General features: G+C 38.6%; 18 protein-coding genes, 1 long non-coding RNA gene and 1 pseudogene across 37 annotated transcripts in view; 9 read left to right on the forward strand and 11 right to left on the reverse strand.

Moving 5' to 3' along the window:
* Positions 1 to 5,273: 5,273 nt before the first annotated feature.
* Positions 5,274 to 9,662, reverse strand: LOC103996006 (pentatricopeptide repeat-containing protein At5g50280, chloroplastic). Its single transcript, XM_009416798.3, has 3 exons — positions 8,729 to 9,662; positions 5,891 to 7,514; positions 5,274 to 5,754 (listed from the first exon to the last, which is right to left on the reverse strand). The coding sequence occupies exons 1-2, from the start codon at positions 9,631 to 9,633 to the stop codon at positions 6,206 to 6,208; spliced, it is 2,214 nt and encodes a 737-aa protein (XP_009415073.2). The 5' UTR covers positions 9,634 to 9,662; the 3' UTR covers positions 5,274 to 5,754; positions 5,891 to 6,205.
* A 5,894-nt stretch (positions 9,663 to 15,556) lies between these two features.
* On the forward strand, positions 15,557 to 16,353 carry LOC103996005 (photosystem II reaction center proteins PsbY, chloroplastic-like). Its single transcript, XM_009416797.3, has one exon. It carries the CDS (start codon positions 15,650 to 15,652, stop codon positions 16,253 to 16,255), a length of 606 nt encoding a protein of 201 aa, XP_009415072.2. The 5' UTR covers positions 15,557 to 15,649; the 3' UTR covers positions 16,256 to 16,353.
* A 3,904-nt stretch (positions 16,354 to 20,257) lies between these two features.
* LOC103996003 (uncharacterized membrane protein At3g27390) lies at positions 20,258 to 26,829 on the forward strand. Of its 3 annotated transcripts, none has more exons than XM_009416796.3 (10): positions 20,258 to 20,590; positions 21,372 to 21,480; positions 21,569 to 21,761; positions 21,864 to 22,000; positions 24,074 to 24,362; positions 24,553 to 24,659; positions 24,753 to 24,885; positions 25,674 to 25,872; positions 25,999 to 26,239; positions 26,322 to 26,829. In XM_009416796.3, exons 1-10 carry the CDS (start codon positions 20,497 to 20,499, stop codon positions 26,566 to 26,568), a joined length of 1,749 nt encoding a protein of 582 aa, XP_009415071.2. In that variant the 5' UTR covers positions 20,258 to 20,496; the 3' UTR covers positions 26,569 to 26,829. The 3 variants fall into 3 exon arrangements, with proteins under 3 accessions (XP_009415071.2, XP_009415070.2, XP_018685168.2); XM_009416795.3 differs by having other exon boundaries at positions 20,259 to 20,590; positions 24,741 to 24,885; XM_018829623.2 differs by having other exon boundaries at positions 20,573 to 20,590; positions 21,565 to 21,761; positions 24,741 to 24,885.
* Positions 26,830 to 30,672: 3,843 nt separating this feature from the next.
* Positions 30,673 to 32,441, reverse strand: LOC135588471 (uncharacterized). The gene is made up of 2 exons (XM_065080609.1): positions 31,540 to 32,441; positions 30,673 to 31,408 (listed from the first exon to the last, which is right to left on the reverse strand). Exons 1-2 carry the CDS (start codon positions 32,313 to 32,315, stop codon positions 30,778 to 30,780), a joined length of 1,407 nt encoding a protein of 468 aa, XP_064936681.1. The 5' UTR covers positions 32,316 to 32,441; the 3' UTR covers positions 30,673 to 30,777.
* Positions 32,442 to 39,152: 6,711 nt separating this feature from the next.
* LOC135588474 (DNA topoisomerase 1 beta-like) lies at positions 39,153 to 50,831 on the reverse strand. 2 transcript variants are annotated; one of them, XM_065080610.1, is made up of 5 exons: positions 50,695 to 50,831; positions 40,372 to 40,431; positions 40,216 to 40,310; positions 39,923 to 40,079; positions 39,153 to 39,751 (listed from the first exon to the last, which is right to left on the reverse strand). In XM_065080610.1, the coding sequence occupies exons 3-5, from the start codon at positions 40,308 to 40,310 to the stop codon at positions 39,566 to 39,568; spliced, it is 438 nt and encodes a 145-aa protein (XP_064936682.1). In that variant the 5' UTR covers positions 40,372 to 40,431; positions 50,695 to 50,831; the 3' UTR covers positions 39,153 to 39,565. The 2 variants fall into 2 exon arrangements, 1 of the variants encoding a protein (XP_064936682.1); XR_010476286.1 differs by lacking the exons at positions 40,216 to 40,310; positions 50,695 to 50,831 and having other exon boundaries at positions 40,372 to 44,558.
* LOC135588472 (uncharacterized) lies at positions 50,610 to 52,367 on the reverse strand (annotated as a pseudogene). Its single transcript, XR_010476285.1, has 2 exons — positions 51,466 to 52,367; positions 50,610 to 51,331 (listed from the first exon to the last, which is right to left on the reverse strand). The product of XR_010476285.1 is annotated as an uncharacterized LOC135588472 (transcript).
* Positions 52,368 to 55,376: 3,009 nt separating this feature from the next.
* LOC103996001 (glucose-6-phosphate 1-dehydrogenase, cytoplasmic isoform) lies at positions 55,377 to 68,182 on the forward strand. 5 transcript variants are annotated; one of them, XM_009416789.3, is made up of 16 exons: positions 55,377 to 55,534; positions 56,647 to 56,834; positions 57,723 to 57,808; positions 60,444 to 60,504; positions 60,583 to 60,769; positions 61,711 to 61,868; positions 61,950 to 62,018; positions 63,365 to 63,423; positions 63,875 to 63,911; positions 64,867 to 64,938; positions 65,102 to 65,249; positions 65,437 to 65,532; positions 66,051 to 66,121; positions 66,561 to 66,676; positions 67,588 to 67,633; positions 67,710 to 68,182. In XM_009416789.3, exons 2-16 carry the CDS (start codon positions 56,649 to 56,651, stop codon positions 67,878 to 67,880), a joined length of 1,563 nt encoding a protein of 520 aa, XP_009415064.2. In that variant the 5' UTR covers positions 55,377 to 55,534; positions 56,647 to 56,648; the 3' UTR covers positions 67,881 to 68,182. The 5 variants fall into 5 exon arrangements, with proteins under 5 accessions (XP_009415064.2, XP_009415066.2, XP_018686254.2 ...); XM_009416791.3 differs by having other exon boundaries at positions 55,382 to 55,534; positions 56,606 to 56,834; XM_018830709.2 differs by having other exon boundaries at positions 55,389 to 55,534; positions 56,618 to 56,834.
* An 870-nt stretch (positions 68,183 to 69,052) lies between these two features.
* LOC135581109 (cytosolic Fe-S cluster assembly factor NBP35-like) lies at positions 69,053 to 71,512 on the reverse strand. 2 transcript variants are annotated; one of them, XM_009416787.3, is made up of 3 exons: positions 71,354 to 71,512; positions 71,163 to 71,264; positions 69,053 to 70,182 (listed from the first exon to the last, which is right to left on the reverse strand). In XM_009416787.3, the coding sequence occupies exons 1-3, from the start codon at positions 71,394 to 71,396 to the stop codon at positions 69,266 to 69,268; spliced, it is 1,062 nt and encodes a 353-aa protein (XP_009415062.1). In that variant the 5' UTR covers positions 71,397 to 71,512; the 3' UTR covers positions 69,053 to 69,265. The 2 variants fall into 2 exon arrangements, with proteins under 2 accessions (XP_009415062.1, XP_064936688.1); XM_065080616.1 differs by lacking the exon at positions 71,354 to 71,512 and adding an exon at positions 70,980 to 71,037 and having other exon boundaries at positions 71,163 to 71,179.
* An 80-nt stretch (positions 71,513 to 71,592) lies between these two features.
* On the forward strand, positions 71,593 to 75,078 carry LOC135581111 (uncharacterized). Of its 4 annotated transcripts, none has more exons than XM_065080612.1 (2): positions 71,593 to 71,830; positions 73,870 to 75,078. In XM_065080612.1, exons 1-2 carry the CDS (start codon positions 71,644 to 71,646, stop codon positions 74,847 to 74,849), a joined length of 1,167 nt encoding a protein of 388 aa, XP_064936684.1. In that variant the 5' UTR covers positions 71,593 to 71,643; the 3' UTR covers positions 74,850 to 75,078. The 4 variants fall into 4 exon arrangements, with proteins under 4 accessions (XP_064936684.1, XP_064936685.1, XP_064936686.1 ...); XM_065080613.1 differs by having other exon boundaries at positions 71,673 to 71,830; positions 73,886 to 75,078; XM_065080614.1 differs by having other exon boundaries at positions 71,726 to 71,865.
* A 1,178-nt stretch (positions 75,079 to 76,256) lies between these two features.
* On the reverse strand, positions 76,257 to 79,233 carry LOC135588476 (TLC domain-containing protein At5g14285-like). The gene is made up of 2 exons (XM_065080617.1): positions 78,007 to 79,233; positions 76,257 to 77,034 (listed from the first exon to the last, which is right to left on the reverse strand). The coding sequence occupies exon 1, from the start codon at positions 78,744 to 78,746 to the stop codon at positions 78,009 to 78,011; it is 738 nt and encodes a 245-aa protein (XP_064936689.1). The 5' UTR covers positions 78,747 to 79,233; the 3' UTR covers positions 76,257 to 77,034; positions 78,007 to 78,008.
* Positions 79,234 to 82,499: 3,266 nt separating this feature from the next.
* Positions 82,500 to 83,893, reverse strand: LOC135581114 (uncharacterized). Its single transcript, XM_065081491.1, has 2 exons — positions 82,690 to 83,893; positions 82,500 to 82,565 (listed from the first exon to the last, which is right to left on the reverse strand). Exon 1 carries the CDS (start codon positions 83,607 to 83,609, stop codon positions 82,737 to 82,739), a length of 873 nt encoding a protein of 290 aa, XP_064937563.1. The 5' UTR covers positions 83,610 to 83,893; the 3' UTR covers positions 82,500 to 82,565; positions 82,690 to 82,736.
* A 3,236-nt stretch (positions 83,894 to 87,129) lies between these two features.
* Positions 87,130 to 88,413, forward strand: LOC103995995 (uncharacterized). The gene is made up of 3 exons (XR_672558.3): positions 87,130 to 87,311; positions 88,056 to 88,163; positions 88,256 to 88,413. It is a non-coding gene; the product is annotated as an uncharacterized LOC103995995 (long non-coding RNA).
* On the reverse strand, positions 88,313 to 90,561 carry LOC135588477 (malate synthase, glyoxysomal-like). Its single transcript, XM_065080618.1, has 4 exons — positions 90,156 to 90,561; positions 89,578 to 89,903; positions 89,161 to 89,491; positions 88,313 to 89,075 (listed from the first exon to the last, which is right to left on the reverse strand). Exons 1-4 carry the CDS (start codon positions 90,510 to 90,512, stop codon positions 88,419 to 88,421), a joined length of 1,671 nt encoding a protein of 556 aa, XP_064936690.1. The 5' UTR covers positions 90,513 to 90,561; the 3' UTR covers positions 88,313 to 88,418.
* Positions 90,562 to 92,715: 2,154 nt separating this feature from the next.
* Positions 92,716 to 95,525, forward strand: LOC103995994 (zinc finger AN1 domain-containing stress-associated protein 15). The gene is made up of 2 exons (XM_009416779.3): positions 92,716 to 93,780; positions 95,190 to 95,525. Exon 1 carries the CDS (start codon positions 93,306 to 93,308, stop codon positions 93,777 to 93,779), a length of 474 nt encoding a protein of 157 aa, XP_009415054.2. The 5' UTR covers positions 92,716 to 93,305; the 3' UTR covers position 93,780; positions 95,190 to 95,525.
* A 1,685-nt stretch (positions 95,526 to 97,210) lies between these two features.
* On the reverse strand, positions 97,211 to 104,409 carry LOC103995993 (phosphoglycolate phosphatase 1A, chloroplastic). 2 transcript variants are annotated; one of them, XM_009416778.3, is made up of 11 exons: positions 104,025 to 104,405; positions 103,872 to 103,939; positions 103,681 to 103,773; positions 103,502 to 103,573; positions 100,982 to 101,053; positions 100,351 to 100,410; positions 100,153 to 100,205; positions 99,524 to 99,621; positions 98,039 to 98,138; positions 97,603 to 97,706; positions 97,211 to 97,524 (listed from the first exon to the last, which is right to left on the reverse strand). In XM_009416778.3, the coding sequence occupies exons 1-11, from the start codon at positions 104,299 to 104,301 to the stop codon at positions 97,418 to 97,420; spliced, it is 1,104 nt and encodes a 367-aa protein (XP_009415053.2). In that variant the 5' UTR covers positions 104,302 to 104,405; the 3' UTR covers positions 97,211 to 97,417. The 2 variants fall into 2 exon arrangements, with proteins under 2 accessions (XP_009415053.2, XP_064936692.1); XM_065080620.1 differs by lacking the exon at positions 100,351 to 100,410 and having other exon boundaries at positions 104,025 to 104,409.
* A 154-nt stretch (positions 104,410 to 104,563) lies between these two features.
* On the reverse strand, positions 104,564 to 109,994 carry LOC135581118 (uncharacterized). Of its 4 annotated transcripts, XR_010476291.1 has the most exons (5): positions 109,850 to 109,994; positions 106,475 to 108,147; positions 105,510 to 106,360; positions 105,257 to 105,338; positions 104,564 to 104,974 (listed from the first exon to the last, which is right to left on the reverse strand). XR_010476291.1 is itself a non-coding variant. In XM_065080619.1 (3 exons), exons 2-3 carry the CDS (start codon positions 108,141 to 108,143, stop codon positions 106,017 to 106,019), a joined length of 2,013 nt encoding a protein of 670 aa, XP_064936691.1. In that variant the 5' UTR covers positions 108,144 to 108,147; positions 109,850 to 109,994; the 3' UTR covers positions 104,564 to 106,016. The 4 variants fall into 4 exon arrangements, 1 of the variants encoding a protein (XP_064936691.1); XR_010476290.1 differs by having other exon boundaries at positions 104,564 to 105,338; XR_010476289.1 differs by having other exon boundaries at positions 105,257 to 106,360.
* Positions 109,995 to 111,873: 1,879 nt separating this feature from the next.
* Positions 111,874 to 126,297, forward strand: LOC135588479 (probable E3 ubiquitin-protein ligase ARI8). The gene is made up of 15 exons (XM_065080621.1): positions 111,874 to 112,230; positions 112,824 to 112,948; positions 116,137 to 116,239; positions 116,358 to 116,448; positions 116,991 to 117,163; positions 118,848 to 118,952; positions 119,044 to 119,132; positions 119,983 to 120,090; positions 120,174 to 120,264; positions 120,366 to 120,455; positions 121,300 to 121,347; positions 121,624 to 121,695; positions 121,811 to 121,910; positions 121,987 to 122,113; positions 125,867 to 126,297. The coding sequence occupies exons 1-15, from the start codon at positions 112,069 to 112,071 to the stop codon at positions 126,144 to 126,146; spliced, it is 1,764 nt and encodes a 587-aa protein (XP_064936693.1). The 5' UTR covers positions 111,874 to 112,068; the 3' UTR covers positions 126,147 to 126,297.
* Positions 126,298 to 127,985: 1,688 nt separating this feature from the next.
* LOC135588480 (serine/threonine-protein kinase-like protein CR4) lies at positions 127,986 to 131,725 on the reverse strand. The gene has a single exon (XM_065080622.1). The coding sequence runs from the start codon at positions 130,928 to 130,930 to the stop codon at positions 128,246 to 128,248; it is 2,685 nt and encodes an 894-aa protein (XP_064936694.1). The 5' UTR covers positions 130,931 to 131,725; the 3' UTR covers positions 127,986 to 128,245.
* Positions 131,726 to 135,208: 3,483 nt separating this feature from the next.
* LOC103995989 (calmodulin-like protein 3) lies at positions 135,209 to 136,041 on the forward strand. Its single transcript, XM_009416773.3, has one exon. It carries the CDS (start codon positions 135,370 to 135,372, stop codon positions 135,820 to 135,822), a length of 453 nt encoding a protein of 150 aa, XP_009415048.1. The 5' UTR covers positions 135,209 to 135,369; the 3' UTR covers positions 135,823 to 136,041.
* Positions 136,042 to 136,302: 261 nt separating this feature from the next.
* Positions 136,303 to 138,815, forward strand: part of LOC103995988 (uncharacterized) — a 5,299-nt gene continuing 2,786 nt past the window's right edge. The window contains exons 1-2 of one of the 3 annotated variants that reach the window (XM_009416769.3): positions 136,303 to 136,674; positions 137,124 to 138,105. In XM_009416769.3, coding sequence (XP_009415044.2) covers positions 137,194 to 138,105 — 912 coding nt within the window. In that variant the 5' untranslated portion in view covers positions 136,303 to 136,674; positions 137,124 to 137,193. Of the gene's footprint in view, positions 138,106 to 138,815 lie in introns of all 3 variants that reach the window. The other 2 variants (XM_009416771.3, XM_065080623.1) reach the window with 2 other exon arrangements.

The following is a 138,815-nucleotide window of genomic DNA, read 5'->3' on the forward strand; positions in this document are numbered from 1 at the left end:
GGACGAAAATGAATATGAACCTCTTACAAATTTTTTTAATTGTTGTTTCGATTATGTTTACCCTTCAAATTTATAAAAGAGTTTGATACCCAATCAATCCTTCTTTTCTCCTTTTATCTCTTTTAAGATAAATTACTTTGAACATTTTCATGATCGTTGTGCTTCTATAATTTATGCTTCTTGAAGTTATGTTATTCCTGTTTGTAGTTTGTTCTGATGGACCTTTAAGAAAAGGTTACATGTCAATTTAAAGACTTGTTTTTTGTTTACTTTTCAATAATAGGATTATTTTTTATTGTTTATATTTTTGGTGTGCTTTATATATTTCTTCTTTTTCTTAAATTTTGTTATTTTCCTAATATTCGGTTCATTATATGCTTTTAAGAAAAAGTTTACTTGTTATTTTCAACATTATTAGGGCTTGGGATTGTGCTGAGAATATTGTTGAGCTAGGTGATGAAAAACGTAATGTCTGCTCCATGGATGTAGTATTTGTCATTTTGAGATTTATATAAAAAAGACATTGTTTGCAAAGGAGTGCTGCAGAACATGCTGTTCAGATATTTTCTCTGATAAGCTTCATGTTGGAATTATGCATAGTGCCTGCATATTGTGTCTGTGCAGATATGTTATAATGCTCTAGAATATGCTTTTTTTTTAAATGAAACTTGAGCATATTGTGTGATTGATAAGTGTCTTATACTACCATGAGTTATGCTAGATACATATGTTTGACACAGGTTTATATCACCTTTTTTGATGAAAAATATTGCATCGTTTTGTTGTTGCTGTTCGAACTTGGGTGTCCAGTACATTGCTACTCTGGTTCTCTGTTGCTTTGGCTATTTGTTATGAGTTTGTTGGAAAGTAAACAAGTTGAGACCAATGGCTCAAGTCTAGCTTAATATTCTCTCTAGTTGTTACTCGATACGCAGAATGTGTGACGTGTTCTGTGGTAATAGGGTTTCTTGTTTGAATGGACGTTCCTTGGGAGGTCTTTTCTGTTCACTTCCTCATGGATCTATACTTGCAAAGCTTATGTTTGGTTGCATCATTATTGTTTGAAGTAGCGAGGCATCTAAGAGGAAGTGTGTGTGTCGTTGTTGGCTGCTTCCTCTCTGTTTCAGATAAGCTATTATTTTGTTTGTTGTGTTGCTATTGATGTTTGTCTGTTATTCAAGGTTGGATGGTACACCTCATAAAGTAAATGATCCATTTTATGGTTTGCATAAATGATGAAATCATTCCCCTCTTTTCTTTTGTTGGTTGGACTAGATGATGTAAACTGGTGAATGTTGTCTGCTCTAGGCAACATATTCTTCTCTAGTTTTTCAAATTTTATATTGAATCCTTATTTAAATGAATAGAAATTGTGGATTGTTACATTTGAAGATTGCTCCATTTTAGTTGTAAGGTTGAAAATCTTTAATTGAGTAGCTACATATCTATGGTTATTTACTAGGAACTTCTTTTGTTCCAATGATCACATTCAATTGTCCTACAATAATGGTGGGTCCAAATATATCCATGTGTTAAGTTTGGATATCTTGCTACTTAATTCTTTTCTTGTGATCCATTTGCCCCTCCCTCAATGTTGAAGTTAAAATAATCTGCACCGATATGTGAGTAAGATATTGTGGTTTTGTATTGGTATGTAAATGTTCAATCGAGTGTTATGTATATCTAAAGGACCTAAAATATGTTAGCTTTTTCATTTGTGCATTTTGTCGAAACAAGTGTTGGTCATTTTCATCACCCGTGGGATTTATGTGAATGTCTTTCACCTTGAGATTGTGGAAGATGTTTTGGCACCTTAGCATGCTCGTATTCATTGCAATGTTTGTGACACTGCATAATTTACATTCTCCGTCGATGTGTTTGATTGAATATTTGGGTAGTTCTAAATTGTTAGCTTTTGATACGATGTGTTTGTTATTGAAATCTTGAACGGTATGCTCCATGCCCATCAAATGCATCGTTGTATAATTTGCACAAATGTTATTTTTGTTATCAGGGCTTTGGATTGTGTTGGTGATACTGTTGAGCTTGATGATGTAAAACATAATGTCTGCTCTAGACGACATTTCTTCAGTAATTTTTTGTTTTTCAATTGAGATTCATATTGAATTTAGTTTACTTTAATTAAGGGTCATGAGTTTTTTATTTGGCCCAAACATGAGGGTCATCTATATTCTCTCTTTTAAGAGCACTTACAGTGGTGAACCTGTTATGTTTATGTGCAATTGTGTATAGTCTATTATTACTAATTTACTATAGCGGCGATCTTATTCTAAAGTTACGAGTTATAATCACATGGCTGCATATGTGGGATTTATGTGTTTGTTATTGAAGGTGATTTTATCCTAAATTTATGAGTTGTAATTACATAGCTGCATATGTGGGATTTATGTGTTTGTTATTGAATGCTTGAATGGTATGCCTCAGCAAATGCATCTTTGTTTATAATGTGTCATATGTTTGTTTAAATTTTAGGGTTTGGGTTTCTGGTGTTGATAATGATGAGCTAAATGATGTAAAATGTAATTTCTGCTTAAATTGTAATTTTTTATTTTATAATGTGTCAATAAGGTGCTCACATGTTTCTATTGAATTGTGATATATAAGGGATCGGTATGAATGCATCAACTTGTTTTGTTTGAATATTTATCTGAATGTTTTGTTTTCATGGAGTTGCTGCTCTTTTAAGAGCATTTATAGCGGTGATCTTATACCAAATTTATGAGTTATAATCATCCACAATCATCTTGATCAGATGAGTTATGAGTTATACTACTTTTATGAGTTATAATCATCCACAATCATCTTGATCAGATGCTTCTCGCTTTCATGAAATAAAATGCAACTAGATCGAAACTTGATCAGAATTATTCTATACCATACAACACACCCGTTTGGATCTTGGAGTTGCTTCATAAGTCAAACCTGTTTAAAGCTGAGTCATCCGGTTTGCGTAGAAACTTGTCACTGTAGAAATTTTTCTTATGCAGTCAAATTCAGTCAAACTGATTTTAATTCTTGGCTAATATTTCCATAGGTAAAATAACACTAATCCGTAAAATGGAAAGATTGTCGATAATCACACCAGATCTAAAAACTCTTGTACTGCTTTCTTGCTTCCTTGGTCTCGTTCTTTGATTACTAACTCAAAGTATGCTATACCTTGCTTCTAGCCTTGCTTTACTTGCTTATGAGCCTGACACTGCTTGCTTTGAAACAAACACTATTACTAAGAATAATTAAATAAATGGGACTACCGCGTCACATTATACGTTACTTGGTGGGAAACCAACTACCAATTCTGAGGCTTTGACTCCCCTCTCTTAGCCAGTGCTTGGAGATCCAAGAAAACACAAATAAAATCTAGCAAGCAAACAATTACCTCAACATAAGGACGATTGGAGGCAACAGTGATTAGGGATTCCATAAATATCTAAGCAAATCAAGAGGTTTGGGGGCATCATTTCTGTTCGAGTTCTTCACCTAAATCGACAATAAATAGATGGGGACGAGAGGAGAAAATTGTATTTTTTTGATGACTATGGGTTGTTGTTGTATTGAAAAAAATGAAAAGCCGAAAGAAACCCAAATTGGTTTGTTGGCTGGCTGAAGCGATGAGCCAAAACTTTAAATTTATATTTAAAATAATATTCATAAATAAAATAAATAATATGAGGAGAATTTACCGGTTCATGCATATTATTTTTGGATATAAACTGATATGCATGAACTAGACTTATTATCCACTTTCTTCACGAATAAAGTAGATATTATCCAAAATAATATGCATGAATATTGAATAAATATGTATATCCAAAATTTATTTATCGATTCAGAAAATAAAATGACATGAGAGTGCATGAACCTAAAATGGTACATAAACATAGTAGACAACCGACCATACTATTGCCATTGAAGTAAACAACCAACCAAGTTGCCAATGGGTGACAGCGGAAAGGAAGATGAGGAACTATCCAATGTGGCTCGACATCAATAAATTTACTTGTCAATTAGATGTAGCTAAAAGAGCCATCCGGTGGTGTCATGTCATCATCCTCTCCTAAAAAGCTCCTTGTCATGAAATAAAGTTGATTGCAATTTAGAGGGACTAACTTTCATTTCTCACAATAAGAAAAATACTTTTTTTTTAATATGTGGTTCTACAAAGGAAAACATCATGAGCAAATTCCACTAATTCCATACTATAAAAATCGGTAATTATCGTCCGAAGATCCTATCCAATCCAAACTGTCGACATTATTCCGTCCTTTTTATCTAGTAGATCGACGTCCTTTTTATTCCGTCCTTTTTAGCTAGTTGAAGCCCTTTTCTTGGTGCTAGCTCGCACTCTCTCATTGTTGTGTGTGCTACGTACCATTGGTATTTATTTTGATCTTGTAAAAACCTAGGATGTTGCGCTTTCCATGGCATAATCTGATGGTGTAGTTGTTTGGATTGAACACCAAACAATATTGTAAGAACCATATTCTGATTTCTTATTGATTATCGATTGATATTATGGTTTCTAGTTGACTATGGTTCTAAATTATGGTAAACTCCTCGTAGCGGTAGCATTCTCCAACTTGCCCTTGGTTGGGGATGACATCGCGTCGGAGGAGAGAGGTGGCAGAGCCACCATGGCGTGTCACGCAGCGTCGACGAGAAGTGTTGGTAGAGAAAATTCTCCAGGAGTATACTTGTAAACATGATAACTCGCGGGCTATCGCGTTCAATCGACACCTCCGGGCTATCGCGGGCTATCGCACATGTCAAATCTCGACTTCAGCGCGTCGAGAATGGAGGAGACGAAGCCCGGAGGGACTAGCGACGGCGTGCCACCGTCGAAGAACACGGTCTCGAGGGGCGTGCAATCGTCGGACCAAGCTCTGGTCGTCGTAATCTCGCGGAGGAAGAGCTGCACGTAGTTCGAGATTCTGGGGTCGGTGTCCGGGCGGTGCGGCATGGAGGAACCGAGAGCGATGATCGGGAAGTCGCAGTACAAGTACAAGAGCTTCTCCTCCAACGCGATGTCATTCCCAGCCAAGGGCAAGCTGGAGAATGCCACCGCAACGAGAAGTTTGCCAAAATTTAGAACCATAATCAACTAGAAGCCAAAATTTAGAATATGGTTCTTACAATATTGTTTGGTGCTCAATCCAAACAACTACACCATCAGATTATGTCATGGAAAGCGCAACATCCTAGGTTTTTACAAGATCAAAATAAATACCAATGGTACGAAGCACACACAACAATGAACATTGAGATGTAGAATCTAATCACACGGAACAGAAGATACCAAGTGTTAGATGATACAAACTCACTTACAAAGACAATAACACACATATATGATAACAAGTTTGCCCTAATCCCAAGTGATGCAAGGTCTCACAACTGTCAGAACCATCACAGCTTCTTTCCCTTCTTAATCCAAAAATTATTCTTACAGACTCTGGTATCAACTTTACAAACATTGATTGAAATTACACTAATTCTTAGCCACATATGCACTGCAACTGCCACGGGGTAATCAACTTCTTTGCAGCTGATTGGGATTAATTTAATCAGCTTTACAGTATAACACTGAAGACAACCAAGTTCATAATATATATCTCACAACTCCAGAATCATGGAGGGCGCTCAATAGTGAGCTTCTCTCAAGGTCACAGAGCAACGGAATGAAGTCACCATACAGCTGGAACAAACAAAATTTTCGTCCTCATGATATTCTAAACCCTGTCAAACAACAATATACAAATCAAACGAAGCACATGAATGAGCATCATAATTGTTGCATTTAATCCAGAAATCTGCTTAGCCACACATGTTATATTTTGCACATTAAAATAATTAATGTAAAAAAAGAGATTACCTGAAACGTATTGCACCACCATAAAAATGATCAACAAGGCAATGCCATATTTTCATAAAAATAGGACGACCATGAATAACCATAATCACTTGCAGTGGTTCACAAGAAAATTCCCTAACTCACTGTCATCTAGTTGTTTGGAATGGTGTGCCATCTCATTTGATATAATTGTTTTTAGATGACACACCAAGTCAGGAACGGATGCACGCATGAGGTGGAAAGAACATATAACCAATGAAACCAAAGCAGATGTAGTTATCAGTCCCAACAAGAACCAAGTCATTCGATTATAATTTGAAGGAGAATTTCACTAGATTATTTTTTATCACCAACAACCCTGGTCATAATAGATCTCTTCTTTTTGTTTTTCCAGAATTCATCCTTCTTGCCTTTTTTCGGTTTCAAACCAAATTTGCTATTCAGTATTCCAAGTATAGCACTTCTATCCCTCCGATTTTTTGTTGCAGCTTTGACATCCAAAATAGCCCGCAATTTCTGATAGGATCTGGCCTCAGGCACCTGCCCACTTCTGACCATTTGCTTGTGATAATAGAATGCTCTAGTAAAATCACGTACACGAACATATGCATATATCATTGTCGAATAAGTTACAGAGTCAGGCTTCAAATTGAGGGCACTCATATCTTTCAGCAACTGTGGTAACTTGCAGTGTTGCCCTCCCCGTGCATATGCATTCATCAGTATATTGTAGGTCATGACTGTTGGCTGCAAGCCAAGTTTTCCAAATTCATGTATCACATCTCTTGCTTGAACATAAAGACCATGTTTAGCCAGACCATCTAGAATAATGTTAAATGTAACTCTTGTACCTTCAACTTTGTTGCTGATCATGGATTTCCATATCTCCATTAATTTATCAGTTTCACCAGCTCGCCTGAATGCATCAAGAAGAGCTGTGTATGTTTCTATTGAGGGTGATATCCCCTCTCTTTTCATATTCTCAAATGCGGCATATGCTTTTTCATGCCATCCACCAACTGAATATGCATGAATCAAAGCAGTATATGAGTGTGACGTGGGTTTAATTCCAGCCCTTTTCATCCGCAAAAATGCATCTGCTGCCATGTCACTCATTTTCCTCTGTCTTCCATATGCACTTATGAGGCAGGTATATGATTTTACATTTGGTTTCAAGCCTAAACCTTGCATCTCAGTTATTAAAGATTCAACTATTTCAGGTTGCATTCTTCTGCTATAGGCATTCATTAGAATGTTGTACGTTGCTGTAGTTGGCTTTAGTCCCTTTTCTTTCAGCTCATGAAAGAGACCTTCTGCCTCCTCAACCTGGTCGGATTTACTATAGGCATCCATCAAGGTGTTGTAAATTATGATGTTGGCTGAAATTCCTTTCCTTTCCATTTCTGCTTGAATGATGAGAGCTTCCTTTTTCAGCCCGTCATCACAGAAGGATTTAATAAGAGTGCCAATGAGTTCCAAACTCCATTTGATACCTTTTCTGTTCATCCTTTCAAAGAATTCCCAGGCATCCTTTGAGTGCTTACCATTTTTCCTCATGATGGTTATCAGAACAGAACAAGTTACATGATCTGGTTTGATGTTGTTGACTTCAAGTGCTTCATACACTTTCCAGGCATCATCATATCTGTAATTTTAAATGAGTAAGATCAGACAAAATATAAAAATTGGTGCAATCAAAAGGGTCACAAAAAGTCAGCCAGGCAATCAAAAGGGTCACCAAATCAGCATCACTCAAATGACGATCAAAGGCACAAGTACAAGTGCCACAAGCAAGCTGTTGAATCAGGCCTATAACTGCAAAACCAAGACACTCAAGCTTAACATGCGAGTAGATAAAGGATAATTTTGTTCGATCATCAAGTAAGAACCAGAAAGTATTTCTGATTGCAAAAGGTCCAGGAAAAAATGAGAGAACTTTTCCTCTCAAGACAATGCTGAATTGGTATAATAATATATTTTTCCAAGGATTGATGGGTTACCCCCTCTGCTGCACCATGTTCGTGCACCAGTTTTACATGGAGGCACGATAAGCAACATGGCAAACTGCATGCATCCTTGCTCTGTGCCTCTCTGTATGATGTAATTGTGTCTGCACATGCCGTAGGTATAGCATCTATATGCATGTATGCAAATATGTTCTTCATGTGGGATGTTTTAGTTTGTTGTTCTTCCTCTAGGCTTGCTACAGTATATTTTATATTTCTTCAGATGCCTGGAAATAGGTCAAACATCAAGAAAATTCATCAACCACTGCACAGGCATGAATATATATATAATTTTGCAATTAATTGAAACATTATAAAATGACACTACCATACTATGATTTTACATAACCCAAGGACATAGTAAGTCCTAAATTTTCTTAAACCAATAAAACCTCTAATGACGATAAACTTTCATCCAAACATCAATTTGACTTCCACTAATTCAAATTTCAGGCATCCTTGAAGAACTGAACTTGAGGATAATCATGACTAGTTTGTGTAATACAACTAGCATTCAAGTCTAATCAAATCCAAGTAATAAGAGGCAACAGCAACAAGTCCCCATACTGCTATAGCATTAGAACATATTTCTTCCCAGAAATCATATACAACAGAAGAAAAGGATTTAAACTACTGTATCATATAGGAGTTCCAGCTTTGCCATCTCATAAGAATATGCACAGGCTTTATGTAGCTCAAGATTTTAATTACAATTGATATTTTCATTATGGACTAATTTTTACTGTATCATTCCAACTATCTCCATAAGTAACGGTACCGAGGGTTTTACCTACAGTTGTTATCTAGAAACATTACATAGCAAAAAGCCATGAAGAACAAAAGAACTTCTCACCTCCCGCAGGATGCAAGGCCAGATATGGCAGAGTTATAGACGCATACATCCCTGAATCTCTTCCCCTTGGGCAAGTTCTGAAAGAGAACCATCAGCTTGTCCCCCATGCCCGCTCTACCCAGTACCGGGAACAGCACCGAGCAAGCCCGCGGCGTCACCAGCGACGGCTCCTGCAACCCCATCCACTGAAACAGATAAAGGCACCCCCAAGGCAAGCCCTCCTCCCCCATCCTCCCAAGCAGCTCGATACACTCCCCTTCCCCGACCCTCCCGGCGTAAGGACCCAAGAGTTCCCCCAGCGTGGCGTTCTCCGGGAGGCTCCTCGCGACGCCCAAGATCTCCGCCACGACTCCATCTTCCGCCGGTTGTGGCGGCGACGGCGACGGTGACGGCGGCTCGAGCACTTGTCCTTCGTCCTCGAGGCCATCGTGGTCAAGGTCGGCGGAGTCGATGTTGGCGATGTGCCAAGACGTGCGACGGTTCCTCTGTAGGGAGAGGCGGCCGTCCTGCTTGGGGTCATCGGCCGAGGAGGAGGAGCGGAACCTGAAGAACTCGAGAATGGGGTCGGAGGCCTCATCGTCCTCCTTCTCCTCCTCCTCTGCTTCTTCATCGATGTTTCCTTCTTCTGCTGCTGGTCCTCCCTGGTCGAATTCGCTCTCCTCTTCATCGGCTTGGAGATGGGGGAGAAAGATGGGCGACGGAGAGGTAATGGAGGCGGAAGAGGACGAGGAGCATCGGGGAGTTGCTTGGGCTTTGAGGGGTGGGAGATGGAAGCGAATAGGAAGAGGAGGAGGTGAAAGAGGGACGAAGGGGAGGAGCGATGAGGGCTTGTGAGGGCAGAGAGCGGGTGGAGTAGTAGAAGCGTTGGAGGAGGAGGAGAAGGCCCCGAGGGTTCTGAGCGCCATCAACGTTTCCCGATGGATTGCCGAGCCGATTAAATGGATAGCGTCGGAGGAAATAAGCTGAGAGATTATATTACTTAAAATTTAAAAAAAAATGAATTTTTTTTCAAAAAGGTTTTTTAATAATTTAAAATAATTTAAAATAAATGAATGATAATATTTTCTGATGATAATTACTGTTTCAATAGTCTGGAATCAGTGGAATTACGCATGATGTTTTCTTTTATGGCAACCAATGATCGGGTTGGGTTCGAGCAAGCGAAACGGATCGAGTTAGACTTTATTGAATATGTGAATGAGTATGATTGGAGTGTAATTAATGTATTTTTATCAAACCAATCTTATTTTCTTTAGAACTAATAGTAAATCATTCTAAGATGTTTAGAATACATTCAAACTTCTCGAACTACTATTGGTGAGATGAAAATATGTTTACTGTTATTTTTTTAAATTTTTATATAAATTTAGAGTGATTAATTTTTTAAATAATTTTTTTTTAGAATGAATCTAAGATCGAGTGTAATTCAAACTTCTAAATCTATCAAAACTTGTTCTGAACTATTAAGATGAGATGTTAATATATTTATTATTTTTTATATAAATTTAGGTTAATTAATTTTTGAAATAAAATATTTTTTGTTGAATGATTGAGTGTAATTAGAGTATAATTTTGAATGTTTACTAAACATATTCAAATTTCTCTGGAACTACTAAGGTGATATGGAAATATGTTTTTTTATATGAATTTAAGATGATTAACTTTTAAAAAATATTTTTATGTTGAATATGTGATCGAGTATAATTCGAATTAATTTTTATCAAATCAATTTAAACTTAATATTATAATTTTTATATAAAATTAATATATTTTTTCAATATATATTATGTCAATTAAGTAAATTACAAGAAGAAGGAGGAGGTCAGAAGGTAGATAAAGAAGAGGAATACGGGGAGGAAGTGAAGTGAGAGAAGAAGGTGGATTGGGAGGAGGTGGTGGTGGAGTGAGAGTAGGAAGAGGCTGATGTAGAGTGGGAGTGGGGTGAGGGGAAGGAGGGTGGTGGAGTGGAAGGTAAGAGGTGGAGTGGGAGGAAGATAGAAGAGAAGAAGCGAAAGGTAACGGGGAAGGGGAGGAAGCGACAAAATGGGAGGATGAGAAGACGGTAAAGGTGGAGCGGGAGGAGTGAGGGTGAAGGTGAGGGGGTAATTTGAGAAAATAAAAGGGTAATCTAGGATTTTATTAAATCAATTGAATAGTTAAGATTTAGTTAAATCAGTTGATCCGATTCATTAAAAAAAATAGTTTAATTCTAACAAATCAATTCAAATCTAATTAAACGATAATCATTATATTTTTATAATTTGTTGAAGGTATTTTGATGAAAGCATAAATAAAGATATCCTTTGCTAAAATATCATCTCATAAAAGCCAATTAGTATGAATTTTTTTCTAATAAAATTTGAGGATTTTATTATAATGCGATTCTAACAATATTCGATGAGTTTTTTATTCTATGATAAATTTGAAATAAATTTAATCTAAAAAATAATATATTTTAATAAGTTTTATAGACGAGTATAATTCGAATATAACTTGAATACAATGGATTTGACTTGATTCAAAGGGATCTGATCTAAATCGACTTGATTTGGATCGAATTGACCGATTGAGTTTGAAATAACCTAATTCAACAGTATGGATTGTTGAAAAAAAGTGATATCTCTTTATATTGTTGAAAAAAGTGATATCTCTTTATTAAAAATAAAATATATGAGCATCAATCAATAAAAACCTATTAAGTGGCTCACAACAGCTCACACTCTCAGCTGTCGTCAAAGAAAATTGATTTTTACAACAAAAGTGGAAAAAAGTTTTCAACCAACGTCTACTAGGGGGAATACAATGAGATAAAAGTTTCAGAAATTGATTATATATATATATATATATATATATATATATATATATATATATATATATATATATAGCAGTTTATAATAATAGTCGATGAATAAATTCAATAAATTTGATTAGTTTAAAAATATTTTTATATATCAAATAATTAAAATTGGTATTGATTACAAATTATAAATTTATTAAATATGTTAAATATTTATCTTTTATATATTAATTAAATATATTATTAAAAGATTGTTCTTCAACTTAAATCAGGAATGAATATATTATTTATTTTAATTACTGCTGTTGTCGGGGGATATTCAGAACTGATCCGGTCAGGACCACAATGTCGAATCAGATCGATCTCATTCTCTGGGCCAGAGACAGATTGGTTTGCCATTGCTATCAGCATGATGAGGACGCGTTGCTGATATGTTTTTTTGTTGAGATCTGCCATGACTGTGGCTTTATATATCGCAGTAGATTTTGCTCATGTCCATGAGTATATCATTCATGAAACTGGCATCTCTTGATCCTTTATATCATTGCAAAAAGTTGGGTTCGATGAACAAGTCCACATTGCCATCTTACTATGATAATAATTTGCCGGTAGTCAATTCTATTGTATAAACAGTTTGTTTTGTTCAAGTGTGCGAAGTTACTAGTAATTTGTCATGCAGTGCCGTGTATCCCAATTCATCATTAATTCCATATTCGTATCTTATTTTATATAGTAATGTGATATCCTGCAACATGACGAGTAGTTGTAGCACTAAAGGATACAGTGGAAAGCCTTACCAAAGTTCTGCATGAAGGTGAATGATCAAAGCGGCAACCTAATCTTCTTATGGCAGCAACAACTAGCTTTCAGTTCTCATCAAAGATGGCTTCTTCTACACCGGGTTGGGAGATGTCTTAATAGGATAGCCCTCTTCGCCCCACTCCAGTCCCCATGAGTTCTTCACTATCCAGTACATACCATCTTCAGATGTCCCGTAGCCTACGATGGCGATGATTCAACTTTGTTCCATAGCTCCTTGTGAAGACACCCTAAACTAAAGCAACACAAAAGTGTTGTCTTTAAAGCCATTTTTACATCCAAAAAGAATAATGGAAGAGAGCTGTGCAGAAGAAAAATGTCATATTTAAACCCATGTTAACATCCAAAAGAATCATGGAAGAGAACTGTGCAAACCTCCGAGTAGCGTCAGAAGTCTTCATCACTTGCATCGATGGTGACTGTTATAGGCTGATTCACCATTGCTCTCAGCAACACGTCCTCGAACCAACCTGCATCAGTCACCATCGATGCAAGTGGTGAAGACTTCCGGTGCTACTCCAAGGTCTGCACAGCTCTCTCTTCCATGATTCTTTTGGATGTAAACATAGCTTTAAAGATGACATTTTTCTGCTGCTCCGAGGTCTGCACGGCTCTCTTCCATTATTCTTTTGGATGTAAACATGGCTTTAAATATGACACTTTTGTGTTGCTTTGGTTTAGGGTGTCTTCACAGGGAGCTGTGGAACAAAGTTGAATCATCAAGTGGTCATCGTAGGTTACTAAAACAATCTTAAACCGTAAGAAACCTGGTCTTGCTCACAAAATTAGTAATTACGCAAACAAGAATTTTATTCACAGTTATTTTCATCCACAATTTGAGCCCTAGATGACAATTTCTAATCATAAGTTTCTAGTGGCTACACAAGTTGCCTGAAACTTGCTTCTGGACTTTCTTCCTATGCCTTCAGTGCTGATTACTCTCACCACACCCATATCCACACAGAATTCAGCATCACAGCAAGATCCATAACAATAAAAAAAGAACAGGCTTCAATTAGTACAACAAAGACATCTCTAAACAACAACAACAAAATTATTTAGATAAAGCTTGATCCTACACTTATCATGTTTATTTTAGTACTAAAATGCGTGCAACTATTTTCTCAATTTTATAGTGTATGAAAATATAATAACTTTTTTTTGCATAAACCCCTACGATATGCATTTATTTCTGAAGTACCCTCTCCCTTATGGCTGTATTCACATATTGTCCCATCAAAGGGACCATAAAAACAAAAGGAACCCCTAGCATGACATTTACTATATAGATCTCTTGAAGCTTGATTAGTTTATACCATTCTTGTGAAAGACACATTTCGCTTTGGCTAAAGAACGATTATATGACTTTCAGATCTCTCTTAAACAAAAGGAATAATAACCTAATTGCTAATATAGCTGCTGATCTTCAACAGCCTCCATCACCATGGTTGCTCCCGTCACCATGAAAATGGGACACCTGCCTGCTAATATAGTTGATGTTCTTCAACAACCTCCATCACCATGGTTGCTCCAGTCACCATGAAATGGGATAATTGCATCTATTGCAGTATAACAAGTCAAGGAAGCCAAACATCATATTTATTTCATTTTTTGGGTCATATTGGGGTCATATGTAAATACCCAAGGTATTTTAATAATAATAATATACTTGTTCCTTGATGTTTGAAATTTGAAGGTCTAGCCACCGATGATTTGTGGCATCGCCGAGGGAGCAAAAGGGTTGAATTCAAACTGGAAAATAATCATAAAGAAATAATCTTTTTTGGCATAAAGAAATGCCCATTAATTTCACAACTTCAACATCTCCATTCTCCAGAAATTTAGGGAGCTAGCTATTCAAATCATCTAATTATCAAAGATAAAAAACCTTCATTTACCAAGATCGTTTTACCAAGTAATATAAATTGGTTCAACTATCTAAGGTTGCATAACGACGTCGAAGAAAATATGGTCTATCAACAAATCCTATAATATGCAGTCTCATATTATCTTCGTCCAAATAAATTCAGCCAATAATTTGACTGGATCAAAGGTTAAAAATGCAGCGTGTCGTTCAAGAAGAACGTAACAATTAAAATGTCAAAATCTTTTATCAGAGGCAGGCCACAATTTGATCGATTCCATCTTTCAAAAGCACTTTGTATTCCGTTGATTCTACTCCAGCTTTATTACTATCTCTCGAGTGAAGATAATGTAGCTACAACATCGAATGGAATTGCCTAAATAATGTAAAAAGTGATCGAAATAAGCTTGATGAACAACTTTGCAAATGGCTGTTTCTATTCCACAAGAATATAATACTCCATCCCATACTTCTAGATATGTTGAAGAAAGGAATCGAAATGATCCTAAAAGTAAATCTTATTCAGTTGGATAACAAGATGATGGAATCAACGAACGGGATCAAGAAGGCAAAGGAGATTGGAAAAAAAGAGAGAGGCGGTTACCGAAGGAGGAGGAGCATCGGACGATGGGTTTGAGGCGGCGAAAGGAAGACACGGCCGCCGCGGCGAACGCGCCCCTTCGCTTGTCCTCCTCTGATCTTCTTCGATGATCGGATTTATGGGATCGATCACGATAAGCTCGTTATCGTCCTCCCAAAAGAAGTGGTGGCGGCGAGCAACAGATTGAACGAAAGATGGACGCAGCGCAGCGGAGGGTTTCCGACGCTCACATTACACATTGACGTGACGGTTTGGTTCCTCAAGCAATGTGGCTCGGATAATGGGTTCGGTCTGACACGGCTCTGTGCTCGGACCTGACCATCCCGAGTTCTGAATACTCCCACAGCAATTAAATATAATATATATATATATATATTTTTTTTATTTGAAGAATAATTTTTTGATAATATTTTTAATTAATATATTAAAAAATTAAAAAATACTCAATAAATTTATGATTTTCAATCCATATCAAAATTTCTTCCTAACAAATTTTGATATACAAAAAAAATCTTTAAGCTAATCAAATTTGTCCCATTAACAGATAAATCGGATTCATCTCTTATAATTGTTCACCAACTGTTATTCCAAAAAACCATGGTGATAAAAACAGTATGCATGGCTTGTGAACATGAGATCCATATTTCTCCGATACAAATCTACAGATAAGATAAGAATCTAATACACAACATCCTATTGGCTGCCTGTTGTCTCACATGTCCCACACGTGCACACATACTCGTTCTTCTCTCCGACGGAAACCTCATCCCCTCGGCAGTCCATAATCCCTAGTCTCCCTTCACAGCAACCAACTCCTCCAACCAGAAGCAAGCTTCCTCCATGACAACCATGGCAGCCATGGCCATCCTCACTGCCAGATGCCCTGCTCCAAACCTTCTCACCTCCTCAAAGCCAACCCTAACCAAACCAGTCTCTCTCCTGTCCCTCCAAAACCTCCCCAAAGGACTTGCAGCAGCAGCTCCCAAGACGACGATCACCACCACCCCTTCTTCCCTGAGCGCCACCGCCATCGCGGGCGCCATCTTCGCCAGCTTGAGCAGCTCCGACGCGGCGTTTGCGGCTCAACAGATCGCCGACGTGGCCGAAGGCGACAACCGCGGACTCGCGCTTCTCCTCCCCATCGTCCCGGCCGTCCTCTGGGTCCTCTACAACATCCTCCAGCCTGCACTCAACCAGCTCAACAGGATGAGGACCGAGAAGGCAGTGGTCGTCGGTCTGGGGCTCGGCGGCGGGTTGGCGGCCGCTGGGTTCATGTCGACCCAGGGCGCGTCGGCGGATGAGATCATGACGGTGGCGAACGCCGCCTCCTCTGATGATAGCAGGGGTTTGCTTCTGTTGTTCGTCGTAGCTCCGGCCATTCTTTGGGTCCTGTACAACATTCTGCAGCCGGCGTTGAACCAGCTCAACAGGATGAGGTCCGGGTGATCATGGATCGTCCAAGTGTTGAAATATTCAATCTTATAGCTATGCAAATTTTGTGTCATATACTTTGCAAAAAATAAAAATAAAAAAGTTTTGTCATATATATTTTGTAATAAAACACCATCTATTAGATCAAAACTGAGTTACAAGCTGTGAGGCCAAAGGATCAACAGCAGAAAAACATGAAACTGAGCCAATTCATGGCTTACAAAGGTAGAAAATATTCAAAATTGTGTTCCTCAGAGACCAGGGTGTTACATACTGGTTTGATTCCCTTAGCTAGGTTGACCACCTTCGATGTTAAATGACTGCAACTGGAGCATCTGTATAGCCTTGAGTCCTTGTAAAAGTGCGATAGATTCTGCCATAAGAGTGGGCTTGAGGCACCGCAGGAAGTGTCACCCAACTATAGGTATTCTTCGGTAGCCGAGGCACCGAAACCCTAGCATCCTCCACAAGGCTGTCCTCAACAGGTGTGGAAGGCGATAAAGCAGTCAACAACCCATACACAAACTTGAAATATTACGTAGCCAAAAGCCATGAAGAACAAAAGAACTTCTCACCTCTCACAGGATGCAAGGCCAGACATGGCAGAGTCCCTGGATCTCTTCCCCTTGGGCAAGTTCTGAAAGAGAACCATCAGCTTGTCCCCCTTTCCCCGCTCTACCCAGTACAGGGAACAGCACCGAGCAAGCCCTCGGCGTCACCAGCGACGGCTCCTGCAACCCCATCCATTCAAACAGATAAAGGCACCCCCAAGCCAAGCCCTCCTCCCCCATCCGCCCGAGCAGCTCGATGCACTCCCCTTCCCCGACCTTTTAGGCCATTCTATCCATCCTTTTCGATTACTGTACAAAACTTCAAGCATTGTAGGATATAAACTCCACTATGATGAGTAAGACATCACGATTCCCATATGTATCGTTGTTTTTTACTTGCCCGACGTGTGTAAAACATGCTTTGCAGTCAAAATACAATCTGCTGATGTTACTTCAACCCAGATGTCACATAAGTATTGATCAATTTGACCGGTATTTGAAACACTGGTTTAGACTGAATACCGCAAGAAATACAACAGTACAATTATCCTATCATCTTCACAGCAAACTTCATTCCTCTAGTTGTAATGCCTGATAAAATTGTACAAGGCACAACAATAATTTATTACTAGGGAGACCGAGGACAAGGGCAGTATAAATTAATTGCAGCCACTGAACCATAAGATCTGGTATATATATTGGATGTCAAATGCTGGTCCAATGCACCACCTGGCCATAACGTGTTAGATCTCTGAGAGTATGTCGCATCACTTTCTATTACTGTAAGGTGAGCCATGTGCCTTTTGAATGAATTGCTCTGCCGTCGTCCCATGCGATACTATCATCGTTATAAATAATATCATCATCGGAAAAGCTGACAAGCACAAACAATACTTATTGAATTGACTCATATGATGACACTATCACCTAAATCTATTTTTGACCACTAAGTTTGGTCCTCCAACGAGCTCAATTCGATTCAACTTCAAGCCTAACAACTTTTTGACATTATTTCGACCTAATACAAGATCAAATTAACCTAAAATTATTTCAATCAAAACTTTGATAAATAAATCATATATCCAACATATTTACGAAACTTTTGATGTATTGTATGATCTTCTGATATATCACCTGATTTTTTAATAATTTATATGTATCTTCCATCGATATGTTGACTTTCTTACGAAAACTAATATTTCAATGTAATATCCGATCCTTTCTACATGATGTTCGAACTTATAGCACGAAGTTCGATATTCGATATGTCGATTAATCCTTTAGCTCAATGTTCAATTTTCAATACGATAATTTCTAGATGCAACGTTTGACTTTTCTACTCGATAATTAGCTTTTCGATGGTCCTGATCGAAGTATTTCTTATGTCATTTTTTTCAAAAACATATTAATCCAATAAATTCATTGATTTCATTATCAAAATTCAAATTTCAACACATACCTATAACATAATAAAGTAAATTGTTGTAATCAACTGCAACCCTACAAAATGGATCTAGCTAGGAGCTTTGTCAACCTGCTATATGAGCGATTGAAACCTGAGTTTCCACGGGAGTTTGACCACGGATAAATCAAGGTCCTGTAAGAGAACATGTTGCATCTCCATTTCCGAGTGAAACTTGAAACAGAAGAAGCCTCCAACCAACTCCAACTATTTGGCATTCATTCTACCCCAAAGTCTAGAAAGAGAGGTTCTAAGGAAATCTAATGGAGATGTGCACCCCGAAAGTTACTGCAGATGGAGTTGTTCCAGGAACTGTGAGCTGCAGCCATCTCATTTGCGTCCAACTCAACAGTAAGGGAGGACTATTGGTTGGATCTTGAGCAGCTTAGCCTCAGGGCTGCCTCCGATTTCCAAGAGCCTCCTCCATGCACACCACGGAGAAGACCTGCCCAAGAAGTAGGGTTCGGGCTCTTGGATGGAGAGGGGTTAGCCGGAGCGGTAGGCGAAGGTGGGAGAGATGATTCAGCAGATGCATCGCCAACAGCGTTGGATGATCCAAGATTGATCGGGTCAGGTGAGCCAACAATCAGAGCTTGTGGAAGCGAAGAACTAGAGGAGGAAGAGGGCTGGGTTGGAGTCGAGAGATGATCACTTGAGGCAGATTGTGAGGCAGATTACTCTAGAGAGCCAAGATTCGAGGAGACGGAAGACAGGCGATCGAAGAAGGAGGAAGAGGAGGCTCGTTCTCCGCCTCCACTGTGAAAAGAAAGTTGAACCATATTATGGTTGCTGTGCTGATTCATTTAGCTTGTGGATGATTCATGTGTAGCAATGTGTTGGATCGATCGAGTTATAGTGACACTTACAGATACAGCAAATTGCCGAAACTGTTATCACATTATATTCCCCTTACAACTGTCTTTTGGATTTGAGCAGACAACGGTTGAAAACCTTTCCCGGCTGTACAAAGTCAACTTTTCTTTGACCACATCTGATTTGTTCCGTCTTGTGAGTGTGAGCTGTAAGATATGTTGACCAGGACTCAATTCATTTGTAATTATTTTTAATATAAATAAACGATTGCTGCCATTCTCATCTCAACATATTCCCAGTATCATTATTTTAAGTCTTGAATAAACAATTGATGAAATTATTTTGCCGTGGAAAGCCAAATATTTTTTTTTACCTCAGCTGATTATTTTTGTCCGGAGTGTGAGGTGTCACATACGTTGACTAGGACTCAGTCAATGAATTAAGTTATTTTTCTCTTCTTACTCCTCTCATCGTTCACCAACTTTAGGTGTAAGTAAACAATTATTAAGATTCTTTTGCCACTTTTTATATATCTATTATTTATTTGTTTTGCCTCAGCTAATTTGTTCTATCTTGGAAGTGTGAGTTGCCAATGATGCTCTCCCCCCATCATCTAATGACCTCAAATGGATGGTTGTGATTGGCAGCATCTCACCTCATCTCTTCACAACACTTGTGATCACACTAATTGACTCATTTCTCTCTTCAAGCAAAGCATTTATTCTCAACTTTACCAATAAAAGAGAAAATGAAGACTTCATCAAAACAGTAGCATTAAATTGACACTTCTTTACTTGTTTTTGTACTTTGCCATCCCTGTAAAGTTTCACAAATAACACAATTACCCTTACCGAATTTGATTCGAAAATACATAAAATATGAATTACTGATAATATTTGAGATATTCTTCTCAGCAAAGGAGTTTTAGTATATAGCATCCATCCAAAATATTCAAGTAAATGTAGTTAATGTTAGTTTCTTGATTTAAAATATATAAAATGTACATTATTAAAAATATTTTTATCATCCTAAAATTAAAAAAAAAATCAATTAGAGTTCAAATAAAAATCAAATGATGGAATTTTTTGAGTTTATTTATACTAAACTTCAATTTGTGGAAATAAATATGATAATAAATGACATTGTAAGGGATATATAGGTAATTTGGGTTTGCTTGGTCTCTTTGGCATGCTTTCGTGGGGCGGCAGTAGGTCTCCTAACCGCCCGTTACATACATCTCCTTCGATCGAAGCCTTCAGCTTCGCCGTGCTGTCGAAAGTGGTGGTTTCGATCGGATCCCAGTAGGAAAAATTGCCTTTCTCGGTCGGTTTCGAGGAGTTTGGACTTGTTGAGAGGTTTCGGATGCTTCTTGGCATGCATCGGAGTCTGGATTCGGTGATTCTGCTGTGGTTTTCGTAGATTGATGAGCGATGGAGCCTCCGCAGGGGTTTTGGGCGACTCTTTGGAGTTGCCTTCGGTTCTTGCCTTTCTTTCTAGGTTTACTGCTGCTGGGCATCATCAAAGGTCGGTTTATTCTCTCCCTCTTTACTTTCCTCTCTTATCGGTCCCTATTTTGTGGGTTCGCAAATTTTTTGGATTTTGGAGCGTGTAGACTCCATAGAGTTCATTCTTTAGTGTTACTGCTTCCATTGATTGATGATATGTGGATACTTTCCCTTTGATCTTGATTTTTGAATGTTGTATCCGGTTATGCTAAATTTGGATGAGTATTCTCCTTTTTCTCCTCACGCTGAATGGGTTTTTTGCTTGATAAGATGTATGAGGGTGCTAATTGTACAACTCGATGCATGATCCTTGAATGATTTGGTTTGGTTCTGACTGCAGGAATCTCCAAGATGCTTTTATTGTGTTCAGAATCGTTCTTTTAGTATTACATAGGCAACTGATCCATCAATTAAGTTGTATTGACAAACAAGCAAACAGGCCTGTTTCCTGTTACTCCATATGTGGCTTCTGCATAAAGATCTTCCAAACATCTATATTTACCTCTTTGTCTGATGCAATTGTCTATGTACAAATATTCACCAAAGTACTTAAGTGTTTTGAAAATCTTAGTACCCAAGATTCGTACGGAGCCTGCTTCTAGATCTCTATCTTTCCGTGATAAGAAGTAATTTTAGATAAAACTTTCTTGTTGAAGTAGTGCTATCGTCTCCTAATCATGTGAGGACACTTTCATGCAAAGAGTGGCAATTTGTTTCGTGAATTCTAAGAACATGAAACCTATTTATACACTGATTTAGTGAATTTAGGTGATTTTTTCTCATCATTGACTCTTTTTCAGGTGCTTTACTTTTCCCATTTGTATGTCTTATCATGACATTAGGAAACTCAGCCATCATTGTGAGTCTCTGGCCAGTACATGTAGTTTGGACTTATTACTGCATAGCAAAGTAAGTATCTTTATTCACTTTTAGATCTCTAAGTATATTTTTATTCTTTGTAGCAAATTAATTACCTCCATTGATTTCTTAAAGGCAGAGCCAAACAGCTTGGGCCTATTCTGAAGCTTGTTCTTGCACTTGGTGTATCTGTCATCTTGATGTTGTGGCCGCCAGTTGGTATTTTTGGGAGCATCATTGTCGGAGCAAGCTATGGTTTTCTAGCTCCTATCATGGCTACCTTTGATGCTGTTGGTGAAGGAAAAGCTAATAATCTCATACATTGCTTTTTGGTAAAGCTGATTTTTCTTGGTTGTGAATTTCTATTTATACACTTTCTACCTGAATTCTATCATCATACTTTTCCAAATTCTTTTCTTGCCAAATATATCCAGGATGGAACTTGGAGTACTATCAAAGGAAGTTGTACAGTGGTTAGAGACGTGAAAGATATTTGCTTGCACTCCTATTTCTCGATCATGGATGATCTTCGTCTTCATGATCCTCCAAACGGAGAGCCTTATGAGATCAGGTAAGCTGTGTATTCATTTCTATAATTCTGTGCTGATCACTCAATCATTGGTTTCAATTTTATCAAAAACCTTTAGTACATTATTTTTTACAATTTTTGTTGACATGATATATAGATAAACTTATATTTCTGCTTCCAACCTGGAGACTATAAAAAAGGTGCAGCATTTGTTCCTTTGGTTTGACTTTCATATACTCATGGTTTATATGCAGTTGTATCGTGACGACTCTTTTAGCAGTTGAAAACGATTGCTCTATCTCCATGCAATCTGTGAAGCCCTTGGATTATGTTTGTCATACTTGATGCTGAAAAATTTTTATCGTGAATTTAAACATTGGTTTGGCTGAGCATAGGTGATTCATTGGACCTGATCCATTTTGGGTTTACCAACCTATATCATATGACGATAATGTGGTTACTCCTAAACTTTGAACATATATAGTTTGTTGGATCAGCTGATTAAAATTAATCTGCTTGGTAATCCAGATTAGGATGAGCTTTCCTGATCTTTATTCCACTAAGAAATTTAGAACCATTGGCATTTCACAAAATATCAGGCAGGATTTGATTGTCTAGACCTGGTTGGCTGGGAGGAAGAAGAATAAGAGTGGAGAAGAGGGAAGAGGAGTATAAAAAATCTAACCTGCAAATGCCTGCCCTATATTGCTGTTGGTTAGCTGCTGTCACTTCTTGAATGTTGCTTGTCTTGTGATGCAGGTAAGAGAGAGAGAGAGAGAGAGAGTGAGAGAGAGAGAGAGAGAGAAGGAATATTTATTGATCTTATTGTATTTATAGTGTGGTTTATGACTATAAATTTTCATAACATAGTTGAGATTGTATTCTCAATTTTGGTGTCTTGGACCGTATAACTGAATTACCTGGGACTTGTAAGTATTGAAAAGTGGAAAGAGGAAACCAGATAGTGATTCTAATGGTGATAGAGGAATCCCAACATCTATGCTTGCTATGGTCTACAGGAGTAGCAGTGGCAGCTATAAGCCATCAGTGGATTTCCTTCACTAGCTTAAAGTCTAGAGCATTTAACAACAGCCACCTCTATGATGTGATATGCGATGAATATATTTAAAGTCCTATTTGATTACGTAAGATTCTCACTGATGCATATATCATACCAATGGGATGCATTCGAAATCTGAAACCAAAAGGGTAAAATGCTTCTCCAAGTAGCTAGGTTCATGATAGAAGCTTTGCATGTCAGAGATAAACTTCTCAACTATAGATAGAGGCCCTGAAGGTAATGTTCTAGGAAAGTTAAACTCTTCAAAATTTCATCCGTAGTGACTCAATATTAGAACCCTTCTCAGTCACCAATATTTTATATAGATGAAAGTTGATGGCTCTTGCTTATGGATAAGATATTGCTGGAAAATGAAATGTGAATGGTCCACTTTCAATAAAAGCTCACATGATGTATTTGGCAGTGAAGATGATTATAACTGGTTGCCAACAATAGTTGGTCCTTAAACAATTAAGTTCGAGTATCTGGCGAGCAACTTAAGCAGGCAAATCAATTTGCTATAGACGTCATACTTCATGCTCTCTTTGTTTTCCTTTTTGTGTGCATGTGTGTCCATGTGTGTACAACTTTGTGTATGTGTGTGTGTGTGTGAGAGAGAGAGAGAGAGAGAGAGAGTTTAAGCTGATGTAATTATGGAGTAGTCTTTCCAAATTCCCCTAATCATGGCAAAAGCTTTGGGGAAGAGAAGGCTAAGAAGTCATCGTAGGTGGAGCAATGTTGATCTCAACCGTGTAGATGACAAACTAGTCGACAGCCACAATCCTTTGATTGTAGTCCTTTTTACACCACCCCATAATGGAAAAACTATCATCCTTTTTGCTTGTTTGTCAATATTAAACCGGTAAATGGTCTGACAGCGGCATTCTGGCTACTTTTTCTCCATTGCATGAAAACATATACCTAGTGGATCATCTTCTCTTTAACCATGTTTAACATTGCAATCATTTTCTTGACCTTACCGTGAAGTCTAATTAGTTAAATTAGTGAACTCAGTATATTATTGTGATTTGATAATTTACATTAACATTTGCCAGATTGCGTTACATTCCGGGTGCCTGTTTGGCTGGTCTGCTTGGAGTCATGGCTGATGTGCCGATGATCTCATTGATTGCCATTTGCAAGAGCCCATACATGCTTTTTAAAGGATGGAGGCGTTTGTTTCATGATCTTATAGGCCGAGAGGGCCCGTTTTTGGAAACTGCATGCGTCCCATTTGCTGGTCTAGCCATTATTCTCTGGCCATTGGCAGTTGCAGGAGCAGTCACGGCTTCCATAATATCAAGTTTCTCTTTGGGTGCATATGCAGCTGTTATAGCATACCAGGTCTGAGTTGGTTTTTTTGCTATATATTTTCTCTTAGAAAGTACCTACTTGCATCAGTTTATCAAGTATGTAGCATGTATTACCAGTAATCAACAATGTATGACAATGATTTCCATTTTCTTATTATACTACAAAAAGAATGTCTCACATATTAGATAATGTTCCATGATTTAGTTCCTAAATGCCTCAGGAGACATCAGTGAAGATGGGGCTAGCCTACATCATCTCTTCCATGTCTATGTTTGATGAATACAGTAATGATGTACTTGACATGCCAGAAGGATCTTGCTTTCCCAGGTGCTACATAGTATGGTCACTCATTCCTTTCATGAAGCATCATTTTAATCTGAAACTTATTGTTAATATTAATCTTGCTAGGTATCAATACAGGAAGAAGGTACCACAGCGTGCTACCTCTTTTTCCAGACCTGTCTCTTTTCGACGGGAAAACCAGGATGCAAAAAAGGCTCCTTCACGTGCGACGTCATTTAAGAATAGCATACTTGAATTGAATCCTTTGAAGGTAATAAGATTCTAGATGTAATAACTTGTCGATGTGTTCTTACAGATGTTAGCTAATGTTATGGGATATAAGAAAATTGTTTCTGCACTCTAGCCCAGTGTCTGGAAGGTCTGGATGGATCCAGTAAGATTACATATTCAGGACATAGACTTTGATTAACTTTACTAATAGCAAATGGAAATGTACAACTCTTTTGATAGACAGGAAGATAATATGTTACTGTCCCTTAAAATATAGTGTTGGGTATGCATTTATTGGGTAGTTGTTCATTAACATGTTATAGCTTATTTGTACCTTTGAGATGAAACTTGATCACTGTAACAAAGTTTCCTTTATTCTCACCCTTCTCATCATTGTAGACTCTAGGAAACTTAAGGGTGTTTGTTGCATGAGTTTTAGTTGCAATCATGATGCTATATCTTCCTGCCTTTAATAATTAGCTTTTTGGGATTATTGACATTGCCATAACTTTCCTTCGTTCAGGAAATTGTAACCATCTTTGGATGGTCAGGTTGAAAGTTGATCGCAATTTTTTTCTTAAAATCTTTCGGAGAGCCTACTTGTTATAGTCAATCATGTTCTACAGACAACCTATACCATTTGGTAAAAGTCTTTGACAATGACAAATGACAACAGTGATTTATTTCAATCCATATTTGTGTTTCCATTGTCATGCGTATAGTTTTAAATTTTATTAGGACTATTAATTTTCCATATGTTGCTTTGTGTTCAGAACATGCAACCAAACTTTGAGATTGGTGAGAGCTGAATGACTATGTTCTGTGCAGTTACTTGATCATCTGTTCTCGGAGTGTAAGCGCCATGGTGAGGTTTTGGTCTCTGAAGGAGTAATAACACGAGAAGACATTCAAGAATCTAGGTCCAGTAAAGGTGGTAGCAGGATAATAAGCATCGGTTTGCCGGCATACTCCATACTCCAGGCACTGTTACTTTCAGCAAAGAGCGATACTGATGGTTTAGTTTTAAGTAAGTACATGAAGGGTATTGCATCTCTTTGATGCTCAACAATAAAAAATAAAAAAAAGAGAGAAGTTTGTTAGATTATTTATTTATTTATATGATTGATAAGATAGATGGTATAAATAATTACAGGTGACAACACTGAGATAACCACTGAAAACCGGCCTAAAGATACAATCTTCGATTGGTTCTTTGACCCTCTGATGATCATTAAAGAGCAGATTAAAGCTGAAAAATTTACAGAAGAGGAAGAAATATATTTGTCCAAATTGGTGCTGCTGCATGGTGATTCCAAGAGACTGAAAAACCTTAATGCTCAATCATCATCTTCAGATCAGAGAAAACGAGCTGAAATTGATGCCCTTGCTCGGAGGTAGTTGAATTTATATGGAAAGCCAAAGCATTTTCATCTATGTTGCTTCTTTGTTTGTACTTACTTCTTGTTACGGTATAAGGTTGCAAGGCATCACCAAATCGATCTCAAGGTATCCGACAGCCAGACGACGTTTTGATGATCTTGTGAAATCTCTTTCGGAAGACCTTGAGAAGAAGTTTGGAAGCAATCGATCTGCCAATGGGTTTCAAGAGAGTCAACGTGTACGAAGTGGTATTTTCCGAATTTTTAGCCAAAAGTCATTTGGCTCGGATACAAGCACCAAGGGCCATCATCAAGAAATCCAAGAGGTTAACAATGGCTTTTAGTTCTGTAAAACTTTTCTACATACCTCTTAAATTTAGAAGGATTTTTCTCAAGTGTTTTCTATGTGGATAGATGAGGAGATATTGATTGATGAACTGCTAATGACATCATATGTCATTTGATTGATGTACCATTTGAATGAAGATGTGCCTGTAAAGTCAGGAAGTTATTATTACTAGGCAACGAAGAGCCTTCGTTTGCCTATGACTGATGTATCGTTAAATATTGTGATTTGTTTTCCCATATTTTGATTGAAGATTCCATATGAGGATTTGATTCCTGTCTTTCATAAGTTTGAAATATATTATAAACCATAATATGCATATGGAAATAGATATACATGAAATTAAATGTGGTTTAAATAGTAATGTGTTTTAAAAGAAGTTGTAGCCTAATATTCTATCTCGATTAGTTTGTAAAATTAAGATTGATGAGTGTATTATTATTAATTTCAGTTTAAAATATTTTAATCAATAATTTAAGTAAAATAAAGTTAATAAGTCAATTATTATATCATTTGATCACACATCCTATTTTATATAAAAATAAATTATTATTTTATTATTGAAGATATTTTTTTAATCTATACATTTAAATCTGCCTTTATAATAATAAATATTTTTTAAATTAAAAAAATATTTTCTTAATAGAGTCACGTGTGACCAAAAAAAAAAAAATCTCTTCTATCTAAGTCGTATATTTGCTTCCTCTAAAAGTAAATATAAAACATATACAATCTTTAATATTTGTAAGATATATAAATATTAATAATTTAAAAATCATTAAGATGCAACACATCTCAATAATATATATAATAATCAAATAACAAAGATATACATTATACTAATGTACTCTCTCAATAATAGATAAAAATATATAAAAATATATATTATAGATTTCTCCGATAGTGGATGGAGTAGTATTCCTCACTTACCCAAGTGAAGATAGGTTCTTCCCAATAACAGATGAAGGAATCGTTTAACCATCACGTTTAATAGTTCGTTAATTTTCAAAGGAAATTGCCCTACCTATTATCGATAGGAATACATAATCAACCATAATCATTCATTTATTCATGCAAGCATTCAAAATGTAATAGGATAGAATATTATGAGGAACCATAATTAATGTATGATATGCTAAATTATGTTCATTGGCTCATAACTTAATTTACTGGTTGCATATCCAATATGGACCACTAACATAATCACATTACTATATAGTAACAATCACATTAATATCAAAAATTAAAAAAAAATAATCATTTCTAAATGATACATTCAAATAAAACTTTCAAGATCATCAAATCATATGAGGCATCAATCTCTCAATAGTCCTCAATCAACCAAAACCTTAATTAGAATAGCCTAATTGATTTGAACCATGTTCAATTCAATTAGGACCTAGTGGAACTATTCTTAAATCATCTTAACTAGTCTAATTTAGATTTGATTAATTTTAATTAGGTTATATAGATTTGAACTAGTTAAATTGGCTTAGATTCACCGTAAACCGACTTGAACCGATCAAACCTATCTGATTCAATCAATTAACGATGTCAAACTAATAAAAAGATAGAAAATTGGATTATGTCGTATACTGCTAGCTTAAACTGAATTGACCCACCTAACTGTTGGATGTGCCACGTGCACCACATATGCCTGTCCTAGGTAATAAGTTGGGTTGAGGTACAATGGACTGGATAGAGAGACTATGATATATTTAACGTTAGTCGTATAGTTAGGCGAGCCTAACTTCACAAGTTGGGCTAGCCCATATGGCTAGGCACAACCCAACCCATATAGCCATGCATAACCCAACTCATGTAAGCAAATACGATCCAGTCCACGTGGTCCAGTACAACCCAGCCCATGTAGCAAGACATAACCCGACTCATGTGACAATGTACGACACAACACATATGGTCATATATGACATATCCCATGTGGCTAGGTATAACCGAGCCCATATGATCAAGTATGACCCAACCCATATGACCAGATATGGTATGTATGACCTAACTCATCTAGTCAGTCATGACCTAACTCAAGTGGTTAGACATTACCTAACTTACGAGCCAAACGTGACCCAATTAAGTACAACTTATGAGTGAGATTTAGCCCAATCTGCAAAGATAGACCCGCCTAGTTATATGACTAGCGCTAGATACATCCTCACTCTTCTATCTAACCTATTGTACCTCAACCCAATCTATTACCTGAGATATACATGTGCAGCATACATGATTCATCCAAGACTTTGGTCTATGCTAATATTATGTGACATAATCCAATTTTCTCTATTTTAATTGGTTTAAACTCATCAATTGACTAAATCAAATAAAATTGATTGGTTCAAACCGATTTAGAGTGATTCTAGACCAATTTGACTAGTTTAAACCTCCATGACATAACTAAAATTAATTAAATATAAATTATATCAATCTATGGTGATTCCAGATAGATTCCATAATGATTTGAGGTTGGTTCATTCTAATTGAATTGAGATTTGTTCAAGTTCTTAAGCTATTCCAATTATGGTTCTAGTTGATTGAGGACTATTGAGAGGTGAAAGCATCGTATCTTTATGATTTGATGAACTTAAAAATATAATCTAAATATGATATTTAAAAATAATTATTAATTTTTTATTTTTTTAAGTTTATGATATTGATGTGATTGTTACCTGTGACTATGTAATGATTATGTTAGTAGTCCACGTTAGAAATATAATTTATGGAAGGAGTTATAAGTCCATCACAATGTGAAGTCATCAATGGATATAATCTAACAGATCATACATCAAGCATGGTTCCTCATAATATTTTATTATACTACATCTTGGATGCACGTATACATAAATAGATGAATATAATGAATGATTATAATTGACTTTGTATCCCTACCAAGGATAGATAAGGCAATTCCCTTCAAGGATTAATGGACCGTCAGATGTGACGATCAGACAATTCCTCTATTTATTATTGGGATGAACGTGTCCCCACTTAGACGAGTGAGAAATATCATTCTATAAAATATACCTCTTCATTCACCGTTGATAAAGTACACCAATATACATCTTTGTTATTTAATTATTATGTAGGTCATTCAAATGTATTGAATGAGACTGATTGTATAAAAATTATCATATGAGGAATTTGCAAGTGGCTGACATCTAAAATAATAGGCATTTGCGTAATTGCTTGAACTTGAACTTCCATGCAATGTAATCAATAGGAAAGCTTTGTGAGACCTGAAATAACATAAGATGCTTCTCAAGTTGATAAAGTAATTTTGGGACATCTCAGGATGTTGTTACCTGTTGTACATTATGGAGAATCATAGTTTATCTTAAAGCTGTATGTGATAAGAGATTAAGGGTTAGAACAATCCAGTCAAAGAAGTCAAGTCCAAATAAGTTGGACTACAAGAACAGAACCCATTTCATAGGGCTACTTGCATTCTTTACCAAACAAAGAATAATGCTCTTTCAGAGGACTAAAATTGTAACTGGCTTAGGATAACTTATACCAAATTATTCCAACACTGAACCAAGCATACTCTAGGAGATCTTAAAATTTCCGAAAAAGGATAACAGAATCATTAGAAACCTTATTAAAAGAATTCATTTTCGAAGAAAACTACATTTTTTAAAAAACTAAGAAAGAAACGCACCAGGATGATCAAACATCCTGTCAATGCTTGATTAAACTTACAAAAAGCTACTGCATCATTCACATGCTCACTTCATAACAGTTATTTACAGAAAAAAATGGTTTCCAATATTAAAGACCTCTCAAGAAAAATCATACATCGAAAAATATTTTTTAGACATTGATCAGGAATTGGTGTAAGTCAAAAGTCCAGAAATTTCCACATAATACTTCGATGTTGAGTTCAAGAATGCAAACCTAACAATGAAAAGCATAAGAAATTCTGAAAATAAACTGCCATTAAGTTCTTAGAAAGAGAAAAATCAGGAACATCAGGCAAAATGCATATGTGAATTCTGGTTAAACAATGCGGAAAAAGATTCTATTTTGATAATGCATCTGGAAAAATTTAGATATACACTTTTGCTTTTCCTCTCTATAATGCTAATGTGAATTCTGGTTAAACAATGCGGGAAAAATTATATTTCAATTGATAGATTTGGACATGATTAAAACATTGCCGTAAACAACAGATGAGTTTCGAAAGTCTCACAGGATATTATGGAGATATAATTCCAAATGCAATGGATATCAACTCATTAGACAGGAGGAAACCATCTGGATCACTGAGCCGAATGGATGCAACTCCATTACCCGTTTCATCATTATCCTCACTCATCTTCAACTCAAACTCAGGGTAAGACAACATATTTCTATCATCATCCATGATAACCACATGCCCACTCTCTACATACTGCCTCAAGGCTTGGCACAAAGAGCGTGCCAGGCTCTTCCCAAAGCATTTTGCAAAGCCCCTCAGGTCAAGACCTTTTGCCGTTCTCAAGGACAGCATCACAACATCCATTGCCATGTCCTTTGTGTCGACACTGATGTCCTCATGAAGCACTACCAATCCATCTTCCAACTTCTGCACCCATTCCTCGTACTCCTTCAATCTTCTTGGCCTTGAAAACCTCACGCCATTGATGTAGCTTGCAGATCCAAGGCCAAATCCATAGAAAGATCTGTTCAGCCAATAGGTGAGATTGTGCTTGCACTCATACCCATCCTTGCAGTAGCTACTGATCTCATAGTGGCTATAACCTGCCCCAGAAAGCATCCGTGAAGCAGTCCTGTAAAAATCTGCCGACTGCATCTCTGTTGGTAGAGGAAATTCTCCTGGAGTATACCTGTAAACATGATAACTCATTGTGACAAGCATATATGTACATCTTTAAGCACAAGATTGATGTTTCGGTAGAATACAGCAGCATAAGGGTATTCATGAATGTACTGATAGGTTAAAGGAGGATTTGCTTACAAATGACCAAACTTGGTGCCTTGCTCAACCTGCAGGTCGTAAACGGAGACATGCGTAGGACGAGCACTGATGGCACAGCGCAAACTCTCTTCCCACATTTCTTGGGACTGATGGGGCAAGGACGAGATGAGGTCCATGCTCCAATTCTGCAGCTCACTGCAGTCGGTGACAATCTCAATGGCTTCATAGACATCCTTCAAGCCGTGGGCTCTCCCGCAAGCCCTCAGCAGCTCCTCCTGGAACGCCTGAACACCGAGCGACACCCGGTTCACTCCCAGCTCAAGCAGCCGTTCCATCTTTTCCTTATCAAACGTTCCAGGGTCCATTTCAATCGACACCTCCGGGCTATCGCACATGCCAAATCTCGACTTCAGCGCGTCGAGGATGGACGAGACGAGGCCCGGAGGGACTAGCGACGGCGTGCCACCGCCGAAGAACACGGTCTCGAGGGGCGAGCAGTCGTCGGACCAGGCTCTGGTCGCCGCAATCTCGCGGAGGAGGAGCTGCACGTAGTTCGAGGTTCTGGGGTCGGTGTCCGGGCGGTGCGGCGTGGAGGAACCGAGAGCGATGATCGGGAAGTCGCAGTAGTGGCACCGCTTGCGGCAGAAAGGGAGGTGGACGTAGGCGGAGGTGGGCGGGGGCGGGGGTGGGGACTGGGCCGAGGAGGAATATTTACAAACAGGTGGTGGACGCGGAAGGTACGCCCTGAGGGCGAAGGCTTGAGCCGGTGGAAAGGGAGATGAGATGAAGAAGGGGAGGAAAGTGGATCTCAGCATCTACGTACTAGGGTTTTGTGAAGCTTCAAGCATCAACAATGGCTATATATTGGATGCAGAGACAAAAGGAACCGATTTGGTATAGAGAAGGCCAAGGAAGAGACGCCTTAACTTTGAGAGTCCTTTTCTCGGCTTGCAAAAGGATAAGAAGGTCGCACAAAATCGTATTATATTACTCATTTTTACTGGGATTTTTTAAGGTGTCATAAAAAAAACTTTTATAATTTAAAAAAAATACTTAAAAATAATAAATTTGGATTAATTATAAATTATTCTTATAGTTACACTTCTTTAGTATCCTGGTTTCTAAACTTTAAATTTTTATTTTGAAGTCTCTATAGCTACGAAAGTAAAACATTTAACTCAATTTAGTCCAATACCATCAGATTGAAAGATATATGATAGCATGCGTAGAAATTTAAAAAAATTGATATATAAAAATATATTTTTAATATCTCAATTACGTTTTCGTTGGTAACTAATGGCGACATCATTGGGGGGTGCGAGTGGTTATGGTTAGCGAAAATGACGCAATGATCGACGAAAACGTTAAGGACTTTTGCAACGAGAAGAGGAGGATGAGGAGAGAGAACGATGACAAGAAGTGAGGTAAAGGAGAGGAGAAAAAGGACGATACAGATGTCGATACTTTCCATCTACATCAGTATCGATATAAATGTAGATGTCAAGCGACCCTTCTTCCCGGCATACGTAAAGCGATGTCGACGTAGATGTAGAGCAGCATCGACATTGATACAAATGCATAGAGGAAGAAGGATGAGTGATGGTTGACAACCTATATCATTTTGCATCGGTCATCCTTCTTCCCCCCTCATGCAAGCTACGCGGCCAAAAGGACAAGAAGGATGAGCACCACCCTTCCCTTGCATCGTTATCTACATCGACGTAGATGTAAAGTGGCATTGCTCAGCATTTATGTTGGCGTTGGTATAGTTGTCAAGCGACGCTGATGTAAATACAGAGCATCGACATCTACATCGTCCTCGTCCTTTTTTCCCTTTTATCTCAACTCACCGTTGATCTTCCTCCTCCTTTCACAAGAAGATGCAAAAGTCCTTAGTGTTCTCGCCAACCACAATCACTCATAGCCTCTAGCAACACTACCGTCCACTACCACAAAAAATGTAATTGAGATATTGAAATTATTTTTTTATCTATAATTTTTGTGCTATTTTTACATCTGCTATATTTTCCGTCGGTAAAATCGATAGCTGAAATTCAATATTTTACTTTCATAACTATAATGACTATAATATAAATTTTTTAAATTTAAAGACGAAAAGGTTAAAGAAAGAGGTCTATCTATAGGAGATAATATGTAATTAGCCTGATAAATTTTTTAGAAAATAATTTCTTTTTTATTTTTCTCGAGAGAGATACTCGTTTTCATATTTTGTACAAAACATCTTTTATTTATCATAATTCTTGAAATATCTCCAATATTTTATTATACGTTCTGGATCAATATATACAGTGAACCTGTTCACCGATTTATATCAATTATCATTGTGCTATTAACCACTTAAATCCTTTTAATGATCTATATTTGTTTATTTCGTGTTTTACTTTATTGGCACGTACAAGCAGATCTTTATACATCAGAAACCCTCTAGAAGATGAACTATCTGTGTAACTCAACAAGGCTTAGTTGATGTGCAAATTCTATCGAGAACCCATATCGGTTTTCTTTTTATTTATCATGAAAGATTTGATCATTACATAAATCAACATATTTATATTTTATTACACGTAACTCTTCCTGCGTCAAGATTGGACGGAATAATAGCAAACCGAGTCGGAGTACTAATAGTACATCAAAATCACATTTTTCATCATTATTATATTCGCTCAAGATGGTGGCACATTAATCTCGGATCTATGCACGTGTTAGCATAGCATCCACTGTATCGATATCGTAGCAATCCCTTTCTTTAGTCATACATTATATATGGGATGAAAGACAGATGGAGCGTTTCATCTCGCGACAAATTTTAGTTGGCTGCCAACCTCAGCTTAATCGCAGCTAATGTAATTAGTTTATAAGCTAAGCTTCGAATAAAAACATCTTCATGACTCACGTGCATGCCATGTGACGACGTCCCCCAATGGTCACAATTATTGTACGAGAACCACTGTGGCCAATTGCGTGTGAGACAGACAGACACACAGACTCGAGTTTCCAAGTAGGGTCCACTGGGGTCAACCAAGCCGGGGCCCACCGTGCTTCCCAACGTGACTTAAATCACGCCTTCTTAATCTTGATGCTTCGAGTGGCTTATTCAAATCAAATAAAGATGCACGTTGTGGTCTTTTTCTAATCAAAATATCCGTAGATTAGGCGCGTTAATTATTCACATGTGTCCTCGAAGATACCGTGTGATGCTTTATGTCGCGACTGCCAAAACCGTATTGGCATATGTAGACACTATCACTACTACTGATTCGAGTTGTGACTCGAGTCGTAATTGTGCGAATCCGATTTGGTTTAGGTCATAGGTAAAATTCATGATTTTTTAATTCATAAATACTATTGTTTATACATCGGCTTTGAGACAGATCGACGTATTTGGGTGATATGTGCTTGGACGTTAAGCTTTATCATACGCTTCCAAGACATCATAACAACGAAAGTGCTTGTTACATTTCTGTTATTGTATAGAAAGCTGATATGGCTATAAAAACCCCTCATCTTCCGTAATCCTTTTTTTTCTCTGCCTATCTTGACACTCTGTTTCTTATATTTGTTTCGATTACCTTTGATCTTCAATTAATGTCCAGGTTATAACTCAAAGAGTTGGTATGGCATACTGATATGCTTTTGGCATTGTATGTCATGTGCCAACATGTTGATCAATATGGCAATTGTTGGTTCTTGAGATTGCAATAGTGTTATTAATAGTTTTGCCTGAACAAACCCAAAATTTTACTATGACTTAAATTTTCTCTTGATTTCTCATAATTATAACTTTTTTTTTTTATAAATCAAGATTGTCTACTATGATTATTTCTTTTCTCTATTTGAGTTATCGAAAAAGAATCATAATAATTTGAATGAGCTTTATCTTGATTTCTCGTGATTTATAACTTGAAATCGTTTATGAATCAAATTCTTATTTTTTGAACTCCCATATTTCTTTTTATTGTTTACTAAAGAAGAAAATTTCCTAAATGAATCATGATTTTTCGGAATTACAATTTTTATGATTCATAATGAATTGAGAGATTTTATATGCATATCTTATTCTCCTACAAGATTGAATGAATTTTATCTATATCATGATTTCCTAAAAATTCTTTTCATTATTTATTTAAGAGGAGATTTGTTAAAATGAATCATAATTTCTCTTGATTTCTTGGAATTATAACTTAAAAATTCTTTTTATAAATCAAGATTGTCTACTATGATTATTTCTTTTCTCGATTTGAGTTATCGAAAAAGAATCATAATAATTTGAATGAGCCTTATCTTGATTTCTCATGATTTATGACTTGAAATTGTTTATGAATTAAGATCTTATTTTTTGAACTCCCATATTTCTTCTTATCGTTTAGTAAAGAAGAAAATTTCCTAAATGAATTATGATTTTTCAAAATTATAAGTTTTATGATTCATAATGAATTGAGAGATTTTATATGCATATCTTATTCTCCTACAAGATTGAATGAATTTTATCTATATCATGATTTCCTAAGAATTCTTTTTGTTATTTATTTAAAAGGAGATTTGTTAAAATGAATCATGATTTCTCTTGATTTCTTGGAATTATAACTTAAATTTTTTTTTTATAAATCAAGATTGTCTACTATGATTATTTCTTTTCTCAATTTGAGTTATCGAAAAAGAATCATAATAATTTGAATGAGCTTTATCTTGATTTCTCATGATTTATGACTTGAAATTGTTTATGAATTAAGATCTTATTATTTGAACTCCCATATTTCTTCTTATCATTTACTAAAGAAGAAAATTTCCTAAATGAATTATGATTTTTCGAAATTATAATTTTTATGATTCATAATAAATTAAGAGATTTTATATGCATATCTTATTCTCCTACAAGATTGAATGAATTTTATCTATATCATGATTTCCTAAGAATTCTTTTTGTTATTTATTTAAAAGGAGATTTGTTAAAATGAATCATGATTTCTCTTGATTTCTTGGAATTATAACTTAAATTTTTTTTTTATAAATCAAGATTGTCTACTATGATTATTTCTTTTCTCAATTTGAGTTATCGAAAAAGAATCATAATAATTTGAATGAGCTTTATCTTGATTTCTCATGATTTATGACTTGAAATTGTTTATGAATTAAGATCTTATTATTTGAACTCCCATATTTCTTCTTATCATTTACTAAAGAAGAAAATTTCCTAAATGAATTATGATTTTTCGAAATTATAATTTTTATGATTCATAATAAATTAAGAGATTTTATATGCATATCTTATTCTCCTACAAGATTGAATGAATTTTATCTATATCATGATTTCCTAAGAATTCTTTTTGTTATTTATTTAAAAGGAGATTTGTTACAATGAATCATGGTTTCTCTTGATTTCTTGGAATTATAACTTGAAAATTCTTTTTATAAATCAAGATTGTCTACTATGATTCTTTCTTTTTGCTATATGAGTTATCCAAAAAGAATCACAATATGTCTCTTTATATTCACAATCTGTCTTCATGATTTGTATATCTTGTTGGTGTCAACAACCTTAAGTCGTGGCCTCGGGACCAACGCGGCTTGGTTCGGGTCCGAATGATTGGGGATCTTCCTGGGCAACCTTTAAGACTATTGAGGTGGTCGACTGCGGTGGTCCGATCACGACGGGAAAGTCGTTTCCTCTGGAAGGGAACTCCTCGCCTGGGCACGTGGTGGGAGGCGCTCCGTCTTCATCCTTGCACACAGGTCGGGTCAGGAGGCTCGACTCGATCCCTCCGACGATCAAGTCAGTGGACGATCACAGGGGGTTTTTCTCACCTGATTCTCCTCCTCTACTCTTTCTGAGCGCGAGGGTTTTTATAGGGAAGGTTACCGTTGCCTGATGTGCCCGTTTGCAGGGAGCAGGATAGTACTCCTGGTAACTGATGATAGATAATCCAAATAATTGAATTCCCTTGTATCGTTTGGGGACTGTGGTGTAGTGGCCTATCGTCCGCAGTCGATGAGTCGAGCGAATTATTATGAAGATAATAATAATTCACTGAGCCAGAAAGAGTTCTGACAAGTATGACTCACAACCAGCTCAATATTAGGCTTAGAGGGTCACACACATATGGTAGGTGTTGCGACGAGTTGAGATTCAGATATGAGATATCCGTTGGAGACCCTATCTTATTGGATATCCAATAAGCCCTTGAATTATTGGATCAAATGGATGAGATCTAATAAAAGCTAATAAAAGATTATTGAGTAGAGACCCACTAATCTAAGAGGCTTGGGTAATTGTATAGAGATCCAGTACCCAATAGAGCATGATCTATTAGGGTTAACTAGGGGCCTCTATAAATATGAGTGAACTAAAGGCCCAAAAGTTAAGACTTCTTAGGTAGTCACCTCCTATTCTCCTCTCCTCTTCTCCTCCTCAAATAGTAGGTTTGGAGATTTGAGGAGCGTCATTGCAGTCCTACTGTGTGGATCACCTCTAGAGCAGAGGACGTTTGACCTCCTTCATTCACTCCTACAGATCTGTAAGGATTCAGGGATATACGATCTCCCTAGGTAACACAACTATCTCACACGTGGTTTTCTTTGTCGTTTATTTTGCCCACAAATCTTCGCACGACAACAAATATATTATTAGAAAATATTAGAGATTTTGTTTTCTGTTCTTCCGTTGCACATGTAATCTCGTACCCTAGATTTCCCAACAAGACCATGAGCCAAAACTTTAAATTTATATTTAAAATAATATTTATGAATAAAATAAATAATATGAGGATTATTTATCGGTTCATGCACATTATTTTGGATATAAATTGATATGCATGAACTAGACTTATTATCCACTTTATTCATGAATAAAGTAGACATTATCCAAAATAATATGCATGAATATTGAATAAAGATGTATATCCAAAATTTATTTAAATCGATTCAGAAAATAAAATGACATCAGAATGCATGAACCTAAAATGGTACATAAACATAGTAGACAGCCAATCATACTATTGCTGAAGTTGCCAACCAACGAAGGTGCCGTTGTATATATGTATATGTATATACATGTATATATGTATATATACATATCCAAGAAAGTCACCAATGTAACTCCCACCGTCGACTGGAGGCAGAAGGGTACCGTCACTGCTATCAAAGACCAAGGCAAATGCGGTGAGCTCGAAATATTTTATTTTTGTTGATGTGCTCGATCGAAATAAATGAAAATTTAGTATGAATTGTTGCAGGAAGTTGCTGGGCCTTCTCGACAGTAGTTTCGGTGGAGGGAATAATATATATATATATATATATATATATATATATATCTCCCATGGTCATTAGCTGAGGAAGTATCCCTCAGCAACCTGGAAAACTACGGCCAACAAAAACAACAGCCAAAATGATAGTAAATTTTGATCTTCATGTTTTAGTCCTTCAAGATTGACCCTGTCGAAATCTGATGGATAAGCAGTCAAGTTTAGTACTATCAGCAATTTGATGTTTCAGTGTCAAGTGAATGAATAACTATGATGCAGCTCATTCGATATCAACCTCTCATGGTGAATAAGAATTTTACTAGGCACAGTGACTTTAAGAAATCCAGAGTGCATGGAATTTTATGAGGCATTGTAACAAGCTTAAAGCTAGATTGACGCCATCCAAAAGTAGTAGGATAGAATTAGATCAAAGTTTTGCTAACAAAGTATAATATACTAAGTCAAACTGCAACTTATAAGTTCTCAATAAACTGAGGTATCAACAAATAGGAACACCTCAACATAAGCTCATGTTTATATGTCGCAACCACATTTCATAATGTGTAAGTTGGAGACAATTTACAAGCTTCATCATCCATTCAATCATCAGCCTGTTCTTTCCGGATATCACATAGCTAATCCATCTAGGTTACCAACAAAACTTGTAAAAAGAACATCTTGCAATTAACATGCATGTGTTTGGGGGGAAAGGTTGATATGGTCTGGTCTAGTTTTCAAGATCAAATATGAGTTGACCAGATAGTTGAAAGGGTTAGAAGAATTGGAAATTTAGACACTAGCAAAACTCAAACATACAACAATGCAGAATAAACGAGGATCAAACTGTCGAAATGATACTGATTTACCTTTTCATTGCCAGCCCTAAGTGCTAGCTTATCAATAAGGTAGGTTGCTACTGCTATTTGCCGCTTTGTTGGATCTTTACTGGTAAAGTCCCTTGTATAATTCGCACGAATATTGTGTATATAATTCTGCAGAATAAATAGAATATTATGAGAGACATGCACCAATGTCTAATGGTGGACACTAGAGATTTTTATCAAAATCCTATTTCTTTCTACTTAATGCCTAGGGACCAATATACTGGTCAAAATTCATGCATGTTATCGGTTCCAAAGGAAAAAAGATCAAGCAATCAGTACCTTCAACAGCCTCGCTTTCTCATACTTCTCTTTGTCGCTTTGTCCTTTTAATGAACTGCTGGCTGCCAAAAAGACATACTTGAACTCTTTTGGATTTATGGGATCATTCCAAAAAGCCAACCATGTGACAGTGTTATCATGTTTTACTTCTTTCCACCTGAAAAAGGAGACTCAAGTGCTGAATTTAGAATGCTCACTAGTAATTTCATAGTATTTTTTAACAAGCTTTACCAACAAGTTTGTTCTGGTATCATGACTGCCTAATTCAACCTTTTGTTTTTGAATTGCATTACCTTTCACCAGGTATTGGACATTTTGGAATTGGTGCATCTTTTCCTATATTGATTGTAATATCACTTGGGCGAATTCTCTTTTTCAGCTTTCCCATCTAAAATTTATACTCATCCTGTTAACAATTATTAGCAGTATAGTAATGATGGGAATAGAACCTTTGGATGCTCTCCTCAGCCTCGAAACAACCCTGGTGGTTCAACCCTAAAATTTCCAACCTATAAAAACCAACTCATTAGCTCTAGGCATTATAAATCAAAGACAAAGAATGGCCACAAACTTTACAATATGCATCACCATAATCGAGGTATAATACTTGACAAAATGCATCCTAGATGTCATAGCACTGATGAAGAAAGATACCTTGCATCATGTATCAGTTCTCTTCCAAAAACACCTATGCTGAGAGTACCAATTTTAAAAATATATATCTATTCAAGAAACTTGTAGGTGACTTCCAAAATTCAAAGCATCTATCATGGATTTACTTATCATGTGGTGGATGGTATGTTTCAAGCTGCATAAAACATGCCCGTAACATAACAAACTTGTCCTAAACTACCGTAGGGGAAGACAACTACCGTTCATGTGGTGGATGGTATGTTTCAAGCTGCATAAAACATGAGGGCAGAGACATGTCGCGGCAGTAGGGGAAGACAACTACCGTTCTGTCACGGACAAACTTCTAAACAAGGTGTTTGATGTAATGCTTATATCTGTCTGTGTCTGTTGGCATGTTCATACCCTGTACAGAATGTAAAGGGGCGGCCGAAGGCTTAATAATCTCATTTTAGTTGGGTTGGTGGCCTCTTTAGGCTTGTAAATAAAGGTTGTGTCATGTGGACACGTGCGAGAGCTTCTCGGTCTGTAATGGACCATTTTACCCTTTGTTGTGCCACTGTTCAGAGCTTGTAAAGTCTGTTTGTAATTTGCATTGTCTATGAAGTGTTTTTCGGACATGTCTGCTTGTGGATCCCGATTGAGGCGTTCTTTTTAACCCGTTCTCTCTTTGATTGGTCCTAAGGGACAATGGGAGGCTTCGGGGAGGCTGACCTTTGCGGACGGACGCGCGAGGGTGCCGCACGACTTAGGTAAAACCAGCTAAGTCCGTGTCATATGGTATCAGAGCGGGACAAGCACTCATAGAAACACTTGACATGCAAACGTGGGGGACCTAGCGGGGCTGCGTTGAGGGCAGTCAGCAACGCGCGACCGTTTGAGGGAAAACGGGCATGGAGATGTAGGGAAAAGAGTCGCTCAGAGGAGCGGGCATCTAACATTGGCATTCAGAGGAATGGCCAACCCTTCGCGCAAGAGGCACCACGAGAACAGGCAAGCTTGGAAGAATGCGGAGCGCACAAAGGTTGGGATGGCTGAGTTTGAGCTACGGCTCAACGTTGACAACTTTACTTGATGGTGCTCAAGGCAAGCGAGGCGCTTGGCAAAGGTCGAGACCATGCAAAGTGGAATGAGTTGCTCAGCGACCGAAAGAGTTGTGCAAAGCTCACAGAGGTGAGGGGAATTGCTAACTCGAAGAATTCGGTACTCATGCATGGGCTTGTATGCGGACGATGGAATGTTCGTGGCCATCCCAAGGCGGTCGAGACTCGGCGCCATGGAGCATTGAAACTTTCTCTTCAGCATGCGAAGGATACGTCCGGAGGAGGCTAAAGTGTGCAACGAGTTCAGCATGTTGCTAGGCCTTGAGGGGTGCAGCGGTGGCTGTATTGACGTGGAGGCGCAATCTAGCAAGTGCGTTTGCAAGAGGCAGAACAATGCACAGTTTGTTCAGCAGATCGGAGTAGTCCAAGGGGATGGTGATCTCCGAAACGAAGAGAGATGTTGCTCCAACGGGACAGTTATCCAGGAGGGATAAGTCTCGGCTCTCCAGAGGGAGAATCATGTGAGATGGACTTCACATGTTGAGGAGGAGTACCTCACAAACAACAACTCCACGAAGCTCAATGGACCGAGCAAGCAGCGAGGAGTTGTCGCATGATCTCGCTCGAGAGAATGCATTGGTGGATGCATTGCGAGATCAAGTGGGGGAGCGACCTAAAGCAACTTAAATGAAGGCACACTTGGAGTCGATGTGGAGATCGGACTCAAGGGAGGGCTGACCCGTGGAATGGTGGGCACGAGGGCCACCATCGACTCAATGCAAAAACGAGGAGCGGAGCAACTTGGGTGTAACTTGGCGAAGTACCCAAGCCGCATGAAGGGAGCCAGCATAGATGTTGGAACGTGGAGCAGAGGCACAGTGCCTTCCTTAGACAGAGGTCAAGGACATGAACTCTTGCAGAGGCAATAGTAGGATCATGTTGTTCCATGGGTCCTTCATTCTGACGGAGCGGACTCATCTTGTATGGTGCCAAAGACGAAGGGAGCTTCGGGGCACATGCACCTTATCTCGGAGAAGCATTTGATGGAGGAACTAAGGCGACTCAATTTGCGGAGGCGAAGTTGGGTTCAGAAGGCCTTAACACGGGGCAAGAGGACGCAGAGGCGGGTACTCTTGAAGAATATGTCACAGTGTTGCTATTCGAGTTGCTATGAAGGAAGCGGTGCGCAACGGAGATTGTGCTGGTAGGGGCAGAGGCCCAGGATCCAGACAATGGTGCACAAATTACAGTGAAGTCGGTGGACTTCGGGAGAGATTGTGCTGGTAGGGGCAGAGGCCCAGGATCCAGACAATGGTGCACAAATTACAGTGAAGTCGGTGGACTTCGGGAGCTACTAGGCGACGGACTGTCCTAGAGCGGTGCTTCATCTAGGTATGACCCAAGAGTGGGTGGATGAAGGTTGATTGCCAAAGGAGCGAACAAAATCGAAGGTGGAGGAGACCCTGCGATGTTTTGGCAGAGGCCACACATGGAGGGTTCACAATTCGAGTTTATTCCACAAGGATCAGAATGCAATGGAGATATCACCAGGAGGCGACATGGTGCAGCGGATCGTGGTGGAACAGTTCGTGGCAATGCGATATACACAATCTGTCCCGGGAGGGACTAGATCATATGGAGGTATGATCGGGAGCTACTGGAAGCTCCACTTCGGTGAACAACACGACGGCAAGAAGGGCTATGGATTCAAGGAGTGAAGGCCATGGTACCGCAGAGGCGGGTCTTCCGGGCGTGCATCGAATTTTGCATCGGATGGAAACCTTGGTCATCAGCATATGGGGGCTGTGTTCCACTAAGGGAAAAGTTCGAATGCAAGTACCAGTGAGTCCCATGGGAGGGACTTGATCATGCAGAGGTATGATCGAAGCAGCTGGAGAGTTGGACTGCTCCAGAGCTCATATTCGCTTAAGGGAGCCCGGCAAGTCAGAGGACAAGGCCGAGTAAGCGAATGTTGCTACCAAGGAAGCTAAGGAGAACAGAATTGGTGCAAACCCTGCAACGTGATGGCAGAGGCCATGCATGGGAGTTGCAGTCTGTCTTTCCATCGACCAAACGGACTGCTTGGAGAACACAGAGGTGTTGAAGCAGGGGGTCGAAAGGGGCGAGGAAGCGACGACGAGTCCAGAGGGACTTAGCTACCCAAAATCAAGGATCAGTTAGAATGGAGGTGGACTCAGAGGAGTGCCACGGAGACATATCTACTGATCGTGAAGAAAAGGGATGCAGATGCGAGGCAACGGATAGTAGGGCCATGGGCATGGCAGCGCCATGGTACCGCAGAGGCGGGACTTCCGTGAAAGTCATTGATCCCTTGCTCTCATGGAGGGAGAGCGCTTGGTCGTGAAAGGGGCCGAGGAGGTGGAGCATGCAGAGGTAATCTCCAAGTACCGAGACAAGGCTGAAGGGTAGAGGCCGAAGAACTTCGTAAGACCGGTGTCAACAAGTTTCTCATCAAGATAGCCGTAAGTGAAGGACTTCGGGTCATGCAAGAGTGCACAACCAAGGAACGAAGCAAGCAGTACGCGGTGCTGTACCTTTGCTACTCAGTGGAGTAGGCGGCAGGGTTGATGGAGAAGACGGTACAATCCCAAAGGCGACCTCATCTATCAGAGAATTACTCCAAGTTGGGGTGAAAACTTCCTGCATTCCAGAAGTTCAATGGCATTGAGAAGGTGAATCACAGTAGCTAACTCAACGCAAGGAGTGCAAACACTTCAAGTACTTCAGAAGTGTGAGCAAAGAGCATGCGAAGGCCAGTAACCAGCTCGATGCATGAAGTACAATCTCGAGGAGGCGGGCGAAGTCAAGTAACCTTTGCCTTCTCAACTTTTAAGAGGATGGGCGAAACCGAGTACCCCAATTCTCTTATCTATCCAGCAGAGGAGCTCTGCACAAGTTCAAAGACCCTTCGAAGATAATGGAAGACAATAGTTGTTAAATCCTCACCAACGGTGATCAGTGCTACTGAGAGTAGATTGTCCGCTTCATTTCCCAACGAAATGCCAATCGAAAGCGGAAGTGATGCGAACCTACTTGGATGTGACAACTAACTGAAAGAAGAGTCAATGAGCAGATTCTGTGGAGGAAGGACCCAAAACTTCAGAAGTTTGCGAGACGATGCTCGTTAAAGCTCCAACAAGCATCCAACCAGTTCAAGCAGCATGAGGAATCTTTGAGAGACTGGCGCAGTAAGGATGGTCTTTTCCTTCATCTGGCGGATCCGCAGGAATCAACAAGGATCAACACAACTCAGCCAACCCCACAACAGAGTCAAAGTCATTGGTGAGTTGTAGCAGCATGGCGGATTAAAGGTTCGACTACTCAAAAACAGTAGTGGAGAGCAGTTGGGAGCCAGGAGGCGCATTGCAGCTGGAGCAGAAGATTGAAGACTCAGCAAAGGCGAAGAGTTGCAGTGTTCACAAAGGCTTCGACGAGGACGTCGAAGGGATAAGTGGGGGAGAATGTCACGGACAAACTTCTAAACAAGGTGTTTGATGTAATGCTTATATCTGTCCGTGTCTGTTGGCATGTTCATACCCTGTACAGAATGTAAAGGGGCGGCCGAAGGCTTAATAGTCCCATTTTAGTTGGGTTGGTGGCCTCTTTAGGCTTGTAAATAAAGGTTGTGTCATGTGGACACGTGCGAGAGCTTCTCGGTCTGTAATGGACCATTTTACCCTTTGTTGTGCCACTGTTCAGAGCTTGTAAAGTCTGTTTGTAATTTGCATTGTCTATGAAGTGTTTTTCGGACATGTCTGCTTGTGGATCCCGATTGAGGCGTTCTTTTTAACCCGTTCTCTCTTTGATTGGTCCTAAGGGACAATGGGAGGCTTCGGGGAGGCTGACCTTTGCGGACGGACGCGCGAGGGTGCCGCACGACTTAGGTAAAACCAGCTAAGTCCGTGTCAGTTCGCCAGGGAAGTGCTGCAGTTGCCGCAAGGAAAACGACCACCGCTGGAAAAGTAATAGTGGGAATCCCATCGCCATTATTGCCCTCATCATATTCCCCCCCCCCCCCCAAAGGAAGCTATGCGTTGGTTGTTGTAAGGGGGGTCCGAGGCATGGCTTCGGCTTTAAGAAATTGTCCCTGCCGGGCGGTAGCCGGTCCGTTACCAGGGGTGTGGGAATCGTGGAGTTTAGCAATCGAGGAGGGTCGGGGGCACAGCGGTGGTCTCGGGCAACGTGCAATCGAGGAGCACGACTCAGTCGGGTAGGCCGAGCAAAGATGGTCTCGGGCAACATGCAGCCGAGAAGCATGACTCAAGCGGGCAGGCCGAGCAGAGGTGGTCTCGGGCAAAACGCGGTTGAGGAGCACGGCTCAGTCGGGCAGGCCACGCAGAGGTGGTCTCGGGCAACATACAGTCGAGAAGCATGACTCAAGCGGGCAGGCCGAGCAGAGGTGGTCTCGGGCAAAACGCGGTCGAGGAGCACGACTCAGGCGGGTAGGCCGCGCAGAGGTGGTCTCGGGCAACATGCAATCGAGGAGCACAACTCAGTCGAGCAGGCCGAGTAGAGGTGGTCTCGGGCAACATGCAGCCGAGGAGCACGACTCAGGTGGGCAGGCCGCGCAGAGATGGTCTCGGGCAACATGCGGCCGAGGAGCACGACTCAGGCGAGCAGGCCGCACAGAGGTGGTCTCGGGCAACATGCAACCGAGGAGCACGACTCAGTCGGGCAGGCCGAGCAGAGGTGGTCTTAGGCAACATGCAGCCGAGGAGCACGACTCAGGCGGGTAGGCCGCGCAGAGGTGGTCTCGGGAAGCATGCAACCGAGGAGTACGACTCTCAAGCGGGTAGGCCGCGCAGGCGTGGTCTCGGGCAACACGCAACCGAGGAGCACGGCTCAGGCGGGCAGGCCGCGTAGGCGTGGTCTCGGGCAACATGCGACCGAGGAGCACGGCACAAGCGGGCAGGCCGCGTAGGTGTGGTCTCAAGGAGTCTGTTCGGTGAGGAAGGTCGTGGTCCTCGCGCGCCCTCCTCTTCTATGAAGCCCGCTGCTAAAAGTCGCTCCACCTCCTCACGGCCATCCAAGCCTCCGCCGCGATGTACTGGTTAGCCCGCTGGAGCATCTCCGGTACCGCGGTGGGGGGTCGCTCCGTGAGGGACCAGGAAAATCTGGAAGGTCACAGGCCTATCATAAACGCCTGCATTAACAGAGAGGGATGAGCGTCCGGCAAACCCCAGATTTGCGTGGCAAAGCGATCCACAAAATGTGAGAGGGGCTTGTCCTCCCTTTGGTTAAGTCCGAGTAGTGCAACGGATGGCTTCGGCCGGGCGTAGGCTAGGAAGTTAAGCTCAAAGTCCCTGGCGAGCTGATCGAAGGAAGTGATCACCCCAGCCTTCAGACTGTTATACCATGCACGGGCTGGCCCCCTCAGAGTCGTGGGGAACGCCCTGCACATCAGGGCGTCTGAGGTTCCGTAAAGCGCCATTTGGGCACGGAAGGCGGCTACATGGTCCGCTGGGTCGGTGGCACCGTCGTACGCGTCGAGAGAGGGGAGGCGGAAGTTCGGGGGGACTGTCTGATCTTGTATCTCAGGCGTGAACGAGCATCCCCGGTGCATGTCCTCCCCAAGCTCTTCCTTTGACTTACGAACTTCCTTCTGTACCTCGTCGTGTCGCTGGTTCACGCAACGCAACTGGGCTCGTAGAGAGCTCGTTGAATCTGAAGATAACACCTCGAGCTCCGGGCGGGCGCTCGGGTTTCCCATCGCTCGATCTTCTAGCGAGGCCGGTCGGACCTGAGGTGACGCGGGGAGCTCCGGGGGTATCATATGAGCCCGATCGGGCGGCACTTGTTGCAGCAGTGGTTGGATCATAGGTAGGTGCGCCGGATGAGAAATGAGTGGGATAATGGTCTGCACCTTCCCAGTCAGAGCCCGAACTTGATGAACGAGGTCCTAAAAGGCTTCGGGCGATACGGGCGACGGGTCGGCTGGGGCACCTTCCGGTGGCGACAAGCCTGGGTCGTTGAATAACCGCCAATAGCGCTTTGAGGTCGCGACGGGGTGTTCAGCTCGAGGTTCGCCATGCGGGGGGGGGGGGGGCGTTCTCCGGGAACCTCGAACAGGCGAGACCCCTCAACTGTGGGTTCGTGTGGGTCGATCTGCTGATCCCTCAACACTCGGGCCCTCCTTCTAGCGTCAAAATGTTGGTGTCAACAACCTTAAGCCGTGGCCTCGGGGCCAACGCGGCTTGGTTCGGGTCCGAATGATTGGGGATCTTCCTGGGCGACCCTTGAGACTGTTGAGGTGGCCGACTGCGGTGGTCCGATCGTAACGGGACAGCCATTTCCTCTGGAAGGGAACTCCTCGCCTGGGCACGCGGTGGGAGGTGCTCCATCTTCGTCCTTGCACACAGGTCGGGTCGGGAGGCTCGACCCGACCCCTCCGACGATTAAGTCAGTGGACGATCACAAGGGGTTTTTCTCACCTGATTCTCCTCCTCCACTCTTTCTGAGCGCGAGAGTTTTTATAGGGAAGGTTACCGTTGTCTGATGTGCCCGTTTGTAGGGAGCAGGATCGTACTCCTGGTAACTGATGATAGATAATCCAAATAATTGGATTCCCTTGTATCGTTTGGGGACTGTGGTGTAGTGGCCTAGCGTCCACAATCGATGAGTCGAGCGAATTATTATGAAGATAATAATAATTCACTGAGCCAGAAAGAGTTCTGACAAGTATGACTCACAACCAGCTCAATATTAGACTTAGAGGGTCACACACATATGGTAGGTGTTGCGACGAGTTGAGGTTCAGATATTAGATATCCGTTGGAGCCCCTATCTTATTGGATATCCAATAAGCCTCTGAATTATTGGATCAAATGAATGAGATCTAATAAAAGCTAATAAGAGATTATTGAGTAGAGACCCACTAATCTAAGAAGCTTGGATAATTGTATAGAGATCCAGTACCCAATAGAGCATAATCTATTAGGGTTAACTAGGGGCCTCTATAAATATGAGAGAACTAAAGGCCCAAAAGTTGAGACTTTTTAGGTAGTCACCTCCTATTCTCCTCCTCAAATAGTAGGCTTGGAGATTTGAGGAGCGTCGTCGCAGTCCTACTGTGTGGATCACCTCTAGAGCGGAGGACGCTTGACCTCCTTCATCCACTCCTACAGATCTATAGGGATTCAGGAATATACGATCTCCCTAGGTAACACAACTATCTCACACGTGGTTTTCTTTGTCATGTATTTTGCACACAAATCTTCGCACGACAACGAATATATTATTAGAAAATATTAAAGATTTTGTTTTCTGTTCTTCCGCTGCATATGTAATCTCGTACCCTAGATTTCCCAACAAGACCATGAGCCAAAACTTTAAATTTATATTTAAAATAATATTTATGAATAAAATAAATAATATGAGGAGTATTTATCGGTTCATGCACATTATTTTGGATATAAATTAATATGCATGAACTAGACTTATTATCCACTTTATTCATGAATAAAGTAGACATTATCCAAAATAATATGCATGAATATTGAATAAATATGTATATCCAAACTTTATTTAAATCGATTCAGAAAATAAAATGACATGAGAATGCATGAACCTAAAATAGTACAAAAACATAGTAGACAGCCAACCATACTATTGCCATTGAAGTTGCCAACCAACGAAGGTGCCAATATATATATGTATATATGTATATACATATATAAATATATACATATATACATATACATATATGTATATATGTATATACATATATAAATATATACATATATACATATACATATATGTATATATGTATATGTATATATAAATATATACATATATATATACATATACATATATACATATACATACATATATATATACATACATATATATATACATACATATATGTATATATATAGAGGTATATATACATATATATATATATACATATATGTATATATGTATATATACATATACATGCATATACATATATATATATATACATGTATATATACATATCCAAGAACGTCACCAATGTAACTCCCACCGTTGACTGGAGGCAGAAGGGTGCCGTCACTGCTATCAAAGACCAAGGCAAATGCGGTGAGCTCAAAATATTTTATTTTTGTTGATGTACTCGATCAAAATAAATGAAAATTTAGTATGAATTATTGCAGGAAGTTGCTGGGCCTTCTCGACAGTAGTTTCGGTGGAGGGAATAAACCAGATCAGAACCAACGAGCTTATCTCCTTGTCAGAGCAACAACTGATGGATTGCGACACCAACACCAACAAAGGGTGCGATGAAGGTATGATGGATGATGCATTCGACTTCATCGAAAGAAATGGAGGGATCACAACAGAGGAAAACTATCCTTATGTAGCTCGACAAGAATAATGCTCTTTCAGAGGACTAAAATTGTAACTGGCTTAGGATAACTTATACCAAATTATTCCAACACTGAACCAAGCATACTCTAGGAGATATTAAAATTTCCGAAAAAGGATAACAAAATCATTAGAAACCTTACTAAAAGAATTCATTTTCGAAGAAAACTACATTTTTTAAAAAACTAAGAAAGAAACGCGCCAGGATGATCAAACATCCTGTCAATGCTTGATTAAACTTACAAAAAGCTACTGCATCATTCACATGCTCACTTCATAACAGTTATTTACAGAAAAAAAAATGGTTTCCAATATTAAAGACCTCTCAAGAAAAATCATACATCGAAAAATATTTTTTAGACATTGATCAGGAATTGGTGTAAGTCAAAAGTCTAGAAATTTCCACATAATACTTCGATGTTGAGTTCAAGAATGCAAACCTAACAATGAAAAGCATAAGAAATTCTGTAAATAAACTGCCATTAAGTTATTTGAAAGAGAAAAATCAGGAACATCAGGCAAAATGCATATGTGAATTCTGATTAAACAATGAGGAAAAAGATTATATTTCGATAATGCATTTGGAAAAATTTATATATACACTTTTGCTTTTCCTCTCTATAATGCAAATGTGAATTATGGTTAAACAATGCGGGAAAAATTATATTTCAATTGATAGATTTGGACATGATTAAAACATTGCTGTAAACAACAGATGAGTTTCGAAAGTCTCACAGGATATTATGGAGATATAATTCCAAATGCAATGGATATCAACTCATTAGACAGGAGGAAACCATCTGGATCACTGAGCCGAATGGATGCAACTCCATTACCCATTTCATCATTATCCTCACTCATCTTCAACTCAAACTCAGGGTAAGACAACGTATTTCTATCATCATCCATGACAACCACATGCCCACTCTCTACATACTGCCTCAAGGCTTGGCACAAAGAGCATGCCAGGCTCTTCCCAAAGCATTTTGCAAAGCCCCTCAGGTCAAGACCTTTTGCCGTTCTCAAGGACAGCATCACGACATCCATTGACATGTCCTTTGTGTCGACACTGATGTCCTCATGAAGCACTACCAATCCATCTTCCAACTTCTGCACCTATTCCTCGTACTCCTTCAATCTTCTTGGCCTTGAAAACCTCACGCCATTGATGTAGCTTGCAGATCCAAGGCCAAATCCATAGAAAGATCTGTTCAGCCAGTAGGTGAGATTGTGCTTGCACTCATACCGATCCTTGCAGTAGCTACTGATCTCATAGTGGCTATAACCTGCCCCAGAAAGCATCCGTGAAGCAGTCCTGTAAAAATCTGCCGACTGCATCTCTGTTGGTAGAGGAAATTCTCCTGGAGTATACCTGTAAACATGATAATTCATTGTGACAAGCATATATGTGCATCTTTAAGCACAAGATTGATGTTTCAGTAGAATACAGCAACATAAGGGTATTCATGAATGTACTGATAGGTGGTTAAAGGAGGATTTGCTTACAAATGACCAAACTTGGTGCCTTGCTCAACCTGCAGGTCGTAAACGGAGACATGCGTAGGACGAGCACTGATGGCACAGCGCAAGCTCTCTTCCCACATTTCTTGGGACTGATGGGGCAAGGACGAGATGAGGTCCATGCTCCAATTCTGCAGCTCACTGCAGTCGGCGACAATCTCAATGGCTTCATAGACATCCTTCAAGCCGTGGGCTCTCCCGCAAGCCCTCAGCAGCTCCTCCTGGAACGCCTGAACACCGAGCGACACCCGGTTCACTCCCAGCTCAAGCAGCCGTTCCATCTTTTCCTTATCAAACGTTCCAGGGTCCATTTCAATCGACACCTCCGGGCTATCGCACCTGCCAAATCTCGACTTCAGCGCGTCGAGGATGGACGAGACGAAGCCCGGAGGGACTAGCGACGGCGTGCCACCGCCGAAGAACACGGTCTCGAGGGGCGAGCAGTCGTCGGACCAGGCTCTGGTCGCCGCAATCTCGCGGAGGAGGAGCTGCACGTAGTTCGAGATTCTGGGGTCGGTGTCCGGGCGGTGCGGCGTGGAGGAACCGAGAGCGATGATCGGGAAGTCGCAGTAGTGGCACCGCTTGCGGCAGAAAGGGAGGTGGACGTAGGCGGAGGTGGGCGGGGGCGGGGGTGGGGACTGGGCCGAGGAGGAATATTTACAAACAGGTGGTGGACGCGGAAGGTACGCCCTGAGGGCGAAGGCTTGAGCCGGTGGAAAGGGAGATGAGATGAAGAAGGGGAGGAAAGTGGATCTCAGCATCTACGTACTAGGGTTTTGTGAAGCTTCAAGCATCAACAATGGCTATATATTGGATGCAGAGACAAAAGGAACCGATTTGGTATAGAGAAGGCCAAGGAAGAGACGCCTTAACTTTGAGAGTCTTTTTCTCGGCTTGCAAAAGGATAAGTAGTTTGCACAAAATCGTATTATATTACTCATTTTTACTGGGATTTTTTAAGGTGTCATAAAAAAAACTTTTATAATTTAAAAAATACTTAAAAATAATAAATTTGGATTAATTACAAATTATTCTTATAGTTACCCATCTTTATTATTTTGGTTTCTAAACTTTAAAATTTTATTTTGAAGTCTCTATAGCTACGAAAAAAAAACATTTAACTCAATTTAGTCCAATACCATCAGATTGAAAGATACATGATAGCATGCGTAGAAATTTAAAAAAATTGATATATAAAAATATATTTTTAATATCTCAATTACGTTTTCGGTGGTAACTGATGGCGACATCATTGAGGGGTGCGAGTGGTTATGGTTAGCATAAATGACGCAAGAATCGACGAAAACGCTATGGACTTTTGTAGCATCTTGCAAGAAGAGGAGGATGAGGAGAGAGAACGATGACGAGAAGTGAGGCAAAGAAAAGGAGAAAAAGGACGATACAGATGCCGATACTTCCCATCTACATCTACGTCGATGCAAATGTAAATGTCAAGCGGCCCTTCTTCCCGGCATATGTAAAGCGATGTCGATGTAAATGTAGAGCATCATCGCTATGCATCAACATTAATACAAATGCATTGGAGAAGAAGGATGAGTGATAGTCGACATCCTATATCGTTCTGCATCGCTCATCCTTCTTCCCCCCTCACGCAAGCTACGCGGCCAAAAGGACAAGAAGGATGAGCACCACCCTTCCCTTGCATCGTTATCTACATCGACGTAGATGTAAAGTGGCATTGCTTAGCATTTATGTTGGCGTTGGTATAGTTGTCAAGCGACGCTGATGTAAATATAGAGCATCGACATCTACATCATCCTCGTCCTTTTTTCCCTTTTATCTCAACTCACCGTTGATCTTCCTCCTCCTTTCACAAGAAGATGCAAAAGTCCTTAGTGTTCTCGCCAACCACAATCACTCATAGCCTCTAGCAACACTACCGTCCACTACCACAAAAAATGTAATTGAGATATTGAAATTATTTTTTTATCTATAATTTTTGTGCTATTTTTACATCTGCTATATTTTCCGTCGGTAAAATCGATAGCTGAAATTCAATATTTTACTTTCATAACTATAATGACTATAATATAAATTTTTTAAATTTAAAGACGAAAAGGTTAAAGAAAGAGGTCTATCTATAGGAGATAATATGTAATTAGCCTGATAAATTTTTTAGAAAATAATTTCTTTTTTATTTTTCTCGAGAGAGATACTCGTTTTCATATTTTGTACAAAACATCTTTTATTTATCATAATTCTTGAAATATCTCCAATATTTTATTATACGTTCTGGATCAATATATACAGTGAACCTGTTCACCGATTTATATCAATTATCATTGTGCTATTAACCACTTAAATCCTTTTAATGATCTATATTTGTTTATTTCGTGTTTTACTTTATTGGCACGTACAAGCAGATCTTTATACATCAGAAACCCTCTAGAAGATGAACTATCTGTGTAACTCAACAAGGCTTAGTTGATGTGCAAATTCTATCGAGAACCCATATCGGTTTTCTTTTTATTTATCATGAAAGATTTGATCATTACATAAATCAACATATTTATATTTTATTACACGTAACTCTTCCTGCGTCAAGATTGGACGGAATAATAGCAAACCGAGTCGGAGTACTAATAGTACATCAAAATCACATTTTTCATCATTATTATATTCGCTCAAGATGGTGGCACATTAATCTCGGATCTATGCACGTGTTAGCATAGCATCCACTGTATCGATATCGTAGCAATCCCTTTCTTTAGTCATACATTATATATGGGATGAAAGACAGATGGAGCGTTTCATCTCGCGACAAATTTTAGTTGGCTGCCAACCTCAGCTTAATCGCAGCTAATGTAATTAGTTTATAAGCTAAGCTTCGAATAAAAACATCTTCATGACTCACGTGCATGCCATGTGACGACGTCCCCCAATGGTCACAATTATTGTACGAGAACCACTGTGGCCAATTGCGTGTGAGACAGACAGACACACAGACTCGAGTTTCCAAGTAGGGTCCACTGGGGTCAACCAAGCCGGGGCCCACCGTGCTTCCCAACGTGACTTAAATCACGCCTTCTTAATCTTGATGCTTCGAGTGGCTTATTCAAATCAAATAAAGATGCACGTTGTGGTCTTTTTCTAATCAAAATATCCGTAGATTAGGCGCGTTAATTATTCACATGTGTCCTCGAAGATACCGTGTGATGCTTTATGTCGCGACTGCCAAAACCGTATTGGCATATGTAGACACTATCACTACTACTGATTCGAGTTGTGACTCGAGTCGTAATTGTGCGAATCCGATTTGGTTTAGGTCATAGGTAAAATTCATGATTTTTTAATTCATAAATACTATTGTTTATACATCGGCTTTGAGACAGATCGACGTATTTGGGTGATTGATTGGGAGAAATTTGCAGAGACCTGATCAAGATCTATGTAGAAGAAGTATTATTGGACGGTCCCCGTTTACGGATCTGATCACGGGTTCGTTGATTGTAGATACCATCAACGGCAGTGATGGAGCTCTCTCCGTCACGCCACCCACGCCCATTTAGATATTTAGATTCGTTGAACCACGTGGTCCTCAGCGCGTCCAAGTCACCATTAGTCGTGTTCTACCTCGGCCACTCGCCCTACCCAGCGATTGACCTTTTGTCGGTCGCACGTGTGTGGGTCACGCTGGGCCCGGCGTCTGTCGCCGCGCCTCGCCCTCTGATGCCCAATCAACGGTTCAAAGATGCGGAAAGGAACTTGTGGTACTATAAACCTTTACGCGATTTGCTGCATCTATCGGAGTTTCTGGAGTAAATGCAAACGTGGCATCGGCTGCCACCTCACCGCGTATGAGAGGCACGCACGGAATATTCGTAGAAGTAGGATTTCAGGGATATTAGTATATTACCAATTAATTTCATATTATTCTGCGATAAATCCGGCACTCGGTAAGAAGGTGGGTCGGTGGAGGCGCAAGGCGCACTTCGGTCGAGTACAAAAGAGGGAGTCGCTCCATTTCGTCGTCCGCAATCTGCAAGAACGCGTCTTGAGAGGTTCATTCTTCTTCTCTGCGGCATCTCTTCGGGTAATTATTGTTCCTCCCATGGACCTGGTCTTGTCTTTATTCGATTCTGGACTTATGTGCGTAGCTTTGCTCGGTTCTTGGAAGAAATCGGGTTCTTGATTGGATCTTTCTTTCTTCTAAAGGGGATATTCGAGTTCTTCAATCAGCGAAATGGAGAATTGTTTCATTTCTTGTCTTCTTTTTTTGCTTCACCGTGTGTTTCACCCATGATTGAGTTGGTCTCTGTTCTTGGCTCGAAAGATTCTGTCGCGTATCTTGGAGGTGTGAACTTGATAATCAGATGCGCATTATTTTTGGTTGCATAAACTGTAATTGTATTGTTCATTCTTTTATCCTTTGTTCGTCAGTTTTTCTGTGTTCTGTTAGTTGTTGGTGAAAGCTTGCCTGGTTGTTGGAGAAAGACGGGTTCTTGATTGGATCTTTCTTTTTCTAGAGGGGAAATTCGAGTTCTTGAATCAAAGAATTAGGGAATTATTTTATTTTTTTCTTCTCTTTTTTGTTTTCCTTCGCGCTGTGTATTTAACCATGATCGGGTTGGTAGTTGATCAAGAACTATGTTCTTGGCTTGAAAGATTCCATCGCGTCTCTTGGAGGTGTTTACTTGATGCAAACATTTAACATGGTACAAGGGGATTCAGATGCACATTGTTTTTGGTTGCAAAGAACTGTAATTGCAAAAACAAGTAAATGCTATGCAGTTTATCATATGGAATAGTATCATAACAGCATTTGATTCTTTGTCTGCGAGATCTACAAGCATAATACCTAGTAGTTATTTGCTTTATCATTAATTTTTAATATTTCCGTCTCTCGATTTGGAGAAGTTCCTTCTAAGTTTCAAGAATTTTGAAGAAATTGATGAATGTGATGTTTCTATGACTTCTGTTGTAATGTCATATCTTGGTACATCAAGAACCACCAAGATATGATTTCTTGAGTCTCGTTTTCTGGTTTTTTTCAGGATATTCTTTTCACTCTCTTTCTTTCAATAAGATATTTGTGTAATGTTTTAAGATAGAATCTCATCTGTCCAGAGTGCACAAGTATTTGTTTCTGTGTATAATTATGCAGCTTTCATACAAGAAAGAATAACATCAGAATACTGCAATCAGCCATGTCGACAGGATCCACTGTGTTGGATACATCCTTAAGTAATGTCTCTTTGGGAAGTTCTTTTCCAGAAGACAGAGATACAGAAATCAAGCATGAGGTGAAGTGCCTATCAATAATTGTGCTTGGTGCTTCTGGTGATCTTGCCAAGAAGAAAACATTTCCTGCACTCTTTCACCTTTTTCAGCAGGTTTGTGGCAGTTATCTGTCTTGGTAGCTTGTCATGTAGCTTAATTTGTTACAGCATGTTATTTGGTCCACTAAGTTTCTTTTTCTAACTAGAAGATGAAATGGACATCTTTCTAACTACTTGTTGGACCTAATTATTTTTTAAACGTGCCGTCTTTTATCATTGCTATGGAGATTTTTGACCTACTTATTCTTTGCTTTTTTTGTTGGTCATGTAAAGTGATAAGGCTCACACGCCAGACATATATTCATGTCATGTGTTTGTTAGTCCATTGATCATTTGGTTTTATGAAGTAATATATACTTAACATTTATCTTGTTATGGTTTATTATTACTTGTAAACATGACAAGTTCTTTTCGTTTAGCTTTTTTTATTCATATAGTTATGAGTCTTTAGTTTTCAAGTATCTTAATTTTTGGCTTGGAAACAAATACTCAAGACTCTTTTATGGATAAAAGAAGATGAAGTGGCTGCTGGACCTTATCATGTTGTTATTTGATTTATAATTCCATGAATAGTTATGAGGTTTCTTTTAGTTACTGATTGGTTTTGTGGTGATTTGTGTATATTTCAGCTGATGAAGAGTCCTTTTATATATTTTTTAGTTAATTTCAGGACAATTTAAATTATTTTTCTTATGCTGGGCTTCTGGCATGTTATAATACATTCAAAGTACATGTTAAAAAATGCTAAACTATGTCTAGTTATATTATGAATCGTATTTTTCGAACTTTGGTGTTGTCTTGTAAATATCTCTTCATGAAATATGTAGGCACACTAATTTCAAGTTTTTTTCAGTTAAAGCGACTGTATGTTTTGTTTCTTTGTGATATATGGTACATGTAATGGATGCAATTACTACACTAATGTTGGCTGGATATAAATAGGGGTTCTTACAAGAGAATGATGTGCACATATTTGGTTATGCCCGAACAAAGCTTTCAGATGATGATTTAAGAGAACGCATCCGTGGGTAAGATTTTGTTGTTGGCATGTAAAATCTTATCAGTAATGAGCTAAAATTTAGGTCTTAATTTTTAAACTCAGATTTTCGAAATGAAACACCATTTTTGTCATTCTACTTTGCCTTTTGGATTATTTAAGATTTTTTGTTATTCATTGAAGACCTTCAAATTATAGCGTTTGGGAATTTGTAGCACTTCAAACTAAATTGTAATGACGAAATTAATATGTTGTAACTAGTTACAAAATTGCTGAAAGGAAACAATCAACATTTTATAAAGCATGATTTTCAATCAGTGAGAAAGGTTTCATTTCTACTAGCAGGATGGAGGATCAATGATGTTATAGATATATAGTTTGATAAACTGAAAGTGTTGTATCTCCTGGCACAGATTATTAATATCATCTAGGTCACTTCTGTTCCTGGATAAATCATAGTTGTTAACTTCCTAGTCTCTGTTGTTTTGAGTGATCTTGAGAAATTCATGGCATGCACGTGTGGTAAGATCTGATGGAACTATATTGGTGGTTACCCTCTATGTCTGAATTCTGATGAAGTCTACAACTTTATGAGCATAGATAGCATGAGGTTAGGACTTAGAAGCATGTCCTATTAACTCTATTGCTCTATTTGTTGAATAATCTTTGATACTTGAAAAAGTATATGAATGAAAAAGGAAATTTTGAGAAGCATGTTGTTTCATAAATTTAGATGAAGTTGAAGTGATTCGACAACATCTTTGAGTTCTCCAAGAACTTCTGATATAAACGACTTTCGGTTTTAGCACTGGTGCCATATAACAAAAATAAAAGAAAAAACTGCTAATACAAATTATTTGAAGTGGTTGTTGGTGACAACAACAACAACATATTTTGGGAGCAAGTGAATCATAAATTCTCACTATTAGGGATGCAAAATCAAGTCTATGGAGGATGTGGATTGTTAGCATTTTATGTGGTAAATGAGGTGCTTTGACGATGGACTCCAAGCAGGGAGAAGAAGAAATCGTTGCATATTTTAATCAATTGCATCAGTATCTTGAATGAGACTTGTACGAAAAAGGTAATTCTTCATAGAAACAGACTTTTGCTTCCTTCTCGCAAGGATGTTTCTGTTTTATGTTCAAAAAGATGAAAACTATCACCATACTGAGAAATTGACTAACTTGCCAGAAAGTTCCATCCTGCTACTCTTAACTGATACCAAGGAAAGAGACTGATGCTGCTACCGATATACCAATATCAATATTGCTACTGAGCTGGTGAAAGATCAAGGAGATGTGGTGAACCATACCAAGAGAAATAGCACAGAGATGGAACCAAGCTGGAAAGGCCATTTCTTTTCTTTTCTCCTTAGTTCCATCTTCTGTGGCACATGAGAGTGCTAGCACCAAGAAAAGGGCTTCAACCTGTCTATTGAGACAGGAATTGGACTTGGTAGCATTGATGAGGCCTATCATTTGTTCTGGAAGGTTGAGCAGGGTGGCCTGGAAACCATCTTGTTGTCTAGCAGGACATATCACCAAGGTCCCTATCTGTGAACAAAACTAAAGCTTTCAGGATTCTCGTCCCCTCCCTACACTTGACCATTTCCTTGCTCTGGCACCAACTAACCTGGTTTGTTGTCAACATCCTCATTCCCATAACTTCTCAAATTTCTTCTATTCAAAGCAAGGGTCCTCCCATACTACAATATTGAAATTTCTTTTTCATTCAAGCCTTGGCTCCAGAGCCTGCTTGTAAAGACAACCAGTGGACATGCAGCTCCAAAAATAAATTGAGACTTCAGTTGCAGATGATAGTGAGGGTTTTACCTAAAACTCCTTAATTTACATCCAAGCTATACTTTTCCAAGCTCAATTTTTTGGTTTTGTTTCCTACCCTTATTAGCAGGTTTGCTTCATATTTTAGCAAGTAACATATTATATGTTCAACATGAAAGCCTGTCTAACACAAGAAAATATAAGAGCACGGACTAATTCACCATTAAGTCACCATTAGGCTAGCTGCTACTACTATAATGCAAGAAAAGTAAATTAAATTAATAGTGGCATATCGACCATTTTTATCTGCACTTTACTATTCTTTTCTTTCCTCCCATCTTGATTTTATATTGTATGCCTGCTTATTCTCCTGTCAGGTAGAATTTGAAGAAGAAAAAAAGGAAAGATTCAGCTTCAATTTTTTATATTCTATGAACATAGACTGACTTTATGTCTAGACTTTGACTTGGCTAATATATGTAGGAAATGGTACTGCAATAGCTAGCTTCATCAAGTCACCATAAATGGCATAACCTTCGTCAGGCCTTCAAAATAGTATGACTATTAATTATGTTTCGTTTTGCTGTGATTACTAAATTCCATAAAGAATGAATTTGATTGTCACATCATGACTATAATATTCCTTCTGAAAATATCTTAGGATTATTACTTAAGAATAGAATAAATTCTAACCATCTGTCAGAGGAAAGACATAGTTGGACTATCCCCATGATGCAGAATCTCAATGGGAGATCTGAAGACCTTGTTTAATCCCTTGAATTATAAAAGAGAGCTTAACAATTATTTTACATCTTTTGTTCTTTGTTGTCATTGTGCAAGTTGATTTTCCAACAGAAATTGATTATTTTTACTGTTATACAGATACCTCAGCCACAAATCGTCAAGTGGACAAACAGAGGTTCTATCGAGGTTCTTGCAATTGGTAAATTGATTCTCTGCCTCAGCCTCTGTCATTCTTTATCAAGTATGGATAATATAAGGTTTCATTGTCACTTTGCAGATTAAATATGTTAGTGGCTCATATGACAGTGAAGATGGGTTTCAACTATTGAATAAGGAAATTTCTGAGCATGAGATATCAAAAAATAGTCAGCCGGGAACTTCTCGCAGGCTATTTTACCTAGCACTTCCACCTTCTGTTTACCCTTCTGTCTGCAGAATGATAAGAAGATACTGCATGAACCAATGTATGGTTCCCTTAAGTATAATGTCCCATGATAAGTTGCTTACCCTACTGTTGCTAACTTTGATATAGAATTAAATTTGCTGGTACCATTTGTATTTCATATCAAGATTTTTTTGAATTACAAAATTAATTGAGGATTTTTTTTCGCTTAAAAATTTATAATTCTTTTAGACTTTCTTTTAAATTTGTACTCTCCTGATTTTATTAATTTTCTTAATGATAAAGTCAGCAGTTTCCACTCTCTAAATGAAACCAGTTTGTAGCTTTCTCCTCACTGTGCTTGTTTCACTATCTTAAAAAAATAAGTCGGAAGTTTTTCTACCTTCGCTAAAAAGATTATTGCTGCATTATGGGTTTGGAGAGGATAAATACTGAACATGATTCTATAATGGTTAACTCTCAAGGAGTTTTTAAAAGTTCTGCTCATATGATACCTGCAGGAATTTCATGCTATGCTAATGGATCTAGCAACAAACTGCTTTGTGTGCTTTTGATTCATGTTAGCCAGTTAAAACCTTACATATCTTGCAGAATATTATGGGCACATCAATTGCTGATGATTGTTAACCTTGGTGCCAAATCTATATAAATAAATATGACAACATCATTCTGCATAGTTATCATAAATTGTTATCAGATGAACTAAATATAATCAGCTCAGTTCTTGAGGTTTTTCTGTCGAAGCCTATATTTTCCTGAATGAAGTTTAGTACTTCTGGCAGATCCGATTTGAAGTTTCTTTATAAATTAATCTTACATTAACCTCACATTTCTTCCTTAATCCTTACAAAAGAACAGCTTGTATTTCCAAGGTCGCAAGCCTAGTTATACAACTATTCTCATCCTTTCACTGTATGATTATATTGTGATCATAATGTCTCACCGATTCTTTTTCCATTCTAAACCAAATCTTTCCCTTTTTCTAAAACTGATCTTTCTCAGCTGATCTTGGTGGTTGGACACGTATTGTTGTTGAGAAACCTTTTGGAAAGGACTTAAATTCTGCAGAAGATTTAAGTGCTCAGCTTGGAGAGCTATTTGATGAACAACAGCTTTACCGAATTGATCACTATTTGGGAAAGGAATTGGTTCAGAACTTGGTAACTAAGCGTAACTAGAACTGGTATATACTTCTCTTAACTTTTTATTAATTATTTATCTGTCTCTGCTTGTATTTTCAGCTGGTGGTACGTTTTGCAAACCGCTTCTTTTTGCCTCTTTGGAATCGTGATAACATCGATAATATACAGGTAAGTTTTCCTCTGTGGGGTACTGTATTGTAAGGAACGTGGTTAAATTCTTGAGAACATACAACATTCTCTTTCTAATGTTGCCTTTTGTTGCAATCATATGATCTTGAAGTCTTCTTTTTCAAAGTGCTCCTAAATGTACCTAAATTTCAGTAGAAGTTGTTTCTCTTAGGTTCATCATGGACATGCTTTTATTCAAAAAAGTGTTCAGTTCACTCTGCATCTAATTAGATATGCAAGTTATATACCGATTTGCAAGTTATCCTCTTTGCCTGGGATTCCTATTTGTAGAATAATATTGTACTTCAAACTTCTTTCTCAGTAATATGTTAGTGTATAGACAGGTGTTATGTCCCACTTGATTTTCTTAAATGAGTTCTATTTTAACCAATAATCATTAACGGTTACTCAATCACAGTTATGAACTCCTATCTGCTAACCTTTACTTTCATATACTGTTGGAACACTGTCCAGTTTTCTTGACAATTTTCTTTTCTCCAATTTACTGCATACGTCTGGTCTTCATGACAGCTTGATATCACCATCCACTCATTTCTTTTCTGAATTTTAAACATAACTAGGGTTTTAAAGTTTTAAGGCCTTCCATTCATAGAACTAATATGTGCTTTGGACAGTTTGGTGTAACACTTGTAGGATGTCCAACAATACTTTTAAATCATCCACTGTGTATTTCTATTATCAGCATATGCTTCCAATTAAGGAATTCTTTTATCATATTCTTGGTGTCTAAATTCCACTGTACTTTCTTCTTTTAATGTCGACTTCCTCTGCAATTTTGCCGAAGTTCTTGAGGGATATAATGGATGTGGGTGTTAAGTCTGCTTGATGAATACTGAGCTTGTCACAAGAGACATGACCTTGTTGAAGGCCTCTAAAGAACACCAAAATTTTATATTATTAAATGTTGCTATAAGCATGCACTAGAGCATCATAGATATTTTTTGCTCGTAAATTATTCAAAATTACTCTTAAATGTACACATTCTTTATCTTTTCTGGAAGCCATAGACACCCATGTCAGCCTCAACATCCTCATTTCAACAACGCTAACTTTATGGATATTTTATTTGCTAAATCTTAAGTGCCCAACATTTTATATTTTGTATCTTGGCTAAGTGCATATTTTTGAGAAAAGATAATCCATTCATTATATTCCATGAGTATGAAGGTTCAACCCTTTTTTTTGCTTTTAGAGTCATGGAGCATTTAATATCACATAGAAACAACCTTTGTTTTTTTAGGATGTTTTCTTTATAAGCATGTGTAATTGGTTATGATCTTATCATTAAGAATATTCTAAATTCTAGTATAACTTGGACATTGCAGATTGTGTTCAGGGAGGACTTTGGAACTGAAGGACGAGGTGGATATTTTGATGAATATGGGTATGCTCATTATGTGCATTTTGAAAACTAGGAAGTAGCATTTTCTTCAAACCAAAGATTTATCCTTCAAACTGAGGAACAAATCTTTTATGTTGATACTAGATCGGTCTTTAGAACTTTAGCAAGGTTGAATTGATCAAAAAATATGTAGAACCTCATAATTTAGAGAACTTTTCCGGAGAAAATTCTGCATGTTTTTAGTGAGATTATGACTATAAATATTTTAGCACAAACTCTTATTAAGGTGGATTGCAAATTTTCGCCTGAAATGCTTTGGCATGTACTTTATGCATTGAGATTCAGACGACAAATTTATTGTTTATGTATCTCTCGTCCATATTCACTGCTCATACTGGTGTTGTTGATTGATCATTGTACATGTAAAGTTAAGATGCATTATGTTTACTTATGTTGTCTCAGTTTAAGACTAATTACACTTGTTATCCTGCAGAATCATTCGTGATATCATTCAAAATCATTTGCTGCAGGTAATCAAAAGCAACCATGCTGTTTTTTTTACTAGTAACCTGTCTAATACAGAATTACGTATGTCATGGAATAGAAAATTGAATTTTTTACTTGTGAGGAAACAGGCAAGATTGATGTGTTTATTCTCCACTAATGTACTTGTTTTAAAAATTGTTTATCTTATTAAAAGCAACAAAAAAATAGAAAATGGCCCTCAGGATCGGAACACTTACTGTTTTACAACCATGTTGGGATCCAGATTTTGAGATATTTGCTTGGACTATAAGCTTTATCGTATGCTTCCAAGACATCATAACAATGAAAGTGCTTGTTACATTTCTGTTATTGTATTGAAAGTTGATATGGCTATAAAAACCCCTCATCTTCCGTAATCCTTTTTTTTTTTCTCTGCCTATCTTGACACTCTGTTTCTTATATTTGTTTCAATTACCTTTGATCTTCAATTAATGTCCAGTTTATAACTCAAAGAGTTGGTATGGCATACTGATATGTTTTTGGCATTGTATGTCATGTGCCAACATGTTGATCAATATGGCAATTGTTGGTTCTTGAGATTACAATAGTGTTATTAATAGTTTTGCCTGAACAAACCCAAAATTTTACAAGCTTATGGTATCCTAGAAATCTGGTAAAGTTAACACTACTTCACTATATAAACTAATCATATTTCCAACGGCTACCATTTCACGAGATGGGATGTGTTAATTCCTTTTTGGCACAAGAAAATTCTGTGCTATGTTGATTGGCATGTCTCTGACCAAATGACACTGGCCAAAAATTTATTAGCCATGTCACAAGTCGGCATGGCACATGTGAGTACCTCTTTAGCACATGTGAATTTTATTTTTGTTGTCTTCTTCCTTAATTTGTGAATCATTATACTTGAAGAAACAACTATTTTGATTGCATAATAATTTAAGAAATGATAAAATATGTTCTTATATACTGATGCAGGTTCTTTGTTTGGTTGCTATGGAGAAACCTGTTTCACTTAAGCCTGAGCATATTCGAGATGAGAAAGTGAAGGTCATAACTTATTTTGTATGGCATACAATAAACCATTTATTAATATGGCCATTCTTGACCATCCTATTAGTACAACAAATGAACCACCACATTTGTTTGCCTCTAGTCTAAAACTTGGCCATCTGTGTGGTATATCTTTCTCACCATTTATATCAACTATCAGGTTCTTCAGTCAGTGCTACCGATAAAACTTGAAGAGGTAGTCCTTGGACAGTATGAAGGCTACAAAGATGACCCAACAGTTTCTGACAGCTCGAATACCCCTACATTTGCAACTGTTATCTTGCGTATAGACAATGAAAGATGGGAAGGTCACAATTTTCATTTACTACACTTGTCAATGTGTTCAAACATTCCTGTTCATTCTTTTGATGCTCATCTATCTTTGCTATTATATTTAGGGCTCTAGAGTTTGATGAAATGACATAAAAAAATTATGAATGACTATTTCCGTGTTGTGCATGTCCAAAATTTTATTAACATTTCCCATGCTCACAGGTGTCCCTTTTATACTCAAGGCGGGAAAGGCTTTGAATTCCAGAAAAGCAGAAATCCGTGTTCAATTCAAAGATGTTCCTGGTGATATCTTTAAATGTATGGCCTTGGAAAATTCGGTTAATGAGACTGTCAGCTAACTAATTTTCTCTTAAAAAGTTTACAGTTTCTCTTGTTCAGTCTCCAGTTCAAGCAATAATGTCCAACGTCACAAATTTCTGATGACAATTCACTTCAGCAAATGTTGGGAAACTAGAAATTGAATAGAATCAAGGTTCGCAATACCGTACCGTACCGGTATTTCGACCTGGGCTCGGTACTGGTACGGTACGGTATACCGAGCGGTACACCTAGGTGTACCGAATACTGTAGCACTACTATAGTATTATTATAGCACTGCTACAGTGCGGACCGGTATGGGACGGTCCGCGTACCGCTGGCCTGTCAGACCGGTACGTACCGCCCATACCGGGCGGTACGATTCGGTATGGCAGACACTGAATAGAATTACATTTTATCTGTTTCATATCTGGCCGTCATCTTAGTGTCCTCTACCCTTGTCAGTTAATAACACTCTTATTAACTTGTTTCAGTGTTCTGTTACTAAATGTGCTCAGGTAAGAAGCAAGGGAGAAATGAATTAGTCATTCGCCTGCAACCATCAGAAGCCATGTATATGAAACTAACAGTAAGCCTTAAACTATTGATTTCTGATTTTGTATCATAGCATAGGCTTGCATTATGGAACCAGTATTTACGTCGGAGGCATCTTGTAGGTCTCTGGCTATTTTACTATGAAAGATTTTAGACCTGAGACTCCAGCGTTACAGCCTCAAGTCTGGCTGCAATCACCTCGTTGGTTGACTAAAGGATGAGACTTTTTACGTTATCCGATATAGATAATAGGATGTCATTTATGTGTAGACTTGGATAACACTCTGGGCCTGTTACATGCTATATGGATGATTGTATCTCATTCCATATATAGATAATAGGATGTCATTTAAGTTTCCGTTATTGTGTTAAGAGTACTTGATTCCGCTTTAGGAGCCTCTTTGGTGCTTCTTGCTATTTGTGTGCCCTTTGTATAACCATTCAGTTTGTGATTTATTTGTTTTCTTTTGCAGGTCAAGAAACCTGGACTGGAAATGTCAACCATACAGAGCGAACTGGATTTATCTTATGGGCTTAGGTATCAAGATGTCAAAATCCCAGAGGCATACGAACGGTTGATCTTGGACACGTATGCTCCTTAACTTGTTATTAACTTTTATTCACTACCCTCCTATCTTCAATATCAACATAGCTTTTCACATATCAAAGCTGGTAGATTGTCAAGAATTTATAATTATGTTCTGCTGACTTCTATCTTTCACAATGATATCAGCACTGATGTACCTTTGGCACAAATCTTTCATCTCTAACAGAAACGTATCAACCAGTTCACAACTTTGTAATGATGAGCCATAATCTAAGTTAATAAACAACCAACTTGTGCTTTTTCTTTGGTGGATTAATAACAAGTGATATATAGGCTTCTGCAGATCAACAACCAGCAATACTAAGCCAAGTCATTTAGTTGTTGTATCTAGAGACTTTCTCAGGGATTTTGCATGCTAAACTACAAGAATGTGTTGACCTTTTTAATGCTTGATATGAAGAAGTTCACAAACCATCTCTTAAGAAAATTAGAGAAGATAGAATGCAGAAAGGCATTAAAATGGAGGCAGATAATTCTAAAACACAAGAGGGAATAAGAAAACATGACCTGGAGTGTGAGTGCAAGATATCTTTGTGTACTGGGTTTTTTAGTAAGTTGCAAAATATGTTTGATCTTCCTAGTATGTCTGATGTTTGAACAGATATAATTTTGCATGAACTTCTCATGCTGAGGAATCCATTTACTACTGCAATTTTCTCTTTAAGATTCAAGTTTTAGCTTTGATTTTAGCATTCCTTGTTCCATTTATGTTCTAAGTCAAAGCTTGTGACTGTTTGGCCGTCCAGTCTTCTTTGGCCCTTTGCTAATTTCACATTCCCTTCAGAAACTTGCAATTTACTACAGTGAACTGAAATTTTTGGTCTCAACATCCATCTGCTCATGCATATGAAGTGTAACTTGACAGCTAGTTTACTATTCTTTCTTTCTTACAGAATAAGGGGAGACCAGCAGCATTTTGTTCGCAGAGATGAACTGAGAGTATGTGCATATGCATATCAAATCTAAGTAACAGAAAAAATCAGTTTGTTCTTATTGTATTCCATGCGTGTTTTAGGTGGCATGGGAAATATTCACTCCTCTTCTACACTGTATCGATGCGGGCCAACTGAAGCCGATTTCGTACAAACCGGGCAGCCGCGGTCCGGCCGAGGCTGATGAGTTACTTGCCAAAGCAGGATATGTGCAAACACACGGCTACATCTGGATACCACCTACCCTGGATTAATTTACTTGATCTATTATTTCCTTGCGTATTTCTACGAGCTTGTGTGTATGTGCACCTAAAGCCATGCATGCTTTGCATCAGACATTATCATCTTTCTAAGTGTAACAGTCCCTCAAGTCTTTTTTTTGCCTCTAAAGCATGTCTCCTATTTAAGCTTGTAGTCCACCGAGTGCTAAGTCTTTTGAGTGTTGAGTTTCTCCTTTAAATGTACGTTTGGTTTCAGTCAGGAGGCAGTAAACAAAATAAACTTGTGCAAATTCAAGTTCATGGAATTTGGAAAGTGGACCGTTTTAATGGATTCATATTTTCTTGTACTCCAATTCCTTTTTTGAGCCAGTGTGTGTTGCAGGGTGAATTGATAACACTTGAACCTATTCAATGGCCATTATTCCTGGACATAAAAGAAGCCTAAAATTGTCTTTTGCTTGTGCAAGAACAAGATATAGACATTATTCACAGAGCTGAAATGGCAAGATGTTGTCTTCATAGATTCTGTTCCCGTATCTCTGAAATGTTAGGAGAATGCTGGTGGATCATCTATAGCCTCTAAAAGCAGTAGGAGCACAAATTGGAGCTGGCTTGAAATGAAATATCTTTTGAATTGAAGAAGATATAATACATGGGTACATAAAAATAAATATTCTTTTTACTTGGTGGTGGAAAAAAAAGATTCCATCTTAGTCAATATCCAGCAGTTCAATCATGTCTAATTACATGATTGATACTAGAGTTGATAATAACATTATCTATCTAAGATGAATAACTCCTGATCTGTGGTCGACATCAAACAAAGAAAAGAGAGGGATTGAGTTGAGTAAGGTTGAATTTGATTACTAAGAAAACAAATGATTGATTCCTGGCAAATTTCATTATCTCCAGTTTCCATTTGCAAGGACGAATTTGCACATCACACAGCATCTCCATAATCCTCAAACAAAAAAAATTCTTCAGAAGGGGTGATTTTGCATTCTATTTATATGGCAAAAAGTAATCTGGGTTATAAATGAAAAAAAACTGCAAATAAAACTGATATAAGTTTGCAACAATAAGAAACAGCAGATTTACATGTCTTGCTAGAGTATGTCAGTCGAAAGAAGCACTTTTTTTTTTTTTGAACTTAAATGATACTTCGGTGTGTCCAACGATATCGATAGTAAGAACGAAATGGAGAATTAATTGAATGACAACAATTATATCATCTGAAAGTCTTGCATTCATCAGTATAAACAAACAACAGATTATACGCGATTAACGACCGGCAACATCAACCTTTTTTTAACGAGACAGACCAGAAATACTAGAAAACAAACCTGACTAACAACAAAAGATGAAATGTATTTCACACTACTTATGTATCGATGCCCTCAAATAACTATTCATAAACATCATCCCTCAAAAATTTGCTGACCCAAGGAAATGAGCTTCTGGATAATTTGCCGTAGTGCTGGAGCACTCACGGTGCATTTTTTATCAGCAAAACATGAGCGCCCTTCCTCCGCTGCACGACAAAGATGAGGATCCAATGGCACTTTCCCGAGAAATGGGACTCCCATTTCAGTGCACATCTTTGCAGCCCCACCTCCACTGCTATCGAACACCTCACTGCATGCAATCACAGACAGCAGCTCTGGGGCGTTCGATCTAATGTAACTAAGTGCCCACTCGGTTACATCATTCTCATCTCCAGTCTCATTCGACTTCACAAACCTGAAATCTGAGATGGACTGCCACATCCCACTCATGTTCTCAACAACCCCCAGAACCCGGATGCCGACCTTCTTGCAAAAGCTGATCTCCTTGCGCACATCAATCAAAGACACCTGTTGTGGGGTGGTCACAATGATAGCACCATCTATGCCGGTGGCTTGCAGAAACTGAACTATAGAAATATGCTCGTCGGATGTCCCAGGGGGGGCATCCACCACAAGATAGTCCAGCTCTCCCCAATCCACATCCTTCAAGAACTGTTTGATGAGTCCGTTCTTGCGAGGACCCCTCCATATAACAGCCTCATCAGGGTGGGGGAGCATGAAACCAATTGACATGACCCCAAGGTTTGATTCGACATAGACAGGGGACCAACCAAGGTTGCTTTGGTGGATGTCCTGCCCTTCAAGACCAAGCATCTTGGGGATGCTAGGCCCACATATATCTATGTCAAGAAGGCCAACCTGGTAGTTCATCTCAGCCAACGCAAACGAGAGCTGTGCAGAGAACGTACTTTTTCCAACTCCACCCTTTCCAGATAGAACCAGTATTTTGTGTTTAATAGCCGCCATTCTTTCTGCTATAGTCACCATATCTGACAAAAGATTACACATCTCTAAGTAATTTGATCATGGTAATGTATCTAGGAGTTCTAAGTATTATGGGAATAGCAGTTGAAACTTTGACGATACAGAGGTAGGCACTCGACTATTTCAATAAATTAACACTATGTAAAGGTGAGCTCAAAAATCTTGAACAATGAAAGATAATCAAACTTAAATTGCAGCTAACCATGCCTAAAATAATTTTTTTTTCTATAATGCTTCAGAAGAGTCTCTCTCTAAAAAGACAGCACATCATAACATCAACAGACTGCTGATTGCCTCAAAACATGAACTATAGGACCTACGACCTAAATAATTATCATCTATCCTGATGATGTAGCTCCGAAAACTTCACCAACTTGAAGACTTCTGATCAGCATCCATCATGATGTTGGAAGTAATACTTACTGTTTTTAGTGCCATTAGCAGCTCAATTAACTCTACATAATTTTAGAATGGACTCATGCTAGACATTCCAACAAGCTGCTTCTTATGGATCTGTCGTTTTTTGGCAATTTATATAAACAGGAAAAACATAAAATTTAACATATCAGATAAATTCAATATGGCCTGTCTGATCTCACTTTGCCATAAGTTCTTCACGAGGGACATTAAAGGCCTAGCAAAGTACCAGTTGACAAATTTTCTCTTAAGTTGGATATAAAACAACACCAAACTAAACCAAGCTTCAGAAATCATGCTGAACATTCTTAAAGTTTTCTGGCATTCCTTGCTACCAAGTGCCTAAAAGATTTTCTTGAAAACCAAGGCTTAGATTTATACATACAATTCCTCTCTCATGTTGCATATAGTCTTCCAAGAACAAGCAGCATCATGAAGAAGTACTGCACAAATTTTTGACTATTCAAACTCTGCAACAGAACTCAGTCTAGGGTTATATACTATGCCACAAATACGAGAAAAAACAAGAACGTTGTTAATGTAATATGGGAGATTGGAAGAGAAGTACCAGGGTCGGGGCCTGTTGGGGCAGTGGCACAGATTTGCTGATTAGGGCACCCGGCGCAGGCATCTGCCTTCCCCGCCTCCTCCGACTGCGGCCCCGGGCAATCTGAAAACCCTCGGACCACAAGGAAAAAAAGAATCAGAGAAAGAGGAACACAATATCCGCTTAAAATTCGGAAGAGGAAGAAATCTTACGTTCATTTGCGTTCTCAGGGATGTCGTGATTTCCATTCTCCATCTCCTCTCCCCTTCTCTCTCTCTCTGTCTCTCTGACCTTCCTAGAGAGGATGAAATAAACATCGAATAGATATTTATACGGTATGGTAGTGAATGACGGAAAAGCCCATGGCTTTGGAATCCATTCGATCAAGATCGGACGGATAGCACGCGATCTTTCTCATTTGATACCAACAACAGCGCCGCGGTTGCGTGGAGAGCCCAATAGAGAGATGATGAGATGAGGGCGATTGCGCCCAGATGATGGGATGAGGGCGATTTTGCCCCACCGCGTGGCCTTATCGTCGCCCTTCCCTTCGACCGACGCCCTCCATCTGTTCGTTCGCGCGGCCCTCCGAAAAGAAGTTGCTTTTGCCTCGCCGCGATCCGCGGCGGCTGCGAGGGGCGGCGCGGGGCGTAGGACGCGACACACGGACTCCCCATGGCGTCCTCCGGGTACTGGAAAAGCTAGCGACTTTCTCTGGTTTTTGGTGTATATCCGATCCATTCTCTTTCTCTTCTTGATTGGCTCCATGTGTCGTTTCATCTTCCTTGCTTTGCTTCGTCTTCTTCGGTTGTTTTCGCTGTGTCTTAGGGTTTGTTCTAATTCATGCCCTTCTCTGGCATTCGAAAGTAATGCTTGCAGGAGGTTGAGTCCACAATCATGTTAGATTCGCCCCAAAATATGCTCTTGTTTGTGTTGCAGTAACCAAAGTTCACTATATTTGATTCTTCGAGTAGTCACATTCTCATTGGCAGAGCTACTTGCGGACAGGGATTTCTTTCCTGATGAATATCTTGTTTAGATTTGTCGTACAGAATTTGGATTCCGTCCAGGATACTGCCTAAGATTTAGTTGAAATGGCTGCTCCTTTTGACTTTTGTTTAGGATGGATCATTATGGTCAAAGGAGTGCTACAAAAAGAAAAGGTTCTTGCTATTTTCATGAAAAATCTTACCCATTGAAAAAATTGAGATAATGATTTACCCATCTTGCATTGCATGCTAAGGAATATGGTGAACTGTGTGTATGTTCAACTTTGTCCTATGATAAAACCGGAAGCATGTCATCTTGATTTGGACATTTTGACTATAATATTTGGGTCTTGCTACCACGGGCTAAGACCTTAAGGATAAAACCTATCAGGCTAATAAACCTGTAGAAAGATGGACAAAAGAAAGAGGTTTAGAAGCTAAATTTTGATGATTGGGTGGATGGACGGTTTTGAAGGCCAAAGCTAGATTGTCCATAAGCTCACAAAGAGACAGTTCTAGAAGAAGATAATGGAAGGAGGAATCAGTATCAGTAAACTTTGCAGTTAATGGGAAATGTACTCAAATAAGTAAAACGATTCTAAAAACCTAAGAAAATTAAGAAACTCTTGATTCTTGAAGTATAATTTATGAATCTATAAAAATGAGTGGTCATATGAGTTTGGTGTTCATCCATGACTCCTGAGATGGAAAAAATTATAGAAACTGACTTTTTGGGGTTCCATAAATATTTAACTTCATCGGGATTTACTGAATTAACTGCTGATCGACATGAAGAAAGCTGTGTGTTATTGGGGTATTCATGCAATATCTGGCTACAGGTTGAAATGGGATTAGAATCTGATTATCTTTTTTCTACACGTGATGCATGGCCTGTAAGTTGACTATGGACATCAGAGTAATTTGTGGAATATCGGGTTCTTGAAGAGGATGTTTTCTCACATTACAAAATGTCACTTTTCTCATGTTGTTTTCACAAGGTAGAACTTTTCTAATTGACATTTCCGAATAGTCCAGTGAAGTAAGTTGAGTATTCAAGTTAAATGCTATATCTAAATGCATCCAATAATTTTGAAGTCTGATAATGTAGTATTTAATCAATATGTTTGTCGTGTACATCTGAACTCTTCATTCAATTAACTACCAGCTTCTTTTTTTTATTTTCTTCATCTATATTTGAACAATTGCTGAAAATAGTGGGATCACTGGTCTCCTATGGGAAAATGTCTAAATGTTTGGTTTCTGGGAACTATTAGGCACCAAAGAATGTAGGAACATTATTGTAATCCAAAAAATTTATAGGGCCAATTTCGGAAAACTCTATCTAATTTGCTATTGTCCTGACCGCAAGTTTAGCATCTAGTGCTTTGCTTATCTGTTTATGATGTCACTTCAAGTGTAGAAAGACATCATGATGCCTTGCAAGAAACATGATCCTAGCATTGGTTTGCAAGAAAGATGAACTTGGCATTGCTTTAGAGGAAAATCTTCTCATTTCGTATCAGTTCTACAGAGTCACATGGCTGACATTGTACTTGATTGTCCTATATAGAATTTGGCAGAGGATCACCAGATGTTCCAAAATATTCCTTTCCAAATTAGCACTCTTTTTAAGTTTCTTCTGAAGGGAACTTAGCACTTTCAAGCAAGTCTTTTACTTTCCTGTCTTCTTTATATACCTTGTTACATGATTCTGTGTTCTTCATCTAATGATCAAGCAGTGTATGGTTTTCTTAGGACCCTCCAACCAAGCCTAATTGCCAACTTCGATAGACCAGTCGCATCTATAATGAGTCATTCATGCGTTGGACATGCTAAATTTCTGCCGTCCAAAAGAAACCGTGAAGGTTACATCCCCAGAACTTGTACTGCATCCTCACTACAGGTATATCCACCATCATCGCGGACGACCTTTTGCATTTCATCAGCGTTGGTAGCCTCAGTTCAACCCACATCTTCTGATGCACCCCAACGATCGGCAGAGTGGTTTGCTCTCCGCAGAGACAAGCTTACCACAAGCACCTTCAGCACTGCCTTGGGGTTCTGGAAGGGCAACCGAAGGTCCGAGCTGTGGTACCAGAAAGTTTTTGCACCAGAAGCAGACATGATTGAGGCACCTGCTAGGGCTGCAATGGACTGGGGCGTGTTCAACGAGCCTGCCGCTATAGAAAGGTACAAGAGTATCACAGGAAGAGATGTTAGCTCTTTAGGCTTTGCAATCCATGCAGAGGCTAGTTACATTTGGCTTGGCGCGTCACCTGATGGACTTCTAGGCTGCTATCCAGACGGTGGGATCTTGGAGGTGAAGTGTCCCTACAACAAAGGTAAGCCTGAGCTTGCGTTGCCATGGCAAATCATGCCATACTACTACATGCCCCAGGTGCAGGGCCAGATGGAGATCATGAACAGAGACTGGGTCGATCTCTACTGTTGGACTCCCAATGGCAGTAGTATATTCCGGGTGTACCGAGATCGTGCATACTGGGATCTGATGCACCGCATCCTTCATGAGTTCTGGTGGGGAAGTGTGGTGCCAGCAAGGGAAGCATTGTTGCTGGGAAGGGAAGCAGATGCCAGAGCCTACGAGCCAAAGCGCAAGCATCAGCTAACAGGGTTGGTTATCGGCACAAGCAGGAAATTAGCTGCCGATGCGAGGCTCCTGTGCAGGGACATTGGAGGCCATATCGAGTTCTTCAGATGATATTCTTATGGTTTGCTCTGGAAGCTGAGAACCACATTTGCTTGTCAGAAAAATCTGTTCAAACCTCACACAAGGCCTTTCTCAACACAACATGAATTCTGTTGAGAAAAGGTTTTGATGATGATGATGAGAAGGCAAAGCTCTCATGTGGTTTGATTGTTGTTTCAGCTTGCTGTTGGATAATATTAATCAAAATTTGTTCTTTGGAATCCAGAAGATATTTCTATTATCATGTCTTGCAAGCTACCTCAGTCTGAAGCAAAGTTTGAGTTGGCTTCCTGTTGTGTGCCAAGATGAAAAACTAGATTTGGTTGCTTGTGTATCTAAGAGAAAAGCCTCTCTCCTTTTCTTGTCCTTCTTGGCAATTCCACTGGGTTTGCCTATTTAGTAATTAGATTCCTTTCTTGGCCTGGTGTCTCATATCTGATTCTTGACCAGTCAACCAAGAACAAGAAACATTTATGATCCACAGGAAAACAAATAAAAGTAAGAGCATCACAATATGAGTTTTCGGTTAAAAAAATTAGGTTTAAATAAAATTATCAAGTAACTAATAAAAAATTTTTAGATAATATCAGTAGCTTAATATTTGATAATTAATTAAACATCAGTTAGGCATCCCAAGTCTTATCAATGATAAGAAAAGGATAGACAATCCGCAAAAGAAAATACATATTGAAATCATAATAGGTTCATCACAACCGTATCTGATAGGATAATTGACTCAATAATCTATTGAGTCTCAACTGCTAATCCAAAATACTTAAGTCTAAGTGAATATTAACATATACAATAACTTCTTATAACACAGTTAAGTCCTTCCACATATCCAGACTAAATCAGAACTATTATATAATGATGAGGTATGGATGTTGACAGAGCATCTCCAATGGCATGAAGCAAGTGCTCGTTAGCTTCGACAAGCAATTGATGTGATCCAAGAACAAATAAGTTTAGAAGAATCTAGCTATGAACACCACAAATTGTCCTCTTATCTCAATGCATCATCATTATGTGTTTAATTGTTTTAAAATATTGAGAATGAAGATATAAAAACAGTTTACAGGGTTCTGAGTTTGATTCAATATTGTGATGCTTATGAATGTTATCAGTTTCTGATGCATCATTGTTATCCTCTAATTAAGCTTAGCTGACTTAATTTGCATAATTTGTTATGTTGTCCACAGTCTTAATGATATATTTGGAGTTGATAAAGCTATATCCTCTTCTAACAAATGAAAGAGTTAAATCTGTTACAGATTCTTGCTAATGAACTTTATCAACCTTAAGATTCTGCATTGGCCATTTTTACCTGCTGCTTTAGTTTGAATGTATAAATAGAGCCAAGAAGTTCTACCCTAGAAAAATAGTGACATGAGATTATTAATGGATCCTAGAATGCATGAATCAAACAATGACACACACATTGGCAGCACATTCATTACAATCTTTTAGATGTTAGCTATGTGATTAAATCACAACTATTTTATTACATTCTGATATAGATCTCAGATATCAGCCATGTAGAAGAATAACCGCCTCTGCTAAAACAAGGTTAAGCTGTTTTTCTCCTCCTCTATTAGCTTTATGCTCCTAAAATCTCCATCGCAAGTTAATTTTCATCTTTGGAGTGAATTCTAACACATTAGAGGAGGATTTCATCGGGCACATTCCTACCTCCTTTGTTTTTTGCAGGATTCTCTTCGGTGTGATCCACGTCCCTCGTGGAGCATCTTCGTTTATCTCAACTGAAATTGCAAACTACTCTCCTTCGACTTGGCAAATACCTCGGTTCGATCTACCTTGACTCAGTCCATCTTGGTATGGCTTCACCTTTGCACATTGTAACTCCGATAATTCTATGTAAGATTAGGTATCAGCTTCAGTTGAAACTTGCAGAACTTCCACTCATTTGAACACCTCATGGAAGAACTTGTGGCTTAAAGTTGAACAACATTGACAATTTGAACACCTCAGGCATTACTTTCACCTCAAGCTTTGGAGAATTCCTCTTGTTACAGATTTCCTGATCCTTGCATTCAGATTTTGCTCCATTTGTTACTGTTTACATGGATGCTAGTCCATATCAAAGTCAAGCCAAACAGGCCTTCTTTCTGAGTTGCATCAGCAAGGTCTTTGGTTTTTCCCTGATGCTGATGCATCCATCTGGAGAATGTTACCTCACCTGCAATTGATGAAACTACTCAAAAAGAGAGAGATTGCAAGGAAGCTCTCTAACTTATTGAAACAGTGTGACATCAAATTTACATTGTTCAAAAAAGGAAAGAGCAATAGAACTGTTAGAGAATGCAAGGAAGCCATAAGTCAATTTTCACTCTAACAAATGATATTAGAAGAAACCTAAATTTGTGAAGAGCAGTTGCTACAAGCTCATAATTATGTTAATAATCAGACACAATTTATTCAAGAGAAGAAGATACAATAAATGCACATGTTTGGGGACACAAATGACTATTTGATGAAATTTCATGATGGCAGTCAAGGCCTGCAATTGCTGTTCCTCTGTCCTATCACTTCCTTGACATGAACAACTTAATCTTTGGAGAACACTAAATCAGGAGTGGATGCAGTTCCATATCAGGCTATGTTAAACGAAAGAGAAGGCTGCTGATGCTCTAAACACCTCACTACAATCTTCATGTCCAAATTCAACAAGCTACTGACCTAACAAATCACTCCAGAAACAAATTCTGAGAAGTTACACACCAACCATTGTTTTTCCTACGTATGCTTCATTCTCCGTTTCTTCTCTTCCAGGAATAATCACATCTTTATCAACCAACATATTTATATTATGGAAAAGCTTCTAAGACAATATCAAAGATAAAAATGGAGACATAAGACTCATAACCTTGTGAACCAGAGTTCATAACACATACCACCCAGCAAAGACATCAACTTGTTCCCACAATTCTTGCATTAAGAAAGATGACTGTATGTAAAGCAAAATGTTATACCATTATTGAATGCCGATTAACATTTGTATGCATAATGGATTGCTAAGTGCTTTCAGCAAAGTAGAAACTTAGCAATTTTATGCTGCATCAATTTTATTTATATGTGGAGTAGCTATATATAGATTATGTCATGAACCAAGCAAGTAAATTGTTTTCGATTTATGAAATGAATAGCATACAGTTATCTGTCCTTTTTCTCTCCATTCTCCTCTCTAAAGAGCTCCAACCACAAGTTAGATATCCACATGATACTGACCAAGATCGCACCACCGACCACAATGACCCATGAAACAGAAACCCAGATGGGAATCACATTGCTGGCCTTTCCACTCAAATAAAAAGTGCTCATTTTGTAGAAGAACACCGGCCCGATGAATCCCCTCATGATCGTATACAAAACATAGAAAGGAGGAGCCAAATTCTTGTGTATTTTTGCAGCGACCGACAACTCTGCTTTCCTTAATCTGGCCAGTGTCCACACGTTCTGGCAAGCACTGGTGACCTCAGCTAACACGAGAAGGACCAGAATCGAGAATGCACCATGGGCAACAAGGTAGCGGCAGGTGACGAACACAAAGAGTGTTGCAAGGTGGTGGGCAATAAAGAGGTAGTCTCCAGGGATGAAGATCAGGTAGTGGAGGAGATCAACGGTGAAGTAGCCAATGCTGAAGTCGAGCACAAGGTTTTGGAAGTCGGTATTCGGTGAGGCAAATCCTCGAACAGGTTGATTCAGGATGGCAGCGACGGCCAAGAATACGGCCGGCGTGCCATGGAACAAAGAGATGAAGCAACTAGATGCATCCAGACGATACTTTGGGCTCCAATTGCGGAAGACGACGAAGTATCCAATCAGATATATCACAGAAAACGTCGCGAAAACATGGGGAAGTAGGCGATATCCAGAAATCAGAACCTCCATCACCAGATTAACAAAAAATCGAACCTTGGGCAAAGCAGACGATTAAGAAGGCTCCAAGTCGAATTTTTTCCCAGATCAAGCAACGGTGGAATAATAGGATGCACAAAAAGGCGAGATCTTTCCTGATCGAACAACTAGCAAATCGACAAAGGCCACAGCTTTCGACGCAACAGACCGAGCTTTCCACGGACAAAGAAACGCACCCCCAAGCGTACTTGTCAAACCTCGGGGTAGCCGCAAAGGATGGGAGCACAGGAGACAGTTCCTTCGGCCCCAAAGACGTCGCCTTGAAGCACCGCGCCGCCTACGAATCCTCGGGAACTGACAACACCATAGAAAGCATGCAACAGGTCTCGAGGCGTTTCCAGAGACGCCGCAACGCGTAATATAGAAACAGACGAAGAGGTGGATACTGTTTCGAGACGATATTTTTAGGGATTTTTAGGTGGAGGAGAAAGAGGAGAAGCGTAATGCTCTCTCTAATGATGGAAGGCCATGTAAAGCTTAAGTAGAACTCCTAACAATAAGAATATTCTTTGAGAATATATTTGGGAGGAAGATTGGAAAATAATCTACCAATAGGCATATACTCTTATGGTGGTGGTTTCTTGTAAGGTTCAATTAACCAAAGATGTGGATATGGTTTGTATTATTTTAGTGCCAACTAAATCTATAGAGCATGAATAACAATGCAATGCATGATGAACAACAGATTTACTTGAAATAGGGAACTCATTCCAAATTTGCTTATAAATGCAGAAACGTAATTTGATATTAAACAAAAATCATAGTTCTGGACTTTTACCACATGTGGATGCAATGTGAGATGTCATGAAGGGTGATAGCTGTGCTTCCAAGTTTCCATATACATTTCTTTACTCCATCACTGCATGTCCAACCTTCAACATCATCCCACCAACAAGCACAATTTGTCGTGCATGCATAAATTACTCGATCTTTACATTTTCTTTTCCAACCACAGTTCAAGTGTCACTCACCTAATAATATCAATATGAGCATGCTGTGATCATTGAAGTAGTCTTTTGTTTTTCTTGTTACGAAAGAAAACAACTTTAGTTTGCATTCTGCCGAAACTATCCAATACATGAGCAACCTGATCGGTGATAGGACCGTACGATTATATTGATGGAGATTTCAAAAGAAAAGATCAAACATTAAGTTCCGAGTAGTAGATAGGATCTCCTTCCAGTGATAGGACCCTCTTGAATTGGCTTTATTTATGATGGTGTATTGACATTGCAATGAAGACCTTGAAAACCTGCAATCAGAATTTTGGTGAAACAAATTGGTCAATAATGTGTTGTGTAGTATAACCTTTGACGTCAAGAAAGAAAATGAAAGATTCCTAGGGAATAAAGGAGAAGAAGATGCTATCTTCATGAATAAATTGCCAACAAGCTGCATTGACCTTGGCGATATTCCGTAGCTGACCTATTCCTGGGAAGATATTGTGTCTTTGACTTCCAGTCTTTATAGAAAAAATTGTGTGACCCGAGAGGACAAAAAATGCTTATGCCAATGATTAAAGGCCTAATGCCAATTAACATCATACTGAAAAGTTACAACTTTATGTATATGGGCAGAAGTGTGAGGAACACATGAAAGTTCTGTAGGATCAACAATAAAAAAAATAAACTAAAAAATAAATATAAAATTTATATGGTTCAATACTCTTTGCCAAGAATTCTCTCTTAAGTTAGATTCGAACAAAGAAACCCTCATGGCACTCAAAAGTTCTTTTTACTATATCTGACACCAAAGATATGACGTATATAAGATACTCATAAGACAATCAAAGAGTTTTTCTTCTTCAAGAAGAAGTCCCTCCAAATCTGAATAACTTGTCTTCCAAGTAATTTATTTTTAAGTAGGGAGTCTAAAATCCTTCAACCCCAAACAGAAAGACATGGAACATGTTTTGTGATCTAATAATATGAAGCTCAATAGTAAAATGCCTATCTTGCTGGAAACCAAATGCAGCAGGAGGCCAATAATGATCTTAAGTCTTACTCAAATATATAACTAGTCATATATGCAAGTTAGGTAAATTTCTTCATGTGGAGAGTTACAAGGACAAACATGAGGCTATAGTTAATTACCATGTCCAGTTTTAAGTTGTAGTTTGATGCATTTCTACATTAAAACATACCCAACTATAGCTAACTTTTTAGTGACAATAGGATAGCTTCTTTTTTTTTGTGCAAAGGAAGATGGATCTTATTATTATGTTATACTCACGGAGTTAGTTTCTTTTCAGAGATTAGCAGTCATGTCAGCATTCACCAGGGACAGTCACAGGTAGGTACATGATCAAACAAGAACCAGAGCATTGGATAAGCTTCCATCCAGCATGAAACTTTGATGTTTCTGCTAGGATATTTCTTTGCTATGGTTTTGGCAAAACCAATCACCCCTTCCTTTGCAGCACTATAATTAACTTGGTCAATGTTCCCCACTCGCCCGACAACAGATGCTAATGTTCATAATCCTCCCCTGATCAGATACGCAATGAACAAAATCTAAATACCATTTGAACTATGATCTCAAAATCTCGACAGAACATCAAAACATAATTGTGCTGCAGCTCATGGATTAAATCGACTTATTTCATGAATGATATCCTCGTACATCTATGGCCTCCGAATTTATTACATCTCATTCCTCTACTGTATACAAATTTATCACATTCATAATGAATTGCAAAGTCATGGATAAATCTGAAGGAGCAAAGGCTGAGATATGTCAACATGCATTATCAACTAAACTGATTTTCAATTAACAAATTGGACCTAAGCTGGCTGGTCATAAATTTTATTTAAGCATGCAAAACACTCGTATATCCATCAAATCAGCTCCCTATTATCAACCTTATATGAATCACATTCTAAACCCAATTTCTTATACTTGATAAGCACCCGATGCCAACTTCATCCAAATTTAAGGCATCCACTCTCTAACTGTGCACTTATCGGAAAAGACCTCCATCTAAATCTAGTATGCCCATTTTCTCAAACACCTTCAGGTAATCATGTTGGCCCAAAGGATATGTTAGCCAAACCTTCTTCCTCCTCTATGGTAAATGGTCTTAGCTATCTTTAAACTAGAATGCAGTGAGTACATAAAGAAGTTAGGTTATAAAATATTAATGATTAAAACAAACATGGATTTGTCAATTATTAGATGCAGAAAAATCAACCAGCAACCTAAAAAGTTCATGAATTCCTCGAGTATGCTGATCATAAGAAGTTCGACAGTCTTTTTCTGTCAATTTACGGGAAACCCTAGAAAAATCTGTTGTCAAGGCACATGATATAAGCAAATGAAACATCCAGTCTTTCAAGCAACTCCAACGAATTAGCCAGTGGCCCGGCAACAAGCAAAAGCATGAAGTCAGTCGAATTACCCAATGTAAGCTTCTCTGGTCTCCAGGATTTGCAAGCAGCGAAGGGAAGGCGAGAGGGGAGAGGGCTGCGTGGGGCGAACGCCGGTCGATCGTTTGGGCATTTCTCGTGTGTTTCGTTACCTTCGATTAATAAAAGGTGTATTTGGTCAATTAGAGGTTTTTTTGGTGCGTAAAAGTAAACAGCAAATTATTTTTTTGGCACATTAATTATGGGCTTAAAAACGGTATAATGACAACCGTAATCACTGTCCCGTTAACGTACATTTTTTGGTGTTCTCCTGTGGAAAGCAGAAAGCAATTCTGGCCAGTACTACAGAAATCAGAAACACTTTTATGGCCAATACCATGGTTATGTTACTTTTGGTTGTCTGCTGCAGTTTTGATGGCAGAAAACACTGCAGAAAGAGGAACAAGATGATGAGTCTTTGGTAACAGTTAATGTTGCAGACACCAGATTCATGCATGCCCTCGTATTCACGAGCATTTCTACATAACACGTTATCAGATATATATACATACACAGTGCTCTTCTTCTTCTTCTTCCTTCTTTCCCGCTGGCCCGTCGCTTAAAAGCCGAGACTTAGCGCCGCTTTGACGTCGAGCCTCCACGCGCAACCGCCGCTGTCCAACCTCCACACGTCGCACGGCGCTGCCAGTGGCGAGGACGGAGTCATCTGCCTCCCTGGAGGCTTCGCCTGCCTGACACGCACCCTGCAAGTGAACGCTCGGCATTCCCAAGCCGGAGGCACCAATCCCCGCGTCACCAGCTCCACCCTCACCGCCTCGTTCTCCTCCCTTACTCCGCGGTCTCCCGACGAGGAACCCACCACCCTCCTCCGGCAGGCCTCGTTGGTCCACGTCACCCGTTCCCACACATCGGACACAAAACCGGGGCACTCGTCCGCAGCCAACGCCGCCCTCACCCCCTCGTCGCTCCTACGTGCGATCTCCCCCTCCCTCCACATGTCCGTCACGCACTCCACCGTCACCCACAAACTTACGACCCTCACCGGCCACGACTCCGATCCTCCCCCCTCCCCTCGCCCCATCCAAGTCGGCACCACGGCTGCAGAAGGAGTAACAGGACTAGAATGCTGCATCGACGACTCCGTCGCCTCGTCCTTCCCCTCCGGCATCTCTGGAATCAACGGTAGCGTCACGATCGTCGACGATGACTTCTCATCCTCCTTTACCGCAGTCGCCTGCCCCCTCCTAGGCTTCCTGCCCTGGGACTTAGCGGATCTCTTCCTCTTCGGCCTCCTCGCTACGGCGCGCGCCTCTGTGGAGACTACAGAGACCGCCGGGGAACCTGTTTCAGCGGAGGCGGGCTTGGGGGCGATGGGGCGGAACCTGAGCATGATCCGCCTCACCTTCCAGGCAGCATCGACGTCGCCAACTCCGCCGTACATCGTTAGACAGCAACCGCCTTGCCGCACCATCTCCTCCTTTTGTTGGCTATTATTTTGACTGGTGTAGTATCTGCTTTAAGCAAGAGCTGGCCATGACGGACAAGGAACGACGGAGCATTAAATAGTGATGATGGCGAAGGACACGTTTCCCCGTAAGCGACATGGAGGGAGGGCATCGTTTTCCGCTGCCATTGGCCGAGGAGGACAGGTGGAGCGTGACGAGGGGCAGTTCATGTCAAAGGACAGACGCACAGGAGAGGGGGGACAAGGAGAGTGGAGGTGGTGAAGGGTACGGGGCGAATGGGATGGTGCGGAGTGTCTCCACGGGCGCGGGATGTCACGAGTGGGCGGTGCGTGAGAAGAGAACTGAAAGCGAGAGCGAGGAGGAGATTCTGGAGAGGGGAAGACGTGGGCGAATCGGAGGTGGATAGGGACGAACCGGAAGGGGGACGAAGGCGCAGGGATTGGATGGGGATCCGGGCAACAGTGGACGCGTGGAGCGTCCGAGGGTGACGTGAGACAATGCCGAAAAAAAGAAACTTTTTTCCCTAACTTAAAACAACCCGCTCGTTTACCCGTTTAAGAGATGGGGCCCTATGTGTCATGTGTCGCTGAAACGAATCGAGGAGTTGACACGTCGGAAGGGTGGTAAGCGTTGGGGTACGAAAATATTCGATCTTGTTTTTCTAGGGTACTACGAGGGGGACGGTGATGGTGATTGGTGGGTGCGAGGGATTGGGTTGTGGGGCCGACATTGTTACGAGAGGTCCTCGCTTTACCGTTGGTGAGTGGCTGAGATGGTAATGCATCAAAGTGTTATTGTTATATATTTTAATTTATCATCGTGCAACTAAAATTATATGGCTCAGTAAATCAAACACAATGACGATCATAAATTATATTAAAAAATGATAAATATCTGAGAAATTAATTAAACATTTTTAATTGGAATGAGATGAAATAGGATGAATTAATTAAAGTTGATAGGTAGCCAATTTATTTATGATTATTTGATATGTAAAGAGAGATGTGGTATGTTCGTGGTTGATAGAGATAATCTCATAGAATAGCTTATTTGATTACATGATTTGAATAATTGATTGAGGAAAGTTTTTCCTTTATAAATACTCATCAAATCAACTCAATGAATAAAAATTATCGTTTTTATAATATCTCAATTCTTTATGGTATCAGATTCAGTCTTGCCTTGAGCAAGACTTCTCCTTCTTCACTCTCGCAGGAGAGCAATTCTTCCTTCCCATCACTACCAATTTGTTCAATAATTTTATTGATTCTCGTCACCCCTTCGGCCATACCAAGGATGTTGTGCTCCTTCTTTCCCATTGATATGCCCTCATCGATGCTTGACCGGATACTCTCACTTTGACCATAAAGTTATCGTCTCTTTTGATGACCAATTTGCTCTATTCATAATGCTCGGTGAAGCAATACTCTCAGTACCATAATTGATGTTTTTGTCCTTTCTTCGATCAAATGACATCGAAGTGCAAGTACCATAATGGATATCATATGACAACATGCTCTAAAAATGATATTTTCAAATTACATCATATCCTTAACCTCTATGCTACCAAAACTCTTTACTTAAACCTTAAGCTACTTTTTAGGAATGAAAGTAATATTGATATCTTTTGAATTTTTTCTATCTCGAAAGAAATATATTCAAGAAAGTTACAACTTCATTCTCTAAATCACTAAAATTATATGATAGCAACCCTATTACAAATCTCACACAGTAATATCGATAAGTACTTGACTCCTTACAGTACTTATTCCTCACATGTTCAAACATCTCTTTTGTAACCAACAAATTATCACAATACATTAGCCTTCTACCACACATTGGTTTGTAGTAAAACAAGTTCTGCAATATCTAAAAATGACTCTTAATCATAGACTTCTTCATAAATACTCGTCACTTTATCTCCATCCTTCATCAATGTTAATTGGGCAAGCAACATTAATGATAAAACATCTACGTCAGCCTAAGTTAGTTTCTTTAGAGCAAATCTACTCGTTTAGAGTTCCAAGAGATAGAAAACCATCACAAGGTCAACCACTTAAGCTGAATACTGAGTCATCACTACCACTGTTGTAAAACTTAAATAGGTCACCAATTTGCTATAAGAACTTGATATCAACTCCAAGTTCACTCCTACAATATACTATGATAATGTCGGTGCCATCTACTTGTGCATCAATCTAGTATTTCACTCACGCATGAAACATATTATCATATACTTTTATTTCACCATAGATCAAGTTGTCAAACATCAACTACGTATTTCTCACATATATACTGTTAATCAACACTCCCTCGTAAAGCTTGTCACTTATAGGGGCCTGATAGAAGATCGTGATAATTAATTTGATTGATCATGATAGATGTAATCTTACATTTGAATAACTAATTTGATTATTTGATTTGAATGATTGATCAAGAAAAATCTCTCCCTCACCTCCACATATGTATAAAATTTATCACATTCATAATATCTAATATCTTGATTTTTAATTATTTAATCGATACATTAATAGATGAGAAATAATCTTACAAAACTAATAAGCGTGGCATTGATACGGTCCTACAAGGTCAATAATACAACGTGGATTCAGCAAATCATTATTTTGCTTATTTTGGAATTGATGCACTATTTTATTATATTTTGATGGTCAAGTAACTTTCATAGTTATTTTAAATATTTCCTATTATATCAATCCAAATAATGATCATCTACTGTGTTATAAAAAAAACTATTTTTAAGTTTTGGTATACTCTCAGTCTAAATACAATAATTTACTTTGATACTTAATTACATCTTTCAAATTTTTACTGTCCATTGAAGAAGCCTTATTGAATATATTCCTATCACATGTTTCCATCATAGTTATTACAAGATCACGAGCCGAATTTATTAGCATATCAATATCATAATATGCGATGAGCTTACAAATCATTATAATTTACAATAGCTAGTCATCCATCAGTTCAATAATATTGAAAGCTTAACCAAAATTAATCCTCATGATACATGATTGATCTTTTTTTTTTTTCTGTAAGCTCTAATTCTTTTATACGAAGTAATATTATTAGTTTCCACTCTCCAACTCTCCTTTTGTTTTTTTTCTAAAATATCTTCTTCTTTGGTAAAATGAAAAAATATATGAAAGAGAAAAATAAAAGAAAAATAAAAAGAAATTAAATTAAAAAAAATTATGCAAATAATAATAACAGTACTTTAAAATTATTTTTTTTAAAAAAAATAATTAATGATAATTATGATTAATGATTTTGATCAAAGTTAATTGGACGGATGGTAATAAGAGTTATATATAAGGAGGATTCGAATATTTGTGGGGATTGTATTTAGAGGGATTTATATTCTCCCTTAAAATTTGAAGGGCTGAATATGATATTTCTGAACTTGAAAGGGATAGATGTGTAAAAGCATCATATATATCTTAGTTTGATTTCAAATATTTGGCTCGAGCAAATATATACAATTGGCTCGAGCCCGCCCTCCCCTTCCTGTCTCTATATGACCTTATCGACAGGGAGAGAGGGGGGAAAGGTGAGAGAGCGATTGGAGAAGAGTCGATGGGCGACACGATGAGTTCTTCGTCCTCCTCGAACGCGTTTTCCTTCGTCCTCTACAACTACCCGCTGATCTCCGCGATCGTCGCCCAATCCACCAAGTTCTTTACGACCCGGTACATCTCGCCATCCTCGTTACCATGACAAGTTCTTGTTTCATCCGTGAACCTGTTGATCCGATCTGTTTCTGGTTTCTCTATAATTTTCTTGGTTTCTGGAAGGAGGATTGGGGACGAGTTGTAGAGACATCCCGTTGATAACCATCTACTTTCTCTTTTTTGGCTGAGATTTACGTCCAAGGAGTATTTTGGAATCGAATTTTAGGGTTTTGGGAAGATTCATGTTGTATGATTCTTTTGGGGCCTAAAATTACATTCAGATTTATTGACATTTTAGCTGTTTTAGTTGTACATGCGTTCGATTTACTCTTTGGGAGTGCATATAAATCCACCAACAACGTCATATATGCACTACTTGTTGGTTCTTCCATCAAACAATTGGACATGGATTACTCCCTTTTTCGCTTACGGTTTTTGATCCATTAGCCAAATCACGCTGGCCAAGAGTGTAGTTCACTTTTTTTCGAGCTATTCATCCTAAATTACAGCAGATCATCCTCTTTCTGATGCCTTTTTGAGGTCTGATGAAGCATGATTTGCTGAAATAAATGAATCAAACCTGTAAGTCGTGCATTCCTTTGGTTTGGCATATACATACTTCTTCATGTTCCATACTTCTATATAATCAAAAGAGAGATGGCCATACAATATTTTAGGGCTTTTTGATAAATGATATATTTCTTGATATGATCATTAGTTTGTATAAACATATATGCATATATTAACTCTTCTTCTTCTTAGACCTCTGGAAGTTCATGCCAAAGAAATCATATATGAACTCAGCTGTTCATTCATCAGTCAAACTTGTCCTCTCGTGGATGTGTAAGCTGTGCTCAAGCGAACCTTCTGGTGAATGAAATCTCCTATTTGAACCAACTCAAATTTCCAAATGTTTCTTTGGCTCACTGATCAAAAACAGATCTATCGTTATGCAATTACAGCGACAGAGATGGCTAATATCGTTGAGCAAAGCATTTTATCATGACTCAGATCCCAGATTATGTAAGAGAAGTTATTCCATAGAACACAACACAGAACAACAAGAAGGATGAACAACTGATCTGATAGCAGAAGACACAAGGATTCACTGAACTCATCCTCTGCTCAGATTTTAGATGGTGCATTGGGGTGACGAGCAACTATCTGGTTATAAGCATTCAGTGTGAGGAAGTCGTCCAGCTCCGGTGACGTGCACTGCTTGGTGAAGATCCTGCAGGCCTCTTCAAACTTCCCACGCTTAAATTTCTCTAACCCCACCTCCATCTGGATCCTCGCCATCTCTTCTTCCACCACCCTTCCGAACAGCTCCGGCGTCACCCTCACCCTCACCTCTTCGCCGTCCAGCACCGCGCCGTACTTCAACCACTGCCAGTTCTGGACCCTGCTGATCTCCGCGGTGGCTGCGTCCTCCATGAGGTTGTAGAGGGGCACCGACCCCGTGCCGGTGAGCCAGGCCGCTAGGTACTGGATGCCGACGCGAGTGTTCAGCCGGAGGCCTTCCATCGTCCTCACGCCCCGGGGCCTCTGCAGGAGGTCCTCCTCGGTGATGTTTCCGGCATCTTCTCTCCTCGCCATCTGAATCTGGTTGGGTTTGCCGCCCATGTTGCTGATGAAGACTTCCATGATAGGCGGGATCAGGCCGGGGTGAGCCGCCCAGGTCCCGTCGTGGCCGGCGCGGACCTCTCGCAGCTTGTCCTTCCGCACCAACTCGAGGGCGGCTTCGTTCGCCGCCGGGTTATCCTTGATTGGGATTTGGGCAGCCTTTCACATAACAGAACGATCGATCAGTGCATGGACATATCTTCGTCGATGGAGAAGCTCTCAGAGATTAAGGTTCATGGCTTACCATGCCGCCCATGGCGTGGACGCCGCGACGGTGGCAGGTGCGGATGAGGAGGTCGGAGTAGCTCCGCATGAAGTGTTGGGTCATCCCGACTTGGACGCGGTCGGGGAGGAGGCGGTCCGGATGGCCTTGGAAGGTCTTGACGTAGCTGAAGATGTAGTCCCATCTCCCACAGTTGAGCCCGATGGAGTGATCCCTCAGCTCGTAAAGGATCTCGTCCATCTGAAACACGGCGGGAAGCGTCTCAATCAGGACCGTCGCCCTGATGCTCCCCTTCTCTGTTCCCGCGAACTTCTCGGCCCTCTCGAACACACGGTTCCATATCTTCGCCTCCCTGTGAAGTTCATAATCACCTCGTCAAGTGTCTGATAAAATGTTGCAGATGACAGTAGTGAAACGGGTGTCCAGCTCTAAGCTAACCTCGAGTGCTCTATCTTGGGGAGATAGAAGAAAGGCCCGTAACCGTCGCCTTGAGTGGCCCGGAACTTGGCATGGTTGTGGAAGAAGTAAAGACCGAAGTCCACAAGGCAGCCAATCACAGGCGCGCCGTCTACGAGGATATGGTCCTCCGGCAGGTGCCAACCCCGGGGCCGGACGAAGAGCTTCGCAGTCTCGTCGTTAAGCTTGTACACCCTGTTCCGTGCCTGGTCATTGAAACTTATCGTCCCGTTTACGGCGTCTCGCAGGTTGACTTGGCCTCTCATCAGGTTCTCCCAGCTCGGCGACAGGGCATCCTCGAAGTCAGCCTGCAAAGGAGCTCCATTGAATGAGGTAATGGAAGACACTTTTTGGCGCTCTCATCATTCTAGGCCTGTTAGAGTTGAACTTAGTTTGTTTCCTCAAGTGCTCAGCTATTTGCCAAAGCTTAGCAGCTATTTCTCGAGGAAATTCCTTCGACGGAATTGAGTATAATGCATCTGAACACATTTGGCAGTTCATCGTTCACTCATCAGCATGGCCAATGGATCATTTAATTGGAGACAAGCAATAACATGTACCATGAAGACTTTGGCTCCGGAGTTGAGTGCGTTGATGATCATCTTCCGCTCTACCGGTCCAGTGATCTCGACGGTCCGGTTGGCGACGGCCGGGGGCACCAGCGCGCACGTCCAGTCGCCTTCCCTGATAAGCCTCGTCGCCGGGTCGAACCCCAGCAGCTCGCCGGAGTTGTACCTCCTCTGCACCTCGCGGCGGCACTCCATCGCGTACCGAATGTGGTCGCGGAACTCCCGCTGCAACGCCGCGACGAACTGCAAGGCATCCCTGGTGAGGATCCCCGCGAACTCCTCGTCGTACCTCCCCCCGACGTCCACCCCCTCCGGCACGTCATAGAAGCCCAGGTAAGTAGCCATCATCAAAGCTCTTTATATATAGACTTGTTCCGGTGTTATACTGCCGTTCTATGTGAAGGGGTATAGTATATATATAGACGCGGACGAAATACACAGGGAAGGGAGTGGATACCGGATATGCATGGCGTCTTGCCATGGAGAGAGAGAGAGAGAGAGAGAGAGAGAGAGAGAGAGAGAGGAGATTGGTTGGAGTTTAGTGCGGAAGATGAACGGGGATAAGAGTCAGTTGCACTCGGGGTTGTGTCATGGCATGGGCTCTGCAATCTGCCGACCTAGGAAGGCGTAGTTGACACGGAGCCCAGTTAGCCAATTTATACGGGCATGCACCTCTAGCAAGATGAGGTGGCAGCATGTTGGGCGTCGGATTTTAGATGTACGATCAGGAGGGTTCCTCTGCGGATAACCATTACACTCCGGTTGCTTCTACGGAAGCTGTTGCCGTAGTAGTCAGAATGATCGAACCAGTTTAAGTCTCCGATCATTATGAATTTATTCAATCATAGATTTAATTTAAAATAAATTAAAAATATATATAACTACATATAACTGGATTTACCTTTTTGTTGCGTGCTATTGATCTTCGATGTTTACCATATTATTGTCACTGTTTCAGTTGCTAGCATGTCGTTACAATCATAATAACCAAAGACAAGCGGGATGATGATTTTTAATTCAAAAAACAGTGATCGATATTGGACCATCTCTGAATTGTTTTGAAGATAACTCATTGCTTACATTATTTATTATAATGTCTTTATAATAAGATAGGTGATAACAAATAGGCATGGACATACAATAAAGTTTGTTATTCCAAAATTAGCCACATTAGTATTACTATAGAAATATTTTGAGTTAAGAATGATTCAGAAATTATTTTCCTAATAATAAGTTATTAGGGAGCTTCTACTATAGGTAAAGCAATGGGTTGGAGACTGATGACGAATGACAGCTTGGGCTATACTCTCTCTTTCTTCTTTTTATCTCTTCTATCTTGGAAAACCTACCGATTTAGTTGAGGATGGACCCGATGACGAATGGGTTGGAGACTGACTTTTAACTGATATAGGATGGTGGAGATTTCATTGCAATTCTTAATTGCAGCGTATCAAATAATCATTACTTGTGTTATGTCTTAAATATTTCTTGCCGTCGGCTGTGAATTTGCCAATTAGCATGCTATTTTTTTATTATTTTCTTCCACATATATGCATATGAAGATCAAACCGGAAGACCCTCTTGGATACAGACAATCCATCAATTGACATCCTGTTGATTGTGAGCTAGTAATATCTTGTAGTTTATAAACAAGTAAACATGTTTGCAAACTGCTAGGTTGTGGTCACAATAACTAGTTGTCTTCATTGAAAGATGTTTTCCACTGTAGGGGGTGGCTAAAGTTTGGATGGTATATAGCCCTTGCATTCCTTTCATTTGGAACCATACAAGTGATATACATTTTATATCCATCTTGATTTCCTTTTAATCTTATTTTTTAATAAAATTGATAATTAAATAAACTGTTGTCATTTTGAGTTTGTAAAAAGAAATGAATCAATAAAATGCAATTTGATAGAATAACTTATTAACTTAATAAAATAAATCAATATTTCAAAATGTTTAGGTTTTTTGTTAGACTTGTTATTCTCCTATAAGCCAACTCAAATGGCATCTCACATCCAATATGAAAGTAAACTTAGGGTAATTAAGATGTCCACTTAAAGGTTCAAAGATAGCTTAGAAATATGAGATTCAGCCTATTGAGAAATACATGATATGATTCAAATTTGAGGTCTCCCTTCAATATTTAAGATCCAAATATAATCTAAAATTAGACCTAAGACCCAACTTATTAATGACTCTAAATTTTCATACTCGAAAGTTATACGTTCATTCAAGTAAGCATCCAAAATACTACTTTTACAACTTTGATTTTTCATCTCCTTTTGCATTTATATCACTATTTATATTGAATTTGATAGGATGATTGATAATTTAAATCTAAGTTAATGATAATAAGATTTATAATTGACTCTGGCAGTGTTACAAATCATGAGCATCTTTTCCTACTCAAAAAAATTGTCACGTCAGATGTTATTTTTCGTGGTAGTTTGGCAGCCTTTCAAAAGGCACTGTCAACTAATTGGATTTGTCTTGCTCCCATTCAGCAGCACTGGCTGGACTTCGCTAATGGGAGAATTGAGATGCATCAGATGAGATGGGTGATGGGCTAATGGCCTCTCGCTGATGGGTGGCTCCCATTAATCCATGGGGACCATTAGCTTTCGCTTGTGCCTCAAACACACCGTCTCCAATCCTGCTTCCTTCCCCTGTTCCACCCGATGCCCTGTTCATATACTTGGGGCCGATCGTCGATCGCTCTCCTTTTTCCACTGCCTCCAAAGCTCTTACCTTTACCGTTCTTCCTCCCCTGTTCTCACCGATTCCCTCGCCGTTCCTCGCTCCGGCCGATTGGGCCGCTGTCTTTTATGGTCGATTTCTTCGGTTTTTATGGCTCGCTGCCCTCGGTTTCGTCGAACCTTGTGGCAGATTCTGACCTTTTGAGCCTGGCTTCGGCGTTCCTTTCTTGATTGAATCCCTAATCCATAAAAATAAAAAAGAAGCGATTTTTCCCTTTAGTTTCTTGTTTCTCTTTTTCCATCCCGGCCTTCAAAATCCGGCTTTTTCAGCGATTTGTGTAATTTTCTGGCGTTGATTTCTGGTTCTGCAGCTTTGATTGTTCGTGATCTGTTTGCTTCGATAATTTTGGTGGATTTCGTCCCTTTCGAGAACGCTTAAATGGCTGGAGAAAGCTGCAATCTTGACAAAGATGAAGCGGAGATCTTCAAGCCCTCTCCCTCTTCTTCCCCTTCTCCTTCGCCACCTTCACCCCCATCGTCATCGCAACCGCCGCCGCCTTCTTCTGTCCTTCTGAAACCGAGCGAGGAATCCGGTATTCAGAGGCCCGAGATACCGGAATCTCCTCCGGCCCCCACGATAACGTTTGCGGCTTCCTCCACACCGAAGCTTGACGAGGAGCCCTCCAACCCCGGGGAGGAACCCCCGGCTCCTGTTAGATTCAGCAACAGATGCTCTGCTTGCCGGAAAAAGGTTGGTCTCACCGGATTCCGGTGCCGGTGCGGTGATCTCTTCTGCGGTCGTCACCGGTACTCTGATGCCCATGAATGTTCTTTCGATTACAAGGCTGCTGGGAGGGAGGAGATCGCCAAGGCCAACCCTGTCATCAAAGCTGCCAAGATCATCAAGATCTGAGGTACAAATTTGGAACCTTTCTTTTCTCCTCCCTTGTTAGGAGCTGTAGATAAATTGGTTTTCATCTGTATGGATGACTAATTGAAACAAATTAATATGAATTATACCATCTGATTCCGTTATCCAATTAATTATCGGTGGCACAGGGAATTTGATCTTGGTTTCACTGATGTTTAATCATATGCATTTGATATTAGTAATGAGGTATGTAGCTTTAGATTGATCCATATCTCCTCCTAATTGGAGTTGAATGTCCTCTCCAAATGTTGATCTATAAGAATTCTTGATCTCCTCCTTTTGGGTTCTATTCTTTTGCACTAAAGATTGGAAAACAATTGGATAAGTAACTTGCAGTGGGTAAGCTTTTTGCTATTTACAATGGGAAAGGTGTAGCTTTAGATGATAAAGATGGGCCTTCATTTTGCATTGGATTCCTTCTTTTATTAATGTGTCTCCACATTATCTGTAGCCTATGAAAAAATGCAGCATATGTTAAGCTATATCCCTGAAGTATTAATTAATATAAGTGATGATCTCATGTAGATCTTCTCATGGAGCTCCAATTACTTGATTGATGAATGATTATTTCCTTAAAAAAAAAAGGTTGTGATCAATTTAAGGTAAATTATGTAGTTTAATGGGAATAAAGGTTCCATGATCTGTAATCTCCTTATGATTACTTTTTTAAAATCATCTTTGTGCTTATCCTCCTTTATACAGGCGGAGATTATGTGAACTAACAAAGAGGACAACGGTACATGCCATGATCTATCATCAATTAATACTATAAAATAATTTGGGAAATCATGTGGAACATGTTCTTCATATTTATTTATGATAACTTTCTTATTTTTTATGATGATGCCTCTTCATGGAAGGTCAATTTCTGTCACAATACCATAACTTTATATAATTGTCTCTATAATTAATGCTTTGTTTTATTAGATTATTGATAACCTTTTTGGTAGCTACTTTTTGTTGTATAGTTATCACCCAACAAGTAGCTGGTGGAGGATTTTGTTTTTTTTTGGGTTCCCATTTCAGCTTGCTCTTTTGGCATATAACAGTAGAACACAGAAAAATTATATGCATCAAATTATGTAATTCAACAAATGTGATTTTACATGTCTTTGTTTCTGTATACTTAAGCCAAATGTAATCGATAATAATTGATTCCGTGGATTCAGAATAGCAAGTTTCTGTTTGATCATATGGACCTTTTTTGTTTTTTATGGATGTTTTGTCATGTCAAAAACTTGGAACAGAATAACAACAACAAAGCCACAAGGCCTAACTTATAAAGAATACATACTTAAAAGATTGTTTTGGTTTTGCTACTCCTTTTCTTGTGGATCGTCGTGAGTTGATCCCTTGCTTTTTTGACATGGCCAATTTTTGTCATTTGTATAGAATGAAGGTTGGGTGCATGATGATGAAGTGCATGAAGGCCAGCCTGGAAATGACTGCAAGTGGGTTCAAGCTTTCTCATGGTATAAACAAAAGCTTTCTGAAAGAAGAAATTGTTGTTGGTGCAGCCTTTTCTATTATACAGATTCCAACTAAAGGCTTCTGAATCAAGCACAAAGCTGAGGTCCACCAAGACCAAATTCTCTCTCTGTTCCCTGGATGTGTTTGAGGTTATTCTTCTATTGATGGTTCAAGTAATTGTGCTCTGTATAACCTTCATTATCTTTTGCACTAGTATTATGCTTATCATCAAATTAATCAGGTGTGATTCTTCTGATCTATAGTGATACTGCAGATCAAGGATTTAAATTTTGGTTAGGTATTGGTTTTCGGTAACTTATCTGATATTAATGTATTTGGAAGAAAAAGGAACAAATGCACTTTTTTGTCTTTTAGGTGGGGTGAAAAGGAAAATTATTGTCAACACCTTTATTTAACTACAACACCCAACACCTGTTTAATAATATATATAATCTGAGGAGTTCAGTATTTTTTATTTTTTTTTGAAGAAAATAATCCAAATACATCATTTTGAATAATTCTAGTATTTTTTAAATAAAATTGGATCAATCTGTGATGATGACATTTAAATAATTTAAAACTTTTATATATGATAAAAATAATTTGAATTTAAATAAATAAAACATGATGATACCTTGGATGACATCTTACTGTTGGTCATAGTTAAAAATAAAAATTAAATAATAAAAAGAGATTAAATGGTTTTGTAAGATCTTGACTCTCATTTTGCACATGCTATTCAGCATTTGCCAAATAGTTCGGACAATAATTTAAAAATTAGGGATGCCATATTTTATATATATTCTTATTTTTTCTATTATGATCCAATGGGCTAACTGGCCTATCAATTTTGTTTGATCTAAACCACTAAAGTTGATAGTAGTACACTCATCAGACCCTTATAAATCAATCTTAATCCTTAATCCTGATCATTTTCGATGTGGGACTAATTAGGGATGTTACAATTAAGGATTTATAGTGATACTGCAGAACAAGGATTTAAATTTTGGTTAGGTATTGGTTTTCGGTAACTTATCTGATATTAATGTATTTGGAAGAAAAAGGAACAAATGCACTTTTTTGTCTTTTAGGTGGGGTGAAAAGGAAAATTATTGTCAACACCTTTATTTAACTACAACACCCAACACCTGTTTAATAATATATATAATCTGAGGAGTTCAGTATTTTTTATTTTTTTTTGAAGAAAATAATCCAAATACATCATTTTGAATAATTCTAGTATTTTTTAAATAAAATTGGATCAATCTGTGATGATGACATTTAAATAATTTAAATCTTTTATATATGATAAAAACAATTTGAATTTAAATAAATAAAACATGATGATACCTTGGATGACATCTTACTGTTGGTCATAGTTAAAAATAAAAATTAAATAATAAAAAGAGATTAAATGGTTTTGTAAGATCTTGACTCTCATTTTGCACATGCTATTCAGCATTTGCCAAATAGTTAGGACAATAATTTAAAAATTAGGGATGCCATATTTTTTATATATTCTTATTTTTTCTATTATGACCTAATGGGCTAACTGACCTATCAATTTTGTTTAGATTGATAGATCTAAGCCACTAAAGTTGATAGTAATACACTCATCAGACCCTTATAAGACAATTTTAATCCTTAATTAGGAGTGTTACAATTAGTACACTCATCAGACTCTTATAAGTCAATTTTAATCTTGCCCACTTTCGATGTGGGACTAATCATGGGTTACATTTTCTCTATTTTCTTATTTTACAATTCATATGGTATAATTTTTTTAGTATTTGCAAAAATATTTTGTTTTTGTCACATTGTAAAAACACTATGTTTTTAGTAATATCAAGGAAAATACCATAACATAGTACAAAAATTCGCCCTAACTTCTTTGTCATTTTGTCCCCCTTCTTAAGCAAATGTTGCAAAACTTTGGCAAAGTCTGGGTTAAATCCAGGTCAATTCATTTGCATATTAGGCTATGAACCATACATCACTCCTTGTCAAAAAAGAAAAAGAAAAATCATAATCTATAAGAACTGTTCCTGTGCAATCAAAAATCATATTTGGTTCATATATAGGTATATAATATAAAGGACTGCAATGTTTTGCAGCTTAAAAACAATAACAAATGAAGTTATTCTTCTCATTCAGACTGCTGCAGCTTTAAGAGTGACAAGGTCTGATATCTTGTTTGTGTAGAAATCTGGTTGTATGGAGTTGCTGGGGCTTTGCAGCATTTGCAGAGAAGTAACACCTACCAACAAGGAAGAAATCATCATAGGTGCAAAAATATGGTGCCAAGAGAAAAGGAAGTAACATGCATTTGAATTACCTGAGAGTACAAGAAGTGTTTTGCAGCCACCATTTTGCCCAAATAGTATATCGGTATCCAACCGATCTCCTACCATGCATATTTGAGATTTGAGAATGTCAAACCTGTGATCAATTGCAAGTATGATTATGCAAGTCCACTAAAAAGATTCATCAAGTAATTATTATTAACTCTCAATCCGATCTAAGTGGAATACTGCAATTTGGTTAGGTTAGGTAATATAGAATTTGCTAATTGCTCTCCCCTCTTGGGTGTGAATCTGAATGATGTGCCTCCACTAGGTTTAGGATGGGAAAGAGGTGATCATCCCCAGAGATCCAATCAGTAGAAGATCATAATGTATCACACAAAAGTCTCACTCTTTTTCTATATTTTGTATGATATCATGAGTGTAAAAATCATTATATAGGATGAATGTCAAGAATTTCAATCTTACTTGTTTGCTAAGTAATCCATCATAAAAGTCGAGGGCTTTCCCACAACAAGTGGCTCCCGTTGGGTTGAACCGCAAATTGCCCCAACCATTGAACCTCCACCTGCAATGCATGAGTTAGCAATTAGATAGGACTTTAATGGAAAATAATGAAAATCCAGCCTCTCATAATCTGAGAGCACAAAGGTTGAAATAATTTATCTCACTAAAATTACCCTTGGAATCCACCAATAAACTTTTTCTGAAAGTTGAACAACTGGAGTGTGCTCTACAACAAATCCAATGAAAACATTCACTCCTATTTACCAATTGTGTCTTGGATCTTTATAAGCACCATCAATTATGGTACCCAACACCAAACGGCATGTCTCAGCTGCAGGATATATGCTCTATACTAACCTTATAGTGGGTCTGCTATAAGCATATATAGCCAAAGACACATGATTCTAGCCAACCTGCTTTTCTAAGAGTTATCTAATACAATTTGGCACATATTAGGTATTGTTAAAATTTAATCTTGTAAAGTTATCATAATATCATAGTTTAGTACACTAACTTGTAATATTTGCATGTTTGCTAGTTGAATTGGACAAACTAAAAACATGGCTCAAATGAACTCTGTGGCATTCAACAAAGAATTTTTCTGGTTAATGAAGGAGGGCATGTTGATGTATTAGGACCAGGAGGGCATACATATGATCTCATCGAGGTTTGATGTGGGCAATCGTGGCATATTAGCACATCGCTCATTTCTAGACTTTCCAAAACAATACACTAAATGGGTTCTGGGTAAATGTTAGCTTTTAGACCTTTTTTACGGGGCATATTTTAATACAAACTATCCTCATACATGTGAAGCTCTAGAAAACATTTCTCCCTTTTGTTCTACCAAGCTTTATAGCTGCTTAATTTGGTTCCAAAGTGTTTCAGCACTATGGAAACAAGAGCAAACAATGTGAATGATGAATAACTTTAATTTGACAAAAAAAGGAATTTTTCAATGACTTGAACTAGGGAACAGCATGGTTGTTTTATCTGATGATGTTTATCAGGTAGTTGCAATCTTGTACTCTAGAGCTTGAAAACCCCCAAAAACCCAATAATTTGTTTCTTTTTTAAATAATAAAGTTGTCATCTGTAGCAGCAAAATATTCCAGAATTATCCAAAGGTGCATTGAACTTTAGACAACTGTTAACTGTATGATCATCAGTTCAAAGTAACCATGAGAGAAAGATATCACCTTTCTGACAAGATTTTCCTGCTGTATTTGTTCCACTTAACTTCTATCTTTAACAGCCACTAACTAGATGCCATGAGATACATAAAATAATAGTTATAGCAAGAACATCTCATCGCCATTTGATTTTTAAGATATCAAACATTAAATTTTCATTGGTGATACATGTAAAAGTCTCTCACTGAAGTGTCAAGAAACATTAGTTGTCAAGACACAGGAAGAAGAAATGCTTAAGTTTAGTGAGTCAAACCTGCCCATTCTTGAGCATCAGTCAGATGAGTTACAGCATCACGATTTGTTGCAATGAAAATACACCCAGGGTTTTCACGTATACAAAGTGTTCCATACCTTCAATCAATGAGAAATTGTTAACATTGCTTAAATAACCCAGTCTGAAAGGAGAATTACTTGAGCATCATACAAAAGGTAATTTAGGCCATCCATGTATGATGAGCCTGGATGTCCCAGAGAAATTTATATAAAATATGACAATATGAGGACCGACCTACCAACTAAACTCTTGAATGACAATTGAAATATTCACATATTGCTGCTTCATAGTAATATATTCAGAACTTTCTCACCCATAAAATTCTGATCATCTGATCAGATCAGTGACATAATAATGAAAGAATTTCACTGTCCAACCACCTTAACTATACATCAGCAGAGTTCAGCAAAATTTCTTTTAATCAAGGTTGTAACTCTTTGTTCTTTTCCCCCTCTGAATAGAATACATGGATCAAAAGATTGCTTATAATAACAGAAACTCAGATTATACTAGGAGAATCTCAAAATAAAGGCATGCACTGTGTTGTGCAATAGTTATTATAATTAAAATAAAATGGACAAAGGTTGAGAAACAGACAAGAAACCTACTGAACTTTATAGTAGTTGAAGTAGCGATCAAATCCAACCACAACTGCTCCAACCTAGAAAAAGGAACCAAGCAAGTTGAATATCAGTGTAAATAGGCATTGAAAATATCATTATTTGGATTAATTGTCAAAGAAGGAAGGCTTTAGGCCAGAAAAAGGGGCTTATATATCCTAGAATTTTGCAGAGTTGGAACTTTACATTGTGATCGTGCTCCATCAAAAAACCAGGTTTCAGCTCTATCTTTTTATCGCCATCTTCCTGTGATGGTATGTATTTGGTGTTACACTTGTGATCTATGCTAGCTCAAATTTGGAATCAATATGTAAAAAATAAGGAATTTGTAGCAGTATTCAAAAGAATATATCCACTGACTAACATATTTTTTAAATAAATTAGGAACTACGGAAATGAAGATGTATAACAGATAACAATATAAATATCCAAAATTACTGAAATGCCTTATAAAAGATCTAGCTTAAAATTCCTCTCAAGATCTAGATGCAACATATGCTGAGTATGACCCAAAATTTCATTGATTAACACTTTATCTATATGAATGTTAATCCACTGATGTTTGTTAATTAGTTGCTGATGCTTTACATTTAAGGAAAACTACTTTACCAACAGATGATGGACATGATCTCATCTACTTCCAAATTATATAGCATCAGATGTATAAGAACTTGATAGAGTAGCAAAGTCCAAGGCAACATATGCTGGTGTCCAGCAAGCTCTACCAAAGTTGAACAAAAAATAAGTTTTTTTTTTTTTTTGCAATCTGCTGAAAACAATTTCTACTGATATAGTTATACAAAAACTTTTAACATACCGGACCACCAAGATACTGGTATCCAGCAAGCTCTAGCTCCTTCAGGATTCCATCCTCACCTATCACATATACCTGAAATTTCGGAAGATAACTTAAGCCAAACCATTAGTTCTTTCACCATGCCTAATTTAATGCATCTCTAAATCAAATTTTCAAAATAATATATATTTTGGAACACATTAAGTAGAATACAGAAATATGCACCACTAATGTTAAACAAGCGTATATGCTAGATCTTACAACTGATATTTAACTGTTGTCATTACAAATTGTTTCTTCTAGATTCAGTTTCTGGGAAGCTAACTTTGTCTGTTATAAATATTTCATGAATTCATAAGATTAACTCGAGTCTCGAAAACCACATTTGTATTAGTTTTGTCACGATCCGGACCTAATGGGTTAATTGGTCTGTCAAATTCATTGAGTCTAAACTACTAGCCAAATGCTTAAGTCGAAATTGATAGTAGTACACTCATTAGACCCTAATAATTCAATCTTAGTCATGCTCGGTGATAGCTCCACCCCGTGATGAGTCCTCTAACTCTATCTGTAGTCATTTTCTACTCAACCTCTCACTATACTCCAATACTAGGCCGGCTCCAATACTATTTATCATGACCTGAGTCTAATGGACTAGCTGGTCTGTCAACTTTATTAAGCCCAAATTACTAGCTAAAATACTTAGCTGAAGTTGATAGTAACATACCCATCAGACCCTTATAAGTCAATCTTAGTCTTGCCCACTTCCAATGTAGAACTAATCAATGTGTCATAAGTTTCATGTTATCCTCCAAAACTCACACCATTGCAAAAGTTTTGAAGAGACCATTTTGATTGCTTAATCTCCACAAGGATAGAGTGTGATCATATCAATCCATGCAAATAATGTTACAATCCTTGTAGAATTTTGGATTCTTGGCTACCACGACTAACAAACAGAAATATTCCCAACATGTAAATATTAAACTGGTGCAAAATTGCAGCGACCAGTTCAGGAACTTAACAAAGTGTATGATGAATAACACCGAAGGAGCAAAAGATAAAATGATACAAATGTTCTTTCCTTATCACAATATGCACATAAGCCATGCTGATCAGTTGTTGATAAGCAGAACACGATCAGCATGCCGTTATAGGTTGCTCTTGTTGGTCATGTTTCCATAATTAATATTAGGGTAGATTTCCAATACTCAAATGTCACTAGATGTTGATATCCTTCGGCATTGACATGGACAGTTGCATCGAGTGACTATTGCATGGCTGGCATGGTCATAATATTAAAGGATAAGCCAAGATATTTTGTAAAATCATTCTACATTTTTCTCTTCATGGTACAATCAAATTGTTAAGCCGAAATAGTTTGGTCTAGCAGGTTATAATGAGGTAGGACCATTGAAGATACTTATGAAAAAGAATTTTAGACAAAAAAGTTTAGGATGGAATTGGTCTTTGTAAATCATGCACATATGTCCAACATATGCCAGTTTGTGGAAAAAAGGAGAATAAATTTAATTTCAACTCTGCACATCAAAGGCACAATTCTTATAAGCAGTCTTAATAAACTTGGTAGAACTGCAATTACTAGAGTAACACACAGCAGTTAATTGCCTAATAATTCTGAAATTACAAACTACAATCCAGTCGTCTATAAACATTCCAGCCCTATAGGTTCCAAAATGATTAGCAAATGACAAGCAAGCAGATGGTGCTTTATGTGTCAGAATTTACTGTTTCAGATACTTATGAAACAGAATTTTAGACAAAAAAGTTTAGGATGGAATTGGTCTTTGTAAATCATGCACATATGTCCAACATATGCCAGTTTGTGGAAAAAAGGAGAATAAATTTAATTTCAACTCTGCACATCAAAGGCACAATTCTTATAAGCAGTCTTAATAAACTTGGTAGAACTGCAATTACTAGAGTAACACACAGCAATTAATTGCCTAATAATTCTGAAATTACAAACTGCAATCCAGTAGTCTATAAACATTCCAGCCCTATAGGTTCCAAAATGATTAGCAAATGACCAGCAAGCAGATGGTGCTTTATGGGTCAGAATTTACTGTTTTAGATACGTATGAAAAAGAATTTTAGACAAAAAAGTTTAGGATGGAATTGGTCTTTGTAAATCATGCACATATGTCCAACATATGCCAGTTTGTGGAAAAAAGGAGAATAAATTTAATTTCAACTCTGCACATCAAAGGCACGATTCTTTAAGCAGTCTTAATAAACTTGGTAGAACTGCAATTACTAGAGTAACACAGCAGTTCATTGCCTAATAATTATGAAATTACAAACTGCAATCCAGTCATCTAAAAACATTCCAGCCCTATGGGTTCCAACATGATTAGCAAATGACCAGCAAGCAGATGCTGCTTTATGGGTCAGAATTTACTGTTTTCTTAAATTCAAACCTCTGTGATTTAAGATGATTGCTCCTTGCATAACCTACAGTAAGGAACTCATATATGCTCCTTAAAGAAGTTCACCAAGATAGTTAGCTGTAATGCTAACCTTCTTATCCTTAGGGAAGTCGATGGACCTCAAGTAAGCAGCCGCAGCAAAAGATGATGCAAAGATCTCCTCCTATTCGAATTTAACCATCATTACATGCATAAGGTTAGTAAATCATACAGTTCACACAATCGTACAAAACTAAACGAAAATACATGGGCATGTAAAATTTAACAGACCTCAGTGACGCTCAGACCAAGAGTTTCAAACTTCTTCCCGTACTGCTTCCTCGACTTTGTGGAGTTGTTAGTCACAAAAACCAATCTTTTCCCCTGGACGCAATGAACCAAAGCATATCTAATCGATTTCCTTCCCAATGTGTGCATTCATCAAGGAATCTAAATCCAAACTAAAGATGCAGCGGTCTAACCTTTGATCTAAGCATATCAAGAGTCCCGGGCACCCCGTCGATCAATTTATCGCCCTTCCATATAACTCCTGCAAGGCGGACAAAATCGAATTTCTAATGACCGATGATTCATTTAGGAATCGATATGGACAAAGGATGGGAAAAGGAGATCACCATCGCAATCGAAGAGGAAGGTCTCGACAGATTCGATGAGCTCGTCGACGTTCTCCAGCCTCTGAGCCGCGGCTCTCGCGGCCATGGTCGAACTCCAGCGTCCGAGCCGTCGCCGCGGTCCGAAGTGGCGGTTAGAGGAGGAGAGAGAGGACGACGGCGGGAGAAGCGCCGAGAAGAGCCGTCGCCCCGTCGCTAAGGCCGGGGGAGCCGGGGATCGAGAAGAGGCCGAGGCGGATACTGCGAGGAAGACGTCGGAGACTCCCCTGGTCATCAACATCTCCTCCCTCCCGATGTCGCTTCAAATGGGTGGGCGATATGAGAATGCATTTAAAGGTGTCTCCTCCATTCGAGTGGCGTTGAGGTGGTGAGGGGTTAAGCCAGTGTTTGTGGAGGTAAGAAGAAGCGTAAGCCCCGCCAACCACAAGTCTTATATCCTTTTCCATACTTACTATAACCATCAAATGGCTATCAGCCTCCCATCTCTCTTTACATTATCCATGTCACATTATATATATATATATATATAAAAGGTTGATTACATTAATTTTTTCATTGTTGAGCTCTGTATACAAAGAAATTTTTAGTCAAATTAAGAACATGTAAATTTTCATTTATAATTTTTAATAAAATCTTATTTTCTATGATCTTGTACAAATAATATTGGAGATTTTCATTTACAATCTTTTTTTACTATTTATAATATCATTTTAAGGGTATTGATTGATAATTAAGGGATTATATTTAGTAAAATTATATTTTTATTATTTTTAATATGATGATCAAATTACAAATATAACTAAATTTAATATTGTTTAATAATATTTTATATATAGGGAAGCTAGAAAATTTTAATACCACCCAGTTTCTATGTTGTGCTTTCACTTTGCATCAAGCTTAACTTCTGAAAGCACCAAGCGATCTCAATTCCTTGGAATCGCCTGCTGTCACTCCTGTAATTTAGAAAAGGAAACAAAATTCCATATATGAGTGTAAGTATCATCACGAAGCAAAGATCTGAGAAAGATAAAAATAGGAGTGTTCATAAGAGGCATAAAGATGTGAAAAAAATCCATGAACTGATGAGTTATTATTATTACAGATAAAAATAAAATCCACCACCAGCTAAGTTGCATTCAGCCAGTACTGTTACAAAATGCACAAGGAAAATGAATGGAACCAGACACTGTTTCAAGTTAATAAGAGGTAATCCTTCATTAACATTAGAAACTTACTCCCAGGAACTTGGAACATTTTGAAACACAGTCAACAAGGAGATTTTACATTATGTTCTTTGAAAGAAAAATCAAAATATACCTGCATTTAAACAGCAGAATCACATCAGGCATCCGAAAGATGAAAAATATACGTTTACCTCTCAGGACAACAATGAGAAGAGTTGAGATGCCGACTTGTTCATTGGGTATTTTGAAACAATCATATTCATTATGCAGCAAAAAGGTCTAAGAAAGAAATAAAGTATGTTACCCTTACTGATGGAAGGCACCGAGTGTACCGATGATGCTTTGAATCTGTAATGATCAATACAAAGAATTCGGTGAGCTTTCAACCCTTAAAAACAAAGTGAGAGAACAGTTGAGAAAATCTCAAAAGGACAAAGAAATAAAGGAGAAAAGACTGTTCCTCACCGTGGTTGTTGCATAAGTGAGGAGGCCAGAGGATATTCCATCAACACGGTAAAAAAAAAATGGGTCTATGATCACAATCTTCATATACAAATAGAACAGTTTGTCGATATTATGTGCATACATAATACCTTTTGATGTGTTTACAGCTCTTTTTTTACAATAAATTTTAGTTTTTAAACACAAAAATAAAACATGCATAAGTAGATATCAGAAAATTAGTTAGTGGCTTCGAACAACGTTAGATTAGTTAAGCATGTGTCAGTGGTTCTGTTTGCACATAGAATGCTAGCAAATCTTGCCTGAATGCCATCTTCATCTAAATTTAAGCATAAGTTGGTAAGCTACCTCAGCATTCAAAAGGTAGATTGTCTAACCATGAATCATCTAATAGAAGTGATGAAGATTCAGATTCTGTTGGCCACTCAGAACTCACATCTATTTCATCATATGTAACAGGTCTACATTTTGCACCCCTACTTTGGCTAATCTCCTGTAACCGAAGATTGCAATGCACAAAAACTAGATCATTGAGCTTTTCCAGCTCCATCCTGGTGTGGTTCTTTGTATAAATGTTCTCAAATGCGCTCCAGTTCCATTTGAACCAGTATGAACTACATGGCTGACTAAGTATCCGCACTGCAGCTCTCTGCAAGACAGGAATTTCATAACCATATGTGGCCCACCAATCACCTGTGGTTTCACATGAAGAATGTCAGGAAGGTGATAATAATGTTTCTGAAACAAATTTGAACTTGATAGAGCAATCGATAACCAATAATTCTAAAAAATAATTAGCAAATCTACCTGGTGAATTCAATGTCCTTCCCATAATAGCAAATTTGCTCCCAAGAGCACCTTGTGCCTTTATATACACGGGTTGGTCCTTGATGAGTTCAATCCTATCATTCTCTTCAGGAAACATTTTCCACATTGCTGCATGAAAGCCATTTCTCATGTTGACATCAAACTTGAAACTTGGATCATAGAAGATCGATGGATTAAGAAAAGCTGCAGCTGCATGAAGATGAGAATGACAATGCATACTCCATCTTCTTTCAATTATTTCCAGAACAGACATATATTTTTCTTCACACCCTTTATAAAATGCCTTAATCGCCATTTTTGCCCTTTCAATACCCTCATATATATATCCCATGGCAGGCATATCCCCATCAACCAACCTCAGAAGTTTAAGAAGTGGCTCAGACATGCCGATAATTTCATGTGCAGATTTCCAAAACCTTTCAAGATATAACAATGACTTTATAGCTAGTGCATCAGGCCTTCTACTGTGTACAGATGACAACCAATCAGCATGAGAAAAAAAATGCTTCAAGTCATCTTCTTGATTGACAATGGATCTTAGGGTAAGAAAATGGGTCATGAATCTTGCAACTTTTGGTCGTACCAACTCCCTTCCTCCAGTTAATTTTTTCATCAGACTTAAAATCCATCCATCACTGCATATAAACCTAGCTATGGTCCTGGTTTCTTCTAAAGTTGTGCTCACCCACTCAAGTTTACTGATATCTTCCAACATTTTCTCAATTGAATATGAAGCACATGGAAACCAAAATAAGGAAGGATACTTCTTCAAGAGTAAGCCAGCTGCATAAGCGTAACTTGTTGCACTATCTGTTATGACTTGCACCACGTTTTCTGCACCAACTTCCATGATAACAGAGTCCAGCAACTCAAACAAATAATAGGCATCATCTGCACGAGTAGATGTATCAACTAATTTAAGAAACTGTGTCCCTTTAGGTGATGCAACTGACAGAACCAAGAGTGATTTAGACCTGCCATCTGACCAATTGTCTGATAAAATGGTACAGCCAGTATCCTTCCACTCATCTTTTAGTTTTCTATGATTTTCATTGATTTCTTCTTTGACTTTTTCTAAGAGAGTTGATCTCAGCCCTTCATAAGTTGGAGGCTTATAGCCTGCACCACAATCTGCTATTGCATCTATCATGGCTTGATAATAAATAGACTTAGAAGCACTAAATGGAATAGAATTATGAAAGAAAAAAAGAGCAATCTTGTTATCAGCATTATCATACTTTTGCTTTTGAGCATCATTTGCTGTTGGTTGTGCACCAGGTGAAGGGAGAGGAAGTAACAAGGATGGGCAAGTACTGCCATGTTGCCCACTAGATCCAGCATTTTTAGCATTATATCCACTTGCTGAGGAGGAACTATGTTGGGGACCATTTGCTGTATGATCAATCTTCAACTTCTTAGGAGCTTTCTGCTTTCTAGGAGTAGTTAAAATGCTATGAATCAAGTTTCTTACATCATCCGGGACTTCTGAGCATGGGACTATGTCCTTGTTCTTAATCTGAGCCAAGTGAAACTTCATTCTGTAAACCCCTCCGCTAAACTCACGATGACAGTAATTACACCGAACTTTCTGTCTTGTTGCATCAACCAAGACACAGTGTTCCCAACAAGCATCCCTACCTCTCACCATTATGCTGCAAATCAGCTCAATAAATTTGATGTAAAACAGATAGTGAAAATTTTGGGCAAAATATGATAAACTAAATACTTCTTTTATATTCCATAATATAATAAAATCAAGTGATTTGCATTCTGTATTACATGAAAATCTGCATTCCTCAGACTATTCTTATTCTGGTGAAACTACACATTACTCTTTGATATATAAACTTAAACAACAAGTAAATAGTATGTCCATAGACCAGCTAATTCTATCTGGGTTCCTTGGCATGCATCTTTTCTGGCAACAAGATACCAACAGCCAGGAATTGCAAGTGGTTCTAAGTTCCTGCTGAATTCTTTCCTTAGGCTTCTTGTTTGAAGTGAAGTTTAGTCATCTCGAATGAAGACAAAAAGGGTTATATGATAAACATGCCAACAAACACTCTTTTACATCCACATATCATCCACAATTATCTCATCAATGCAAAGAAAGTCCAGCACTTATCCTACTGAATTACTTTTCTTTAATAAGGTGACTACATATCAAAAAAATGCTTCAACAACCTGAAACATTTTAAAAACTGATATTTTAACATGACATCAAGCATCAACTTTTTCATTGTAATGAAGAACAGCCTTTTTGCAAAAAAAAAAATCACATCATCAGAAATATATTATGCCTAGGTAGTATAAATAGATGTAAATGACACTCATTAACATAATGACACACCATATACTAATAATGTGTTAAGTGCCATAAAAACAATATATAATGGCCAGGCAAGTAACACACAGAGTAGCTAAATGTCAAGCATTATGTACAACAAAAACCCATTTTGGAGATACTTCACCAGACACTTGAGCACCACTTGCTAAATGACAAGAAGCTCAACTAGTTTTTGAGTGTTTCCGTGTAGAGAAAAAAGTAACTTCCTCAATGACTCATGTCCAACCCGAGTATTTTCACTAGGAAAAAAAAACAATGTGTTGCAGGATATGAAGATGAAAATTCTGCATTCTAAAACAAAATGAACTGTGATTAGTTAGTACAGTCTAACAAGTCCTGGAGAAGACTAGATGATCTATTTTCCAACCTAAATGAAACATTATCCGAAGAAGGCAATTTTCTTTTTGTATATATGTGTGCACGTATGTATGTTCTCAAATATCACTTTTTGTATCTTCCCATAGACTAGTTACTTCTGAATCTGTTATGGATTTCTAAGTATAGCTACTGCAAGCAAAACCCTAGCAGGCTATAGAAAAGTGCAGCATTTCTAAAAATTACCATCACAGGGGAAATCCAAGGTGGATGATTAACATCAAGTTCTTCAGCGAATAACTTTTACAATAGGAATTATTTACTACAACTTCCACACTACATATCAGCTTTAGAAAGGGATCACAAAATAGACACTAAAAGAAACTACTAAAGAACTCGACAGATAAAGAAGCTTGCTGACCCAAACGAACGGAAGAAAGACGATTGAGTATCAGACATAGCAGACCTAACTACGAACACAAATCCCTAGTAAAATCGACATCTAGATCAGTATCTAAAACAAGATAACCAAATTTCATCCAGCATCCAGTTGAAATAGCTAAGAGACTAAATTTAAGTAGAATGCGAACACACAGCCAATCATGCAACTAAAGAGGGAGCAAAACTCCATATTCTGTAAACCCCAAACAAGGGAAGAAGCCACTGTGTGCATGGAGATTTAAGAGCCGAACCTTGACTTTGCGGCGGAGGGGGAAGAGATCCAGAGGGACTCAGCTAAGGAGGAGGTGCCGGAGTCGCGGCGGCGCCGAGTGCCTGCGGCGTCTGGCGCGGCCGCAGCGACGGAGGTGGTTCCGCCGAGCAAGAGACCGAGATTGGAAGTGGAGACAGGTAACCGATCATGAACGGCTGTGATCTTATCAGAAGGTCGAATAATTCTTGTGATTCCATTTGTGTCCCTCAATTTAATTACCATATTTACCCTTCCAAGTATTTGTATATCCTCTCTTACTGTCTTTGATCTCACAAGGCATTAAAAAAAAAAAAAAAAAAAACTCATATATTTCGAAAAATTTTCATTGAGAATCCCTACTTTTAATATTTTCAAAATAATATTCTTTTTATATGAAAAAAAATATTTTATATATCTCACTGCTTGTATAACTCACTCATAATCCTCGCATGAGGTGGTTACGATAAAGGCATACAGTTGCCCCTTGATCGACAACACGAGTGGGACCAATGCATCAACGTGAAGGGTGAAAATGAAACTTCATATATTTCGTATATTAATCGAGACTAATATGAAAAATAGTATCCACTTAGTTACATTTATACACTAATATGAATCCTCATATGCATGATTTATTCAAAAGGCCCATGATGATTGATGTTTTAATAATTCCAAAATTATCTTTTATTATTATTTAAAAATAACTTAAAATTATTGGTTATTATATTTATCCACCTTTATTAGTCGCATTATGTAGAAATGCATGAGTTAGTGGGTCAGGAAATACCCAAGTTAGGATCTATTGTAAATTCATAGAGAGATGAACAAAATAAATAAAGAAAACTATTCATAGCGAACTGATAAATAATATATTTAATATCCCTCTTGATCATGTCTTTTTTTCAATTAAATAATCATATTTATAAATTTTTACATTAAATTTGAACTAAATTATGCCTTCTTATTTATTTATTTATTTATTTATTATTCTTTATTTTTCCTCTGCATCACATTAATTGCATTCTATTACTGCACAATTTATTGCTGTACAATAACTAATAGTATATATTAAAAAAGTAATAATAGATATTAACAAAAAAACGAAGTTGAGTTTATCATAAGGAATTATAGATATTTAAACTATTTAATGATAACCACTATGAACACAAATTAATTATAAGCAAACAAACAGACGAATACACAATGGAATTGGGATATTACATTTACAAAATTCAATTTTTACACCTCTAATTTTCTAAGAACACCAAGAACTTTGATCGAGAGTTCATCAAATTGATTTCCATTCTAAGTTAATATTAGTGTTCAAAAACAAGAAAGAATAACCTTCAACGCAAAGATGCCCTAAGTTTGTAATTATTCACATCAAGTTTAATGATTTTTTTTTACAAATTTAGCTCCATTTCTATATGAAATAATATGTAATAAATATTACTCATGTCAATTATCACATTCAAGTATTTATGAATTTAATCGAGTTTTGAAAGATCTACCTCATATGTGTAATAGACATGTAAAGTGTAAGAAAGAATTAATGATAAATAAACATGAGAGCGATTTGCCAAATCATAAAATGTCAAAATAGCACAAACTAATAGAAAGAAAAATTATTAAGATGGTATCACAATAAAAAATAATATAATATTATTAATTTTGTATTAAATTATTATTTAATTTGATAATATCAGACGGCATAATTGAGCTCTATATATCTGTACCGTATCAATAAAAATGATACTATTACTGACATATACAATGTTTGTAATTATAAGATAATTAAATATAAAGTTATTATTTATTGATTTGTAATAATAACCCATACTCATGAGAGAAATTAAAAATAAAATGTAAGTGAGATTAATATTTTTCCGATTTAATATATATATTTGCATTAATGTAATTACCAAATTATCTTTCACGGTTTCAACCCGTCATTCCGCTTTCTCCACCCGTATAAAAGGGCGAAGAGATGCCTCCCTAGGAAAGTGAGAATCCATCACTACGAAACCCCCACATACGACTCCAAATCCAATCGCCCTTTACCCTCTTGCGTTCGCGGCCCGACCCTTCCCCTCCTCCGCCTCCTCCTCCTCCCCGATTCGGTCCCCGATCCTCCCGATTCGACGCGCAATCGCCCGCTCCGGCGGAATTGTAGGGTTTCTGGGGCGCCTGGGGCGCGGGGTTTGGCGGTGGGTTGAGGGGATGGATTCGGAGGACGATATGCATGACGCGAACGATCTGGAGTCGGTGGAGGACGATTTCTACAGCGGGGACACGGGGATGGGCAGCGACGATGGGGACGCCCACTATGATTTCGGCGACAACGAGTCGGATGATTCCGATGACATCACCTCTCGCCAGCAGGTGAAAGAGTATTATATAGTTCTCTTTTTCCTTCCTTTTCTATTGCACTCGTTTTGGTGATTTTGGTGGCGTGGTCACCTTTGGGCTGGATTTGATGCGTGTAGGAATTAAATTAGCTGCTGTTACGTGGTATCCTAGGATTGCGTACGGGTAGCGTGCCGGTCCAACAAGGTGTTGAAATAAGAACTGGGTTGAGAGTTTAAACCTTAGGTGTAATAGTAATAGGTGAATCATAATCCTAGATATAACAACTTCATGTATAGATCTTGAATGTGGCCCCTGGTATATGCAGTTGAACATGCAGTGTCATACTTTATATTCATTGTTTTACAGCATATTAAGCTCACCCAGGCCTTACGCAAGACAGGTAACATGACCGAACACGCATGCTGTTATAATGGCTTTCTGGAGTACTTGAGCTTGAAAAAATGGCTTTTTGGAATACTAGCGTTTGTTTTTTGGTAATGTTTGGGAAATTCTTCTAAGTTATAATGTAGTTCTTTTTGGAATGAGTCAACTTGTATTTTAAGAAATTTTATTAGGTAGGAACATATCATTGTCATCTAATGTTGCCAGAACTTTTCTGTTTTCAGCAAAACTATACTATTCTGAGTGAGGCTGATATTCGGCAACATCAGGAGGAAGATATTAGTAGAGTATCTACTGTACTTTCAATACCAAGATATGCAGCATGCATCCTTCTTCGTCATTATAACTGGTATGATAGTTTATTTGTAGAATGAAAATTTCTTTGTGCATTCTGTTCAGTTCATACATTTCTGGCTTACCTATTCTTCACTGCCACCATTTGAGGGCATGAAAAGTTATTAAATTGCTTGAGTTGATTTGTGTCTTCTACCAATTTCTCTGTTTCTCATTGAAAAAATTATTTAGGGTTGCTGAGCTGCCCAGCCCAAGGTTTGCACTGTGTGTTGTGTGCCATTATGCTGTGCCACACTGTGTTAGGCCATCTCTGCAACTCTCCCTTGCGTTTTGATGCTGTGACAAGTTCTTGACTTTACACTGGAGACTATATATTCATACACCCATGATGTGTCAACATAGTCCATGTGCAGGCTGGCACGACAATCATTCTTTGTAGAGTTGTAGATGTCATCTTGCTAAATAAGTAGTTTGATTTGGAGATTGTTTATCAAATTGGATTTAATAGAAATAGCTAATGTTCTTTGATGATGTTTTCCTATACTTTATTATGGGAACTATGACTTAATATTGTTGATGTATCAATAATCAAAGATTCATGCATAGACATCTAGATGCCTTGGGAGGGATTAACAAGGGCAATTTTTGCAGTCCTAAATCAGCTGTAAGAAGTTCAGTTTGATTGTTTGCATATCTACAACAGACACATATAGTGTTAACCAAAATGCATTATTCTGAGATGTTTTCAGAATCTGGAAACTGTAATATTCAAGTCAATATTTTGTTATTCTGTATTAGTATTTACGCCAAGCAAGTCATGATTTGGTAACCTTTTATATTCTGTTAAATATATTTGTTTGTTAGAAGATTTAGATTTATGCGACATCCAAATTCAATCTTTGATTTGTTTTTTTAAATTTATAATGCCTTTTTATATATTACTATTTTTTAATTCTAATTCAAATGATATTGCTTTATAGTGATCACGTCTCTTTATAGCTGTATGAGGCTAATCTAGTAGATTTTGCCTTGAATCTAGATTACAATAAAGATCTATGGGAATTAAAGATTTAAATTTCATAAGAATTATTGTACTTTCAGAGATTCTGTAGTTTGTTGGTTTGTCCAAGGATTCAATAGTTGTTTTCTTTCTGTACTTGATTATTTGCTTTATGTTTGTGCCACATTCATCATGACAGAATTCTCAGGATGAAGTAATCAATCTTGTGAATCATCAATTTTAACGAGATAATTATATAAAGTACAAAAATAGGAGTCAGATGTGGGCGTTTATGCAAGTGTCTGATCTATGAAGTTTAAAGGCAACATTGGAATAGTGGAAAAAAATTGTAGCTTGTGATATGAAATTATGAATATGTTTCTCCATCTTCGGCAACACTGGAATAGTGGAAAAAAATTGTAGCTTGTGATATGATTCTCTATGATGGCTTTTCAATTTTTTTTTTCTGTCTTTACTTTGAGTTTATTTAGGTTAATAATATTCCACCTTTGGGAAAAAGTAATGTTGTCCAACCTCTCGTCACCTAATTCTTGTCTTTCTGCATGATAGTTTCATCTTGAATACCCTAAGAAGGAGCTTTTTTGGATATTCAATGTGGATCATTTTCCGATGATGCATTATTACACTGTAGCCATGCAGACTGTCCAGGCCAACGGGTTAGTCTTCACGAAAACCATGTCTATGACCTGTTCTATGCAAATCTTAGGGGCGTATGTAAAGTTAATTCCATATGCTTATGCCCTGGATTTTTTCCTTTTGTCTGGTTTTCTCTGCCATCCGTAGGATATAATTGGAAATTGGTATGATAGGATGGTTTTAGGTTGGTTGAGTTCAGTATTGTTCAGGTTACCCTACCAAGATAGGATGGCAAGGTACAAGTTGCCCAAGTGCTAGCCAGGCAAGTGCAATCTACATTTGGTGGACATCTTCAGGCTTCACTACATCAACACAGCACCCACCTGAGCTATTTTTGGTCAATTGTACAAGGCCATAAACAACCTGTCTTCATGTCTTCATGCGGGTAACCTGTATTGAGATTCCTATACCCACTAATTATCTATTTCATAATACTATTACAAAATTAAAAATAAGAAAAAGATTCCAAGATTATAAACTTTGTGTAAGTGAATCTGTTTAAAATGAAACACATGAACTAAAAATTGAGAAGGGAAAAGTAAATTCGATGGTTAGATTGCATGAATATTAGTTTATTAGTTATGAGGGCAAGCCTTGGTACAACTGAGCTGCTCCATTGCATCTTGAGGGCTCATGGTTCGTGTCAGATAGATAGCTTCTCTACTTGTAGAGGTAAGATTGTATACATTACCCTTCTCGAACCCTTCATTGGCTGAAGTCTGGTGCATTAGGTTTGCCCTTTTTGCCCATTACATTACCGATTACAATTGGTTGTTTGTCATATGATTAAGGAGAAGTATATCAGTAATCATTCAAGTTACAGTTTCATGTCATATTTACATTTCATTGGGAACATCTCACTTGGGATGCTTATTCGAGGCTTTAAAGATGCTAATTTTGACTCACTTGTCTGTGTAGGTTGGTTACTTGTTTGGATGGCCTTATGACAAAACGTTGAAGCAACATTATTAGTACATGTCATATATCTAGACCTCTTATTTCCATCTCTTCTGACACAGTGACAACAAACTATGAGTTTTATGCAAAATCAGAGATTTAACCCAGTTTCACTAAAAGCTGATTGACTTTCTATGATCATCTTGTGATTTGATCTTATTCTATAGTTCCACTTACAGTTGTTTGGTTTGTCTTCAGGGACAAATTACAGGCATAAAGGTCCTATCTCAATTATTATAGAGATTATACATTATGATCATTTGTATAATTAGTACTTTGAGGATGTTGAACTCCTTGTAGTTTGATGTATGTGATAGGAATGTTGAAGTTTTCAAAACATTTCTTCCAACTGGAGAAGCAAATATGTATGCAACCTATGTGAAATTATTGTGAAAATTCTTTATTGGGTATATTGATTGACATTTCTGCATCATATGAAATGTTTTTATCATTATCATTTCTATTCTGTATCAATGAGAAAGAGGATTTTTCTTATGGTAGTTGCAGTACTATCCTGAAGTAGTAATTCAGGATTATGTTATATAACATCTATTTCCTTTATTGCCGACTTCATTCAATTTATCCTTGTGTTGATCATCTGATTTTGTTTGTGTATTTTGAGCATGCAGGAGCATTAGCAGGGTGCATGATGAATGGTTTGCAGATGAAGAACGTGTTCGAAAGGTTGTTGGTTTGTTGGAGAAGCCAGTGGAAATGCCGAACGCTAGAGAAGTAATTTCATTCTCATACTAGTAATCTTTCTTGGGAGATTTTAGGCCTTCATATGAACTATTTACTATTTACTTTTGATTAATTTTCCCTAATTATGAATTAACTTTGTTGGTGGCAGCTCACTTGTGGGATTTGTTTTGAAAATTATCCTCGTGACTGTATGAACTCTGCTTCTTGTGGTCATCCCTTTTGTTGGGCTTGTTGGAGAGGTATATTAATTATGATCAGCTATTAGTAGCTTTGTAAACAAGGTTTGCATTTGCTTCACTTTTGAAATTAGATGATATATTTCTGTACAAGATTTTAAGATTAGGCATTTTTCTTAAATTTGAACGGTCATATGAACCTCAGAGCAATGCCAATTGACTGTTTGTCATATGCATATTCCATGTGACTTAAGTATAAAGTCACATCTAACAAATGATCAAATATTACAATTTTTCATCACAGATTCTAGTGCTAGGTTGATAGCTATTTAAATTTCACTTTATATATCCTGCATCTTGTAAAATGTCTGTAGTAAAATGATAAGCTTAATTTCTTCAGACCCTTTCTGCACTACAAGTGAATTAACGTTCTTACAAATATGCTGATGGAAAAATTGCATTTTGCACCCTCTTTTTGTTCATGAAGCATTTATAAATGTTAACTTCATGACTGAACATTCCTTTAGAGGCTTTTGAATGCTGGGTTTTCATTTGCATTTTTATTCTAATCTTTTGATGGTTGATCTTACTCTTTCAACTTGCAGGTTACATTAGTACATCAATAAGTGATGGCCCTGGGTGCTTAATGTTGAGATGCCCTGATCCTTCTTGTAGTGCTGCTGTTGGTCAAAACATAGTTGAGCTATTGGCTATTGATGAAGATAAAGAGAAGTACTCACGTTATCTTCTTAGATCTTATGTTGAAGATAATAGAAAGGTACATGCAGCATGCAGCACTAATTATTTGAGGATGTACTGGTTCATATTCATTTTGGTATCTTTCTTGTATTATACTCATGCCGAATTGCCGATAACTGAATTAGAAAGAGTGAATCAGGGAATCAATTTTGCTTCATTCGGTATGTACCAGCTGATATTTACTAGTTCGAGTGTGAAGTGGCATGCAGCCCACCCAATTTTGATATCAATACCAATATTTGATTCGACCAATATGGTACTTGTACGGTTGGGCATACTGTGTGTCAGTACACCCCCTAGTTGACTGTTTGGGTTCAGCTGGAGGAGGTGGAGGAGAAAGAGGAGGAAGAGAAGGCCATAGGTTAAGGAGGGGGCAGAGAAAGAGGCAGAGAGGAAGTGGTGACGTGTAATGGTAGGAGGAGAAGGAGGTGGTGACAACATGACAGGGAAGAGGCGGTGACGGCAGGGACACAGTGGAAAGAGTGGAAGGTGTTGATGCAGGGAGGAGGAGGTCGTAGAGGAGAGAAAGAGAAAGGGAAGAAGAGAAAGAGTGAGAAAAATAGACAGATGGACAGAGAATTGGGAGCCATCATTATTTAAAAAATAATTAGAGATAATTGAGCTGTCATTTAAAAGAAAAAGATATGAGTGCTGGCACTGGCCTGTTTACTGCCCGAAGAGTGTAGTATGATGAGCTTACCAGTCAATATAGAATAATAGATGGTAGTCATGGTACCATACCACATCGGATGTGATCGCCAGGTCTGTGTCCTTATTGCTATTGGCTATCGGACAAGTAAATACTGACCTGCACAATTCAGTATGGATGGGGTTTTTAAAACCTCGGGTAATAATATATGCTTTTGAGCAAACCCCTTAAGGATAATCTGTTCCGGCAGAAGTTTGATAAAAAAATAAATTAAAATTTGTTATTTTGTTTTTTAACATGCTGATTAAACCATCTATTATGATGTTTTTTGCCTCTAAATTCTTGGTAGATTATTGGTGGAACAGCAATAGTATAAATATTTTGGAAGGGGCATTCATTTTGTTGGAAAACTTTAACTTCAATCCAAGGTCAAATTTTTTATTAAACATCCACTGATGGGATTTTTTGTGCTGTTAGCCATGTTTTCTGAGCTCCTAATTTTTTTTCCTACATTGTTAACACTTTAGTATAACTATATTTTTCTATGGAGATATATAATTTTAAGGTTTCCTTTATACACTTTTTGTTTATTTGTTTGTTAGAGGTAGGTGGATGCTGTTGGTGGGGAAACAGCGCTGTAGCTGACCTTGTAGTGGAACAGCAATTATTTTCCTAATGCACGTTGCACTTCTCTTAGATATTCAAAACAAAATAGACTAGTGCACAATCTTGTTGCATTTAATGTCAAGTTTTTCTTAGAATCAAGCCAAGTGATCAATGAGGTAACTTATGCCCTTAAGTGATTGTGAGTTGTAGTTTGCTAGATTTTTGTTTGTTCTATTGTTAATTCCTTTCTCTATTTTTTAATGTTAAATATTTATTTTAACTTGGCTTGTTTAGGTCTTTTGAAATTCTATATATTTTTCATTGATAATTTGTTGCAAATAATTCTTTGTTTTTGCAAACTATTTGTTACATGAGGTTTTCAGGAAGCAGTATTCACTCTGTCATATTCTTCACAATTTAACTTTCATTTCTTTATTTTGTTTTATAGATAAAATGGTGTCCAGCTCCTGGTTGTGAGTTTGCCGTGGAGTTTGTTATAGGCAGTGGTAACTATGATATTTGCTGCAGCTGCTCATATAACTTCTGTTGGAATGTGAGTATACCTTGAGGGACAAGTTATGTATCTTAATAAGAGTATGTTTACTTTTTTTTTAACATTCTGAGATATAAATTAAAATGTTCAGTGCACTGAGGAAGCTCATCGACCGGTCGATTGTGTCACAGTAGCAAAGTGGATCTTGAAGAACAGTGCTGAATCTGAAAATATGAATTGGTATTGTAATATTGATAATTGTTATCTTTCGTTCTTAGCTCTTACTATTAGTATTAAAATGTCAGCTGTGAATTTTTTGTAGTCTACTTAAGGATGTGGTATTTTTCTATTTCGTACTTCAGGTTCAGTTTAATTTGATAATATGTTATGCAGTATGATTCCAATTGTGCTTATTATGTTTAAATTTCTGTAGTTAATATATACTTTTTGTGTTAATACTATATGGCTGCTGTACAATCGTGTTGCCAACTAAAAGCAAATGTTGCACCTAGCCAGCATACCATGTGGGATTTCATGCTGCACTGTCATGTACCAACCATGTGACAATTGTTTAATGACAGAAGACAGGCATGCTTGTTCAGAACATAGATACTTTTGGAGCATGAGCTGATTTGGTTCAGTGTTTATGAGTCTCCATACTGCTCAATAGTTCTATAACACGTACAAATATAACCAGATTGAAAGCTCAAAGGAATGGCATTACATCAAGAGAGCTGATAGGATAGTTTTGTTAATGAAGCCCTAAATAGAAGCCTTTATTGTCCTATTTATTCTCAATCTGCTTTGTAAGTGCTACTTATAAATATGCTATCTTCAGTCAAATGACTTCACATTACAGATCGCTATCCCAATGAGAGGGTTTAGAAATAGGCAAAACAACTTGGCTTAGAAAAACTCATGTTGAAAGTTGAAACCATGGCAAAAATCCCTTTTTGTCCATTGTAATATATTTTCTCTTTTGCTCTCATGTTCAGAGACCATTGCAGTTGAAAAATATGAAGATAGTGAAGTCTCTTTTGATTATGATCATTATCATGTGTTAATCATATTTCTATTACTTCGTGTCCAGGATACTAGCAAACTCAAAGCCTTGTCCAAAGTGCAAACGTCCAATTGAGAAAAACCAGGGATGCATGCATATAACATGCACACCTCCTTGTAAATTTGAGTTTTGCTGGTATTATATCTCTACTTCATAAGTATTCCATGGCGGCTGTTTTTTTTATTTGCAATTTTTATATGCCTTAATTGTTCTTGCAGGTTATGTCTTGGATCATGGTCAGAGCACGGTGAGAGGACTGGTGGTTTCTATGCTTGTAATCGCTACGAAGCAGCAAAACAGGAAGGAGCGGTATGATTAGTGATTTTCTAATGCTATAGACAGTAGAGTGTTTAGAATTCAACAATCATAGTGATCAGTCACATCCTTATCAAATATATAAATACCTGCAGTATGATGAATCTGAAAGGAGGAGAGAAATGGCTAAAAATTCTCTTGAGAGATACACACATTATTATGAGCGCTGGGCTACCAATCAATCAGTATGTGTTTTCAACTCTTCCATCCTTTTCATTAGGATGTAATTTTGAAATTGATTTTTTCCTTTATAGCATCTATTAGTCACCGATACTGTGATCTATTTTTTGTTGTAGGACACTTATGGTTACCTTTAAGTAGCTGAATCTGGAAAGCATCTTTTTGAAAGACTTTAAAAAAAGACAGTAACTTATCATGAGACTAATAAAAAAATATATGATTAATCATCTCAGTTGTTTCTGTGCTTTTAGTTGTTTGGGTGACCAACAGATCACTTATTGGCAGATGATTGTTGGCTAGTCAATCCTTTGCTTATCACTGCCCAGTTGTTGGGCTGTTCATTTGGTCAATCAGCCTGGGTCAGTAACTAATCAGTTGCTTGTTGGTGACCAAAATGGATCAACTTTTAAACTGATCATACAATAAATATGTAACCTACGAGAATCAAAGCTAATGTTCTAAAAGATTACATGGCTTAAGAAATCCATCTGATCCACCTTGATGTGGTTTTTGTAATAGAAACTAATCATTGATCAATCTATAGATCTCTTCAGTTAGATTTTATGTATTATCAACTTGATGAATTTTGTTTATTTACACCTCTTGTTTTCTCGGATAATGACTACATTAACTATTACACCCCTTGTTTTCTCAGCTTATGACTACATTAACTATGTTTTTTCAATATTCAAAATATAATTCTGTGTTTTAATTTGGCATAGTACCTGTTTATCAGAAAACTTGCTAACTACATGCATTATGAAGATTAGTTTGTATTCCAAAACTTGCATAAGTTGTTCCTTCGAGAAAATTTCAACTAACCATAACAATGTGTTCCAAAACTTGCAGTCAAGGCAGAAGGCACTGGCAGATCTTCACAGTATGCAAAATGAAAAGGTACAGAGCCATCTAAGATTTCTTTTGGTAGTTGTCAGCTACAGTATTGATAGACTTTTCAGTTCTCTTAATAAGTCATAAAATAACCTCTTTTATGAAATTGACCTCATGGATCATATTTAGTTTTTATTAGATATCTAATAGAGACTTTGGATTATCAATGGTGAAGGATGCCAAAGCCAGTGGTGTTATAATGCCTCCAATTGAATGTAAGACAATTAGTTGTGTTAACACTAATCAAAGTGCACTTGTTGGTTGCTTCTTTCAATTTTGCAGCTTGAGAAGCTAAGTGATAGGCAAAGTCAACCTGAATCCCAGCTCAAGTTCATAATAGAAGCCTGGTTACAGGTTAGATTCATGCTAGAAACACTATCATTGTTCTAATCGATATGTTTTTACTTTTTTAATAGTTTTGCTATGGTGCTCATCTTTCTTCTCATTTGTTTCAACAATCAATATGCAGATAGTGGAGTGTCGACGAGTCCTGAAGTGGACATATGCCTATGGTTATTACCTTCCAGAGCAAGAACATTCCAAGAGACAGTTCTTTGAATATCTACAAGGTATGGACTTGTTTATCTCCCAGTGTAGCTGCAAATCATATGTTTTTCTCACGGAATTTTATCTGTCTATTTTCAGGTGAGGCTGAGTCTGGTTTGGAACGCCTTCATCAATGTGCAGAGAAGGAGCTCCAAGTTTACCTTGATGCAGAATCTCCTATGAAGGACTTCAATGACTTCCGGACCAAGTTAGCTGGACTCACTAGGTAACTTTATCTCACATTTTGCATGATAAGTCAATATAGATTTTAGTATTTATGTCCATCACCCAGGTAAGTCAATATTATGGCTTGGTGAATTATAGTAAGAAGAAGAGTTTTCTTTTTTTGTTCTGATAGTCGATTATCTTGAGAGGTTGACATCTTTATATTGATAAAAAAAATCACTAATTTAGATTGTGGGTTAATCCAATGTTGTCAAAAATGCTCGATGCAAAAAGGAGGAACCAAGGTCCTAAATTGCTCAAGGTTCTAGTTACTCGCCGAGCAAAGCAAGGCATTTATCTTATAAAAATTATAAAAATATAATTAAGAATAAGGATTACCATTTAAAAAAATGAACTTCAATTAAATATGAGTTTTATATCATTGCATATTCAAATGATTATCACTAGAACATCAAAATAAATGTCTCTAACCATTTATAGAAGAATCAATTGACAAAATGATGATTAAATTTGTCCATATCCACTTAATAGAATAAAAGAAACTCACACATCTACCAGTCTGGAAGAGGGAAGATGGGAAGAATAGCATCGTTAATATTCAGCCTGCAGAAAGTGGGAAGGGGACGAGAGGAAAGAGAAGAAGATGAAAGGGAGAAAAAAAAGCAAAGAGGTGTCAACTCCTCCCTTCCTTACCACTTCCAATTATGTTTTTTGATAATGAGATTTTTGTTAAGAATACCAGTAGTGCCTTTAAGAGCTTACCCCACAGTGCCAATGGGGTATTGGAAACATATTCTTAGTCCATCATAAATTGTGATTCACAACAAGCTTTAGGGACCCTGCCCATGTCGTCTAGCCCAAACCAATTCTCAGTCCACAATAAAATGGGCATAATACCTTAGTGGGTTTTCACCTATTATTATGAGTAATTATCTACTATTCTTTGTATCAAAAGTTATGTGAATATTATCTCTTTTACATATATGTTGATATATTCAAAGATGGAGGGGTTTGATCTCTTAGAAGAGAGGTTGGATGGGAGAGAAGATGAGGAAATAGGGCGACGGTAATGATTGAGCCCCTGTGTGATAGGAGGAAAGAGGAGGGAAGTGAAGAAGATATGTATTGATGACAGTGCAAGATTGACACGATGAAAGGTCAGTATGGTTGAAGATTGATGGATGGGTCAACAAAGATGTCTATGGCAGAACATTAGGTTGAGGTTAGGGTTTAAGGCCCGACAGTATAAGGGGAGGGGGAGCTTATATGAAGTTCAACTAACCATGTCGAAGCGATATCAAATATGCACATGGGTCCCTAAGCATGTGCTTGGCACTGAACCAGGTTCAATGAGGTGCAAGGTTGGGTTCGCATGAGTTGGGCTCCCACTGGAAGAGGTAAAATTGGGATTGCATGTGAACTTGGGGAGCACGTCTTATTCCGTTGTTCACACACTTAAGCTGGTTTTGCTTAAGTCGTGCGGCACCCTTGCGTGTCTGTCCGTAAAGATCAGCCTCCTCGAAACCTTCTATGGTCCCTTAGGATCTACAAAAGAGAAAACGGGTTAGAGAAAACATTTCACTTAGCATCCACAAGCAATCATTTTAGCAAACACTTCATAATAAATGCAAATTACAAACAGATTTCACAAGCTTTGAACGGCTGCACAACAAAGGGTCGAAAATGGTCTACTATAGATCGAAATCTCTACAAGTGCCCACATGACACAACCTTTGTTTGCATGCCTAAGACGGTCACCAAAACCAACCAAAATGGGGCTGCTAAGCCTACTGCCAACCCTTTACATGTTGTGCAAAGCATGAATAAAACTGAAAGACACGGGCATACATGAGCATTGCATCAAACATCCCGTTTACAGTTTTGTCCGTGACAGTTGGGTGAAGTTGCACGGGTCCATGCGTGTGGGCTGGGCACTAAACCAAGTCACATGGGGCACCATTGGGCTTATGTGATTCTGGGTTGTCTCGTGAACCAAGCACGGTGAGGTTGGGTCAGGCTGGTCCAGTGTTGAGTACCAAAGCTAGTTTAGGTGAGTTCTTTGGATGCCAATTGCTCCAACTAAGGGGCTTGCCTAGGTGGTGCACAATTCAAGGTGCCTTGCGGGACCCCATTGAGGCACTTGGACCATGCTTGGCCTTGCCCAAGCACCTTATGACAACATTGGATTAGTTTCAACTGTTTATGGATTAAAATGTAGGCATTGGAGTTGAAGTCCAATCAGTTTGGCATCATGCTGGACGTGAATAACAGAAACTCAAATACTGACTGTTGGGGACTAGTGAGGTGTTTATATTGATTGTGATAATAGTCTTTACAATCCATGAAATAGCAATCTGTAGAGGTGCCACTGGTATGGAGTAATCCCTGCTTCATATGGGTAAGGAGGGAAGATCTAGAAAATCACAAATTATAACTATTAAATTGGATAATACATCCACTGATGTGAATATCTGTTGAAGTTGCGGTAGAAAGTTCTAGTTGATTAGGAAAGGGTTTGTTGAAAATTTTTAGCTGTCTTTTTTTTTGGTGTTTTTGGGTTACAGGGCTTTCTTTAAAATTCTTTCTCTGCAATGTTTTATGATATTGTGATTGTATGAACTGATGATTTCTAGGTTTTGCAATTAACCCTTTAATGTAGATTGCAGCATCATTCCATAATTATAGTGCAATTAGTTCTATGCTTGTTCACTTATGCCTCAATTTGAAGTAATACAACTAAAATTTCTGAAGGTTTCTTATTGATAATTAGTTGTTTGTCAAGTGTAGGCATACAACTTGGTAGATTAACATTTGATGTTATAAATTATACAAATAGTAAACAATTAACCTGGTTGCATTTTCATTGGTACCTCACTAGAAGTTCTTAAGAATTCTTCATGAGATTAACTATCTGAAGTGGTAGACCAGTTCGGGAAGCCTAATGCCTGAGAAAGGTTGTGAATATTTTTTGCTGCCACATTTGCTGCACTTGGTATTCATTCACAATGCAAATTTAGGTTCCTGGACTGAAATATAACATAACACTTACTGAATCATGTTTTATAGATTTGAAAATTGACCTCCTTTCTGATATATTGAGATTTGGTGAATATTTGTTGAGTTGTTGACCTTAAGTTATTGTCTAGAGGGGTAACTTTATTACCAAATTTGCCTGATCAATATCTTGAGTTGGCGACCTTAGCTATTGTCTAAGGGGAGACATTGATGTGTAACCAATACGTGTCTGCTGTCTTATCAATTTTGCTTTGACAATTTATTACACTGGTTAGGTGGGAAAACCTTGACTCAGTGGTGGCCCATGTTCAGGCTCAGGTTAGGTGGGAATGATTCATCTGAAATCAATATTCATCACTGACATTTTTATATTTCCTGGTCAATTTGTTCCGTTGGTCTGCTTGGAAGATCTCAACTCTGATCTTAACTAATTGGTGGCTCATGTTCAAGGTTAAGCAGAACTTTCCGGATGGTGATTGTCAAACTGATCTGGAAGGGTTCTATTTATTGCAGTTTGAGAAGTTGAAAATGGATCTTGAGCCAGAAACTTGACCCCACCTTGCTCCTTTGTTAAACAGATTGGATCTAACAATCAGCAAAGTGTTAGATCTCTTGTCCAATCAAATTTTTTGTTGATTTCATTCCTTAAGCATTTCATTTTTGTTTTTTGCTAGCCCTTTCCCTTGTATATAGCTGCACATTATGCCTTTACTCTGCATGGTTTTGTCATCTGCATTTTGGCATAATTTTCATTCATATTAGTATTTGTGCCACCCAGCGTAACTAGGAACTACTTCGAGCATCTTGTTCAAGCCCTGGAGACTGGGTTGGAGGACGTTGGTTCTTCCAACAGCCAAGCCACATGCAGCAAGAGTTCAAGCTCGAAAATTTTGGGCAACAAAAGTAAAAGTGGCAAGATCAAACCAGCTGGGACAAGCTCTGCAGCCGGTGCTCCCAGCCGCAGCATGGACGATGGCAATCTCTGGTCTTGCGACCACTGCACCTTTGCCAACCCAAAGTCCACTAACACATGCCATATGTGTGAGCATCACAGGTAGTCCAGCCCGCCCAGTTTATAGACCATCCCGCTGCAATTTTTCTGTAAAGTTTGCCCTTGAGCCTGTTCCTTTGGCCTATGTTGAAACAATACATATCTGCGATGTTGGCAAGAAGCTATTTATATTACCTTAGGTTAAAATATCTTGCCACTGAAGTAGGAGAATAACCCGGTGGGAAAATAGACCTAGAGCATAAGATTTAAAAAAGAAAAAAACCATGATCTGCTGCCTCTTTATGTAGTGTTCTGCTTGTTTGTTGTACCTTGACACTCGTCCATTTTGTATATATTTTTACCTCCTTATGCTGCTCAGTTGAGCAAAGTTCAGCATGCCAATGTATTCATGATTGTTGTAGCAACCTTTTGCTCTGTGGCAGCTTTACACTCATCGTTTTGATCGCTGCTTTGCAAGCGCGATTGTTCCATTATCGAGAATAATACCTGTTGGCTCCTCATTTTATTGTCAACCTGTGTGTGTTACTGAGCAAAATATTTGATCATGTTCAGGATCAGCTGATGCTTGTTGCACCTTCCAGACCTTAATCCAAGAAAAGATCCAATCCTCTTGTCTGATGCACAAATCATTCTACAATCCCTTTCTGATATTTCTTATAATGATGCCAACAGCATTTTTAGTGTGTACATGACAGTTCTATTGCAGCTTCAATATTGGATGTATTGTCTCGCATCATCTTTGTTACAATGTCAAATTTAGTCGAAAGTCATCGATTTCAATCAAACAGCTTAAAAGGTGAACCAGAAATTTCTCCCATATTAGGCATTCGAATGAGTGCAGGTCACTATGACAGTTGTGTAGATCGAAACGCTAATTCTATATATAATTTTCTGCTTTCAAAGTTGTTCAATCGTAACGTTTCTCAGTTTAGTTGACAGATCTGACTCATGGATTTGTCTTTGTGGAGACATGGCATTTAAATGGTCACAATTGAGTTGGATATGATGTTTGTCCATTGTTGGCCCATCACGTCCTCCTCCTCCTCCTCATCATTATTTGAATGATGTTTGTCCATTTGTTGGAGACATGGCATTTAAAGATGAACTAACTAGACTTTTGCTCCCATGTTAGGCATTGGATTACTATGACAAAGTTGCGTAGATTGAATCACTAATCCCATATATATATGCATATTTTCCGTTTTCAAAGTTGTTCAATCTGCAAAACCTGGAAGGTTTCTCTGTGCAGCTGATGGATTCCTCTTCATGGAGACGTAGCATTTAAATGGTGACAATTGAGTATGATCTGATGTTTGTCCTTTAATGGCCCATCACATCATCATCAAATTTAGTCCAAAAGCATACATTTCAATCAAACAGCTTGAAAAGAAGGTGAACTGTCTTGCATCAAGGACTTGACATGGATAAATGATCAGTGAGAAAATTTTAGGAATATGGGAATGGTGGGTTTAGTCTTGTGGAAAACAGTACTTCAAACAAAATTTGATAAAAGGTTAACAAAATCATTCTTCTTTTGCATTTCCAATTCTTTTCCTTTCTTGCATTTGTATTACTTTGATCTTTGATCGTTTGATGCTATTATGTGGAGAACCTGTTGCACAAAGAGTGAGCAGCTTCCAGTCATCAAGTTCATGTTATATAGTAGTATACTTCCTATAAGGAACAAAATGTCTTCACTAATATCCATACATCATCTGATATTCCAAATATAGAACATAAAATGGCCAAGCAGTTCCTGTATCAAAAAAACTCTGTGCATTACAGAGTCCACAAATATGTTTTAAGACTAGATTGCAGTAACCAGTTCAATAAAGCTTTAATCATGGAAAACTTTACTTGCTTCATTGATGATCAGCTAGTAATCTGATGTCAATGTGCTCAGTCCAAAAATTCCTTAAGAAACCACAACACAAGAATGCAAGTATGTAAGAAAAGTACACCAAGCATTCTCTCGATGAACATCCATGAAAGCAATCCAACTCGCCATTCGAAGACGAGACATGAAAAAGAAAGTAATGCATTTGATTCCAAAAATAAAAATAAAAATCAAATGACGCTGCGACTTTGGAGCTTTTCTAATTACATTTTCTTTTCATTCGTTCATTGTTCTAGCATTCGAACCATTCAGAAGTTGTGTTGCAAGAACAGATTCTCCTGTGGGGATGCTGGTCCGATCTCTTCCTCCAAGCACCTCAACCCATCCCCAGCCCCCCCATGTCCTAAACTCCTCCCCTCTGAATTCTTCCCTTCCGCATCGCCTTCTGATGCCGACGACTTCCTCCTCTGAGATGAGGTTACGCTGGGAAATGTGATCCACGAAGGAGCTCTATACTCGTAAATCTGGTCATCAGTGTCATTCTCCGAACATGACCTGTTTGAAGACCTTTGTGAAGCTTTATTGTGCAACCTACTACTCCCTAGAACTACCTCTGTAGGCAGGATTGGCTGTTCGTTGCACGGGCTGCCCATCAACAGTGCGAGAGCTCTCTCCAAAGTGGTCGTCACCTTATCCATCGACAGCCGATCCTTTCCCCGCATCCTAACGCACTTGGATGCCATGGCAGCAATTTTCTTGAGAGCCTCCAGGTCAGCTGGAGGTTTCAGCACTGGATCCAGAATCGCCGAAATGTCCCCAGCTTTGATCAGTGGAACTGCCCATTCTACAATGTTTCCTTCTTCAAATTGCATATCGATTGCTTTTCTACCACTTAAAATCTCCAGCAGCAGAACCCCAAAACTGTATACATCTGATTTTGTAGTCAAGTAATGAAGTCTATAGTATTCAGGATCGAGGTAGCCGAGAGTACCAGCAGGGGGTTCAGATAATGGTGAGCTGCTATCTGCTGGACCCAACAAAGAAAGACCAAAATCTGCAACTCGAGCATTGTGTTCCTCATCGATGAGAATGTTCGAAGACTTGATGTCCCTGTGAATTACCGGTGGACAAGCATATCCATGCAGGTATTCTATCCCCCTAGCAGCCTGGACGGCAATCGTCACCCTACGAACCCAATCCAACCGCTTTCTTAGGCATAGATCCTTGCCATGAAGGTGTCGGTACAAAGATCCATGAGCCATGAACTCATAAACCAAAAGCCGCTCACCACCTTCCTCACAGTATCCAAGCAAGTTGAGCAAATGAGCATGATTTAGTCTTGACAGCAGGTCGAGTTCCGTATGGAACTCCTTGGAGTTCTTCTTCACATCAGACACTCTTATGGCTCTCTTCACTGCGACCACAGTCCCATCTTTCAAGACACCTTTGAAAACACACGAGAAGCTACCCTTCCCGACGAGTGATTCCTCACTGAATCCACTAGTCGCCTTCTCCAGTTCTCCATAGGTGAACATCTGAGCCCTCCTGATCTTGAGCTCCTCCAAGTCTGGTCGGACTTTCACCATTTCCTTGTGAAAAGAATACGTCCGTTTTCTCGATGTAGTCACTGCAGACTCCAAACACCTACAGCTCTGCAGCCTATGGCGAGCGTAAAGACATGCGACTAAGAAGACCGAGCTAACAAAGATGATTGCAAAGACAATTTCTGCAATGAAGATTGGCATTTGAAGAGAGAGCAACCTTTTGCTCTTGGATTCTTTCTGTGACGAGCAGAAGGAGGAGCATTCGACTGAAGCACAACTGGAACAATTGAACTCGCAACCGTGATCTGAGGTCAAATTGCAAGGCGTGGATTCGTACGTCCCTTCAGGGCACCCAACACTGCACGGTAAGCAAACTCTTGAATCTGCTGGCTTGCAGACTTTATTCCCCCAGCTTGTATGACTGAATTCATAGTACCCCTGGCCGCAAGGATTAGAAGCACAGATTCCAGGAGAGACAGCCATCGGAATTGACCAGGGGACGCCGGTGCCCCAGCAGACGGCCCAAAGCGAAGTCGCCGCAAGAACACCACATGTGAAGTAGTCCCCGGCCGCAATCTCATACAACCTTGAATCCTTAGGTGGCGGCATGCTGTTCTGAAGCATAAAGCCCCAGCAAACAGCCTTGTGATCTAAGCTCTTAATTCCACAAGCATGGAACCTCCCCCCGGCTACCGAAACCATAGGATCCATGGGCACCATCTTAACATCTCCATGGCCTAAAGATAACTGCTGCGTCTCCAGGCTCCTTCCCCAGCAAAAGACCTGGGAGTTCTCCAGGATCCCACAGACATGAAATCCACCGGCCGAAATCGATTGGAACCTCAAGTTCCTCGGCGTCAAGCTTATCACACCGCTGCTGGTCTCATCGCCCCAGCAGAATGCCGTCCGGTTGTGGATGAACATCCCGCAGCTGAACACCGAGCCGGCAGTGATCGCCGCAACGGAGCCGTCAAATTCGTGGGAGGCGGTCATGTTGTAGCCCCAGCAGTCGATCAAGGAGGCGCCTTTCCGAGAGTCTATGGCCGGTTTGCGAAGGGCGCAGAGGTGGTCGTCGCCGGCGCTGATCTCCGAGTAGGATGCGCCTTCCGCCATGGGCTGAGGCACGCCCATCTTCACAAAGATGTTGCTGCCCCAGCAATAAGGCTGGCCTGTGTCCAAGAGAAGGCCGCAGACGAAACCATCGCCGGCCGTGAGACCCAGGAGGGGGAGTCGAAGAGGAGCGCCATAGACTATGGAAGCATCAGCACCAAAGCAAGCAACCAAGTGAGAACCATCCGAGCTTAGACCACAGAAGACCGGGCCATTCTCACCGTAGGAAACGGCAATGGAGGACATCGATCCAAGGCCCGAGACCCCCATATTAGATGACCCAGAAATCATCACCAAGAACGCTGCTTGAATCAGAAACCCAGACCTAACAGAGTTCATTTTTCTTGCACTCAGATGGAGGCGGCAATGTGCAACCGAGACACAACCTCAAGAACAGTCACACCACTGTAGAACACCACCTTCGCGTCATAAAAAGCGCGCCTTTTTAGCACCCAAACGGAAAACCACAACAACTTCGAATCCTTCGCAGATTGAGAGCCACATCAGACGGAAAAAAAATCGCAGGTGGAACAGAAACCGGATCTCTTACATCATCCAAGAAAAAAAAGAGAGGACTCGGTCGAAAAATCCCAGCGATTTCCGAGATGACATGGGAACAGAACCCGAACATGGAATCCGGAACTACTCATCAAGTGATAACTCCAAAGGCGCCGCCTTTTCACTAGAAATCCTGCAAGAATCTGAACGCCGACGTCAAAGACGAAAGCAGGCCATCAAATACATCCGCCCCATGGACAAAAAGGAAAACAAAAACCTAACTTTCCTTTTATTCATCCGACTCCAAGCAAAGACCATCAGACGACCAACTCCAAGGCACAGGAAAGAAGAAGCTCTTGAGAAGACTGCTCGCCCATGCCATGAGCGGTCGGCTCTGTGGTTCCCTGCTCCCGGTCTCGAGGTCGGGAAATGGTGAGGAGCTTTGGGCAACACACCGAATGAAAGGGGCTACAGCAGCAGGAGAGCGAGAGAGAGAGAGGGCGAGATGGGATGAGAGCATTGAATGCAATAAATACTAGTTCCTGGTTGGAGGCAGGTGTAGGTGGGAATTTTAATGAGACATAAATGCACTATGTTTCTGTGCCTGGATCTGCGCGCACATGTTCTTCAATTCGAATTCTTCAGCAAGGTGAGTGCCAACTTTCCTTTGCACTCTCTGCACCACTTGTTGTGTTTGCATGAAAAGAATCCTCTGTTCTGGAGGCTCAATAAACTGTGCCACATCAAATAATGGTCTTAATTCCTTTTATTTCATATATTTGATCATGAGCTTACCAGACAGCAAAAAAAAAAGGGAAGAAAATGAACAATTACATAAGAAATGTTGTGGATTGTCATACAATAGGAACCATAAATAGGCCAAGAAGCACAACACATACTCAGGATTCTAGACAACCAAATCAGAAGTTGATACATGTTTTGATTATTGAGAAGACATATAAGTTTAGAATGTGAAAAGCCATATTATCAGTATCATTGAGAAGACATCATCATCTTTAGATTCAAGTTTCCCAACACATTGCTTGTCCCAAGAAACTAAATTGTTGCACTCTCTCATCCCAATGACAAGCTGAAGGACTTGCCGATATTTTTGTTTTTGGCATACATTACACCTTTGCTGAATCTTACAAGTTTTGTGAGGAGCAGCAGGCAAAGAGAAGGCCTAAATTATGATCACCAAATACACAATTTATTTCGAAGTATAAACAGCTAATGTAGGAGTTGCTTTGTCTCAAATCTGCCAAGAAGACAAACAAACAGATCTGTTTTAGCAGAATAAGTTCTCTGAACGAAGAGGGCTTTTTTAGGAGATCATTCATCCTAGTAATATTCTGCCACAAACACATGTAATCTTGAAGATGCTCCATGATCTGTTACATGACTCCCAACTCTATATGTTCAAATATTAAGACTTTGTAATGCAATTGATCTATTTATTTTATGTTTCTTTTCCTTTCTTGATCTTTCTCTTCTCCTTTGCCTCCTCTCACTCACTGCTTATTGTCTTTCCAGTTGTGTGCAAGTTGAAAGAGAGAGTCTGACTCTCTAAAGACTAAAGGCATCAGCTTCAAGTTTCTTCTTCCTTCCACTGGCTGTCTTGTGACCTTTGACTGCCAGTGGTAACTCAGGAAGATGGTTGCAACTTCAAAGAAAAGAAAGACAGCAGCTACTCTATTCCTGTTCTTGTCTTTGACTTTTTCGATACAACTTTCTTACATAGTTTAAACAACAGTTACTGCAGCAGAATTTGTTCATTCAGTATGATGAGCTCTTCATGAATAGACTTCACATGAACCATTTCCCTGTTTCCCATGAGAGTGGGAGAAACCATGGAAAGCTTTCAAAAGAAACAGTTTATCTGATCATGCATGTGAGCATTGGCCTGCATGACATTCTCAGATAATTGAAAAGAAGATGTGCTGCAGATCTTTGACATAAACTATTGTGGCCTTCAGAAACATGAGCCTACTTTACATCAAACACTTTTGCTGTGGGTTGATGAAGTCAACACACTATCTGGAATCAATGCATGTGGAAGATTATAAATATTAAACTGATTGCTGAAAACGATAAGAAAATAGGATCATATGGTGTCACCACTAGTAGAGTTTCAGTCTGTAAACATGATTTACTTGCTGCAGAAGAAGAATCTGTCCTTTGCTCCACTCCAAATTTTCTGAATGCTTCTTCCTTGTTGAATGCATCTGTGAAGACTATGAAGATTGTTCATGTTTTGTGCAAAACCAGTAGATTAGCTGAGTGGTCACAAGATTTGACAGTTGACATTAATGCCCAGATTTGTCTTGACCATCCACTTGCTCATTGATTGCCTTTCAAATTGCCACTACAGTTGGATGAAATTTTTTTATTGTACTCCCTAAAAAAGAATGGGTTAGTGTTTAGTGTGCCTCATACTTTTTTGAAGTGTAATAGCTGTGATATTCTAAAGTAATGAGACACTGATTTGGAGGAACTTGAGATTATCATATTGCAAAACAATTCTTTGGTCAATGGTTGAACTATCTATCACATGAAGCCTAAGAGTTGCAGAATAAAGCCTTGGTCTATGGTTGGTCAGGAAGTGTTGCAGATTCTGACAACAAAGTATTGCATATTATTTCCAAACCATTCAACACATAGATCCATAAAACATGACTATCCTATAAAATATTTTTAATAAATATAAAATTCTTGATGTCCTCCACTTCAACTATTCAAATTTTCTCCATGAGTATGATATGACCAAAAGACAGACTTGTAATGAAGGAAGAAATTAGTTTGTTTACTCACTGTGCAGCCTTCAATATGATTCTCAAAGGACATCACCCACATGTTTGTATTATTTTTTTGGGAGACACTAAAAGTAGATTCTACCTTAGAAGCTTGTCCTCAGGTGGACATGGATACCTTAGAATGAGCTTGAGAATCAAAAGCAAAGTAGGTTGTAGGTTGAATGCAGATGAATATTTTTGAAGTCTATTCATTTTCTAGTCCAATAGCAAGTCCTTTTACCTATTCTTATATGAAGGAAAAAAGAAACCAAAAAAATACTTGTCTTCTCCTTCCTCTTGATCACCAAATCTCACTTTCAAAGATGCCAATCAGTGTTGCTGCTAACCTGGGTTGGCAACTTTAGGTGAGAATATTACTATTTCTAACTTGCAGTGGTTGGGAAATGCAATTAGATTCTTAGATGAAATAAGCACTGATCATTTACACTTGTAGTGTTTCCATTTAGTGCTTCTATGTTTCAGAAATCCACCAAAGTGAATTCTCTTGATTTATGATAACCTTTTCCTTCCTCTCTTCCTCTCAATCTGCAAACTGTTATGACCCCCCCCCCCATTCATTTTCTTCTTCCCTTTCTTCCACTTTCAACTTATTTGTAATATCTTATTTCATTTTTCTTCAACAATTTGTGAAATCCAAGTTCCAAAAAGATTCTTTCACCTTATATAGGTCTACAACAAGTTCTTGTTGTCCTCAAATTAGCACCTAGAAAAGAAAACTCTTGCCTGTAGATTCCCAATCTTTTGCATCACAAAACATCAAACCTTCTTCACTGACCACCACCATGGCTCTCACAAGCTTCTTGTGCAAAGGAGTGTGCATGGCTCCTAAGCTTGTTTTCATTTATGAGGAAGGTGTGTTGACCCTATCCAATGGTTAGAGAACAATGGATGCAACTGTTCATAATAGGTTTCTTGATGACATATATTTATCTTGTGTATTCATTATCCTTTCATCTTTGATTTCGATGATGAGTTGTTATCATCAAGTGATTGATGCTTGCAAAAAGAAAATTTTCATGTTTGAATCAAAGTGAGTTTCAATAAAAATAAAATTTATTTAATTTTCTCCGATCCAATCGAGGTTAAGTAATTTCTTTGGTAGCCGAATTATCTGTATATCGATACTTATTATCTGAGATAATTAATATAATAATTTGTATATTTATAAATTAATTAATTTGTTTCGATGATGATCTAATTTTAGTATTAGGAGGAGAAGATAGGAAGAGAAGAGAAGAGGAGATGTGGCCTCAAAGCTTATCGCCACCTCCAATTCCTCCGCACCACACAATCCATTGGGCAATGAAACCAACTCCTGCCAAGTATACTCGTGAGGCGTTCCCTTTCTTGGCCTTTACCTCAGCGGCAGCCTCCTCCTCCTCCTCCTCCTCCTCTTGCGTTCTTCTCGCCATTCTCTCTCTTTCTCTACTTCAGCTTCTCTGCATCTGGATCTCCATTGCATCCGCGATGGACCCGTCGGAGCTGAAACGGGTCTTCCAGATGTTCGACCGCAACGGCGACGGCCGCATCACCAAGGCGGAGCTCACCGACTCGTTGGAGAACCTGGGGATCCTCGTCCCCGAGGCGGAGCTGGCGTCCATGATCGAGAGGATCGACGCCAACGGCGACGGTTGCGTGGACGTGGAGGAGTTCGGCACGCTCTACCGCACCATCATGGACGAGCGGGACGAGGAGGAGGACATGCGCGAGGCCTTCAACGTGTTCGACCGCAACGGCGACGGGTTCATCACCGTGGAGGAGCTGCGCTCCGTGCTCGCCTCCCTCGGCCTCAAGCAAGGCCGCACCGCCGAGGACTGCCGGAAGATGATCAACGAGGTGGACGTGGACGGTGACGGCGTCGTCAACTTTAAGGAGTTCAAGCAGATGATGAAGGGTGGCGGGTTCGCAGCTCCCAGCTAATGGCTGCCTCCTCGGAAGAATCAGGATGTAGATAGCGATGACGACGACGGATTTGGATTGGACGAAGGAAGCATGCAAGCAGATGAGTTCAACCCACATAACGTAGCATCCGGTCACCGCCACACCACTATAGATTGCTCTATAGATCGCACTGTTTCTGTATCAGCATGTCTCTATTTCATTCCATGTTTAATTAATATTATATAATATTTTATTGTACATATCAGTATTTTTTTCCTAAATATTTTTTAAAAAATAAATATGGAGATTTACCACTTGTTTAATAATTTAATGTATTGACCAACCTACATTTTTATTGATATTTATACATTTTTATTTTTTAAATGATATTTTGACCTATAATAATAATAAGATTTTAGTTTGAATTATATATATATATATATTGTTTTATTTCTGAGTCTGATTAATAATAATGCTATTTTATTTGTTTCATATTCTCATATATTTTGAGTTAAACTAATCAATTAAAATCATATTTAATAATTATTAATATATGCTTTATCAAAAGTTTTAAGGATAATATACATTATTTTAAGTTTTATGAAACTCTAAAAAATAATCAAATAACCAAAAGAAATTATAATAAAAATAATACAGTAAGCTCTGCCGCAAAGAGGTTTGCTGCGGTGGGAGGCTTCATCACCGTTGAATTCCCATCGCCTCCCCGATCAGATCTCGTATCCAACGGCCAGCAGGAAAAGGATGCGTTTAGTACGCTTTCGCCACCCCATTTCCTTCTTCCCCGTTCGGAATGGAAGCGGTGAAGCAGTTGGATCCGCCAAACAAACTCGTTGATTCTTGATCCGTCAAGAAAAGGTTGCGAGAAATCAGGTGATTTTGCCTCCTTCCCTCTCTGTGATCGAATTCTGGAAGAATCAAGACTGTGCTCGCCTCGATTAGAGAATCAGAAAGGAAGTCTTGCTCGTGTTGTCGTTGATGTGCTCATTGGTTGTAGAGTTTTGATGATTTGAGTAATTTGGTTCTGTCGATGCGTGGCTTTGCGTATCATTTGAAGTTTTCCTTTTCTCATTTGTTTTGTAGAATGATTAGGCTAAAAAAAATCACTTTTTTTTTCTTCTCATTATAAGCCCTGTTTTGTTCCGTTTGAGTGAATGCGATCGATTGATGATTATTCCACAGATTATGCATGCTGTTGCCTGTCACCGGCTTGTGCTATGGTTCACCCTTTTTTTCTACTTGCAACATGAATTGCTTGCGGTGCTAATATATGGAAAACCATCTGAAGATATTGATGCTTTTCTAGTTGTTCCTTGTGCCAGCTTGTCTATTTAGGAGTCATTGCACTGATTCTGATTGGTACTGGTTCATAAACTTTGGTTAGAAGGTGCGATGGATGTCCCAGAATCAGATTGTGGATTTGTAAACGAGAGTGAGCCGTTGTTTCATTGCAATCAATGTGACAAGGAGTTGGTGCGGAAGATAGCACAATTACTGCTTCCTGGATTGGCCGCAGCTTGTGTTGACAATACCACTGGTCTGTTCAAGAGTGCAGCTTCTGTTGCTGTTGTTACGAGGAAGGAGATGGTGGACTATCTCAAGCAAAGAAGTCAAATGTATGTCACGGAAGCTGTAGGCCAAGGAGATGATATTGCGAATATGGTGGAAGAATTTTCTGATGAACCAACTGAAATCATATCCGGTTTTGTTGATGATTTTGCAAGTTCAAAACGGAACTTGTTCAGTCGTGTTTCGGGTTGGTTGTCCAGCGAAAGCCGAGAAGACAAGTTTGATGATTTTGTGCAGGAAATGGAGACAAATGTGTTCTGGTCAATTGATCGGAGGGAAGCCATTGCAGAAATCCTGATCAGGAATGTGGACTTGAAGAGAGCATTCCACTGTTCAAAAAAGTTTGACTCTGCTCAACAGCTTGCTGAGCATGAAACCCAATGTAGCTTCAGGATATTAGGTTGCACAAACGAGGGATGCAAGGTTAAATTTTCTGCTATTCATGCAGAAAAGCATGACTCAGAATGCCCTTTTAAGGTCATTCCATGCGAGCAAAAGTGCTCAGAGAGAATAGTGAGGCATGACATGGACAGACATTGCATAACCATATGCCCCATGAAGCTTGTCAACTGCCCTTTCTACCAAGTTGGTTGTCATTCTGCTTTCCCACTGTGTAATCTTGAGAAGCACTGTTCAGAATGTCTACGGTCACACCTACTGTACGTTCTTCAAGTGCTTCACAAGCAGGAGGCTTCGGTGGAAGAGCTAAGACAGCGTGTGCAACTCTTGGAAAAGGTTTATTTTTTTCTCAGATTGCTGTTCTCTTGCTTATTTTTATATTCACAAGCAAATATTTATCGTGTCTCCTTTGTCACATACAGTTAGTAGTTGCATTGTCAAACATGTTTGTGAAAATTACAATATGACAAAAACACTTATACATAGATATATGATGACTTATGAATTTGCAGATTCTATGGCTAACCAAGGATCTATTTAGTTCACAGTTTACATGTGCGCATATACTCGACCAACATTAAGTAATTGCAACTATGTGACATGTTGTTTTTCAACAGTGCTCAAGAGAATAATACAAAGAGATCTTGTTCATGCAAAAGTTCATCAATTATTTGTGGATTTTCTCAAAAAATTACTGAATCTTATGACTATGCTTGTGATTCCATTGCCTCTCTCTTCTGTGATCCATTTCTGCAACCTTAGCTACATCTATTTTGTACGTAATCAACCAGCGGTCCTTTGTTGTTGTCCTTTACACTGTTTACCTGTTACAATTTCTCTTACTGAAGTGCCTTTCCACACTTGTGTTACAGCCAAACCATTGCTGCTCCTAGGCCCTTAACTACTGCTACCCTCGCTCCATGTCCTTATGTCCCAACCTACTTCCGAGTTACCTCACATTACTTTAGTGTGAGATCTCAGTTTTTGACATTTTGATTCAACCATGGCACCATGCTAAGATATTATCTTACTTGTTCACAATTTCC

The sequence above is a fragment of the Musa acuminata genome, chromosome BXJ1-8, assembly GCF_036884655.1.
Source record: "Musa acuminata AAA Group cultivar baxijiao chromosome BXJ1-8, Cavendish_Baxijiao_AAA, whole genome shotgun sequence".
NCBI classification, from domain to species: Eukaryota; Viridiplantae; Streptophyta; class Magnoliopsida; order Zingiberales; family Musaceae; genus Musa; species Musa acuminata.

Excerpts from the sequence above, each read along its gene's own strand:
- LOC103996006 (XM_009416798.3), bottom strand. The coding sequence starts at position 9,633 with ATGGCGCTCAGAACCCTCGGGGCCTTCTCCTCCTCCTCCAACGCTTCT. Across the intron at positions 7,515-8,728 it reads GGCCTTGCATCCTGCGGGAG|ATATGATGATGCCTGGAAAG; the intron begins GTGAGAAGTTCT and ends TTAAAATTACAG.
- LOC103996005 (XM_009416797.3), top strand. The coding sequence starts at position 15,650 with ATGACAACCATGGCAGCCATGGCCATCCTCACTGCCAGATGCCCTGCT.
- LOC103996003 (XM_009416795.3), top strand. The coding sequence starts at position 20,497 with ATGGAGCCTCCGCAGGGGTTTTGGGCGACTCTTTGGAGTTGCCTTCGG. Across the intron at positions 20,591-21,371 it reads GCTGCTGGGCATCATCAAAG|GTGCTTTACTTTTCCCATTT; the intron begins GTCGGTTTATTC and ends ACTCTTTTTCAG. Across the intron at positions 25,873-25,998 it reads TACTGATGGTTTAGTTTTAA|GTGACAACACTGAGATAACC; the intron begins GTAAGTACATGA and ends AAATAATTACAG.
- LOC135588471 (XM_065080609.1), bottom strand. The coding sequence starts at position 32,315 with ATGCTGAGATCCACTTTCCTCCCCTTCTTCATCTCATCTCCCTTTCCA. Across the intron at positions 31,409-31,539 it reads GGCACCAAGTTTGGTCATTT|GTATACTCCAGGAGAATTTC; the intron begins GTAAGCAAATCC and ends TCATGTTTACAG.
- LOC135588474 (XM_065080610.1), bottom strand. The coding sequence starts at position 40,310 with ATGGGAAAGCTGAAAAAGAGAATTCGCCCAAGTGATATTACAATCAAT. Across the intron at positions 40,080-40,215 it reads TGTCCAATACCTGGTGAAAG|GTGGAAAGAAGTAAAACATG; the intron begins GTAATGCAATTC and ends CTCCTTTTTCAG. Across the intron at positions 39,752-39,922 it reads AGAAAGCGAGGCTGTTGAAG|AATTATATACACAATATTCG; the intron begins GTACTGATTGCT and ends TTTATTCTGCAG.
- LOC103996001 (XM_065080611.1), top strand. The coding sequence starts at position 55,741 with ATGATTGAGTTGGTCTCTGTTCTTGGCTCGAAAGATTCTGTCGCGTAT. Across the intron at positions 63,424-63,874 it reads GGATATTTTGATGAATATGG|AATCATTCGTGATATCATTC; the intron begins GTATGCTCATTA and ends GTTATCCTGCAG. Across the intron at positions 66,122-66,560 it reads CCATGTATATGAAACTAACA|GTCAAGAAACCTGGACTGGA; the intron begins GTAAGCCTTAAA and ends TTTCTTTTGCAG.
- LOC135581109 (XM_009416787.3), bottom strand. The coding sequence starts at position 71,396 with ATGGAGAATGGAAATCACGACATCCCTGAGAACGCAAATGAAC. Across the intron at positions 71,265-71,353 it reads CCCTGAGAACGCAAATGAAC|ATTGCCCGGGGCCGCAGTCG; the intron begins GTAAGATTTCTT and ends GAGGGTTTTCAG. Across the intron at positions 70,183-71,162 it reads CCCAACAGGCCCCGACCCTG|ATATGGTGACTATAGCAGAA; the intron begins GTACTTCTCTTC and ends ATCTTTTGTCAG.
- LOC135581111 (XM_065080612.1), top strand. The coding sequence starts at position 71,644 with ATGAGGGCGATTTTGCCCCACCGCGTGGCCTTATCGTCGCCCTTCCCT. Across the intron at positions 71,831-73,869 it reads CTCCCCATGGCGTCCTCCGG|TGTATGGTTTTCTTAGGACC; the intron begins GTACTGGAAAAG and ends ATGATCAAGCAG.
- LOC135588476 (XM_065080617.1), bottom strand. The coding sequence starts at position 78,746 with ATGGAGGTTCTGATTTCTGGATATCGCCTACTTCCCCATGTTTTCGCG.
- LOC135581114 (XM_065081491.1), bottom strand. The coding sequence starts at position 83,609 with ATGGTGCGGCAAGGCGGTTGCTGTCTAACGATGTACGGCGGAGTTGGC.
- LOC135588477 (XM_065080618.1), bottom strand. The coding sequence starts at position 90,512 with ATGATGGCTACTTACCTGGGCTTCTATGACGTGCCGGAGGGGGTGGAC. Across the intron at positions 89,904-90,155 it reads CCGGAGCCAAAGTCTTCATG|GCTGACTTCGAGGATGCCCT; the intron begins GTACATGTTATT and ends GCTCCTTTGCAG. Across the intron at positions 89,076-89,160 it reads TCCACGCCATGGGCGGCATG|GCTGCCCAAATCCCAATCAA; the intron begins GTAAGCCATGAA and ends GTTATGTGAAAG.
- LOC103995994 (XM_009416779.3), top strand. The coding sequence starts at position 93,306 with ATGGCTGGAGAAAGCTGCAATCTTGACAAAGATGAAGCGGAGATCTTC.
- LOC103995993 (XM_009416778.3), bottom strand. The coding sequence starts at position 104,301 with ATGTTGATGACCAGGGGAGTCTCCGACGTCTTCCTCGCAGTATCCGCC. Across the intron at positions 103,940-104,024 it reads CTTCCTCTTCGATTGCGATG|GAGTTATATGGAAGGGCGAT; the intron begins GTGATCTCCTTT and ends TCCGCCTTGCAG. Across the intron at positions 103,574-103,680 it reads TTGGTCTGAGCGTCACTGAG|GAGGAGATCTTTGCATCATC; the intron begins GTCTGTTAAATT and ends AAATTCGAATAG.
- LOC135581118 (XM_065080619.1), bottom strand. The coding sequence starts at position 108,143 with ATGGTGAGAGGTAGGGATGCTTGTTGGGAACACTGTGTCTTGGTTGAT. Across the intron at positions 106,361-106,474 it reads AAGGACATTGAATTCACCAG|GTGATTGGTGGGCCACATAT; the intron begins GTAGATTTGCTA and ends GTGAAACCACAG.
- LOC135588479 (XM_065080621.1), top strand. The coding sequence starts at position 112,069 with ATGGATTCGGAGGACGATATGCATGACGCGAACGATCTGGAGTCGGTG. Across the intron at positions 112,231-112,823 it reads ACATCACCTCTCGCCAGCAG|CAAAACTATACTATTCTGAG; the intron begins GTGAAAGAGTAT and ends TTCTGTTTTCAG. Across the intron at positions 121,696-121,810 it reads TAATAGAAGCCTGGTTACAG|ATAGTGGAGTGTCGACGAGT; the intron begins GTTAGATTCATG and ends ATCAATATGCAG.
- LOC135588480 (XM_065080622.1), bottom strand. The coding sequence starts at position 130,930 with ATGAACTCTGTTAGGTCTGGGTTTCTGATTCAAGCAGCGTTCTTGGTG.
- LOC103995989 (XM_009416773.3), top strand. The coding sequence starts at position 135,370 with ATGGACCCGTCGGAGCTGAAACGGGTCTTCCAGATGTTCGACCGCAAC.